The sequence below is a fragment of the Necator americanus genome, chromosome X (genome assembly GCF_031761385.1).
Source record: "Necator americanus strain Aroian chromosome X, whole genome shotgun sequence".
In the NCBI taxonomy this organism is placed as follows: Eukaryota; Metazoa; Nematoda; class Chromadorea; order Rhabditida; family Ancylostomatidae; genus Necator; species Necator americanus.
The window spans coordinates 28,585,326-28,716,807 of NC_087376.1; the positions used below are offsets into that span (position 1 = coordinate 28,585,326).

Consider the following 131,482-nt stretch of genomic DNA (forward strand, 5'->3'; position numbering starts at 1 on the left):
ACCAAACTACAGATATGTAAAAATTCACAGAAATAAAATAGAACAACGTTTTCTGGAGTTTTTACATGCACTTGAATCCTATCCGATTACTTTTTCTGTAGATCAAATACGAAATATTTTGCACAGATCAGAAATCTGCTTCTCTTCATCGATCACTCGGTCAGGAATTCTTTTAGATTAGATGATCTACCACCTTAGATCTGTTTACATTTATCTATTCTACAAAAATACTTTACATGTGGACCTTTTGGCGTATGTAGGATGAGGTCAATATTATGAGGGTAGGAACGAAAGAACGCATCGGAGATCAAGGATATTTATGTCTACAATTTCATCCATGAAAAACACTATAAGATTTTTATTACTCCTACATTTTCTTACATTTTTCTTACATTATTTTACATTTCTAACATTTTTGAATGAGCGTCGCTGCCACTATATCTTAATACATATTAATTAATATTTTGAACTAAGCGGATTATTTTGAACCATTTGAATATTGGGATCATTATGGGGAACTGAAAAATTCAAAGTTATGCTTGGAAACCAGATGTTGATAGAGTGATCCTTGTAAATCGTCGCTAAAGATGGGAATCAACGAACAAAGAGAAATTATAGGGAAAAGTGTCCAGGAATTGAGAATAGCAACTACACCGCCCGTAGTTTTGAAGAGTATCAGGAAAGAAGGATAACATGAGGTGGATCCAGAATAATGTAACGCGTGGTTGCTGGGATTGGCGAGACACCTGAGGGCGGGCGGGATGCATTATCTGACTACGAAAAATAGTGGCCTACACGTGTGTGTGTGAGTGTGTGAGTGTTCAGTGTAAAGGAGCATTTTGTCCGAGATACGTATGGAAATCAGTTTTGTTGCTGTCCTATGTTTTCAGTGTACTCAATAATACAATGAACAATGTAGTGTTGGAGAAAAATACGAATACAAGCGAGTAAAAATGAGGTCGACACGTCGGAGAAATAATGGAATGCACGTTACGTGAAATGTTTTGTTAGTAGTTGACGGTTTGATCCTTGCGAATGTTTGAGTCTTTGGCCACGTTCATTCAAAGCAACACCTTCGAACAAATAAACGAATGTTTATGCGCAAACTCGTTGTTTTATTTCCTTCCTCTGACAACATAGTGAGAAGAATCTCGCGACGAAAATTCTCGTCTTCCGAACCACTACAGTCGACTGAAATTTGTTATCGCAGAAGCACTCATAATTCCAGTGACAAGTGTTGGGGAAATAACTAAGAATCAAAAATCACGCCGAAATCACACAACAAGAATCTGATTTTTTTTTCTCCTAAAAATTTCGACTTTAAAACTATAGTCAACATCTTTGTACTTAGATAATAAGAACGAGAGACTACAGTGTCATGGAAATAACTTGATCCATAAATGTCGAGCGTTCTCTTCACAATATCCTTAATTTTTCAATTCCGTAATCAAAATACAAGGAAACATAGCAAGGAATGGCATAACTTTGAACGAAGTTGAACCCTAAAGTGAAGTTATGATCATGAAAAAATCACGAAATTATCTTCAATACGGCAGAATTCTTAGGTTAAAAAAGTCGTGGCAGAAAGACGTCTAGTGCTTATTTTATATAAACTAATTAAATTAATTATATTAATTGATTACATTAAAATTAAATTAATTCTAATATTTTTGTAACCTTTAGAACACCATAGCTCTGGGTTTGTGTCAAAGCAAATGGTAACTGTGGAAATGAGTTCGTAAGCATATTCCGATAACTTCTCCCACATTAAGTTTCTAGGAGATTCGAAATTTTTCATGTATCTATAAATATATACATACACATTTAGAGATAAAAGAGACAGGATAGATGAGAAGGTAGAAAACAATAGAATAAAAAAGTTTTTAGGACTTTCAAAATTAACCTCAATCCTGCCTTAAACAAGGTTTTGAGGAAAAACTGTTGAGGATAAGTATGGATTATGTCATCACCATTTTTAGTTGAAATGACTTTTCCATAATTTCGCTTTCCAATATTTCGTAGAAAAGTCACTTGATGTTTATCAGTTTCACCCTAGAAAACCGGCAAATACTGTAAAAAAAATGTTTGGTTAACAGAATTCGGCAAACTAATTCAAATGAAATTTTCGCTGGCGAATAGATTGAAGTATTTGCTGAAGAGAAGAGTTAGTAGTTGCAAAAATCAACTTTAAAGAGAAGAAAAAAGAACTGGAGAAAAAACTGCAAGACTAGGAATTTCGAAGAGTTGCATACACGTGCAAAACTGACGGAATATTCGTGGAATATGTCAGGGGAAACTTTTTTTTTCTGAAATTTAAAATATTTCATAAGAATCATTGAAGAAACCAACTAAAAGGTATTGTTGTAGATTGTGAACATGAGGCTTGCAATATTTTTAAAATATCGCAGAACCAGAAGAATAAACAATAAAAAAAACGGCTAGGTGAACAGACACCGTTCAATAGTTGAAAATAGTGCTCTGTTTTTTTTTTCGTTTCCAAAAAATGAGCACATTCAAGGATCGTAATCTGTTGAGAAACTTATTCTCATCGATGAACGCATTTTCTAAATGTGGGTACTTATGTCGTCTTTTAATGAATAAAATCAAATATAAAATACTTTCTGAATATTTTGTTTACAAACGATAGAGGAATTCTCAACTGGCGTATTGGTACTCGTAGATTAAATATAATTAGAATGAGTGTAGTATATGTCTGCAGCGGATAACCAAGGGGTTCTGGAAACTTCTTTGTATTTATTAAAGGAGTCACTATTTTAAGGAATTTTAGCTTTAAAAAAGAGGAGTTTCCCAAGAACTTGACTTGAAACAGAAAGTGCACGAGGAAATTATTCCATAGAAAAAAAGGACAACAGTGTCTTAGTGAACTGTCACATGGTAAAGTGCAAAACAAAAGAGAGAATTTATGAGATGATAAGCAGTTTGGCGCGAAATTTCAAACAAAACAATTTTAACTTTTCTATACAACTAAAGATTGGTTACGAATTGCATTCGACACATCCTGGCCCCCACAGGAAGAGCTACATACACCTAGGATTTTCAGTTAGTTCTATGCTTTCCACAAAATTATTTGATTTAAAGTAAACCTATCTTTTTCCCAAAGTTGTTGGATCGTTTTCTTTTTCTGGTTGCTAGAGGAAAAATTTTATTTTTCGATTTTTGCCTCTATTTTTTCAGTTTATTTAAAATTTTCGTAGTGAAACGATATGTAAAAGCAAAGAAAGAATGGAAGCATGGAAATTTTTTTCTTTATTTTTCCCTTTACGTCCTAAATTATCCAACAGCTCACTTTACACCTGAAATGGTTCAACTTAGTAATCTACTGAAGTCGAATGATTACTAAAATATTTCCGCAAACCCCTAACCTATAAAAACACAAACAAATACTTCTGCTCGTTCGGCAAATAAACTTGTATACTGTGTAGATGCATAAAATTCTATTCAACAAGAATCTAAAGAGTTAAATGACGGAAAATACAATCGTGTTCTTATTATCTGTACAAAAGTGTGAGAAATCCGCGAAAAGTACATTTGCGTCAAGAAACCTTATTATTAACTGACACTACTAAAATAATCGAACTTTAAGATTCAGAAGAAGAACTTCTGTTCAAATTTTATTTGAAGAATTTTTTGGATGATGATTACGAATATGAACTTCGCTTATCACATTAACCTCTTCTTTTAATCTGTCACATTGTTGGTGTTGTAGTATTTTACAAATCTTTAAGATTATACTATAATTGCTGAAAAATGTTGTTAGAATGAGGAACTAATTGTTGCATTTAAAATCACAAAATTTCACTGGAAAAATTAGAACCTTCAATTTGAAACACGTTGACCACAAGCAAAGACAAGCACATTCCACCAAACCATGGTTATTGTAGAGTTTTTTTTTTGTTAATAATCGAGAAAGATTGTTTCTGATAAGTGCTTCGTTTCCGATCTATCTTTTTCCGTAAAATTTGATAACTTGACAGCAGATTTTTTGGAAAAGATTGAGCTTAAGTACCTTCGTGACAGATAAACATGAGCAGGAATCACGAGATCGTTGTGGAAACAGATGATCGCACAAAAAAAAAAGTCTGACAAATTCTTTTGCTGTTATTAGTGCTGGTGTTGAGGAAAAAATGTACGAATAAATGCGTGTGACTTCGTCGTGAGCACCATCTTTGGTTCTGGATGTGAGTTTTAGTTTTTTTTATTGTTATATCAGTTTTTTTTTTCTCCTATGAGGTTAATATATAGAGACACATGAACGTTTCTTTTTTGGAGGTTCTTTATCTTTGAAGTAAAAAAAAATAGTAGTCTATTTGAATTGAATTTTGTCTTTGAAAAAATGCGGATTTGATGTGCATCAAAGCTCTTTTCCTATGTTCTTGGAACATTTATTGACGCAAATACTGTTGAAAACGCTTGCATCGTTTGCTTGAGTGCATAAACAAGTACCTAAATGGTTACATTTAAAAGTTTTGGCAAAAAGTAATTGATTTAAGGATAGTTAGGTTCTGAGTAATCTCATTCAACCTGAGCTTCTTAGCTTAACTTTCTTCTATTTCACTATATTCCAGAATTTGATGCCTGATAGAGAAAAACTGTTCACAATAGTTGATATAAAGGAAGGGTAACATTCGAAATTTAAGTGATTCTGGTTGTGGATTTGCTTATATCCTTGAAATCTACATTAGATAGTAAATGCGAGTTTCCGAGAGAGAATAACTCTTGAGGTCAAAACAGTGGGAAGTAAGGAACTCAGAAATTTTCAATTTGTTGAAGTGGCCCTCATAGAACTTCATTTTCAGGATAGAACTGAAAATAGTCAAAAAAAAACCTATGAAAGCAGTAACTTGACTGCTCCGGGAGAAATATAACTGGAGCAGACATGAAAGTTTTCGAAAATAAAAAATTTATGAAAGATGAAATAACCAAATGAAAGAAATAGCTGCCAGGCTTTTTTTCAAAAAAAAAATTAATTTTAGGGGGAATGATATAAAACACCAACGCAGTGAGTGAAAATAAAGTAAAAAAATAGGAGGAACATCCGTCGAAAGACCCCCTAAGAATGTGAAAAAGGAAGGAAAACGCATTTAGGTAGTACGTGGATGCACAAATTAAGGAAAATAATATAGTGGTAGGAAATTCCGTTGTAAATAAGTAAAACAAGAAATTTTACATTCAGCACAGCATTCGTCATACAGAACTCTTAAAACTTCACACTCAGTGCTACTTTGCTCCGTCATCACATTCGTTTAAGCAGGAAAATTATTATCCATTAAAATTCCAGGAACATAACAATCGATCAATCCGGATCCAGCCAACCACCTCCTATCAACGATTCCTGACACTCTTATGAAGATTATCGGACTTACGAGCAGAAAAAAAATCCAACAAACAACTGGTTCTTCATGATATTGAGCTGTTGGTGATTTAGATTTCAACAGAACGTGGAATGTTCAAAAAAAGGTGGATTTCGAGGAAATTTCAATGCCTAAAAGCGACAACTATCAAAATCGCAGTGCATAGGGAAATCCTGGAAATCTGATTTCGAAATTTAACAAATTCTATACAAATTTTGGTAGCATATAACGGTAGAAGTGAGCAGTGATGGTCCAGATTTGCTTCTGCATCAAAATAAATATGTGCACAAATTAAAAATATCCATGGCTTCTGGATTACACGAAAAGTTTTTAGCAAATTAACCGAACGGAAAATTCAAGCAAGAAACATTGACCAATACTTTATCGGAGCTCGAACAATAACTAGCTAGGAAATTAACAACTAATTTTCGAAAAAAATAAATGAATTATAACCTCAGAGATAAAATTTGAACTGGTTGAGTGATAATCGATTGCCGATCTCGCGAGAGATTCGTCGATATCGGGTCTACGGGAGAAATCGTTGAGGTTAAGGCGAGCGCCTGTTTACACTGAGGAAGATCCGGAAGACGGTGCTATCCAAGCAGCGCCTCCTCATTGAATGGAGTGGTTTTGATTCTGCTTAGATATCTTTATTGCTTCGATAAATCCTGTTATTTTCACCAGTATTTAAATAGCTGTACTACTCCAGAAATCAGGAAAAGATCGAGCAACTAGACGGAAGTTGATATCGTGATGATATCGTGAAAGCACCAGTTGCTCGAAAATCAACATCACAATCAGTTGTTCGTATAACCAAAGATCGAAACACCAAATGAAAATTCCAGAAATTTACGAAAATAGAATACAAAAGAAGACAAAATTAAAGGAAAAATTAATTAATTACAAAATGAGAGGAACAGAAAATCAGGCAAAACAGGAATTATTTTTTCTGCCGTAAGAGCAGTTTAAAGCAAAGTGAAAAACTTTAGAGAAGTGGATTTTTTTTAATTAAAAATCCACTGTGATTGCAGTTAATCTCTGGAATTCAAATAAATAATTTTTATGCTACAGAAAGTGTTCTAGAAAGAAGCCAGTTGTCTGCTTACTACGTACTTAGATACAATAAAGTTCTCTTCTCATTTTTGTTTCTAGATAGAATTTAGGGAATATTTAACCATTTAGCGGACACAATAGACAATATCCCGGAAAAAAAGAGGGAACGAAACATTCAGAAATAGCAAAATTGAAGAAAAAAAAAACGAAAATTTGTCTATGCGAGATATTTAGTGTTTGTAAGACATCTAGAAACTCATCTAATAAAAAATTATTAATTATGAAGGAGTTTTGGTCTACTTAATAATTTACAGAGATAATAGGGATTCATTTATGTAGAAAGTGCACATTGATAGAAGTACACATTTTCAACATGGTAATATTATGTGGATTTATTTTCAATTTTTTTTTTCCGAAGGAACAGTACGCTGTAGAGTTTGTCCTTGACAGTGAACTGTCTAGTAGTTGTCGAGTAACGAGCGTTGGGAAAAATGATTTGACGAAATACCCCACAACATGTCAAACATATGTATGCAATTCGGCGAATTCATCGCTGAAAAGTTCAGTTGACGCATATGTCCTCGCGCTGTCTGTCAACCTCCGCCTGCCTCACCGTTCCACACCACACATATTCTTCCGCAAAAAAATGTGGATTCCCGGCACTTTTCAAAGGGACCAACATTATTTCCAAGTAAATTTTGTAAGTTTCTCTTCTTTGATGACTATTAATATTGATGAATAGAGAAACATCGAGGTTAGTGCTACTTGTAGCCAATCAGCTTTCTATTGAGTTCGAATGTCTTCCTTGAAAAAAAAAACCTCCCAAACTCTATAAATCCATGATGTTACAGCAGTCCCTTAATATTTTTCAATTTAACGCGTCAGCGACAACGTAGTCTCCACATGTGGACAACACTTTTTTTCCGCTCAGGACCTTGTAGTCCAGATGTGGACAAAACTTGTCTTTTTTTTTGTTTGATTTGGCTATATTTGCACTCTTTTGTCATTTTTTTTCGAATGATTAAATCAGGCTTAAGCGAAGCTATATACTGCGTAAAATTCTTTTACTTCTTGAATTTTAATGATAATTGCAAAAATATGTGGGCTGCAGTAGCGCGCGGAAAAAAGGCCCCGGTCCCTTATGGCTAATTTTTTCCAAAATGCGATCGTCATCGACGTATTGAATAAAAATTATGTGATTTGAGAAACAAGGATGCATTTGAAAACTAATATTTTCCACATATATACTCTATGACGCAATTTTATTTTTAGTATCTTATTAAATGAATAAAACAATTTCTGTTCAATTACGTTATATGTTATATTATATAAGTAGTTTCTATTTTTATTTCTTACACTAATACACTACTCCTTACAACCCTCCGTTGAAAAAATAGTATGCTAATCTTAGCCTGAAGTTGGTCAGGATCCAGAAAGGTCTGTTGATCCTTTATCAGAGACCAGTCAATCGTCGTAGTCTTCTTAGGGAATTTCAGGATTTGGCTCTTCTTGCACTTTTTTTCAGGATTTTTATTTTTATTTTGGCAAAGCGGTAACAAGAGCAATATTTAGGTTTCCTAAATTGCTTTAAAAGCATTCTAGAAAAATGAATTAAACAACAGCAGCTCAAGCAAATCAATTAAAGGCTACGTAAACAACAACAGCAGCTCATAGATCAGAGAATGGCTGAGAGTCAGATTCAAAAGTCTTTTCAGGTAAGATTTAGAGACCTAAAAGAGGTAGAGTGGATGTAAATGGTCTAAACAAAGAATCTAAACGAATGTTGTCTAACGAAAATTAAAAAATAGCAGTATTTCTGGAAAAAAAAATTGGGTAAATATCTTCAATTACCATTTGTGCTTGTACACGTTATTCTTTGAATAAGAAAATTACTGCGAATAGAAGATATGACGATAGTCTTCGTCAGGATTTACAGACTTTTCCATAGTGATGTCTTTCACCAGCGGAATATCATGTCGAATCATATCGATGGCGAGATCCAAGAGGTAGTCGATGCACTCTGTCCTAAAAGCAAAAAAAATCGATAACTATGGATTTATTTTTTAAGAAAAATTATTTTCCTAAAGTGGGCGAAGAGACGTACATAATTTTAGCTTTTTCCCATGTTAAACCCCAAACAAAAAGTCCATGATTACGGACTAGAACAGCACAGGAACGTTGATGAGTCTTCAAGCACTCTTCCAGAGCTGGCTGAAAAAATGTAATATTCCTTCCAGGGACTTTGTGGGATCGAGGAATTTCTTTACCGTAAGTTCATTCTCTCTAGGTTGATTTTCAATAATTGGAATCGTTAAGGTGTCCTCATAGTTGAGATTCTTTCCAGTGAATGGATCATAAACTCCTGGAAGAAGCGTTATCATGCAATTTCCTATCCGGAAGATTCATATAAAACTTGCAGTTGTAAGAAAAAGACGTATTTAAAAAGATCGTTTTTTCGAAAACTGCAGGAAATAACGTCAATTGTTTGAAATATGTAGACGACTAACCTTTTATGTACTCTTGATGTGAAATTTCGAATACATCTTTACATTTTAACAATTGTGTCATAAGATTTGCGGCTTTTCCATGGGTGTGTATAACGCATTTTGATCCTAGAATTATGCTATGATGGTTTATTTTCTTGGATGAGAACATTTTAAACCACATTTTCCGGTACCTGTTTGTTTCATTATCAACGAGAAAAGTACAGAACACGAAGATACGTCCACTTTCGCCTGTATAGGCCGCTGTACTTGTATTTTACTCCGTAAATCGTAGACGAATATATCTGACCTACAATAGTGCACATAAAACGGTTAAAATCTGAGGAGCCTATAATGTCCCTCAAGCGCATTCAACCGGACTAACGCGACGCGTCGGCGGGAGCGATACGAGACTTCTCATTGCGTGCCACCCCCGCACACGCGCCGCTTCCCTCAATAGCCTATCCAATCGTTTGGTTTGATCAGACTACTCTAGGAACCTCATCGACTTTTGTCCGCTCGTTCGCAGACGCGACGCGTGTGCAAAACTAAAGGGTTGCAAGATGCTTTGTAGTAAATTCGAACACGCAAGCCGGCTTCCCACACAGTTTTCCAGGAAGATTAACGGCGTAACACCGCGAATCTGACGTGGTAAGGGAATTCACGGCAGAAGCTAGAGTTGTAGATTGCGGGATCAGGGGATATTGCGCTTATCTCTCCCTAATCGTACCTCAAAACGGCGTGGGAACCGATTTAGTTCCCACGAGGAACGTTAGATCGCTCTTCTTTGTATACATTCTGGCCCTCCAGCAACCTGTTCATTGGTTTCATTTGAATTTGCAGCCGAGAAGAACACACTAGCTTTCGACCGCTGCGCAGCTGAATGCGGCGCGTTTACGAAAGTAGAGCGCTGCAACTGAAATCGTCATGATAGACGGAGTACTCCACGTCAATTTTTCCTACGATTAGGGAGAGATGAGCGGAACCAGCCGTGATCCAGGAATCTACGACTCCGTATAGAGTTTCTCCATCGGAAATCCATACCACGTCAGATTCATGAGGTGATCCCTTGAAGAGAAGTTGGGTGTGAACATGCTCATACTCGTGCCCTTCCCCATCAACCCTATCTTTCTGTGGATAGATCCAAAAAATCGTCCATTTCTTGCTGTATTACTTACATCTATTTCCTGTGAAATTAGATTGAAAAAAGTGGATTCCTTTCTTCATGCTACGGAAACAAAAAAAAATCAAGTTTTTGAAAATTGCACATATAGTTGATTTTTTTCAATATGAGATTCCTAGGAATTTTTTCTGTATTTTCTGCGGTATAGCAAGGAAATAATCACACTACTTATGATATAGGGACGAAAAGATATGCAATTAAATTTTGCGTGTTAAAATTGTTGTTTTTTTTTTTCAAGGAAACTTCGACAGGAACGTAAACAAAGTGACCGGTTTCTATCCTCCCTGCAATCAGTTCTGTGGGAATTTGTGCCATTGTGCTGTTCATTATTCTTCCACTCAACCTTCATTACGAAAAATAAGGAACTTTACGAGTTCAGCGCACAAAAAAAAATAACTTTTGCCTTCATTATCAAGGAAATAATCAAAATGATCAAGAACTACTCGGCTTAAACCTACTTTTTTTATTTTTTATTTTTTCAAGGCTATTTTTTCGGGCACATAATGACTATTATTTGTGTATATTTTCAATTTGGTTTTTTTTAACAACATCACCTTTTTTCTTTATTTAAACTAAATACTTCCAAAACTTTCATAATGTCTTAGACTGCACTCACTGTGCTCCGGTCTCCACTCACATCGCGAAAAAATTCGAGGGGTGATGAAGAAAAAAAAGGGTGGGCGTGCTCGTGTACATCCAACATACAGGTTTTTTGTTCAAATACATTCACTTGAGTTGTCTCCATGATCACGGGAATAAGAAATCCAGAAAATCGAGACATTATATGATGAACTTACGTTTTCAATCTTTCCTTCTGCAGTGCTGATGGTGAAATAAACAGTTTATCCTTAGCGATACAACCTAGAGCTCCTCCAGTTCCTTTCATCCATCCATTTTCGTAGAATTGACCCATTAATTGAACAAATGTCTGCAGATCAATAGCCTGAAGCAAACATACGGAAACTAAAACAAAGAAATTTTCAACCTCCTAAAAAAATACAGCTGTTCTCCTCAAACTGACCTCCTCATCATGTGTATGCGGGAAATCTTCCGGAGACATTTCCACAAAGTTGACATCCTCAAGAAAATTTGTCATTGCTGGAGAATATCCTCACTCTGCCTTTTTTACCGTAGTTGAAAATAGTTAGAACTGATTACATAGGGTTGTAGGCCGGTCAAGTAGCATCAGCCAGGTATCCGCAAAAGGACAACTGTGTCAATATACTATCAATCAATAATGGCTGGATAATAGAGGAAAAGGGGAAACGATGACAGTGTGATTAACACAATAGGTGGTTAGAAAGGCGGTGCATGCTAATTCTAGATTAGAAAAGCATGAAAATTTCACATTAAAATGCATGAAGGTGTTAGCAGAGCATATCAAAAATTAGGAGAAGAAATGACATCTCGCTGATCGATTTGCATTTATCCAGGAATTCTGGTTGCTAGAAAGCACAATTTATTAGGAAGCAAGCATCAATTTGTGACAAATAAACATAGGATTTTTTTTGAGTTGTTGAGCATCTACTAGATTATGTAACAAAAGCAAAAGAAAGAGTAAGTAGTAAACGTTGAAGAAATGAAGGTAGGAGAAAGAAATACTGCGAATTACGAAGGCAGACAAGTAAGTAATTAGACTTTAAAAAAATAAAAAAAGAAAGAAAAAACCAACTAAAATTCTAAACTATACTAAAAATAGTGCTAGGAAATGTGGAGGTTGAGAACACAATCTTACACTATGCAGCTTAAGGAAAATGCCGAAAAAAATAGTTACAAAAAGGAGGCGCAGAGCCGATCTTATACATAGTTATCCAGACTTTGAGATCCAAGCTGGGAAGCAGTGGAGAAGAATCGGCGACAGAGATTAGAGCATCGATCGGTTAACAGGGACATTCCATTTTGTTCATTGCTCTCATCGGGGCAAATATTGAACGGACAATAATAGATGCGTAAAAAAATCCACGATGGTCACCATATACAGAAGTGATGGATTATTATCGGCATAAAAATTGAACATTATTTTTCGCAAATCGTGTGAAACAACAATTTTGCAGTTATGGATCATCCAAGTTATCAGGGTACGGATTCTGGAGCATTTCTTAAAAACAAATAAGCAAAAATTCAGTAATACTATTTTTTGGCACGCAAGAATGTGGAGTGCTCTTTTTTTGAGGAATATGGTGTAGAGGCCAAGAAGTGAATTATTACCGGAAAAAATGTTACCTCACTGAAAACATGCATAAATTATTGATTTTTTATTAAAAAAAAGGAAAGAAACGACTAATATTATTTTACTAATTTACTGATTAACACTTGGAAAAGAAAAAAGAAGAAAACAGAGAAAAATGATCTGGACGAAAGGTTCTCGGAAGGAATGTGAGAAAAATCGCTCGCTGCGATTCTCTTATCGAACCACCAAGGCGGCCTTGGGTCAGAGATCGCTTGACCTGTTCGAAGTGACGTAACATATGTTGGATTCTTGCGAGTTCCTTGCACCTCTCAGCCATAAAAACGAAAAAAAAAAGAAGTATAAACAGAGATCGAAACTAGGTAAAAGAAAAGTGTTGTGAATCTTTTGTGTTTTCCGGAAAAACAGAGGGACAAACGGATAGAAATAGATTTGTTCATCTATTTCAAACAGATTATATTCCTATTTTTATGAGTACATGTTTTTTATTGGTATTACTTGTTTTGTTTACTGTAGTTTCCCTATCAGCAAACACACAATTCTTGCTAAATCTCATTTACACTCGGTTTTTCTATCTTGTTAAGTATGCTTCACTTTTTTTGATTCTCATATTTCGTATATTTGTTTTTTTTTCTACAGTGTTTATGATGCTTGGAGAAGTAGTATACATAATAAATCTAGTAAAGAGGATCTTTTTTGTGTGGAACTCAAATTTTTCTCTACTTTCCATCAAATTCATATATTTACAAGTTGTTTTGCTGTTTTTTTTTTACTGACAGTCACATACATTTAGATGTTCATGAAAGGCTAATGATTTCTATTTGTACAAATAGACAACTTTACAACTTTAAATTCTATAGAAGAAAAAAAAAATTTAAATTTTGCTGGTTCTGTAACAAAGAAGGGGAAGGATTGCTTCTTTTATCTCATTCGTTTTCAACTTTCACTATACTTCGGGACCACATAACAGAAAGCGTTTTTCACTTCGACTTCCTTCCTTTTATCCGTCTTCGCAACCCATTTGCCTCTATCGTTACATCGGATCATCTGAAGGTGAATAATTAGGTGCGGCTGATGTTAATATGAGGAAAATTTCCCTCCACTGTCTTACCCTACTCGCTGATCCTGCACCAATCGTTATCGGATTCCCATTCTTGTTTGCTGCCAGAACGACCTATACGGATTTCGATTATGGATTTTTTGCAAATAAAAATTATCATTATTCACACACTCACATAATCAGTTGGTGTTGTTGATTTGCAGGTTAGAAGCTTGTGCCAACCATCTTCCAGCTTGTAATGGCGAACATTTTGTTCGTAAGGCTTGAAACACTGCAAAATGCTTTTTTTTTAGCAGCTATACAAAAACCTCCACATATTCCATTTTATTAAAAACTTGCATCCATTCCTCTGAACGTTCCTCCATCGCCTTTGCATTCTTCGAGATAACAAACTTTTTTGCAATCGTATTTGTCTCAAAATAATTAAGTTTTTCTTATAAGCCATCCAAGAATCCAGTCTAATAATTCAATCCATGAACCTACACCATTGATGGCGGTGCCTGTTGTATGCTTCATCGACCATCCATTCATGATCAGCTTGCCGTACGAATCTCCCTTGCTTCATAGGTTCAAATACTTTTTCAAATAGTTGCGGGTCTGTTGTTTTCTGGACTATCCATGGATTATCTTCGATACCTACATGAAAAAAAAATGAATACTCAGCTAGACTGGCAATATTGAGAATAGTGTTTTTCGGCCGTTAGAAATAGAATAATCATTTTTAAACGAAAAAAAAATAATTTGTAGGGAGGGAAATTGTCTGAGATCGTATCCTGCCTTCCCTGATCAGATTTGAGAGAAAACAATAGGTTCTACACGATGGAAATCAACTATATATCCTGGACTACTGGAAAATAGTTTTGTATTAGATGTAATTGTAGGATATCCCCTATAAGACCTCATATTTCTTTAATATAGGCTAAGCTTATCAAATAAATATTCCTTTAACTCACCACATGCGACCGACGAGAGGCCAAGAACAACAAGCAGGACCCGCATGACTGCTGTTTAGACTGCTACCTCTTCCGTCCACCTTTATAGAAACCATGGGCCTATGAAAGGTGAATCAGTTTTGCTATTGTACAGCTAATTATTTTGTCTGGAAAATTCCTAACGTCAAGTGATTAGCGCAAAATTACCAGTAATGTTTTGAACAAATCGTAATGATTGAATTCTTTGAATTCGTTCCGCTTTCCTTCTGGACAAAGTGGACAATAAAATTGAAAATAAAAAGAGAAATAAGAAAAGAAAGACTGTAGTTTTATAACTCATAAAAATATACAGTAATGAATGAAGAAATTTCACAAGAAATCCAAAAGAAGTAATTGGGCTCTTTTAATCAGATGATGTCAGTAAATAGCAAATAAAATGAAGGGATGAATTTTTTTGCTGAACCCACTTTTTTGTGATTACCTGGATCTTTTCTCTTCTCTGTGTTTTTAGCAGGTAACCCATTGGGAAAAAGATAATATTCATGGGACCCGCCTTCCGAGCCACCAATCAATAAGTCGTTTCTGCCACTCATATCCTGTCATTTTCACCTAACTCTTTTTACCAATTGAGGAAGATACAGTTTTGAGCAATGTGAATTCTAGTTACCTCGTCTTACCGTAATTCACCCGTATTTACGAGTCAGTTATAATGTGCGTTGCGTTAACAACGAAAACGTGCTCATCCTTACTGACATGACCTATCCAGGTAGTCAAACATGACTCACTCCGTAATTCATTGCATATTAGGAAAACGGGCAGTGCCATACCTTATTACATTGCATGAAATTCGCGAGGTTTTTTCTGGAACCCTGTCTGTGAGAGTTCTCCGTACAACGTCTACCTCAGCATCTTTAACTCACCTCTTTCATAAATAGACCAGGATACAATTCTGCTTAAGATGAGTCCTAGTGACCTCATGCCGCCTTAATTAAACCGTATTTATGCGTCACGTATAATGTATAATGTGTGATGTTTGAACTATGGAAATAAGCTCTATTTGGCGCATTTTCTACCCGTTCTACCATTTTCAAATGATACATTTGTTCAACAGAAGAAGTAGGATTTCTGCGTAAGATGACTCCTAGCAACCTCCTCTTACCGTAATTCACTCGTTTTTAGGCGTCAATTTCCCTACATTTCACATAACTCCTCTTGTTTCTTTTTTACGGTTACAAATTTGAGATTACTTAACATTAAAAGGATAAATGATAAAGTGTCTGGCGTCAATCAATCCGCTTCGGATTCGTCCCCACGTTCACTTCAACTCTGAATCGTTTGAGGTTTTGAGGTAACTGACCTATACAATGAATTCGGAGGCTAGCCGATGTGTCAAGCGAGTGTCTTGATCCTTCCAGACAAGTCTGGTACCAGTTTGTCGACCCCGAAGGGATGAAAGGCTTGGTGAGCAGCAGGGCGGATTAGAATATGGGATCGATCGTGCAGGCAGCGGGACCTCTTACCTACCACACTACACCCGCTCCCTTACCTTACATTATAATACAAAAATTATAATTTTATTCTCATCTGATGGTGATAAAAACACTTATATGAAATTTCCCTTTAAAAACAGGAAACATCCCACCAAGATTACGAGAGGAAAATCGCAGTCACTGTTTGCGAATTCCGGAAAAAGTTAGTAGATTGTTGCGATTATTGATCGACACCAGGATCTTTTCCAGCGCTCCAGTGATACTGCATATGATCTGTGATAGGTAGACATAGTGAGCTATTTTGGCAGCTATGAGGACGTACCCCCTCAGGATACATTCCATCGCTAATTGCTTAGGCAGGGCAAGGTCGAAAATCCACAGGATACTCCTTTTCTGCCGCCAAATCACACCAGTTGACCCCTAACTGATGATGTTTCAATTTTCGGGAAAAGTCTGGAAACCTCAAGATCGAACACAATTCAACATGAATAATTCTTTGTCCCAAGGTCATCTCCCAGCAACCAATTCATCGCTTTGTGAACGGCGTCGATCTCTGAAACCTTCACGACCATCCGAAACATTCATCGGAGCTGCTTTCTGGCTACAATTCCCTTCCTATCCGATAATTTGATATCAGTCCTCCATGTTTACGGAATTCCAATGAACCCGCTGACTCTGGTTACACTTCTAATCGGCTGGAAAAGTACGTTTGTTGTAATTCCACTACAAACGCTTATAATAATGTCAAACAATTTTTTTCAGCGAAATTTCCCAAGCAAGAAAATAAAAAACACATTGCGGATTTCCCATATTATTAAATTACGAAATGAAATTCCAAATCTTCCATAAAATTCAATATTAACGTAAAGCATAAAGTAAAGAACAATGTGTTTCCCTTATATCACTAGTGTTTTTCAATTCAAACCTCCTATTATTCAAAACTTTTCCAGTTTGATTAAAAATGAATTGTAAAACATTTAAAGCTGGTTTTTTTTTCTTTGTACAACATTGAATATTACTTGTTTTTAAAGTGCCTTGTAGTTTAATTGCTTTTTAGTTTTACATCAGAACATTTAAAAATTTGTTTACCAATGACTTTTTTGTAGCAATATTCGCGCTGAAATGTCATCAGTGCAATGGTTGGCTTGGAAGTTATCCGTTGAGGTGAGAAATGCAGGAAGTTGTTTCTCAAGTGAAATTAGTGACAGAAAATACTGTTCGAAGAGCAACAAATAGGAAAAGACAACTAAAAAAAACAGAAATTACAATAAATTTAGGTTTACCCAAGCAAGCACTTGTGAAAATCGGAACAATCAGTGTGAGACCAATCAAGTGAAAGATTTTCTTCTAACTCCAGCACTTTTAACGCGATTAATGTGAAAATTTTTCATTGTTTAGTACTGTGTGAGAATTCTGGATACTATGACTCCTGGCGTTGAATATGTGACCTTCAAAAGTGATTGTTTCTATCAAACAACTCTACAAGTAAACCCAACAAACTTGTCCTATGTACAAGGTAGAACATGCTTTCCTTTCCAGGATGGTTCAGCTCCAGTGAAAAGGTGAAATATTGTTACTTAGATGTAAATTTACAGAAAACATAGTTGATTCTCAGGTGGTTCTACTGCTTCTGTAACGACAGGGATTACTGTAATTCTTCTGGAACAATGACGATTCTCCTCATTCCAGTGATATCGTTACTGAAATATTTTTGGATTTGAATATTTTCTTTGTGGTTGTACAGTTGGCACTAGCGAGTTTTATTGATTAAAAAAAATGAATTCGTTAATAAATCTTGATTTTTCAGACATGTGTAAATGAAATGAATGCTACATTGTTGATGAAAAAGGAAACGTATTAGAATCCTGCTTTGAACAACATTACAGCAATATGTTGAACATAAAAATAAATAAAATGATGAGTTTCATAAGTGACAAAAGAGCCAAAGTTACGTCCGACAACACAGTGCCATGATGGGCAATATTTCCTGTCGAATTCGGTTTTGATGTAGGAAGCGATATCCTAGAAAGAACAAGGGAGTTAAATCATGGACTTGTATAAAAAGTGATGTAGGTTTTTGTTTAAAAAGAGAAAAAAATTGGTCTAGAAATTTTTTCTGTTACCTTCTCCAACTGGAATCGCTCGATAGCGCAATGGGCTAGGGCGATCGCTTCCTGCTGCATTTCTTCGCACATATCCGTGCTTTTAACCACAACTAATTTCGATGGAGCACATTTTTCCAGGCACGGCCTCGAACGCTAAAATTTACTGGATCTATGCACAGATAAGTACAACAAAGTGTGAATTAAAAAAAAACAGATTTTTTTGGTATTTTTTTTGTCATCCTGAAGTCGCTAAATGATTGCGTAAGGATTGCAGGATAGTTCTAGAGCGGTGAGCAGTTTATTTATAGGAAAATAAGAATTAAAACCAAAGCTCGACTTGTCATTTCCTAAAAGAAAAAAGGAAACTTTTTAATTTTAGCATAGTTAAAATTCAGATTCTAATTTAATTTTTTAATTTAAGGTCTAGAATTGTGTGGTTGACAGTGATCTACTGCAAAAACAATTCCCCACAAATGTTTAGAAAAGGAGGACAAGATTTTTGCAGAAATTTCCAGCGCGAAGTGCTAGAACAAAATGTCATCAGCAGTGTCTCTTAAGCTCTACATTTGCAGGAAAATTCTTCCAATCAATCTGACAGTGGTATGAAAACGAACAAATGGAGAGGTCATTGGTATGTCGTATCTATCTGTATGCTTGTATGTAGTGTCTACAATTTATGGATCTACAGCCTGCCGGAATACTTAATCTCCTAATTGAAGCAGAATATCCCCTCTCGAGAACAGTTCTCCTGCTTTGGAATTTCGACGTTCTGAGCGTAACTACAATTTTAGGGTCCCAAAATCCGCGCATCTATGTAAATCAGACCTCCTCCTGGATCCCTATACCTTCCACGAGTACATCGCTTGATTGAGTCATTTCTCACGGCAACGTTCAGCTCTACAATGTAAATGTGTGATTTAAACACTTGTTGAAACATGTTAGCGATAGAGAACAAAAAGAAACTGGAGAATAGTGAAAAGAAAAAAATGAAACAGTTCGTAGGTACAGTAATTGAAAAAAAAAATGAGTTTCAGAAAACTATTGCGTGAAGTACGGTACATATATATTGGAAAATCATGATGATATCCTAGTATGAGACTTGAAATTCACAGTAACAAATAGTATAGATTTAACCATGTCATTTTTTTTGGGGAAAAAGCATGGTTTAAGAAAGGAAGCTCCTGAGATAAGCTATCAAGCTGTAATAATACGTCGGAGTGAATGAACTGTGCGCAGGCGCTAAGTGCTTCTCAGCGGCGATCTCCACTTATCAACATTTTCGACAATATCTCATAGACTTCAGGAGGATCTGTATGTAAACCAATCCACAATTTGACAATACAATCGATCTAGTCAAAGTAGAAATGCATTTTTTTCAAAATATATATAGATAGTATAGAAGTTTCGAAAAATATGGTAACCAGCCGATTTTATTCTTCTCTGCACTTCCTCTATTTGGTTTTAACTAAATACATGGTAAAATAACAAATAAAAGAATCCCTTAAGGTGTAGAGAGATTCTCTGTTGCAGCGATTTGTTCTGAGAATCCAGAATAGAAAAGTAAGGGTACTATCCGGGAACGTGTAACTGAGATTTTGAACAAAATCCAGAGAGGAATCACAGCTATATGTAAGTAATGATTTCTAACGTGAATCTAAAGTAAAATAAAAAAGTTGGTTGTGGTCATAGGTTTTTATTTCGTACATGTTATTCGGGGTGGGAGTAGCGCATTCGGTAGAAGGTTCCTGTGTGACTGCACTATCAATCGGTGGTTCGAAACCGCCCTAGTCCCATGCAAAAGTTGTCATCCTTCCGGAGCCAATAAAGTGGTACCTCAATACTCCTGTGAGGATGAAATCACTCAACTAACACATCGAGTAGCCTCCTCAAGTCACTGTATAGGCTAGTCACACTTTCGTAAATCTCAAACGATCCTGAATTGAAATTAACGGATTCGCACATCACAAGCGGGTTAATTAATAACTGACACTTTATTATTTATACATTTTTGAACATTTTTTTAACGGATTTGTTACACTTGATGGATACACTTTTACTGTCTAAAACACTGAACATTAGGATCATCACTCAATATTATAATCAGTACTAATATATCCTTACAAGGGACCTGTTCAGATGTCTTTTTCCAGGAAAACTTTCTCTTATTGTTTCAATAATACTCAGGGAATATTCTCCCTGAAAATCACAAAGAAAAAAATCTTACCCTGAAGAATCGGAAATATCTGCTAGTTGTCATGCGCATACTATCCCATGCGCACTGAGGAAAGTATTCAGTGAGATACATAGCGTGAAACACCAACTCACTCCAGAAACACTCATTTATCCAGAGATTAAATAGTACTGGAACTATGCATTTAACGCTACACAAATCGTTATATGTTTTATTGTTGTTGCAAATCAGTTCGCAATTCAATTTCAACGTACTGAATGAATCCATAGAATTTTTGAGCGAACGTGTTTCAGGAGAGTTACTATTTCTCGTATAGCTGAATAAGAACACTTGATAGGATTTTATCCACGAAAATGTATGTGTCACAGAGTATGGAAAAAAGTAGGACATTTGATTGAAAGTATCTGCTACATTTCAATTTTTTTTGTTGTTTATTTTCACTAGGATAATTTATTTTGCAGTTTGATGACAGCTGACAACTGACACTTGATAGATTATATTTTTGGTATTTTTTTGGTAAGCTTTCCCAGACAGGGTAGTATATCAGAACTCCTGCTCCAGATAAAAATATACTATTTTTTGTAGCTTACACTAATGAGTATGCATAATACCTAACGAATTTAGGAGTAATCCTTGATTGTATTGGAGTATGAAGTGGATGACCTAGATATTTATATAGCACTAATTATAAAGTCATTTTTATAGTAATAATTGCTTATATCGGCATGAATTTTCATTTAATCAAATACCTGAAATATTTGGGATAGACCGAGTTGGGAATTACAAGTTATCGCCCCCCCCCCCCCCGATCAGATATTGGAATTTCTGGATTTTTTTGTTGCATGCATCGTTCCTTCTGTTATCTATTCCGTAGGTTACACTGCCAACCACTAACTACATACTGGAGTGATACTAGAAATAACACGGATTCGGACAATTGCTCCTGATGGAAGGGTTGTCCATACATTCGTTGATAAGAGCTGAATCCGTCAATTTTTTTTTCTCCAAAAGATTTCCTTTCCGGGTAAAGTGATTGAAGGGTTTCCGAGATTGTTATCGAGAATACTCCCGTATATGATAAGGCTACCCCCTTATTCCATGAGCAGAGTAGTTTAAGTTGTTGATTTCTACCATTCAGATATGTTTTCTCTCCTAATTGTTGCTATTTTTCACCAACTTGTTTTCCCACTAACCAGAACTTGTACTAATTTTGGAAAAAGAATGTTTTGAGCACGACATTCACGTTTGAAGTGCATTTTTTGAGTTATGTAGGAAGCAATCCATCATTGCACAAGGAAAACCCTAAAATTTGCATGGACTGCCAACAGCGGCAAACAATTCTTTATTCACGTCATTTTGTAAATGAACGTATCATTTCAGAACTTCGCACGGATTTCAATGCAAACATTTTGCAAGCGTTATTAAATATTTCGCATTGAAAAGTCCAATAGAGTATGTCTAGAAAAGCCTAAAAAACGGACGTATCCAAACATTGGGGCGGTGTAGCACAATCCTTAAGAGGTTTCGCTGTGGGTGCATGGACGGAGGTTCGAATCTGCCCAGGTGGTCACCAAGCCTTTCATCCTTCCGAGGTCAATAAATTGGTACCAGACTTGTCTGCAAGGATAAAAACACTGACTTGAGACATCAGCTGGCTACCGCAAGTCATTGTCGGGGCTTGACGTTTGAGGTTCGTAAACCTCAAACGATTCTGAATTGAAGTGAACGTGGGAGGCGGAATTCCGAAGCGGATTGATTAACGCCAAAAATTTTATCATTTATCCTTTATCCAAACTTTCTGCCTACAACAACTTTTCGTTTATTATTTATACAATATCTAGCGAAAAAGGTGAATGAGTAGTTATGGTTCCTTTTGTAAAAAATGGGATTGCTTTGCATTTCTGAAACAATATTGAGTTTATCCGAGAAGAAAATTAACCCAATCTCATAAAAAACATTTTTCAAACCTTACTTGATCATCTGGAAAACATTGCTCTTTTTCCGAATATACAATTTGTTGCAATAGTTAAGTGGACAGTTGCTCGCGCAGTTTTTGAAACATTTTTTCAACAAAAAATAGGAAATGTATTTGATTTGAGTCACAGATCCCCGAATTTTTTTTCTGAGAAACATTTTCCTGAGCAGTAGATAGATTTTGAGAAACAGCGAGTTGATTTTTCTTCTACATGGCATCTCCCGACATTTTTACAAAGAAAAATCTCAAGAAGCTTCTATTCTAACTGGTTCTCTGAACAATGGAATGAATCGAGTCTTTTCTTAGCTACAACATGTTTACAAAGATATTTTTTCAACTTTCTTCAATTAATTATTATAATAACGATTTTAGTCTCCACACCGTTCCTGCATACTTGGTTCATACTAGCCCGAAACGAATAATGAACTTCAATTACAGCGACATCATGATTTATCCAAGCGAAGCACAGGTTCTCAAAAAAATATTATTTTTAACATTTTTCTGAGCCTATCAGCAAAGTTGGGATATTGTCTGAGTTATCTGAGGGTAAACTGGAAAGGTAACTCTGCTATATTCCACCTGTGTGTCAAGGTCTCCAGCTTCTTAAAATGCTGAATTTAAATTTCCTTCACAAAGACTAGTAAATGCTTTATTTATGGATGTATTCTAGTATGCTGCTAATCGATTCAAGATCCTAGTCATTGGAAGAGGAGGATCCGGTAGATCCTCTTTATTAAGGCGATTCAAGCAAAATATATTTCACAATCCAAAAGAGGAAATCTCTCATCCGGAAATCACTGTAGTTGTTCGCGCTATTCACGGATCTATAGTTAAGGCTGATTTGCAAATTATAGGTAAATTTGCGTTTTTGCAAATTTGTTATCGAGAAAAACCTTAATTCGTAGCAAATTTGTAGAATTATCGAGTTTCGCATGCAACGAGGATGTGTCAGGTCCGGCAAAAGTGCACATGGTGAGTGACAGGTGCATTCCCATTAACTTCTCCTCCTAGTCAATGTATGTACAGAATATTTAAGTGTTAAGGCGAAAAATTTCATGGATGTGAATGGGGTACTTCTTGTGTACGACACAACGAATGTGAAGACATTCCAGGAACTTTGTGACACATTACCGACACTACAACGAATGGTAAATGAACATTGAAGAGAAAAAAAATTGAATAGCTAACTTTTACGTCACGTTTTACTTTTTTACGTTTTATTTCATTTCTTTTTAAACAGATTGAAAAAGAAAAATTAGAAACGCTTTCTTCTAGAAGTAAATTCTAGTCCTTTTACTGAATTCTACTGAGGATTTTTCCAAAAAAAAAGTAAAAGAAAACGAGTGTAGGAGAACTTGCACTTGAATCCGGCACTATTCATCTAAATTATATTTGATTCCCATTGCTCAAAATTAAACTTTAAAAAAGTGCACAGACAATTTAACAAAAAATAAACAAAAATCTTAGCGAAAGAGATGTATTTACTACTTAGCGACAGGAATAGTTTAATATTTCAGCAAAATGTTCCTTGAGTCCTCCTTTTTTGTTTCGTCCATTGGAATTAAGTACATAACACAATATAAATGAATTTTGAATTTTATGATTGGATGAATTTCTGCTTCAATCATTTCTATTGAAAAAAAAGATAGCAAGATAGACAAATGATAGATGGATAGAGAAGCTCATTTCTTTTTATGCTCCCCCAGAACCAAATATTTGTAGAACAAATGTGCCAGTTTGAGTGTAAATCCTTTTTAATCCTTTATAATGTTTCATTTTGTGCTGGATATCATCCTTGTAATACTCTACGCTTCGTTTCGATAACATTTTTGACCTTCTCTAACATCGCTTAATTTCCTGGTTTTTAAGGTGAAATATTGAAAGTAATATGATGTGAGGATTGTCAAAGGATTCCCTTGCGCCTAATCTCTCTTTAAAAAGTTTAGCTTTCATGAAGTGAAATGGATGTTATTTTTTTAATGAATTTTGGGAAAGCTAAAAAATATTTTCGTTCTAAAACGGTTAGAGAAATCGTGCGTTTCATCGTACTTTTTTTTCTAGATCGCTCCCAATGTGGATATATTTCTTGTGGGAACAAAAGCAGATTTGAACGATCAACGTATGGTTTCATTTGATGACGCTGAAAAAAAATCCCAAGAGCTTGGATTCTCGTTATTCGAAACAAGGTAATTTCCTAACAATATCTTCAGAAATTTTATAAGGTTTTAAATTACTACTACTTCTTTTCCTCAACTCTATGTGATTTTATGAGAATCATAAAATCTTGACAGCGCTGTGACAGGAGTCAACTGCGAAGAGCTGCTAATTGAAGTGTTAGATAAGGTTGCAGAGAGGAGAGCTGAAATTCAGGAACGTCTCACCGGAAAAATTGAGGTTTGTGCACTAGAAAAATCTTTAACATGATTTCTTGATGAGCAAAACATGGCAGAAATCAATTCCTCACTTCTATCCTCCACAAAAATATCCTCTTCTAAAAAATGTTGCATTCCTTTTCTTCTGTGCCCGTTCGAAAACGTTAATTTTCCCAAAGGAGTAGACCGATGCGAAACCTGAAAACATCACTAGACAGAAGCAAACATGAGATGTTTGCAAGATGTGATGATAAACGATCACTGCCAGGATCGTGTGCATCCACAAATTTTTCAAATCACAGCTCTAATGTTGTTTTTTTTTTAACAAAATCGTTCAACATAACTTTTTATTCATTTCATCGACTTTTCTTCATCAGGTGGTTGACACGAACGAAACCGAACCACCTCGGCGAAGTCTGTTCTGTTGGCTTCCCTATTTCCTGACGAGGAAAACGATGACCTCCACGTAGATCAAATGATTTCTTTTCTCTTTTTATCTCCGAACGTTTTCTTCCATGTCGATTTCTATTTGTTCATGATTTTTAACATTTTAAATTATAGTGCATAGTGGACCTTTCACTTTAAGTCTCATCTAACATATTTTCATTTTGTGTTGCAATCAAAATAAACGTACTTTTCATTTTGCTGTTTATTTTATTTCCTGTCCCAACAAAGCAGTTTCACAACTTTTACATTTTTGGACAGAGTGAGAAACTCTCGAAAAAAAACATTTTTAAAGATATTGTTCTCATTTTTGGCTATGAAACGTATGCGTTAATATCTACACAGGTTTTATCATGTAAGGCTTCTATTTTCTTGGGTATGAATTAGGAGTAATTCCGCCCGTAAAAATAGCCACATTTAGAATTCAGTTGGTCCCACACTTTTAAAAATGGAACCATTGTCTAAGAAGTGGTGAAAAAAGGTGGGAGAAAAGTCCATGAATACAAATGGAATTACGTACCATCTCTTTGGAGGAATTACGTAGCATATCTCTGGAGGTTAAGAGTGCATTTCGCAAATGAAGTTTTAAAAAATTCACGAGGCAAAGAATGAACAAAAAGACTTCAAATCCCGGGATATTCTTCTGGAAACAGCTACATGTCCCGCTTTTGTCTCACCAAATGTCAGAGTCTTTTCGTTAGTTTGTATATAGCAAGAAGTATAGCGTGCTGTAATCGTCCATTCCCCATCAGCTGATTTCACTCACTTTCACTCACTTTCACTCGTCACCTGAAATCGTCTTGTTGGCTGTTTCTCGTTTCAAACTGAGCGCTTCAGCAAGTTTCACGTCAGCGGACAACTCGTAATTCTTCTGAGAACCGCATTACCCCTGGGGTTATATCCATGCATCGTGTCTCACATGTGTTCATACGCTACCAGTCGGATACGGATGCAGATAATCCAAATATGGAATTCCTTATTCGTTATTCAACCTCGGCTCCCATTTACGTGATGATCATTTGTCCTCGTATGCATAGAAATTCTTCGACGGGAATCGACGTAGGAGGTAGGATTCCCACGGCGTTAATTGTTCTGCGTCAGGCACTCGTCACTAAGGCAGACAGACATCTTTTGAGCTTCACCAAAAACATCTTCCTTCTCTGAAGATTTTTTTTCCAATTAGATTAGATCAGAGATGAAGTAGAGTACCATTCTGAAACGTGGGGAGTGTTTAATATTTCATTTTGCCAATGACAATATTTCTGAAAATTTTTGAATGGATATTTTTTATATAGCCATCGTAGCTTCTATAACGAGTGGAAAACATTCACATTTTGCAATCTCCATGCAAAAGTTCCTTTCACTACAATTTCCACAGATTAACTCGGTAGTTAATTCTTCTCATTTAAAGCTCATTCAAAAGCCAAACAATTATTTTTAAAGCTAACTAAAGTCAGAAAAGTTTGTTGTCTTGTTACAGAGTTCGTAGCGCACCAAAACTCCTAGTTTCATATAAATAAAACTTTATTTTTTGAGTAATGATCCAGGAAGCTCCTCGAAAAGGAAACTTGACACGAGTTCCTATATGTAACCTCACAGACATCCCTAACACCTCCTTCGTTTGCTAGGCATATAATCGCACTTTTTCTCACTTTTCTTCATTACATTCATTTTCTTCTCATTTTCATTCATTCATTTTGTCCTAAGTAGACTCCAAATTCTTATTATAAAACCTTAGCTAAAGCTTTTATCGTGCTATCAACAAATCTCAGAAATACCAAAGAATATTTACAAAAAAGTGAAACGGTAGAAGCTTTGAATAGTGCCGCACTATCCTCGTTAATTACTGGGTCCTTCCTTAAAATTATTCCTCAGAAACGAAGTTCGAGCAGTCTTCAAACGTTTTACATGATTATTAAACTTGATAGATCCGTAGTTCCCATTTTCTTACGCATAGATCAACGAGATCACTTGGATTAAGGTATGGAAGAGTGCTCTTGCCCACCATCATTTGGACATACCCGGCATGATTTATCGTTTCGTGCTGAAAATGTGCAAAACAGCTCCTGGAATATCCACATCTTTGAAGTTTGCTGCTATCACTTGGAACGGCTCGGCCAGCCACTCAGAAACGCAAAAGTGCACACTCTTGAAATTCTCTCGAAAAGTTTACGAAAATTTCAAACGTTGTCTTAGTGATGTCGCTACGGAATAACCCAGAAAATTTCGCGATTGTTTGTCAAAGAATTATGTTCTCCTTCGCTTTTTTTTCGAATCGTGGGCGTAAATTCTTCACCATGGGACCTGTTAGCGAATTTCGAGGTTTCTCATCGTGAAAACAACGCGACTAATTCCACAAAGCTGGCCGTGAGAAATCCATTTCGCGGCTCTAACAACACATACACACATACACAAAGCTGTGAACCAAAACACTTTACAATCCGACACAAATTTCCGGATTCGTGTCTCATTTCCGGTTTCTAGGAAGTGTTCAATTGTAATTATTTTATGCAAACTTACCATATATAACTTTTACCTTCGTAAAGGAGTAAAAAGAATAAAATAACGATAAATACTTATTTCTACTGATAGTTTTCTATTCGTTATTTGTGACCGGGTGAGTAGAAAAAATTTTGCAGAAGCATCTATTTTTCTGTGCAGGAAAAGCAATTACTCATTAAATATACTCGAATAGCTAGCTGTGCGTAGGAATTTCCTGGCTCGTATTCCATCCGATACGGATAATTGCGTTATCTCAAAGCTGTTGTTGTATTCGACTAATTAGTGTTTTTGGCGTATTAGATTTTAAGGCAAATCCTACTACTATTCAATACATTTTGTGCGCCTTTCAAAAAATAATATTTTCATATGTTTTTTTTCCCCATAGCGATTTATTTCCGCTGAACTAATGTGTTTCGCGATAAGAGAAATGAAATCATTAGAAAAAAGTCATTATTTTTCGTAACTCTTCTTCTATATCTAATCTATTAGAAATTTACAGAATTATAGGAGTGGATTTTTGGGAAGTAACAAGAATTGCGTTGTAGAGCAAATCGACTACGTACAAAATCAGATTTATTTAGTTGCATAAAGTTGCACAGCTGCTGCTTGAAAAGCTTTAGTTATCGTCAGAGAAATTCTCTGTTCACTTTGTGGAATACGAGAAAAAGTCCCCCTCTACCACTTTCCTTCTCCGCTAATCTGCAAATTCAATGATCATGCAAATCTCAGCTGTGCAACATTGCCTAAAAGAAAAATCTATGAAAAGAATTCCCAGCGTGTTTTGGATGCGGCGATACCGTAGTATATTAAATCCATGAACGCCAGATAAAGCATATGGATACCTAACATCAAGCTTACGATCTTCTTTATACGAAATAAAAAGCTTTTTTCACGTCCTCAACTACATAGCTGCAACTCATAAATGAGGCGGAGTTGAGTGAACGGGTGCCGCTGAACAATCCTTCCTTTTTTGCTCAACTAAGCCGCTCTCAACTTGTTCACTCATGCTTAAATCCGGTGTCTATGTGAAATATATTGCTCGAACGACATTCGTATAGAGTTATCCAGCCGGGATAAAGGTTACAGTAGTGTTTTTTAATCGGGTAAGAGCTGCAGAACTTTGCCAGGAAAATTGCCTCTTGCATAGGAAAGCGACCAGCCAAAGAAGTTCCGATGCAAGGCGGAATAGATGAGAAGAACCGCTCGCCTTCCTAATTTCATGATCCAATGCTTCAGAAATTAAAATTTTTCACTTTCTGCTAGAATCCATAAAATTATGATACTGAAAAACCAACTTTTTTTTGAATTATACTTCTGGCAACGTGTAGATGACTTTTGCAAATACGAAATCACAAATTAAACACATGTGCTCTTGGAAATCCATAAAAAATTCCTCCACTCCAAAAAGAGTATTACGAATGTGTAGTAGATCTATAGCGGTTTGTACTATATTAGAAAGTTAGTGGATTTTCGGGATAATTTGTGGATTCAGCACTTACTACAGCTTCTGTTCTACAGACTTCACTACAGACGTGTCGCATTCATTCTACTGCTAAGATATGCACGCTTAGCTTAGCCATTCCTTCCAGGAATTTCGTACATTTTTCATGTTATGTTGGGAATTTGCATTGTATTCCTGCGCCCTTCCCAACTTATCAACGCGGACAAGTGTAAATAAAGTTCTGTAATTTGAGTAACTAAGTGCTTACTAAATCCTGGATTCCCTGGATCTGGTGTCAACTGAAGTGATCATCTACTTAAAGTGTCTATATACTAGCTGTTACGGTAGGCCATACAAATTGCATTAAATGATTTCTATGCTTTGAAAATTTGTAGGGAAAGGAGACAGAGAATGAATCCTGAAAGTATAATAAAGCACGTCACAGACATTTAACAGAAGAATAAGTCTTAAATGCCGTTATTTTCGGCGTTTAGCACTATTTTTTGCTCATTAAATTAGTTCCAGACCTCCCTGATAATTTCAGCCTAAAAACACAGTTAAATCAATCAGTTAAAACCATTAAAAGTTTCTCTTTTGACAAAATTAAATTTTTAAACGAAAAGGTGGTTGTAGTTCTTTTGCAGTGGTTTCGGAAATCGCTGGATAACATCGCTTTGATTCCTTGGATACAATCAGAAAAAAAAGAAAATAGAATAAACAATTGAAATAATTAATCAGTAATTTCTATTTATACCTGCAACGAAGTAGAACTCTTCGTGAGTACTCGTTACTCTTTAAAAATGCATTTTCCGATGTGATCGCTGATCCACGGAGTAATGTACCTTGACAATGGAGCTTTCATGACAAATTCTTCTTCATTACCTCAATTTGGAACCAATAGAGGCCCGGAGTCCATTATTCAGCCACTTGTTTTCTCCCCACCGCACTACTTTCGCGTATACCACTACTATTTCTTACTTGCAGTGTTCCTGAATCTGCTGGTCTCAAAAAGAAATACTTTCCCACTGAACTGTTTTCTTATAGTTGTACAATTCAATTAACTGTCTTACACTTTAAGATTTTCAAGCACATTCCTGGAATTCGCAAAGAATAAACTTTTTATAAACGTTGAAGCAGTAGCGTTTATTCATTTTCTTCGCTAGAATTTGCGTCAGTTCCGGATGAATGAATGAGGGAGAGCGAAGATTTGCAAGTCTGAGTCACAATTTTCGTAAGTGATTTAAAAAAAGTGGAATAATAGAAGTTGGACATGTCCAGAATTGTAGCAACCATTACTTTTGCCGGCGTCTGTGAACTTATTTGGTTTGGAATTTTTTTCTATTTTTATCCAAAAACCGAACAAAGAAGGATACGAGAAATGTGTATTTGTACTTGTACATATTTGAGTACCCATGGCAACAAATCGTACAATAGTCCACATTGCAAAGGAAACTGATATGTTCATTCATAAAAGCTGCAGCTCCTTGTTTTGTTCAGTATTCATACCAAATTATTTATCAGTTTACGCCTCGCTTTGCCTGGTTGCTGCATTTTATAGATATTTTACTGCAATTTTCTTCCTATACAGATATTTTTAGGATTTGAACAAAACTTTAGCATTTAATAAAAACCAATGCTGATTTATTAGAGTAACTTCCGTCGTTTTTTTTTCTTTTTTCTCTGCAGGAAAATATTTCTTCTTGACCAACATGTTTTTGTCGACCCAGTCACAAGTGTCAATTTCAGTTGGGCAACTTCTATTTTGTGGATAGTTTGTGGATCTTTGACGCGTCACTGAAGTATCGTGTGTGTGTATGTGTGTGAAATTGGATTTATCTAACAAACAATGTATAATTCTAACATTTTCCCCCGTTTCACACCTTCAACATGAATATGGAAAAGAAAATTTATTTGTTTATTCCTGATATAAATACAGTCTAGTTTTGTAATGCTTTTTTTTATGGCAATGATGCCATCTTAATCGTTTTCGAAATCTATTTAGAGACACAGAAACTTCCTCTTTTTCTTAGACTGTAAACTTTCATCTTCATTTTTTTCTAAAATGTAAAATCATAGTGTTATCAATTCTTTTTTATTAAATGTTTATATATTATTATTTACATTTTTGTATTATTATTTATAGTTAAAAATCTAAAAAAGAAGATATCCATTGCACAATTAGAAAGAAAACTGCACGATGAAGTTTTGCAATTGCATGCAGTTTTCTCAAAATATGAACGAGTCTCCGTTGAAGTGAAACTGTTGCGGCAAATTACAGTGTTTAATTTTTATCTATAAAAAATCCTTTAAGTACCGCCGGTCGTAAATTTTGTTTTTTTTTTGTGGACAATATTACCAACATGTCTTACATGTCGATGTAATGAATATTTTTATAGAATTGGTCTCATAGTTGATTCACATTTCTTCCACCTGTTCTCCATCACATCAAGGATTTTTAATCGTCATAGGCCTAGCGGGTAAGACCTACACATAGTGAGGAATGATGAGCATAATTAGATGAGATTTTTGTCAACACAAAATGCCTCTTATCCTCAGGAATCATCCTTATTTTCATAAATTGGAGCACTGGAACACTTCGATGCTGAAATCTAAAGTGTAGTGGTGAATTTCAACACCATGATCATTAAGTATCCTTACTTTGTTTGATTGAGTTGTTGTCAAAATTTAACCCCGAAAATTGTTGCCAAAGGTATTTTTGAAAAAATTGCAGTTGTTTAACGTGGTTAATTTCTAAAGCAACATCGTCAGATCACACAAATCCTTGGATTTTTGTTCTCTTTATCATTCTTTGTGGAGATAGTTTGTCTAGAATCCATCTTAATGCTTAAAAAAATCTTCATCGCATATTTTTTGTGTTCCATTCTTCCTTCGTGACTTCTTATTTCTTATTCTTGGTGGGATAACAAATACGAATATTACAAGTTGCTTGAAATTTCATAATAACATAAAATAAAAACCTCAAATACAAACAGATTCACATCTACAAAGTCTGAAAATTATTTTTCAGCAGAGACTAAAAAATGTCCTTTACGCAAAGAATCTTTCTCGGATCTCCGAGTCCACCTTAATCCCCAGAGTGGTGCGAACAAACATCACGTTCATTTCGACGCATCGCTTACGTGAATGCGCTCTTTCTGTTTCACAGATGAAACCATTTGTTTTGTTTTTTGTTTTCAAAACACTCATGTCAGTTACAGATTAGAACGAAAAGATGTTGCTTATTTTTTAAAACGTAAACATCATATAATTCCACGACTCTTATTTCGGTTATTTCAGAAAAAAATCACAACTATGTTTTCCCTCACAATTGTTATCTTCATTAATCAATAAACACGTTGGTAGAAATCCCTACGATTGGAGACTTCTTCTCTTAACTCATCGAACCAATTCTCTTAAAAATGCAGTGAAAGTTCTGTTTATTACCTCGTATTTTTGTCACTCGGCTGGCGATAACTTTATTTTCGGCGTCTCTGTGAACATATTCCAGTATACTTGCCTTGAAACTAGTTTATCCCTAAAAAAAAAGAACACATCAAATAACTAGAAATTATACGCGATACAGCGACAGCTTGAGGCCACGCAATAAATTTTAGGAACATGATGTCACAAAAATCTTTCTATTCTATTTAAAACTATTCTTTTAATGTTTTTCAAGATTTTTCTCATTCTATATTTATTTTCTAGAACTTTTTATATACATAACAAATTTATTGTAACACTTTATATTAGATGAAGTAAAAAGCTCTGAGCGTTTTTTTTTGCCTTAATTCTGTGATGAAACTAACATGGTTAGGAAAACAAAGGTTTAGATAAACTATGTACCGTTTTGTGTTGTTTATTGTTGTTTTTTTTTACATTTTAGTGGGAATTTCATGATTCCGCAATTGAAGAAATTCTCGTCCATTGTTGGCAAAAACGTGACCACCACCTGATTTCCGCAAGCCTCTTCTGAGGTCAGTTTTGTACCATCAAGAAAATTTTGGAAACACTTGAAAGGGTGACGGCGGCTTGGCGCCAGGTCTGGACTGCTATACGGCGGTTGCGGTAGAAGCACTCATCCAAGCTCTTGGAGTCATTAAAAATGTGTGCGTCCTGACGTTATCTTAATGGAACAGAACACCTTCAATATTGCCCAATTTTGTCTTATGCAAATATTTCAAAACGGTTTTCTGGCTAATTTTTAACTTTTGGGCATTAAAATTCGTGCTCAGAAGGCGGTCCGACTCGAAGATTTCTATGTTTTTATCGATATTTTCGACACTTGGCCTACCAGAGCGTGCCTCATCATCGAAGTCCATATTTCCGGAACGAAGTCGTTTATACCATCGCTTTGCTATTGTGTTCGATGCTGTATAAGGTTCATAAACAGTGCAAACGGTTGGTTGCTCCGCCTTCTCCCCTTCGTCGTAGTGTTACTGAAGAATATATCGAATCCTCTCTTTTTTAAAAATTTCCTTTTTGGTGCGCTACAACACAGCTGGTTCCATCCATCAAACAGAAGACTACTAAAGGTTTTTTTTCAAGCGTACAGTCATTTTAAAATCCATCATACAGTTTGACCCGATGTGGTGCTTGCATCATCAGATCCCTAGAAACATCTGTCGAAAATGCTTAGAACTACTTACTTTAACACCTTATATTTGACTTACAATAATTTCTGCCTCAGACTTATTTTTAAGTTAAATATTGAAAATAGCGAAAAATTAAAGCAAAGTTAAAAATAGCAGTTCTATGAAATGGTTTTCTTTGAAGATTATTTAGTATGCTGTTGAGTAGAACTAAAGATTACTTTTATGCCAGAGAAAAATGTTGGTGAGTTCAAAAAAGCGGTTCCCATCAAATCTTTGACAGCCGTTCCGCGGTCTCCTTTCTTCGTCCTCCTCAAAGAAAACCTCATAGTTCTCCAAAGCTTGTGTATTATGCTCATAATAACACCGTTGAGGTAGCATTTTTTAAGAATGCAGCTATCATCCAAGTATCTCTTCTGGAACAAATGGCTTTAGATTGTAATCCTTAAGATTTCTCGGAAGCATGGAGCAGCATATCGTATTCGCGATGATGAAGTAGAAAAAAAAGTTTATTAAAAAAAGATAATTTTGCAGATGGATCTTTATTTAGTGTACGAACAATGGACTTTTGGTGTGTGCATTTAATTTCGCTTCTGAACTAGTGTTACCTACTGTGCTTATAAACCAGTATCGATAAAATTCACTGCGATTTTTTAAAGTAATTTGTTCCGTTCCCACCGTAGTACATGTAATGATTCCGAATATTCTGCTATGATAACAAAAAATACGCCTTCGTGAAATTCGTCACTAATGATTCCATCTGAAATCGAATGCGAAATACGTGCAGTTCGTCGCCATACATTTTCATGAACGAAAAGAGATATTATGTTAACATTTCAATTAACATGTTATTGCTATTTATTTGTTTTCATCTAAAAAAACTCGGTCCTTTATTTGAACAAATTCTTCTCGTTATTAAAACAAACACGTGTTTGACATCATTGAGTACGTCATTCGAGAAAACACCATATTCGACTTTGCGGAAGTTCTTTTTTTTTTGTTGTTAAGGATTAAATACTTGTGAAGAATTAGTAATTTTCCAGTAAATTCAGCGCACTCCGATTTGTTAGTCACTTGTCAAGCTACGCGAGTTTCTTCAAAAGTTAGATATAAACCTTGTCTCCACGCCTTCCCGCCCCGTCTCCTTTACTTTGCCGTCGGCTTTCGCAAAAGTCGACTTCACTTATTTGCTTCACTCACTTCTAGCTTTTAGTTTCCTCGTTTTTTTTCTGGATTATTTCTCGGTACTTGCATTTGTAATCAAATGTAATTTTTTCTTGACCTGTGGCTCTGTCTTGCCCAAAACCCTCACTGCTTTTCAGGAATCCTGTCCTTCATTGTTTCTTTTTTTCTTTTTTTATTCTCAACATTTTTAATCCCATAACTATACTCGACTGCTAGCTTTTCAACGTGTATGAGCTGGCAACAATAAGCGCTCAAAACAGATCCGAATCATCTGGGGATTTTCGCCTGCGCTTCGCCTTTCACCGCTACGACATGAACGTTCTCAGGAGAATGAGACATCTGAATGAAAAAGTGCAATTAAATTTTCTTATCGCAGCCTAACTATAAACTAACTATAAACTACAATGACTTCATTCCTTTTTTTTTCCATTTTCTTCCAGTTCTTTCTATGAGCTAACTGATAATTAAAAGAAAACTTCGTCAGCATCGAGTAATTAATGATTAATGCTACATCCACTTACCGCATTGTCTACAGAAAAAATTTAATCACTTCCGGGGGAAATTCGAAGACTCGTGACATTTTTAGTAACAATCCAACTTTCCTAGCTGTTCACGCTAACAAGTACATGTGCGTATAAATTCTTGAATTCTTGTTTTCTTCAGCTCGAAACTATCTGTTATTCTGTGAAAGTTGGAAGGTTCCGAATAATTTCATTATATGGTGAGAAAACAAAAAAAAAAAAAACTATTGTATCCACTAAAGACAGCATCTTTCGCTGCAAAACATCCCGTTATTTAATTTACTGCAACAAATTTCAATTAATATACGATTTCTGGGGAAGTGGATTCAATGCTACATGGTCTTTGACAGCCTATAATGAAATTGTTGAGGTTCTGGATGCGGTTGATTCTTTCTGGAAAACAGTCGACACTTTTGATGTAACGATTATTTTCTATACAATTGAAAGAATTTTCTCTCATTAGAATCAATATTGTTAAAAGTGCAGATGACGTAAAGATTTAAAAGTTAAATTTATAATATGCTGTTAGTACCATTGTTGGCATATTGGTGGTCGAAGTTCTTCGCATATTCTTCGCTCGGTTCTCGTGGCATAGCAAAAGAGCAAAAGTAGTTATGCTTTCTTAGCGGACAGCGCAGAATTTGCATGAATTGCTAGGAAGCGGCGATTTTATGGTAGAAATCGACTTATAAAAATGTAACCGAGTAGAAATGTGATTGTACTTTTCTGGATGCGCCTAAATTACGTCCCATTCAGTTTCAATGTCCGAGAATCAAACACTATCATTTTCTCGACGATAGCATGATATAGGATCTCTAGAATCGGTCACTAACTTTGAGTACTGTATTTAGGCGAAGATAGATTGGAAAAGTGCGCTTAGCCAGAGGATTGTTTTTTTTTTTTCAAAATGGATTTTTCTATTACATTCGTAGGTAAAATGCATGAATATCGTATTTGAAATGCGAGAATATCGTGTTTGAAATGGAGAGACGTCATGTGACTCCCATTTCTTGCAATCATTTTATTTTTGCGCATTTTTGTCTTCGCTTCCACTCTCTTACGATTTAAAGTAAAGGATTTCTTAGACTATTCATAAGGATTCAACATTTCAGATTCATAAGAAGTAAAACGCCCTAAAGGGAAATTCTTATGCGATTATTTTACCGATTTTTTTGCTCTATTTCGTTGCAACTGAGCTCGTGCATAAATTATTGCATTTTTTTAAAATATATCACACGATCTTATGCTTCTATCTCAAGCATTCAATTAAATTTTATTCATATTTGATAGGAAAGAAGGGAAATATGCACTTCTCTGTGCAGCTCCGGTATGACCACATCCAATACCCAGAAATCATAATAATTTCAGAAAAGAAATTCTACTTTCGCTACATTTTTTCGAATATTCTTCGAATATTTTGAAAGACACAACACGTATCAGACTAAATAATTAGGACATCACCCTACTTTTTTAAACAACAATCTTAGTCCTTCTCTAACGCATGTAATTTAATTTTTATATAATGATTATTCTCCGAATCAGCATAATGATAGAGTGGAAAAACTATACGAGGTTTCGGTGTTCTGAATATCCGTGACTTGACAGGATTTTAGAGGAGTTATTGAAAAATAAACAAAAAAAAGCGAACAAATGTCAAATTATGTCAAATTTTACGTCTTCGTTCACAAGTGTTATGAGGAAAAAAAAAACGCTCGAAAAAGTTAGGAAACAGTGATGTGCAAGCGTCTTTTATCTCCACCATCTTCATATTATCGACAAACGACACACAAAAACTCACTTCAGGACACAAAGTCATAGAAGTTCACGAATTTTTCTCACCTCTATCGATGGAAGCAGCGTTAGCGTTGAAAAGGTTGCTTTTTTTTGCGTGATACAATTACCCCTCCACGTATTGAGATCTGTCCTGAACAACTTGCGCCTTAGTTTTTTTTTCCGGTGGACGTCATTCGAATTCTGGTCAAGTGAAGAAATGGATGAGTTGTTGTCTTCTCCGGATGCATTAATTTCAGTTGTAAACATTTCTTTTTTTGCATATAATTTCTTGTTTGGTTCTGGATGGCATTATGAAACACGGAAGTTATTGAGAACATGATAGCCGCCCCTTCGCGGCCAGCATCTCTCTAAGTTTTCGCGGTCATATGTCACTCGAAAACCTAATTGCTAAAAAATTTTTACTTCTACATCTCAAAGTGGATCTGAATTCACTTTGAAGTAAAATTTGACTATTTGGCAAAATCAGCAAAATTAATAGAATTGTTAATCGGTAAAATTAGGTTTTTTTTTTCGAATCCCTAAGCTAACTCCACTACGGTGTACGTATCCATTCCTGGTCTCAGATCTCGTAAGGTATGGTAAAACCAGTGCGTGTGTTCCTTGTTCATTACGGGAAGCGCAAAGCCAAAAAGCTATTTTCCTCTCGTCGGTTCCTCATCGTTCCGTGTTCTCGTCGTTGCACATTCCCTGCCAGAGGCAGCCTAATCACTCAGGATTCATTCATTTGTGAGTTCATGCGCCTCATACATATTGCGAGGAGTGTGTGGTTCCATCACTTTTATTTTTCAATCATTTTCAATTCTCCTATTGTTACACGTTTTTTTCATTTCTTTTTCATTTCTAACAATGTGATGAGCATACTTCAGCAAACCTCACTCGTAAGTACTTCCACAATTGTGGTTCTTATTAGCATCTCAAGGATTTTCCATTTTTAGCGCAATCAAATTTCAGGGAGGTGTGTAGAAGCGGTAGAAGTGTCACTCTTTCTCATTTATTCAGCTTCCAGAAAAAAGGAAACCCCTTTTTTTGCATTTATTCTCTTTTAATTATTATTTGAATCCTGCCCTCTCCAAATTCCCTTCGAGGACCACTTTATCCAATTTGCTATCGTCATTCTTATTATTGGGTGAACAATGGACTATCGTTGTCCTTTAAAACTTTCAATCCTCAAGGAACATTTCATTTTTGAAGGTTTAGTTGCTGAGCTTGCACTTTTAAACAATTCCTGCGAAAGAGAAATTCGTCTTCACACTGAAACAGGAGACTAAGGACTAAGAACGTTTCTATAATTTATACAAAAAGAACATAACTCCATCAGTTTTAGCTTGTGAGAGTAATTTAAAGTTTAGTGGTATGTTTCTGGATTCTATTCTGGAGAATGCTTTTGAACAAATGCTTTTCTTCCAGTTCTTCAAATAATGAACACTTTTCTCAGGAGAGCAATAACTCAGCAGTACACATTACTCTTTCAAATAGGCAGCATCAACGAAATAACGATTCGTCCGAATTGTTCCGGAAGAATTCCTAATATCGTCACACTAAGATTATTTCCGTCGTATTCGTTAGACATATAATACATGTGTAAATATCAGTGTAGCTATAATGGACTCATACGGATATATTTTCATTTCAAAACAACAATATGCAAGGATCGTTGCCATAACGCTCTTTATACGAAAATCCTGCAACATTTTCGCTCTTTTTTACCTTCATGGATCTGCTATACCTCCTCTTTGTTTAAAGTTTTTAGCAAAGAATAAAATTCTCTCCTCTTGTCCTAAACTCATTATTATAAAATGCAACTTGTGACGTTTTCTGGAAATGAAATTAGCATGGAGAATGAAATAAAACCATTACACTTGCATTCATAAAGCAACAATGAATGATTCAGTGAATGATGTTTGTGTTACTTAGTAATGTTCCACGTTTTGTCTCTGGAAAATGTGCAACCTGGAAGGTGTAGAATCTAGAAAAAATGAGAATAAATATGTTAGTTGGAGAGACCATAAGAAATGTTGTTTTTGTATTTTAATTGCAGTTTAAGCAGATGTGTAGGGGATGTTTTGGGAGAGCTACAACACCGGTAACAATTTAAAATAAATAAAAAAGCTAATGAATAAGCGAGAAGAGTTATATAAAGTCGAAAAAATTGTTTTTGGAAGACGGATGATTTTGAATACCATTGTTTATTAAAAGAAGATATGTTTACCTGAACAGTTACAACTGAAAAATTGTTTTTTCTAGTTGCACAGTTTAAGGGAACGTTTCCTTTCTTCAATCAATTGTGCGAGGATTTTTCGAAATTTGCTTCAATATGCTCCAAACTACTGATACATATCTTCAAATATATACGTTTTTGGATAGTGGGCTGTTTTTTTTTTCGAGGAATTGGCGACACTGCTTTGATCCTGGACACTGCATGATTTACCACCTGAATTTTGCGCGTAAGTCAATCTTCTTGCTGCACACAGATGAATGCTTCTCTTTTATTCTCTTGGTTCATCTTGGATGAAGAACAGCTTCAGTCAAAACTATCCCGAGAAGCTATATTTCTAGGAATTCATATCTTTGTGACGTAGATATAAGCCATATGGATATTGTGGAAGAAAAAACTGAAGTTCCTCTGGTCTTTTTACTACCTAATGTATTGTAACCTACAGTGCACTGGTTGTAAAAAACTCATTTGTGGTAGAATTTGAATTAAGTTGGACTTTTCTACTTTTTATGTCTACATCTATTGTAATAAATAGTTTTAAAACGACACGTATTCACCATAAGGATAAAGAAAATCCGGCCAACTAGTTCTTAAAATTAATAATAATGCTACACTTGTTTTGAACGTATGGAATCTGGCGTTCAGGGAATACATTTAAATCCGTAGAATTGGATAAAGCTTTGTGAAGATGTCTAACAAAGACAGCAATTAGGTAATGTTGATCTACTTGAGCATCCTTCTTAATAACAACGTTCTTCAAGCGAGAACAAATATATGTTATTACGTTTTTGAATAAAAATTTAAGCACTAAAGTACATTCAAGTGAATGACACTAACAATCATTTTACTTATCTGATACATTAATTTTAAAAAGTAAAACTAATTAAGCAGCGTAGTTTTTGCAGTTTAAAACTTTTACAGCTCAACTATATGTTTACGGGTGATATTAAAAACTCTAGTTTAAAAGGCGAAGGAAAATTTGCATGGATCTTACTTAACTATATGGAAAGATCTCAAAAATTTGAGATATATGGGCGAATGAAACTAATTTAGTATTTGATACCTTATTTTTTTAATATTTACTCTAGTGTTTCATCCAGACATATGTACTGAGTACTGTAATGTAATCCAGTATGGCCAATTTAGTACATCAACCATACATTTTTACAAAGGTTTCAAGTTTCTTTATAGTGAAAAATTTATCTGTCCACTCCAAAATTCTATCGTAAATAAACAACTGAAGCTTTCTTCTCGCTTTAGCTGATTTTCCATAAAAGAAAAACGTTAAGATTTGGATAAAGCTAGGAATAAGAGCTTGTAGTGCTCTGCGATTTCCACTCAACGGTTATTTTTATGGTTTAGTAGAGCGTGAAAAGAATAACTCATTTGTAGCCGATTCCACGTGGTTGAACAATCACTGATGGTCAACCTACGCTTACCAAATGACTGGGCAACATCGTCATTAAGTGTCTTATCCAGGAGAAAAAAGAAACCAGTTCGTTCGTGTGTTCACGTGATAATTCTAGAACAGTAAATCCATTGCATTTACCTACGGGTATAGTTTTTATGTTGTTTCTGCTTGTTAACGTGATTTTAAATAATGTGATAAAATTCTATGTGGGAGAATATTATGTAAGAGAATTATATTTTTCCTGTTTTATGTATTATGGTGTGCTTCTAGATTATTTTGTAGAAAATATAAATTGTACTCATTTAATGCAGAAAGAATGTGATTAGACGTGCTATTTTTTCTGGAGAATTACGTGAGAACTACAGTATCTTCAATTTTGTATCGGAATTGTTCATATCTCCACCTATTCATCATTCCCACACTTTTGTTTTTGAATTTATTTCACATACATAGAGAAATACGTTTTGCAACACTAATCTTTCGAAAGGATCTAAAATCCTCCAAAACGATCATAAATATCAACTTGATGCATCCATAACGTTATAGCGTTTAGGATTGTTTTCTAATTTTTACGAATGATGTATTTTTAGGAGTCAACGCTAGTGTCCAAAGCATGGACTACGCATATATATATATATATATATATATATATATCTACTATACTGCAAGTTTTTTGATTTTAAGTTCTTAATTCTTTAAAAAGCCAACATTTCAAGATAGTTTGTTCAACAGAGAAGAGGTGTATTTTCGTTCAAATATATTATTCCGCATTTCTCTGGACTCTTCCGTTGACGTTTATAGTTCTTTGAAATGAAGAACATCTTTGAATGCTCTATCCTTATAGACTCATATTATAAACTACAAGAGTTTTATTCGAAAAAAAAAACATCACTATAGTGGTTCATCATGCAGAACTAGCTGCAATGATATCAGTCTCCTTTTTTTCCCGGCAAGGTTTATGGGAAAACTTTGGTGGTAGAGGTTGAGTTATGCTAATCTTCTAAAGTGCTGCTCGAATCATTCACTTTTATTCTTATGAAGTCATACATAAAACACATTTCTCTAAGTTTATAGTTCTTTGAAATGAAGAACATCTTCGAATGCTCTATCCTTATAGGGTCATCTTATAAACTACAAGAGTTTTATTGGAAAAAAACATCTTCAGGACCGGAAATAAATTATTCCTTAAAAACGTTGCTCTCATATAAAATCATCTTCCCATAAACGCCTATGTGTGTAAACAATAGTCATTGTAATATTAGAACTTCCTTGCAATTGTTACTATTGCGGTTGATACGACAAAGTTGCGATAAAAGTGCTATTCAGCGTTGATAAACAAAAAAAAAAAATGTTGTTTTTCTTCATGTTCAAAGATCTTCTCAGAGAGATTCTGCATTTTTTTTACTATTCCTGTTGCTAATCTGCAGCTATTAACTTAGCTTATCAAGCTGTAACCTCAATAAAAATTTTATTTTCTTCTGTGTTACATTGTTTTTGTTATTATTGGATTTCAATACGTCAACTTTATTCGTTCTCGTAGTCGGATTATAGTTGTGTTTGCAGTTTACTTTCGATACATGTCGTACCGAACATATTTTTAGGATTCTTCAATCAGATTTTCCTTATTTACTGTGGCAAAAACAAATACGGGTTTGTGATGGATTTGCTACAGACAAACTCTTCTTTATTCTATACAGGTAACAGTTTATTTTCTTGAGAATTAAGTAGTACGTTTATTTCTGTTTATCTCTTTTTTACTGTCCTATCTCTTAATATTTATTATTTGCCGTATTTTAGATGGAATCATGTGGCGACATCCACTTTTGGCTGCTTTATTGGCAACTTTCTGTCTGCTTACTGTTGCTGGTAATTGTCTCGTAGTTATTGCTGTATGCACAAAAAAGTACCTACGCAATCCTACGGGGTACGTGAGACATTTTTGCCTTTTTTCATCGATACAGTACTCTGTAATTAGTTGTAGTGCTATAACGAACATTGCTCAACTACTGAACATTCATTCTAAGTAATTATTTAAAAATATCAGTATGTTATACTCGTATCCCTGATGTATATGCAAAAATATTGATTTTTTTCTCGAAGAGACACAGGAATTACACTTCACTTTGAAAAAAAAAACGATAATAGGAGTCCTCAGCAAAAAAAAAAGAGGACGCTCAATTTATTTCAGTGAAGCATGTAGTACAATTGTACTTGCACCAAGAAACGCTAACAATCCAGAAAATACGTGCTAGTAAACCAAATTTAACGATTTTTCTTTAAAAAACCGCAAACCTTACAAAGAAAACGAACAAATAGAGTGTTTAGAGTTTTTAAAAACGCTCTAAAAACTAATTTTTTATGTTTCTTTTGTACAATTTTGAAATTTCCATCATGTAGAAATCGCTGAAAACGTTCATATCGATCGTGTTATTAGCAAATATATTAAAGAATTTTCGAACATTTCCATTTATTCCCACTGCAGCAACCGTAGTTACCTCAACGTAAACGTGTTAACTTTTCAGATATCTCATTATATCGCTAGCGATTGCCGACTTAATCGTAGGATTAGTGGTGATGCCGTTGAACTCCTTGTTCGAAATGACAAACCATGAATGGTTGTTAGGTTAGTTTCTTTGGAATTCTTAGTAAAAAAAGCTAAAAATATTTGAAACTAGAAAAGTTTTACATGACAACCACGAATAAGTCCGAAACGAAGTTATTACATATTTTTAAACATATATTATTCCTTGGGCGATTGTGACGCAGTCGGTTAGAGTTCCGTTGTAGCCGCACGATCGGAGGTTCGAATCCGCCCTAGTGCTCACCAAGCCTTTCATCCCTCCGGGGTCGATAAATTGGTACCAGACTTGTCTGGGAGGATAAAAACACTGACTTGACACATCGGTTAGTCACCGCAAGTCATTGTATAGGACAATCACACGTTCGTGAACCTCAAACGATTCTGAATTGAAGTGAACGTGGGGGGGCATCCCAAACGGATTGATTAACGCCAGAAACTTTATCCTTTATTTATCTATGCATACGATATATTATATTATATGTATTGTGATAGGTTTAACGAGAGATAGTGTTTCCCTCATATACCGTATTTCACGATGGGCTACATGTCACAGATGTAGAGGATGAAAATGGACATAACCATCATGGAGAAATACTACTAATTATAAGTGCTAATATTGGTGTATTCGGGGATGATGGCGGCGCAGTTGGCAAGAGGTTCCGCTGTGACTGTATGCTCAAAGGTTCGAATCCGCCCAAGTGCTCACCGAGTTTTTCCTTCCTCTGGGTCGATAAATTGGTACCAAACTTGTCTGCGAGGATAAAACCACTGACCTGACACATCGGCTACCCACCGCAAGTCCAGGCTTGACGCTTGAGGTTCGTAAACCTCAAGCGACTCTTAATTGAAGTGAACGCGTTGGCGCATCGCAAGCAGATTGAGTAACGCTGGGAACTTTATTTTTTATCCTAATTATATTAAAATTAGATTAGAATTATGTATAAATATATAGCCGTATCAAGTATATTATTGCATTTCATAAGAATTATTAGAAATTTTAATTCACTTAGTTGGGTTCAAGTTGGAAATCTGGATGGGCACTTATTAGAATATCAAGACGATGGCTTAAACTGTTCTAGCCCTTCTTCAGGATCTAATGAATTCATGGATCTCACTTATTTTGGGTGCATCTCAGCATTAATTTAATAGGAAAAAATTCAGACAGTAAGCAGGAAATAATTCATGGCACTTGAATGGATTAGGAGTTTAGGTGAATAAATTAAGAGAGTTTAATTGAATTTTTGCAGAAAAAAATGTTGAATGAAGCGATGAATTCTTCAACTCATAGTTCTATCCGGAATCATTAAACATATCCGTAAAAAGTGTACTGATGATAAATATAGACCATTATCACGAAAAAAATATTGCAAACATTTGAATTTTTCCTTTTCTAAGGTGTAGTTTTTCGGTTACATGCATTTATGTGCTGACTTTTTTTTTCTGCTGTTGAGAATTTAAATTTCTGTAAGGAAATAAATATATTTTCAGGATTAACCATGTGTGATTTATTTCATGCTTTGGATATTCTAGCATCTACAAGTTCCATATGGAATCTATGTGTCATAAGTCTTGATCGGTACGTTTACTGGTATATCACAAACAAAAACAATAAAAAAACAAATAAAATTAAACAGTCACTCACACATAACTCTTTCAAAAAAATCCTCTTCAAAAAAAAATCAAAAAAAATTTTCCAGATATATGGCCGGTAAGGATCCGATAGGATATCGTGACAAGGTCTCAAAGCGTCGTATACTTATGGCGATTTGTTGTGTATGGATGGTTTCGGCTTGTTTATCTTTTCCAGCCATATTATGGTGGCGAAGCACTTCACCTCATCTGTATAAGTACAAGGTTAACCTCACAAAAAATTACTATTATCGAAAAAATGGCTCCAATATGTAGATTCTGATGGTCTCCTGAAAAAATTTCCTAATGCAAAATTCAGAATTTCTTGAAAATACTGATGATAGAAGCCTTGAATTAATCTATGGAAAGGCATGAAATATTTGAAGAAAATTTTTCAGAACAAGTGCCTATTCACAGACAGCGCTATGTATGTTGGATTCTCCTCGCTTGTTTCATTTTATATTCCTCTTTGTTTAATTCTTTTTGCCTACGGCAAAGTATTCATTATTGCAACTCGACATTCTCGTGGAATGCGTATGGGCATTAAAAAGGTACGAATATATTGTGTAAAAGAAATATTTTATCCAAAAAAGTAAAACACTCTATGAAATCGATGTATGAAATTAAAATAAAAGTGCTTTTTGCGCAAATCTTAGAAAAAAAAAGTACATCCTCAATGAGGTGAAGGTCCATGTTTCATGTCGTTCTTGACCTCACAAGTTCTAGATGCAATTGTAGTCGAAATGGGGGACGCTGTTAGTGGTTAAGGACTGGAAAATCGTACCGTGAAAAATCTGTGCATCATGGACACGGATCGGGGAAAAACATAACAATTTTTTTGCAGAAAAGAGAAGAGAAGACATGAAATATTCATGATTTTCTCTTCTATATTGTCACATTTTTCTTTCAATTACGTCGTACCATTGCGAATTTGCTGATGCTTGCTTTACGTGCTTTTCTCTCCATTTCGCTGAGCTCTCGTTTTTTTGTCTTCTGTCTCGGAGTAATGAGTTATTTTTTTTCTACTATTTTAGTGATAATGAAATTAATTACAAAGACACTGTAGAGATCCCCACGCTCCTTTTTCTCTACCTATTTTTGCATTGACGCAGGAAAACACTTTCCTACGGGAATAAAATTTTAATTAAGTGGAGTGCTTCGTCATAAAGTCCATTACAAAATACACAGCTTCGAGCCGTTACGCTGAAATTCTTTTGAACTGCTTGCAAGCGGGGGGGGGGGGGGGGGAAGCAGACGCTCAGTAGACTTGGGATGAAAGCAGAAAAAATAATTTCAGGGGAAAAAACCCTATTAAATTGTATAAAGTGGATTTTTTCAGTGAAAATGCACTATGGTTTGGTATCTGAAAATTTCCAGACACGAGGAAAAAAACTTTTGTAGTATCCATTATCCTGAAACAAATATAGAAAAAAATTACAGGTAAAATATACAAATGGAAGAAAAACGCAGACAGATTCGGAGAGTGTGATGTCAAGTGAAGCTGAGCCAACATTACGAATTCACTTTGGACGAGGTCGAAAAATGAGCACTAGCCTTAGGCATTCGAAAAATAATCACGAAACAACACGACTTTTACTTAAACAGGTAATAATTCCTAAAAATCTAACAACAAATCTTCTACAAATACTCGCTATGTCCGCTACTGTGCTATCCGTACCAGTATGATCCAGTTATTTCGTATTTCGTTATTCTGTTCAGGTTTCGTGCAAAAGTTTAAATGAACGTGGTGAACATGCTTTAATCAGTGCACGTTCTCCATTGTTACGAACGGAATCCACCAATAATACTAAGGCGTCCGTTTTTCGAGTTCGTGCTGCTGGAGTGCCAACATTTCGATCGAGCACATTGAGCGTGGAGTCACCAGTAGGTTTTTTGGTTGTTACATGTATTTTCTGGATCATATTTCCTGCAAAATTCACTACCGTTAATACAACGGTGAATACAACAATCTATAATAAATGACCAGCGAACATGTATCTATGGAATTTCAAAATTAGTAATATCTTTAAGCGGAAATATAACCATATTTATCCCTCACCTTTCTTTTCACTCGAACATTCGACAGCAAATTTATTTGTCAGAAATTTTTTCCCGCACATTTCATTATAATCTATGTGTGAAATGACATAAGATGTTTAAAATATGTATAATCTCCGTAATCCAGGAGCTGTCCACTGAAATTCTCTTAACGCAGAACTTTCCATTTCTTGAGAAATTCCTAGGGATTTGAAAAATAGTAATGATATGGTCATCATCGCTCTGAGCAGTTTTTATTTCCATTAGAATTTATTGCTTCTTCAATGATCGTTGTGATTAGGTGATAGAAAAGATGATAGAGGAAGAATTTTATTATTTTTTTTAACTGAAATTGTTGATATCAACCAGTGATCAACTAAATCTTTTTCAAATTTCGTTTTTTAGGGAAAAAACATTTTCAAATAACTCTGTTTATATTTTAATGCCTTATAAGTTTATTTTTTAAGCAAACTCAACGTGAAGAAGCCAGTGAGATCTCTTCTGTTAGTTCACCACAAACAGGACGACGAAAATTAAATGTTAGAGAGAAATCACGACAAATGGTGAAATACGTGCATGAACAACGTGCAGCACGTACATTATCCATTGTGGTTGGAGCGTTTATCATATGTTGGACACCGTTCTTCGTTTTTTCACCGTTAACAGTGCTATGTGATTCGGTTAGTTTTATTAATTATATAAAAATTAGTGTCTTTTTTTCGTGAAAGACATTTTAAATCCTTGAGGCAACACTAACAGTTGGAGTTAACATTTGAACTGTATTAGTGACCAAGATACAGAACCACTCAGTTTTTTTTTCACACTTTTAAAACTGGGGCGCATATAAAATAGTTTTAAAGTAACAATTATGCCCTATTATATCGTGGATTTAAATATTATATATATATATATATATATATATATATATATAATATTATAATACTATATGTTATACTACATATTATTATATTTGAACAAGGAGACGATTGCAGTAAACTTATAAATATAGGATTTTGTAGAATTTAACGAGAAATATCCTTTCCAAGATAATATTTTGAGCAAAATAGTGTATCAATTCGGATGATCCATGTCCAGTATTCTCTCCTACAACTACATGCCACCCATTCCTAACCCTCCTCTATTTTCATTTTTTTCTTCAGGTTTTCCTCAAAACTCCCACTTTTATTGGAAATGTTGCTCACATCGGCACTTTCTATTCATTTTACTTTTTATGTCATTAAATGAGAGGTTTAGTTGTTCATAGAAATGTGGAATATTGACAATTTTTAGTTCCTCAATGAAACTAAATTATAAAGACCATTTACCTAGGCTTATATTATATCTATCCCGCCAATGAAATTAAAAATAATGGTTGTTAATCTATTTCCGGCTTTCCGCATCTCAGTATCGCTTCTCAATTTGAGGTCCTGGAATTCCACCTGTGATTTCTCGCTTTATCCGAATCTTTCAAGATTCCCATAATTGAGTCGTGATTCTTTTGAATGACTGAGAATCATGTCATCATCTTTTCTTCCAGAAAGGCTTCGCTACTGTGCGAGTTGTAAAGGAGATTTTGGTAGTTGACGTTCCAATAGCCCAATAATTTATTAAAACATTTCACAGAGATTGCTACGGTATTTTTCCTAACGAAAAAACCCTGAAAAATAGTTGCTGAGAAGATTTCGAGTTATTTATCAGGAAATTTTTTCCTCGAAAGATAGGGTCTCGTATAATCATAATATTGCGGTAGATGAATGTTTTTTTCACATCGGATACTAATGCTTTACTAATATAATACTTTACTTCAAAAAACAGTTATGATTCCTAGAAAGAAGTAGTTAGTTGTGAGGAAAATAACAAGAGGTTTTTTTTAACGGACATTTCAAATACATTCCTCATTTGGAAGCCTGTTAACTGGGAGCATTTTTCAAAGCGGCTACCTCCGAAGGCAATGTTATGTTTCAGAATATACTGAATGTTCGAAAGATACAAGAAAGAACCATACTATCGATTACTGTAAAACTTTTGTCCAGTAATACTCCATTCCAAAAACACTTTTCCCCCAAACAAGAACTGTCTCGCAGAATGATGTCATCCGGATGGCAATATTGTCCAGAAATTCACTTGATTGTCTTCCCTTATTGCTCTTTTTCCAACGGAAAATTTTGTTTATCTAAGTTTCGCTGTCTACGGAATTATGCTCTCAATATATGCAAATATAATGTAAGCTTTCTCAACCTCCGCACGATTTATCTTCTCAGGATTAATCCTCGAACTTAAAAATAACTCTTTTGTTTCATACATCAGGTCTCTCCTTCTCTAATACTCTTCATCATGAAATCTTCATTGGGAGTGAAATGAACAACATTTTAGGTTTTTGATAAGGATAATTAATTTCAGAATTATTCACCTTCTTTTGACTATTCTTCCAATTTGTACCTCTCCCCTTAGAGGTTTAGTTGTTGTTTCGCTGATGATTGCGTCGAGCAGTCTTTCACAAGTCCAAGAACTTTAAAATGTCTAAGATCCTCTAAAACAAAATGTATTAAATCTTCCTGTCATTTCCAATCGTGCGATCTGTTCGGGTAAATTCATGTAGTTAGTTTTCAAAGGAGTGGGATTGCATTAAGGGATTCAAGATTGCTGTCCCATTCACTTATTCCAAACATTTGCTGATTTTTATTTCAGGATTCAAATGAAAATTCATTTAAAACGTGAACAAACTATTACTTTGCGTCATTAGACTTCTTACTTCCCGAATTTAACGCAACGTAATCTTTTTTGTTCCGGAAGTGCAAAATGTTGGATACGTGGGCGACGTGTTTGAGAGATGAAATGAGGTCTAAAAAATGAAAAGAAGAGACTACTCGAACGCTTAGGAGAACAATTCATTAGAGGATGTTTTCAAGGACGAAGACGGCGATTGAAAGTGTGCATAAAGTTCACTGTAAAGTGCGAAACTTTTGCACACTTCCTGTACGTGGGCGGTTGTCCTAGAAATCCATATTATTGCTATATACGGCTATGCGAAAAAATCATTGAATTTTTGAAATATTTATATAATCTTGGAAGAGGAAGATCAGATATGATGGAAGTAGCCCACAGAAATCCTCAACGAATTAATCACTTTAGAAGGAAACTTTAATCCCGCAATTAGGGAAAATGAAAAAAAAAATAGGAAAAGAGCCGTTCTTCATAACTTATGAGTTTTAAGTCAAGCCGTTAGGTTGGACCATTGTTAAATCTTATTTTAAACCTATAATTCATTATTCTATTTAAAATCTCAATTTTCAGTGTTTCGTTGACAAGGAAACGATCTTCACGATAGTGACATGGGCAGGACATCTAAATTCAATGCTTAATCCATTGATTTACTCCAGATTTTCTCGGGATTTCCGTCGTGCATTCAAACAGATTCTCACATGTCAACGTGAACAAAAAGTGAAGACAGCGTTTAAGACACCTCTATCACTCGTATTCACTCAGCTCATATCTGTCACACAAATGTGGGATCAGACACAAAATACTCAAGTGGAATAATTACTTGTGTATTATTAATTATGTACAAAGCGGAAAATATAGTAGTATTTAAGTGGATGGCTCTTTTTGTTTGTTTGTGAAATAATTTTCACTTCTTTATGCGGTTAGTGTTACAACTTGCTTATAAGAGGTTTTGATGGCTTTCCGTTGTTACTTTCTACTATGATGCCATAATATTTCTTTTTTAACTTGCCTTTAGCTTACATGTAGGTTTATTTAAAGGTACACTATCACTTAGTACTGTATTAATCCTTTTGAAGAAAATTCACAGGGTTCTGGTAAGGTTCTCTCATTCGAAAATGATTATCGTAGTTGATGGTTGCTAGCCGCAATCACCCACATAAGTCTTAATTTGCAGTTACCCCACTCTGACTTCATTGACAGGTTTCTGGATTCTCATACAACCCATTCCCTTACGTCAAATTCCGCATCCCTTCAATTTCTTTCAAATCAACTCATCGCTGAAAATAAATTCATACCGCGGTATTGGAGTCTGATGTAAATTCAGGGACTTAGCAGTAACACCTCTTTCTTTCTTACTCATTTGATTTTTGACTCGGGGAACTTTTAGATTTGAGAACGACTACGGATTAAAAAAAAAAAGACTAATTCCGTATGGAAATACGAGAATAGCATACAAGGTATCCTAGCAGGTATGAAACGGCAAAATTCCCAATCGACACCATCGAGTAAGAAATAATAGGTTAGGAATTACTGTTTCTTTTCATCTTCATTTCATTGCGAGCTTATTTGCAATTCTACCATAACTCTAAGTCCTACGCCCATAAAAAAAATCTCAGTTTTCTCTTTTTTTTTGTCAAAACCACCCCGAACTGCATTTCTGTACATTTGTAGCAGTACGAGATGGTGTTTTAATTTGATGCCGAATAACATTTGAAGAATAAAATACTTCGATATTGTTAGTTTTTTTCATGACTCACACTCGACACGTTTTTTATACAGAGCGGAAGAAATCTAACATTAAAAAGTTGTTTCAAAATCCACCCAAATATTTCTGGAGCATAAATAATGGAAAAATCTACACATAGCACTACATTCACACTATCAATACTATAAATAAATTTCGGAATTTTTGTGGTTATCTACATTATTTACATCACCAGTGGGAGAACCGATCCATTAGCGCATGTTCAACCTGAGCGACGCGACGCGTCTACCACAAATGCGGGAACATTCTACATGGATCCCGATGATGAATAGGTGAATAAGGTGGCACTCGTTCGATGCATTTTCATGAAGGAACATTAGAAAAACTCGGACTGATCACGTACTTCCACTATTCCAAGCAATAACAGTATTCAAAAATACTCACGAACTAATTTTGCGTTCAACATTAAGGACCTGAAGCGGACCTCACAAATAGCGAGGCGTGAAACTTGGAAAGTATTCTTGGCCACTTGCTAAAAACCCTTAAGTCACCCAGAGGGAAAATTGCCTTTTCCAATTTGCGACCCACCTCAAAATCAACAGTCAGGATGTGGAGGAGAGATTACTGCGACTATATTACTTTTCTCCGGATAATCAGGAAAAAAACTGTTTTAGAAAGAAAAGAAAAACTGTGCTTTATTTTCCGGAAGAAAACGTTCCATGAATACCTAACAAACAGTTACGTAAAAACAAAAAAAAAACATAAATTACGATCTGTCGTTCTTGACAGAGTTCAGGTGGTCCACATGACTACGAATTTCACTAATAATCCCAGCATCGAATCCACAGCAGCCTCCGATTGCAGTCGCTCCGAGTTCCACCCATGTCCTAATCGAACTCAATACTATTTTCGTAGGATTTTCCTCACTCCTGGAAGAAAAGCTGAATTGATTTAATAAAATTAATCAGCAGAACAAAAACAATTAGACATCAATTAGATTTCTCTCGGTTTCATTGAAACTTAAGATTTAAATATCAATGGGACCGAGAGATCAAATTTTAAAGTTAAGAACTACTGAGTTCCCACTCTACATTTGGCACTAAACAGCTAGCTGTCAACACTGAGGATGCCAACTACCTCTTCCAGCTCGAAACTGTAAATTTATCGCCCCAATATTCCACTCTAATATTTTGGATTACGGTGTAAAATTGTGTAAGTGGTTACTTACAAGGTGAGGCGGTGCAGAACTGTTCGCAAATGACTAGGAGCACTTCATTGCCACGCAGCGACAGGAAACAGAAAATGGTCCCACGGCGCATACGTCTACTGTAGAACTGTTGCACATTGGGATCTGGTGCTATGGTCTCTATAGTAGAGTGAAAACGACATGAACGTACGTAATTGCGTACGCGGCTTCTCTCGAGACGCTTCGGTGGATCGTAGAGGCTGGGAGCGTGGTGAAACCCTTGCCGGCAGCACCCATGCAGCGCTGCAGTTTGCGACGGTTGCACCTCGGTTCCAACTGCTGCCTCCACCACGCCGTTTCGAGTGCGTACGCAAGCGCACCGCAACTACACTCGGGATTCATGTCGCTTTGACTGTAGTTTTTTTTTTATTTTTTTGAATAGGATTGCTCACTACATCGTGAAACGAGCATTACTTTTACGGGAAATATACCAGTAACAACTAACTAACTGTAACTGTGGCCGAAATCTTTCCGGAATTTGAGCAAACAAGCAGCTGACAAAACACTGAAATTCGTGCGCGGCAATATTTGGGAACTATTGTAAGTTTGCCTCCGCATCAAAATCAAAAATATAAAGAGCAAGTCATGAAAAAAGCAGAGGATTTATGGTATTTTTCTGACTACGTCAAAGTATGAGCCAGAGAAGCGATTGCCCAGAAAACCATTCCGTAAAATTTGCTGTATTTTACTTAGTTAAAAGAAGTGTAATCACGAAACTGTCGTAGTGCGGAAACTTCAGGGAAAGCGTAGAGTTTGGAATGTATATTACGAAAAACGAGCGTGGCTCTGCTAATCTTTCCCTAATCGTCCTAAAATCCGGCGTGGGAACTGCCTTAGTTCCTACGAGGTACGTTAGAACGTGCCCTCTTGCATGCTTTCCAGTCCACTCAGAAGCTTGTTCATTGGTTTTACATGAATAGGCTGGTGAAAAAACTTCATTGATCCTCGATCACTCCCTCGTGGACAAGGCGCATGCGTTCTAACGTGCCTCGTAGAAACTAAGACCGTTCCCAGCCTGTTTTCAGGATGACCACATCAGTTTCGTGATATGCTGCCTTTGAAACTCAAAGTAGGCTGAGCAAAGATCACATATTTTCCCATTTTTCCCAGTAAACCGCTATTATCAGGATGATGTCAAACTGTCAAGTGATCTCGTCCATTCAAACCAACATTCTGGAAACTGACTCGTTGTTTTCGTATTTTCCACTGTTCGGATAGACAAAAACCTCTAGATCAGGTGAAATCGGTTGTACAGATTCAAGTAAAGTGGTAACTGCTCCAGGATGAGTACAATTGATGCCAAATCCAATAACCTAGAATGAATGGCAGGGATTATTTCTGCGTAAAATAAAGAAAAAAAGTGAGAAGAGCCCGGAAAACTTTCGTGGTGACGTACCTTTGAGTTGTTTAACACAAGTTTCACAGCATCCGAAAATTTCTCTCCATGACGAACAGCGATCCCATCCTTAACGTGTATCGTATCATTTCTGGATAAATCACTATATTGAGGATAATGTCACAAACCTTTCTACAAGTGAATGAGACAACAGCTTTTATTTTATCATCGGTGCTCATCGAAAGTGCATCGCTGATCGCTTGACCTTCCATAACGGAACTAACTGTTTCGAAGAGGATACTGTATATACCGGCGGATACCATAGCGTTTATTTGTTCTTTATGATAGTCGGTCATTGTCTAAAAATTCCTTTTTCACTAATTTCACAACAGGTAGATCACTTGCAGTACATATTTGTATTGAATATCGATTGATTATCAAAGGAAATTTTCCCTTTAAAATTTCTTCAGGAGGTGAAGCATCAATAAAAGAAGCCGTATATTCTGCAGCTTGTCCTCGAAGGCAAATCGCATACGAACCAATAGCACCCCAAATTCGTCTATCCTGATTAGGATGATAGCTGGAAGAGGTCTCTTGGAGCATATGAACAGCGTCCTGAAAAGATATTCTTCAATCACTATAACTATCCTCATTTTCACGTACTTTCCATTATGAAAAGACTGGTTCCATGGTTAAAGAAGACTGAAAAAACTTCTTTACGACCCATACTTAAAATATCCCAATTTCCTAGAAGAAGAGTATTCAAAGCAAAGAAAAGCTAGACTGCAAAACATGTCTTGACTCGTAAAAAAACAGACTTTGCACCCTTCATGAATTTGGAAAAGAAAAAAAACTAGAATTACGAAGTTGCAATTTTTTGAAATCTGACTAAAATTGCAATTTTTTAAAGCCCTTAACTTAATCAAAGCTTCTCCATCGAGACCCTGTTCCCTAAGTGATGGTAACGACGCATGGTAAGTGTTAGTAGTGAGATAATCCGATCCTGCATCAATAAATCTGAAATAGTTTTATTTCATCTATTATATACAGTAATGCGACAAAGTATACCTCTATAAGAAATTAAAATCAAAATGACAAAATTTAAAAAAAAATATTGAGACAAACTAGAAAACTTAAAAAAGTTATGTATTTTATGCAGGAATATTTTAGACTTTTTTGCGTAAACAGCTGCAAAATAAAAAGCCGCAATGTCACTTTTTGACTTTTGAGCCTCGAATGGCCTCTGGATGGTATTCATGGTATTCCGAATAGAAGGCGGCAAACGTTCAAAGCTAACTCTTTGAAATTCATGCTTACACTGAGCACTCACAATTTTCAAAAAAAAAAAGAAAAAAACCAACCAAGAAGCTAATAAGTAAGAAATAACCTCTTATGAACCTCAATAACCGCCTCTGGATTGCTAATCACTGCATCGAAGGTCCAATTCGGGCGTTGCTAAGACCGTAGAAAAAAAACAATAGTAGCAGACACAAATAAAATTAATAGTGATAACTACCTTTTCAAAGTAACCGCTCAAAACATTAGAAAGCTCAGTAGAGAACGATCCATCTAGAACATGGATTTTTTTCCTAGTTTTACACATTTCAACCTGAAAATATTCGTTTCCTGCAATGAATTCTGCACGTGCTAATGTTTTTAATATATTTAGTCATTCACAATAGAAAAGAAAAAAGAAAGGAAAAACAGATATTTGTAGAAGATAATGACAAAAATAATAATCTAATAATAATAATAATTTTTCTTAAACAATAATAATAGTAGTGAAAAAGAAAATAATTGCAAAAAAAGTAGTAATAATAGTAAGAGGATTGCATAATGTTACAGAAGCAATTACTGAAAATATTTATTTTCTACTACCTTGGATACTGGTTTCGCTGTTACATAATTAACAAGGCTTCAAATACATGTAAATATAAAGTCAGCCCAAGTTTCGAATCTTCTATGTCCACTCTAGAAAAATAATGCCGGATACTGTAGCACGTGTATTTTTTATGAATATAATGCGTGTCTATAATATTTGTAATGTTAATATAATTTCATGTGTTAATGAGGTCAAATATTCATAAGTGATCTGAGACAGTTCCTCTATTTTCCCACGTCCTTCGCTTCTGCAGCTCATACCCACACTTGTTCTCCTAATATCCTGAATAAAGCAAAATATTTTACGAGTGTGCCAAAGTGATCTAACAACAGAAGATAGAAAACGTTTGCCCCCTATTTCAATCCATACCCTTTTGTCCGTAATCCGCTAAATCTTATAAGAGGAAACCTCTCTCCATCTCATTCATTTTATGTTTTTTTTTTCACAACAACAAGAAGAGCGCACTTAGGAGTACAGGATTAAAATCATCTACAAAAGTACTTCGGTCCTCGGCAGAACATAGAAATACGGTAGCGAAGGTGTGGTGGATTTTTCTGTTTACTAGTGCAAAAGTACTACATGAATGATCTTATTTTTTCATAAAAATTCATATCTAAGAAAGTGTTTTATCTGTTCCCATAAGCATTTCTTTATATCTGATACAGTTTCTTCCGCATTATTTTTCTTGCAGACCTACTGTCTTGAGTAAGGCTTTCAATAACTTGTTTATCAAAAAGTTTGAAAGTTTTAACTTTCCCAGCTTTTCCTGCTTAAATTTTTGAGTTCTTCTCATTTTGATAAAAAAAAAAGAAAAGAAAAAATACGGCAAAGATGGAAAAAAACCTACCAATCATCTATTAGTGAGTATCAGTGAACATTGATAGACATTTCGATTAGATCAACTTAAAGGAAAACCTTCAATAATTTTTAATTCAAATTAAACGTCAAGTGAAATATAGTGAATTTCTTGCCTGGATCAGATCACTTATACGTATGGTAAGCGAAAGAGCAACGTAAGTGGTTAAAAAAAAATCTCAGTTGGGCATCCAGACCCTGACAGCAACTCGTCGAACGTAGGAGAAAACAGGAAAGTACTTTTTTACAAAAAAAACATTAATACTCGTTTCAGAAATCTCCACCTTAGTTCGGAGCTGTAGTCAAGACAGTAACAAATTACTGTTGTGGAAAAACAATGGGTAAAACCATGCCAAGGACATCCCACATCCATAATCTTAGCTTCTCCTTATAGAGCATGAATTTTAGATTCAATTTCTGAGCGAATATCGCTGATGGAACAACCGTTCTACATAACAATATAAAATTTGGAAAGATTTATTCAATTCTACGCAATTTTTCGTGGTTCATATACATGTATATACGGATTTATTCTGACTGCCGTTGAGAGCGATTATGATTGGATAGACCGGCTTTTATTTAGCACAGAATGAATGAGAAAAAGCACTATCTGCTTATTCTCACTTTTAATCGCATTGCTAATTTGCGTTTAAAAAAAAATGAACTGAAGTATGACACGACGTGGATTTTTGAGACAGAAAGGGAAAAATAATGTGAAACAAACAATTGATGACCGTGGATCCGTAAATCCACATGTCATTCACAGTAGCTCCTAAATGATACACCGTACTCAGCAGCGTCATGAAATATGAAAATACAAATTTGATATGATTTCGAGACAAACGTGACAATCGGACGAATCCAACGCTGAGGAAAGCAATTCAGGCAGATTACCGAAATGCACGAAAGTACACAGTTATGATGTTAGACGTGAATTATTTCGATACAGGAAAGAGTGGTGGCATTTTTACGGATGGTTTCGCCGGATCCAACATCGCATCCAATTCATCTGTCAAATTTTGTAGCATGAAACCAATGTCGGATAGGACGTTTCCATTTGGTCCAATTGTATGCGATTGCGGCTTCTCACTTAAACATATGAAAATAATTTGAAGATTTTTTCTTAAATTATTCCTCACTTATTCATTGTAAAGGTAACAGGAAATGCTAATTTTATTCCCTAATATGTTGTCCGATTAATCCTGGCCAAAAAGTTCAAGAATCGGTTTTCAGAAAATTTTTAACCTAGACTTCTAAAACTTCATCGGTGCACTATCCACTGCCCGCACATGTTTGGAAAATATTATGAGCGTGGTTATTTACCACTGAAATAAGAACTGCAACTTGTGGAACATGAAGTGGTTCCGTCAAAAAAAACCTGCAATAAGTATCTGCCGGTGTTAACATGTTTTTCACGTCCGCAAATTTTATGTTCGAAACACGAAAAAACTTTTGCTTCGGAATTTCTAGATGTGCAACTTTCAAGTGTCAGATCCCTTTGTTTCTGGTGATATTACATCATTTCGTACTATTTCATCCACATTTTATGGAATATGACAGATAAAGTTCAGTTCTCTTTTATCATCATTCTGGAAAGGCAAACAAAAATGGGCATAGAGATATTGTATAAACCGATTTCTATAAGCAACTCCTCCCTAAAATACAAAAAAAAGCGATCGAAAGTCCCCCGTCAATCAGTACGTCGCCAATAGCGGAGCAGAATCACTTACCATGTAGACGCTGAGCAATCTGGTATAGTCATTGGCAGTGATTTTCGAGGCGTTTGCGGTTGTGAAATACTCGTGGATTTTCTTGTCGTATTATCTCTTGACCTATGAAAAAATTTTAATTCTCTACAAATTCCAAAAAAAAAATCTTGACAAACTCTTACTTGATCGTTCCACAATTTTCATTTGCGAATGGCAATTGCTCCAGGCTCGAGGATGATCCTCCACTACTGCCTGCAGATGACTGAAACGCATGTTGCAAGCGACGTATTGAACCTTCGCAGTGAAGTGGGGCTGAAATAATTGATCTAATAAATTCAATAATAATTTTTAAAACATGAGCACTGCATTTGTTTGACATTCGACGTTTCCACTGTCACTTAAGAATCTCATGCAAAAAAGATCCACGGAAATGCAGACAGGAAACTCATTAAGCACGAACGACGTTAGGTTATTTAGTAAATTAAAAGCTTCTAGAAGTTACGGAAGTTCTCAACTTCAGAATCCTTGAAAATCTTTTCTCAAAGTTATTGAATATGAGATGTAACTGTGATACATCATCAGCTTCAAGCAGATTTTGGATTTTTTTTTCTTGGAAAATGCGGGAAGAGGAGAATATAGAAATTATACATATACACTAAAATCAAAATAATTACCAGGAGGTGGAGGACAGTCAGCATTTGGAGCACCGAGTACAGATGGAGTGTCACGTTCTCGACTTGCTTCACTTAGAATTTTTCCAGTCGAGACGAGATTTAGCCTTATTGGTTCGATCTACAAAATAGCATAATTAAACTCATAGTCTGTAGAAACGGGAGATATCCCTCATCTGACTCATATAGAATGCAAACCTTCTCAAAAATCGGATCATAGGATCCTTTGGATGACCTCCTGATTTCAGAATATGTAACAGGCAACTCTTCAGTAGACCTGGATGGTGGTGCAGGAGGGTTCTGGAAAATGTGCTAAGATTAAAAAATTGTATACCATTTTGCAATACATCCTTGAGAAACCATTGAAACACAATCCTTCACTGAAAAGCTCACTTTCGATCCTCTTGAATAGCTTATATAGTCAATATTTCCGTTCAAATTCGCTTTGCCTCGATACGAACTCGACGGAGCAGGTGGAGGAGGATCATTTCTCCTGAAAAATTTAATTGTTAAGTCAGGGAGAATCAAGGAGTATTTAATTCAACTGGTTTTTCGTAATTTACATTGCATTAGAAGTAGTATTTCCTCATTACCTTGGAGAAGGAATTGCTTGCTCCTGCATGGGAGCGACGGAGCGTGCCGAAAGCATCGGAGAGGGCACCTGCACTGGATGGACTTTTGCGGCATTCGTCAACGTGTCCAATGGATTATTCATCGAACGTCGATAATCCTAGAACTCAATCTTTCTTTCAAGGTCATATACTAGATGTAGGTATGTCTAAACAGAAAAATATTCACCTTTAGCTTTTTTATAGCCAAACCAAGTCGTTTCAAATGTCCTAATCTCTTCACACCAATATCCTCGAAATCTTCCCAGCTTAATTTCATCACTTCCTGTACGGAATCGTATCCTTGGGAATCGAAAACACTTATGTACTCAGGTAAAGCGAGCATAGTAAGCCATTCACTGGAATACATATAGTTAGAACAGTATATGTATGGGAAAAGATCTCCGGAAAGTGACTAACCCTAATCCGCCCTGAGGAGGGACAGATGGCCAACTGTCAGTGATCTGCCAGCTATGTATCTCAGTGATAAGTCGTTTTCGATGGGCTGGATTCGTAATTCCCAGCGACAGAAGGTCTTCAGGCGTGATTCGGGCTAAACATATAAGGCTTTGATTTATATTCACGTGGATCAACAACCTATCTTTAATGTGTTGTCCGGATATCAAATACGCACCTATCGAGGACAAATCGTATCCTTGTGTAAGAAATAACGCCAGATATTCCGTCATTCCAATCTTATCCAACCAGATAGCTAGAATTTCAGCCTCTGGCACGCCTTTCGCTACCATTTGTGTGACATTAACTGGCGTTTCCGATGACGACGAATAAAAGGACTCGTCAAGTGCGTCAACCGATGATGAAGCGAGTGAAGATGTTCCACTTAATATTCATGATGTGAGGACATTTTTATTTGAGGTTGGTGTAGAGGAGGGAAAAAAGCGGTGGTTGAATAGAATGTCCGAGCTCACCTTCCACCACTTCCACTTGAATGTACACTTATTCGACTTGGTGGTGAATCTGTATGACTAGGAGTAAGGAGGGAAGAGGTGTGGAACGACGATGATGATGATGAAGCAGAAGCGGTTCCATGCGACTGAAATCAAGCACGTAATGAGGTTTTCTCATTTTGACTCTGATGCCTCGTATCTGATAGTGTCATCAGTGAATGGGAGGCGAATTTGTCAGTCATCTGAGCGTTGATGATGCGTTGATCTGTCACATCGATGAAAAGCGCTGTCACATAAATCCAATTTCTTATTCTTATTCTCATAATACTTAGGTATTTCACAGTTACTACCAAACAGAAGGATTTAACAAAGCATGAGTGATATAATGTATTTGATCTTGAAAATGTGAACGGGCCGCTGCGAGAAACCAGGATTTCCTGCCTTCCACTCGCTCCTGCATTTGGCTACACTTCTGAGCGTTTTTGAACAAATATGACTCTTCTAGGATCTAAGCGCAATATCATTTTTTTTCACAATTTTTTCACTTCAATATGCAGTAAAGAATACTTGAAAAACAGTGTGTAGAAAAATTACAACAATAACTGAATAAACGAAGAATGTTCAAATAATACGAAATGGAATTTTCAGAAAAAAATGGGAAGTAAAAAATCAGGCATTTCTCAATAATAAAGCCTTAATTTTTAGTAGTATTAATTGATAGATCGCTCTCAAAATAAATACCTATTTGAACTCTTGTTCTATATCAATGCCAAACAAACAACTAAATATTTCACCTTCATGCTTTCGAATCCAGAACTTCCTTGACTTGAATTCGATCCAGTCGAGATTCGATGTGACGGATCTGGCAGTGCTGATGTCGAGGGGAACGCCAACGACGCCATCCCTGTAACGAATTATGTATCATATCAACTGGGGGAAAAACATAGGAGTAGTCCCGTCCAGCAAATTTTTTCCTTCAAGGATCTACGCGTTCTATTCCAGCGGAAAGAAGAAAACGAATATTCAACGTATGGAGAAAATCATCACATCAGAACTTTACATCTAAAGCTAAGATCTAAGATATTGAGTTTGTCACAATATTCTTGACAAGAAAAGAAGAGTTTCGAAGACTAATATACCTAATGCTCTAGGATATTGTTAGAATTGCTTCTCGCATTCGCTCACAGAAAAATTCACATATGAAAACCAACATCACAAGCAAAACTCATTAGAATAGGTAGTATTCTGTTAAAAATGAATGAGTCCAGGATGTTATTAGTGCACCATAGGCACTAGTCTTGCACACAACCAGAAATCCATCTCGCTTAATTAAGAACTAAAAGCGCAGTAGGAAGGTTTCTTGAAAGGGAGTCCTTAAAAATGCGGATGGACGGTGTTTGGATAAAAAGTTCCCCATTTCAATGGTTCATAGTTGGATCAGCGTTTGAATAATGTATGGGTGTCACCGTGATGATTGCTACGAGTCACGTACGACCTACGTTCCACCAGAGCATCCAGGATCGTAGCTGTTGTATTTGTGAATTTGAGGGGGCTGTTGTCGATAAATGCCCATTGGGGTAGGTAAAGTGAGCAACAGGGGGAGTTGAATAGGTTCGAGACAATTATTCGAGACAATAGAGAGGTACGGAGCCGAGCGTGCGATGATTGACGTAGGGATTCGATGTGCGAATTTGAGCCATCTACTGCCAGCGATTGAAATCAAATACCTCACAACACAGACAGCGAAATGACATATATTGCCGTCAACAAAACACAATGCTATAATGAAGGGGAAGCGTGATTTTAAATTTCAAAAAAAATGCGGGGAAAAACTCTACGAAAACGCAGAAAAGCATCAAATCATCGGCGAAAACGAATTTTTTTTCGCGTGCTGACTCGCTTCACACTTGGCGTCTTTGGGTTTGAAAAAACGACATCTTAAAGAAGAAGGTGAAGAGTGAAAGGGCTAATTTTTATCCAGAACTTTGTCGTACAGTGAAGAATTAGTCCAGAAGAAAATTAGGAATAATCTAGAATAAGAAAAGGAAACTTTCACCTGACACTTTCACCTTTCAAATGATTGCGTTGCTAGAAGGAAAACATGGAAACTCTTGAACAGAAATCCATGAAAGAACTACTAATTTCTAAAAAAGCAAAACTTCAAATACTTACTACTTCAAGAACAAAGAATTTCAAAAACAAACAAAAATTATTTCAAATTAGTTGCAACCTAACCAAATTCTTCCAGTTTTCAAGAAACTGCTAACCAAAGAGTACTGGACCTGATCGGTGCAAGAAGTTCAGCAGATTAAAAAAAAGCAGCAAATCCCCTCTCGTTGAACACCTCGGATTTCTTGTGAACAATTCCGAAGTAGCAACTTATTCATGTCGTTCTACTAAACCATTCAGAAATGGAAAATTTTGAAAGATCTGATTTGTTGATATCAAAGAAATTATGAATTGAAGACGATATGAAAAGAGTGTTCGTTGAAGGCTTGGAATGTGCACGGGGACCCTATTCAGAACGTAGTTTTCAGTTGTAAAAATATCATTCAGCAGTGTGTAATTCGCACTACATTATTTTTGAGCATGCAGCGGAAAATTGTTAACAAAAAATCAGCAACACGTGTGTGACATAACTTTTCAAATTTCTGAATTTGCTGCATATTAGAGTGTGGTGAGTAAATTGTGTAAAAAGTGCAAAAGGACAGCGAGGGGGTGCAAATTAGAGGAATGAAGAACGAATCGAAGATTCCACGACTTTTTTCCAAACTACTTATTGGAGTTACGGATAATTTCTTCACGAGCCATCCCATGGAAGAAAGCAGTATATTGAACCATGGAAGAGTTTCTATGACGTTTCTGTACTCATCATTGAGAAGATAAGAAAACTAGTCATATGAAATTCGAAAATACATAGGAGTTCCGGAAAATTGGAGGTGGGAACAAAGAGAACGGGGTTCCTGATTCCTAAAAAAATCATAATTTTAGGGTAGATCTGTTAGGAAAGCGAAAGAAGAGTTAACACAATAATTAGAACAGCCCGCCTAGAAAATTATAAACTTTTTTGTATCTTTCGCTTTCTACTTGTTTTCTCCTCAAAAACTTCTTTATAAGAGCGAACAACCTCCCTGGAGCATTACTGGATATCAACAAAATGCAAACATTCAATGTCAAATTATCATTCTTAAAATTGAGCACGAAGAGAAAAGAAGTTGAGCAAAGAAATGACACCAAAACGAAATTTCTGATGGGCTTAACTTCGAAATGAGATTTAGTTTCGTTAAAAAATGAAAAACCTTAGTATGTCTAGACGCGTCTGGACAACAAACACATACTCCTGAAAGAGATGTGGATATTCGCCCAAAAATTAAGGGAAATGGCAGAATTTTACAATCGTTGAGAGAGCCGTTCTAAAGTCAAGAGGGCTTGGTAATAAAATCCGCACTATAGAAAAAATTGTTTAATTTTACTCAGATATCCGCCGGATTTCCATATTGATTGCAGAGCTAAAGAGTAAACACTTTCCTATCGTTCCATCCGTTGAGATGTAGAGTGATCCTAACGATGCTTCTTTTCCAGTACAATTAAAAGAAAAAATTCAGTGACAAAGGGATTCTACTGCTAAGAAGAGATAGAAATGAAGAAAAAAATAAAGAAGAAAAGAAGTAACTACGAGATTAAATATTTGAAGTCGAGTTTTCTTGATAGAGCCATTACTAGAAAATTTTCTTAATAAAGAAATATTCAAAGTTTTACGAGGGCAAAAGAAAAAAAAAAGAGAATTTTTAAAAAGAATTGAGCACCTGCTCGAAAATGAGGAAAGCATAGAACCGTGCGTGTAGGAAAAGGGACTGTGGCAAAAAGGAAATAAAATTTCATTACTGAAATCACTAGAAATCGTCACAAACTGATGTATGAACAAATACTACAAAATAAAAAAAATTCGGAAAAAAAACATACGCAGAGTTGCAATAAAAAGAAGAATTAGAGAGGTTTTCTATCACAGTCATAGTGGGAGGAGCGCAATTGCAATGCGATTGGACAGAATAGCCTTGCTCAGGACGATGATCCAATAAATATCTCGAAGATACAGAACGAAACAGAGTTGAAAAATTAGAGGAATCCACAGCTCTTTTTTTTTTTTAAAATAGAGCTGCGCTCTTTTTCAAATCATTTTAAAAAATGAGTGAGATCCAGGATTTTCACAATTCCAGATCATCACGATGCTAGTAAACTAGGTGCCGTTCAATCGAGCATATTGTTGACCTCGAAGCACAACGCTCTCCTATGAATAATTCGCGGATCCGAGCCGGCCATCATTACGATTGCTTCGCAGCTTTCACCGGCAACATCAGCAGCACAAACGTGCACAATCTAATGCACAAGTAATCCGGAACGGATGGACACACAACACACTTACGGAATACTGAGCAAGATTATGCATGAATGCTGTGTTGTGGTGGGCGGAGAAGTATTTGCGGCCATCATTCGAATATCCTCGATGAATTAAGTGTGAGCAAAGTGAATATGGATATGATTACACACGAATATTAGCAATGAGTGATACATGAAAACGTAAACCACAAATATCCCAACGGATAGCTTTAGGATAAGATTGTTAAGTATCAGTCAACCCATCAACTGTGGAAATAAGGGTAAGCATCCGATTTCCTTTCGGGTCACTGCGTAAATGCACTGGAGGACATCAGAACTCACATGAAGGTGTCGTTCCTCTGCCCGTTTTAAGTAAGTCATATATTATAAAAATAGAACACAGAATCAGATATAATTATTCCGATCAGACACCATTCAAAGTCGTGCCAAATAGTGAAAAGACATATATATTCAATAGTAACGACTTCTATGGAGTTAGTAATACAAGTTGAAACGAATGATCGACCACTAATAACCTAAGGATGAAATTTAATAGATGTATAATTATGTTTTAATGATTCTCGTTATCTGAAACTATCCGAAAAACTAGTAGCTGTTCAACCCTTGAAATTACACTTTTTCTACTTATATTGGAATTGCATTCCTAGAGATTCGTACTGGCCATTACACTTTTTCATCAAATTAAACAATGACAATAAAGGGAACTCATCCTAGTAGAATTTGCAATACTTAGAGAAAAAATATGAGAGAAAATTCCTGGAAATTCAAAAACCATGTATACTCATCGCATTTATCATCTCTGTCTGCAATTCACATTTGAACCTAACGAAAAAGTTTTAAAAATCGTAAAAAAAAAGATGTCCTAGGATTTATGCACCTCCTTTCGACCCATGATTTTTACAAATTTTGCACAACGAAAGTCTGGCAACAAAAAAATTCGCGGAACAAATCGAACAAATCAAATGAATATACAATTGGATAAATCATAGTAACAAATAATAATTGAGATGGAGAATCGTGTAGAAGAGTTTCAACGACCAGGAAAGAAATTCTCCTAAGAAATATTGCTAACTAATCAGAGAGGGAATAGGAAAGGTGAAATAAATTCAAGACCTTCACTGTGAATCTAATCTAGACGGAAAGAAATTAGTTTTTTTTTCTCATATGCACTACTGCAAATATTGGGGTGGGAGGTAAACAGAAAAAAGATCGAACTACACCATTTTCTTTACGTTCTAATATGCTTATAAACCTTATGTTCTAGAAGAATTGAAAATTTGTCACTGACTTTCAATACAATCGGACTGCTAACTTCAAAGCAGGGAACAGTAAACACTAGTCCTTCTCACTTTACGATTCCTAAGCTTGTTCTGAGACATCCTCAGCGCTCTCCGGATAAGCAACCCTTTGTGTAGTTCGCGACATTCATGGATAACCAACCCATAGTACGTTATGTTTAGTGAACAAAATTTACAAAGGATCATCTAGGAGGAGAAAGAAAAATAGTGAGTTCTAGAAAAATAATAGCTTCGAAACATAGCTTCTGGAGTTTAGCTAATGAGTATTGCATAACATAAATAAATAGCAAACAAGTAAATACTTCTGTCTTGATTTCTTTGGAAATACAGCTGATGTTGATAGAGGCATATTAAGCGTGCACTTCTGTCAAAATGTGACATCTATATTCGTATAATATAGTAGCCAAACAATGAGAAGGACGTTGAATACGCCTACGGGGAAATATTATGTCCATCATAAATCTAGTTTTAATTACGTATATGCACTATTTCGACAAATCCAGCAACGTTATACACCTGAGTCATTTCGATGCGACAACGCTAGGCTTACATTAGTAATGCATCATGGAGAGACACAAAGAGGTAAAGAATTGCTTCAGCAGGGGATTTTTACATTCTTTCGCAGTGAGATCACTGAAAGTGAATCCGGAGGTCGAAGAAACAATGAAGGTGACCAATCCAGAATCGTGTAATCACGTACACTTTGAAAGTTTTATGAATGCCCGCATAAAACATATAGAAGCCAAGATCGACGTGAGTTGTTCGAAGCACAAAATGAAATTACTCGTTGACAGGACAACAGTGAATCAGCCACGTTCGTATACGTCTCGAACGCGAGTGAAGTTATCCGCCGGGAAACGAAGAGGTTCTAGACGACCTTCTTCGTCACCACCACCACCACCACTTCAAATCTCACAAATATCTAACGACAGCGATTGATGCTATACGACGCTGATGAGCATTTCATTAGGAGCACCGATAAATGAACGTGGGAACGAACTCGTTCTTGTGAAAACATCATTACACGCAAAACAACGTCGGCAGCATCGGCGCATTGTTTGAAGAGGGTCGCCGTGTTCGCTGTTCTCGCTCGCCATAGTCGCTGTCGCTCGTAAACGAATGTTAGCTGGAAATCAAGCATCAGCACAGAACCCGCCACCGCCGGCCGCCAACACCTTCGCCGCCAACGCTTCAATGCTTGCTGGATAATGCGTGAATCTGGTGTGGACGCTAATGTGTAGAGGAGAGAACGACGCTACACGCTTCAATGAGGACAAAAGGACTCTTGCACTCCTCAAAGAGTAGGCATGTAGGTTATTGGAAGCGGCGCGAGAAACGACCAACAAAAAACTTGCAAGAGCTGAACACACGTCCTCATTACTCTAGTAATGTGCAAGTGGGAAAGAAAGTTCGTTGCATGGATTTCGGTGAGGCACAGATCATCCGGAGTAAAAAGACTAAAAATATGCGCAATACATTCTCTAGTGAAGAAAGTACAGAAGTGATTAGAAATGGTTTCCGACGAGCTGTACTACTATCTCGTTCGATTTTATTTACATTTGATTTAAATTCAGTTTATTTTAACTAATTTCATTTTTTTTATTTCATTTCACTTTACACTATGATCGTTACCTATACTGTAGATTTCGTTAATTCAAAAATTGATATTGCAAAAAAAGGAAGAACCACAAAACTATCCGTTTAGGATTTCGATGAACGTCTATGAAAATTTATGATACTAAAGAGAAACACGGACTAACTGCTATGAATAAATGGATATCTTGGGGTAGATGAGAGGAATTGATAAGATAAAAATTGATATTTTACAATGCTATTTTTAATTTGCGACAAGAATAGTTCACAGGCTGAATGTCATAGGATGTTATTTTCTGCTAAATTAGCATTTGCCATAAGTCACAATTTACTACTTATTTTCTTCTTCATTGGCAAAATAAGAGACACAAACTTTTTAATGAAAAAAAATCCAAATGCTTTTATATCGTTTTTCAAAGAACGAAAGTTAGGAAGAATTCAAGTAATCCTAGTCACTTCTTCCTCTCATTTCGCTGCAACATCAATACTAATGAAAAAATAAGAAGGATAATCCTCTCTTACTCAAAAAAGTGCTTAAAAGACAAAAAAAATGCACTCTTTCCTCCTCTTCCACGTATCCGTGCAGTTGCTGTAAAAGTTAGTAATATTTCAAATGACTGAGTATCGACAAAGCTATAGTAAAGCATAGGGAATCCGGATCCTAGCAAGATACTGGCTGCGCTGAACCACTTCTTTTCAAGTGACAAAACAGGATGTTTGAATTGTTAGAAGCAATCGAAAACATCGTATAAGATAAGGTTTTCGCTATTGAAGTAAAGCTGAACGACGATCAGAGAACATCTAAAAAAACCCTAAGTTGTAATGAGAGCGTAGACGGAAACGAATCGGAGTCCGAGCTTGAGTGAGGCGTGGATTGAGTGACTGATGGATCGAGAAGTGAATGTGTGCGTATATAGCTCGAGAGTCGCCTGCACGGCTATACCTGGGCGGCATGAAGTAATCGGAGCCGCTCCGGGAAATGAAACGAGGACACCGCGACCAAGCCGATAGTTTTGTTAGGATGTGTTCATGGATTCGGAAAAAGGAAAAATTTACTAAGAGTTCTTCTACGAGTACAAAGAACAACGGAAATCATCGACTATTAAGAGGAATTCTCCCATTAATTAGTTATCGATGTAGCGTCCACTACAGATGGAGTTGGATTAAATGTTGACGGTTGCACTGCTCATTCACAACGATAAACAGAATTTCTGCCAATGAATAAGTGTCTTGTTATGGAGGACGCACGGAAAAGCGTAATTAAAAGGAAGCTTTTCAGAAAATGTTTATTTTCCCGAAATAAAAAATAGAAAATATTCAAGGAACCGAACTTGTAGGCCTGTAGGCTGTTATAAAAGCGCTTCTTAGCTTTGGCAATAAAAAACTGTAGGCGGGCTTGCAAAAAAGAATAATATATTAGTTTTTTAGCAACTTCGAGAATAATATTTTGAAAAAAAAGATTTTTGATGACATGCAATTGTTTCGTCGTGAGCAGAATAAAAATAAGGGATCTTACAGTAAACTTTCACGTATATCTGATTCCTGAGCAATGTTACGGTCGCTCCTTGTAACATCTGTAGAGAGCTAAGCATTTACTCAGCTTTGCCTGAAGGAATCATCAAAGGGAATCCTTCCTCAAATTCCTAGGATGGGCTTTTTTTTCGGAAACATTTTAGTCCAAGTCAGAAACGTATGCTGAATGTTGCTTTCGTTCATGTGGGTACGTAAGGATATGTGACAGATGTAAAAATTACAGGATATTTTTTCTGATCAAAATCGATTAATAGTTCAAAATTTTTAAGTGAACAACATTTGCGGTGGGATCGTGATGAGAATTGAAAATGAGACTTATTCAGGAGCCTTTCGCAGCTTTCATAAGTCCCATGAGAGATCCGGAGGATAGTCATCTTATTTAACCTTGTCTAACACAAGCAAAGGATGAATAAACACGCAGCCATTACCGTCGCTAGCAGAAAAAAAAGGAAAACTGGAAGCCATTCGGTAACTGCTCGCTTTCGCTACATACTATCCAATATAGGAGGATTTCAAGGATTTCGCTTGATGGACAGAAGTTTACGCGACGAAAATTGTATGAGTTGTTCTTTACTACCTATAGAAGAGATATTTTCCATAGAATATTTTTCCAGAATTCAATTTATGTTGCAAGATCCTCCGGACAATTTTTTTCGGCGACAACTTATACAGAACCTCGAATGAAAGAACTGAACGTTGCAAGAAATGCATGAATACGGGAGACTTTTATGAGAGTGCAATGAGTGAGTGAGTGAGTGGATGTTTCAGGCTGAATGAGGTCCGAAACATGTCTTGTGATTGAGGGATATTCATGAGTGCTGTTGTGTCAATGTGCATGTGTTTGTGGGTGTGCGCGGATGGTGGTCGCAAGCGAGCGAGCGTGCGACAACGACGACAACATTCACAACACGACGACAACTGATCGTATGCGTTATGACGCTGCGCTGCTCACATCTGGCTATCGCAGCGATCGACGCATTTCTGCTCGTATATTCCACATGACATTCTGCATATCAAGTCGTAAAACCACATCCATTCTGCTCTTAGAAGCACAAATCCACGTTTACTAGAATAAGCTTTGAACACTAAATCTTCTAGCGCTTATATTAGCGTTTCTCGTTTTAAAATTGCTGTCCTTACATCGAATATGATGTATCGTTACATAACGTGCACTCACAACACTTTCACTTTACGAAATTCAAAAACATAACGATTCTTAAAATACAACAGCTGGTGCTGTTATAGTTATAGTTTTTGCTAAATCACACATGTCAAGATTTGCAGGAGGACATGAGTTGAGAAGGATCTCAGGGCAATCAAAACAATATGAGCGTAAGCGAGCAACGTTTTAGCACCAAAAAATTTGTAGAATAAAATAAATGTGAAAAGACAGGAAGTGGGATATTTTCATGTGGATACTGAAATTTTCACACTAATATCTTATTCGGTTTTCGCTACGAGAGAAGGAAATCAGAAACGGTCGACAATTTCCTGGGAGATGTTTCTCGGTTCGAAGAAACCGTGGAGCATACGTCAATGGAATTTCGAAACATACGGAATGTTGCAAAAGAATGTCCACAGCACCGATTAGTATTTCGCAAAAAAACGACTAGAAAATTTTCCTTCACAGAATTAAGAAGTGATTTTCTAATTTTGTAAAAGAAAAGAAAGAGGAATTAAAAATTCAGAACAGTTCTTGTCATTATTTTTGTCTCACTTTTGTAGTTCCGGAAACAAAGTTTTCCGGAACTACAAAAGAGTTATAGTCATGTGCTTGTGCTGGAATCTTTTATGTTAAAGGAAACGATAAATGTCCATGGATTTTTCAAAAGCAACTTCAATAATACTCATTTCTATTATTTTGCTGATATTATTTGTGTTATTCGTTCATTGTATACTTCATTCATAAACACATGGATTGCCATGTAAAGAATAAACAAATAAATAAATAAGGTTGGTCATATGCAAATAAAAGTGTGTATTATGCACATAAAAAAGTAAATGAAATTGTGAGTTCGCATACTCCAACTGATACTAACTATGACTTCCATTCATTTCCGAAAATCCATGGAAGATCTTTGGAATGTGAGATGCCAAACATGATGAAAGTTTAACGAAGCAAGGGAAGATAACTTGATTCGAACGGAGCACGATGCAGTCGGCTTATCGATGTAGAAAAGTCGCACAGGCACGAAAAGTGCACGTGTGACATGAGTTTCGATGTCGTTCTCCTACTAATCAGATAGCGCCAAATGAGTATTCCCGCTTAAGCAGCTACGTTAGGGATTGTGGACGATTTGCCGGCTATTCTCGCTGGCGACATCCTCTCAAACAATGCCGCGCAACGCTCGACGCCGACGACGACGATTAGCCCGATCTGAGTTTATTGAGTTGGCGGACGTTCAAGGGTTCCGACACTCTAATTTATTCATGGCTACTGCTTTGTCGGCCTTCTACTACTACCGCATGTTAAGGGCACCATATCGTGGAAGGGCCAACGGAACGATGAGGCGAATACAGTCACATGAAATCACAAAACGCCTACGCTTCCCCAATATTCCCCACTCTCGAAAGAATACTCAAGATATTATCAGAGAAAGATTCGTTGACATTCTTCTTTAGAAACCTAGACAATCCGTTTACTCCGCTAAAGGAGGACTTATTTTTAAAACACAACTCACCACCGCTTTTAGTACCAAGAAGATGGCCAACTTCCGTACCGTAACTCGAAAACGACGATGACGAATTCGTTCCAAAGATGGTTGGGCGAGAAATCCTGAAACAAGAGTCATGCAACTATAGAGCGACGTGCAATTAGGAATTTGCGAAAATATCCAATATTTCAGATGAAATCATAGGTTTACTTTTTGCTAGTTGGCTTTGATGTAGTTCAGCCCGAAGTATAAGGAAGTTGACTTTTTTCTCAGGATTTTAAAGGATATTATAAACATGTCCTTTGACATGTTCTAATCCATCTACTCGCTGATATCCTCGAAATGAGCATCATAGAGCTGATGACAGTAGTGTTTGTTGAAAGTTCTCAGAATATTCTTTTCGAAAACAAATGGGGACAACACTGTTAAGGAATTTTTCTTCAAACTCGTCGCGAATGACCACGTATTTCACTTCTTGCTTATATACACGATCTCTATAAAAAAAATAAGGTGCGGTTTCATTATCTAATTGTCAGGATGTAGTCCATAATGTAGATTCTAACATTTTAGTATTTCTTAAGAAGAGTTAACACCACATTTTTAGATATCCCCCTCTCTGCAACATAAACATCATTCAATCAAAATGAAGCTCTAATTATATAAAGGGACTAAATCAATCATAGTGCTATTGATCATTATTTATAATTATTTGTACTATATTTCTCATCAATATTCCACCAAAATTCGTATCTACAATACAGTTTACGAAGGTAATTGAGATAATTTCATTAATTTTAGTCACACAGCGAAAGATAAAAGAAAAGTTAACGAATGCCAAAACGACCAAAAATAAAAATAAAACGTATCTAAGACATCTTGGAATAACGCAAATTATTAATTGGGCTGGCATATACGTGTTAATTATTGAGAACCTTTTTCCACTGATAGAAATTTTGAGCAACTGCAAAAATCCCCGAATAATTGAATTTTCAAGCTTTTCAAAGTTACTGCTAGGTGGAAAGACGAGTTTTTCGAAATTTTTAATTACTCTGTTCTTTAGCGTCGTCGAATAATTTGATTTCAAACATTTTTCAAACGTCCGATAATTCAAATGACTTCTCCATTCCTTTCATGATCATACTTCATATAATCGGAGGTAACTTCCCATGCATAAAGCGAAATAAGAAGAAAAATCAAAAAAAAAGATTGGATTTTTTTTAATGAAATTCTCCAATGACGTCCATAATGAAGAAGAAATATTCGCAATCTTCTCCTATCGTTACGCTGTCGTCGTCTTAACCCATACTGACTTTCAATAACCTCAAGGTTATTCGCGATCGATTAACCCAAATAATATTTTACGCACTCGAACAATCACTCTTTGTTTCTCTTCTCAATAAATACAAAAAACGATGCACACTTTTAAAGGAGAAGGAAATAGTGAATCACTCACAATTTCTTTAACGGATCGTAATATATAATCATAACTTGCGATTCAATTCCTACTCGGATAGGCGTCCAGAACCTATTTTGCCCTTTGAATCATAGACTTTTGCGTTCACTACCCGTCTCAAATGATTCAGTAGCCGATCGAGCTTACAATAACACAGAAGGAACGGCTGGAAGATAAGAGCGGTTGCGACGACAACATCGAGTACACGCCTTTGTCGTGACCTAATGGATTTGAATACGACGGAAATCGGTACGGTACGATACCAGCACAACTTCATTGGAAACATGGATTAGATAATTATATTTGTGTTTGTATTTTTACCTTTATTCTTATTCTGCGACGGTTGCAAAACGATTAAGAAATTAAAGGAACTGCCATTAAATTGCTATTAATTACCTGTTACAGTTTTGTGTATCACTGCTTCGATCGTCACTCATACGAGAAGGTGAGGCCACTGAGCGACAACTCAGATTGCTTCGTACATTACGGTTCACATCCTCATCTACAAAGAGAAAAAGAAAGGTTTTCCTTTTTATCTGGAGGGAATATATTAAAAGAATTTGATTTTTATTCTTTATTATTAATATTATTCACATTATTCATCACTATTCATTTAATGTTATGATTTATTTAAAAAATAGTCCTTTACTGTCGTCCCTTGTTGTCACAACTACGCGTTAAACTTCGAGAGGAAATCAACATTACGCGGGAAGAGAACTTCGAATACAAAACACAATTTAAATTTCAAAGCAGATTTTTCAAAGAAAACTCACATTTGCTCCTATCGACGACGCTCATATTTGGCACCACTGGAACATTAACCTTTTTTGCTTGACGTCCTGATGGTGGAGCAGAACCTTGAAACGGTGCTACAGCCACTCTTGATGACATCGATATTACTAAAAAAAAAGTAGCTACTACACAGTACATGGGCAACTCAACAATCAATAAATGTGAGGATATGAATCTTTTCCAACAAGTGGTCCAAATTATTTCCACTTTCTCACCACTAAGCCTTCTAACTGTTGCTGTAGTTCTGCGGTTGGGCCGCAATGTTGCGGATTTTGTCCAATCTAGATCCACCTCTTTTGGCTTCTTTGGACGAGGTAACGACATTTTTATTGACCTTCAAGTTGAGGGTGTTGAATTTTTGACTGAGCCTAATAAAACCGATTCACGAAACGGAAAGGACGCCAAGTGCATGTGAAAAGTCAACGATCTCGGGAATATTTGTGTATTTTTGAGGGAACTTATGTGGAAGATATGAGAAAATTTCGCTCCAAAAAGGCCCTATGAAATATCATTGACAAGAAAAAGCAGCATTTTCTGAGGGAGAAGAGAGGAAAAGAAGGTAAGCAAGCTGCATATGGACGTGTACTATATGAGGAAGAATGTACAACGCTCTACCGTTCTTATCAGCTTCTGTGATGCCATCAATAATAATAAACGGAACACATTGGAGTGACAAGACAAGATCAGTTCCCATCACAATACAACCGTCACATTTGTAAGCACTAAAGCACATATGATTCGGAAGGCTGCGGCTAGAAAACATAAGGTTACGGTCGTATCGAGCACATACGCGGACCGATAAAGGTCAACGCGTCGGCTGTAAATATAGCAACAGTTCCCGCGATTAATTCCACAAGTAAATCCTGGATTCGATGGAGAATATACGATTGTATTGCTGTCGGTTAACTGGTGGATAGTTGGATGGAAGTGTGAACGGTTCGGCTAATGGAAATTCTGACTATGGATGTTTGGTCGCACGTCCACCCATTGATTGTGGGAATTCTAAGAATAATCGAGATTCGCACAGTATTTATGTGCGAACAACAGCAGACGAGGACGAGGAGACTAATTATGCAGGTGAACATTTCGGACATTTTGTCCACAAACAGATGCTATGGTTGAGGAGAACTCGTACAAATTCGGCGACCTAATTGGATAACCCAGAACTACAGGAGCGACCATTTGTACTGTACTAACTTCAAGTACGTAGGTCTACGAGGTGAGAACGGGATGAGTTCAAATCAAGAAGCTTCAGATGTAATGTCTATGTTTTCCTTTGAATGAGTTTAATCGCAGCAAAAGCAAATTTTTCGGGCTTCCTAAGTTTGAAGAGATGATATGTTAAAAGACTAAAGGGAACTGTGACTCTAAAAAAGGGAACATGTCGAAATATTTCAAAACATTTCCATTTAAGGACAAGAACAAAAGTTCTGGATGTTCAGAAAATTGAAAAAAGTAGAACTCTAATAGCGAAAACTGTTGATACATGGTAGCAAAACTGGGAAATTTAGAATTTGAGGAAGTACCAATCCAGTTTTTCTTTTGTTACGGTCCGGTACAATATTCAAATATACTCATGGATTCAGGAAAAGAAATATAAAGCGAGTCGTCCAGAAAAATCAAAAATTCTTTAGACATAATAAGAAAAAAAAATACTTGGAAAAAATCCCGGAAAATTCTAATTCTAATTCTAATAATTGATAATAACCTAACTAACTAATTCTAATTCTAATAATTTTAAAAATTAACTATGAGAAATGGATTGTATTCGCTGACGATAGCAACACATAGAGAGGAATTCATTCTCATGGCGAGCGATGAAAATAACCTGATCACTGGATCGCATTTCTTCTCCAAATAGCGTTCACCTTCCAAAAAAGTAATATGACACCTAGAACCAATGCTAACCCCGGATGAAATGAGGATGACGAGCTCTTTACCAGTTTAAGTGGAAAAAGGAATCAACAGAGCCTTTTATTACCCTAGGAAGTTCAAAGAATTCCTCAAGAACTTTGAAAAGACACACTCAATCCAATCCATTCGAAAAGCCTTTAGCGAAATAGGTGGAGAACGAAGGCCATGCAAAAAAAGCGAAGGCCGCTGAGGCCTTCATGCTTGAAGAAAAAAGTGGGTGAAACTAGGAATTGGCACAATTCCAACATCTGCTAGCCGTCGACAAGAATCCAGAAGGCGGGTCAATTCGAAGAGAAAAAAAAAACAAAACTAGCATTGAACACATGCATAAAGAATAACGTGACCAGGATGCGGCCGGCTAGCATTCATCGAACTGAAACGGATACTACAACAACTACTACCACTACTACTAATACAATATTAACGACATAAAGGAATGAACCGTTCGGATGGCAGATGACTGCGTGATGTATACACACATACATATTTTCGGCGCATGGTTGTCATTAATATGCGACGGGACGTCGGTCATCCAAGGACGACATTGGCAACCAATAACAACCTGTTATTCATCGCAGAGTTGAAGAAGATACTGGTATCCGTATTTGCAATCCTTCAGAAACAAAAGCTTACCATCAGCAGGAATAATTATGGAAGAGGCAGCCATGAACGCAAACATAACCAATGCACTGCATTTGAACAACGCTTCCCGCTATCCGGAGAAGTCAAACCAAATATTTTCTATTGGAACTATCTACATTTTCATTCTGCAAATCCCTCTGAATCACTCCGAATCAATCGAAAGACGGTGAACAGTTCAACGAATGAAAACACCACGAAAACGATCAAAGCACACGCCGACAACTCATCGATCACGAATATTCGAAAGAAAGGCATTCGAGGAATGTGCGTTGCCGCGGGACTACCGCAATCGGCATTTGAAAGACGAGCATCTGCCCCTAATCATATACAAAGAAATACTTCGTGGGTCGGCCGGGTGTTGTCTGGCCGCCACGGAAATCCAACCGCACCAAGGCCGCGGATTAGCCTCCTATCAGCTGTCTCGGCTGCAGATTTCACTCCCTCTTCAAACAACATCTCGCTAATTCTAAGCTGTTTTGCCGTCAAAGGACAAAGAATAAGTCGCTAATCCTTGCAAGTCCGGAATTATCACAGTTTACAAGCTCTAACAAGGAAAACTGAATATTTATGCCAAACTTTAGTATCTCCAATAATTCCTTGATTCTCCAGTGAGCAAGAAAAGTGTAGTAGAAAGAGAAAATTTTGAAAACTTCCTTCAATACTTCCAAAATTTGCACATGGACTCGCAGATGTCCTGCGGTTCACTTTTCTGATGCTTGTAGTTCAATCCAAAACTCACAAAGACTCGACAAAAAATAATCAAACCGACTCGATGGTCGATATCGAAGTCAAGGAAAACATCAACAATTCAGGAACTCAGTTCTTTTTTGTTCTTCCACTTTTCCGCACATCACGTGTGGAGCCAAGCGGCGTCACATCTTTCAGAGGGAGAAAAAAATGTTCTGCACGAACAGCGAAAATAAGTATAACCGCTACAGAGAAACGGCGACATTGCCGTAATTACCAGGATTTCAGAACACTCGTTTTGAAAATAGAGAAGGTGCCCATTTTTGAACAGCAAAATCGCCGTAACCGTGAATCAACTCTGAATATCACGAATTCGTTTTGATATCCCAAATTCTATTCGTCAAGGCATCGTTCAAGTGAGAGCTTGGGTCCAAATCCTAAGTGACCCAATCACAGTATCACAATTTTCATGATTATTTCTTGAATTCTTTCCCGTCCTTAACTACACAGCTTTGTGATTGTTAAAAAGTGTAATAGAGTAAAATTTTCGGGATTCACCGAAATGATGAACTCAGCATACCTGTCTAAAAAGCAAAAAAAAAGAGCATGTTCTAGAAGAAACTACTCCTTTCATTTCATAAGTGATTCCCTGTTTTCATTCTTTAAGGAGAAACAAGAGATGCCACAAATTGAGCAAAAACGAGGACGAACGAAAAGATTCTGTTGGAGGTTACGCAACCGTGAACAACAGACGTCCGCAACTTACAATGACTAACAGGCGAATGGTACGGTAAAAGATCGTATCGAAGATTACGGGCAGATTGTAGGAATAAGAGTGAAATATGGGCGACAGATTGTCGACACTAGCCTGTCAAATCGCCTTCAAATTGCCTACTAAATCTCGTCGTCTACTTTAGCGAATCCGGTATAGCACGTTCAGCAACCAACAATGGAGAAGAGCAAACACACACAGACGCCAGCACAGTAAGCACAAGCACAACTGAGTTTAAAAAAGCGAAAAAAATTGTGTACAACTGCTGAATCTATATCAAGGGCATGCTTCCGCACAGTACTGACAGTAGCATCCAGATGTCCACATTGCTGTTAGCTCGGGGTATGGATCAGTACGGTGTAGTTTTGTTCGCCGAATCGTTGTTGAGACGTGTTAATGTGGCTTTTTGATGAGAATTACGATGAGAATACGCATAACGTCTCTAACGGTTACTCCCTGAGGAACGATGTCGTTGTAATTTTAGTACGTATGCGTCATAAGTACGCGAATCCGAACCTTAAACTACTGGAAAGAAGCGACCTTTTGGATTTTGCGCTGCATAACGAGGAACAGCAAGAGAAAAGCTATGCCTCAAACAGCGCTAAATCAGAGAATTTCAAAATTAAGCAAACCAGCACATGATGATGATAATTAGATCACTAAACAATAATGAAAAATCAAAAGAAAAAATCTTTCGAGCACGAGGCACAAGTTTGCTGATTCGAACACTATGGAGTGCATCTAATCATCATCCCAATTTCTGTCTCATTTCTGCAAGAGCGGTAATCTTTTTTCTCCAAATTTTTCCTCAAACTAGGTCATGTAAAAACAAGGGAAGTAGCCGTACTGCAACTCGATCCTGCAGTGCCGAGCTTTTATTTCATTTGAAGGCTGTTTGAAAAACTTAAAGAAAAACAGCTACTCGTCAATACTTCCGACGAAACTAGAACTTTTCAGTGACGACCTCTAAAAAGAATAGTAGGAATTTCAGCTGTACTCCGAGAAGGAACAAAAAGACTACTCTGTACAGTTGTGGATGTTTAGAGGTTGGCTCGGACGTAAGCGACGAGGTCGCAGCGAAGCGTGAAATGGCGATTCTCAAGCCTACGGAAATACCAGAACGGACGTATTCATAGATCGAATAGTGAGGAAAAATGAAGGCCTGCATTTCACCAAAACATCCGAACGGATTGCGGTTAAGTGTGGACACAAATCCAAAGAGTTTCGCACCTTGGTGTGACCGCTGTGGTGCACACAGCACAGTCATCCAGCACACTTCAATAGTATGATCACTTACGCAAACCGTACTCGGATAGCCATCACAAACAAATAGCGTGATCCGTGAGGAAGAAAGATTTGAGTGAGAGTAGAACCGACAACGTTTGAGGTGGCGTTAGCGGAGAAGATGTGGGGATCCTCTTACAATACGCGGATCGTTCCTTAACGTATTCTCATGCGGAGAAAAACGTTGCGTAAGCGAAGACCGCCCAATTCGAAAAGTGAAAGGCATCGTTCTACTCGACTTTAGTGAGTGTCTGAGCACAAGAAACTGTCGGTATACGTTGGAAAGACTAGTTCTTCATGCGTTCTGGATTTGAAATCACGGACGTGGACCGACCTACGCAGAATTAAAGTGAACCGCCAACTTTTTTATTCTGGTACGATTGGTAGTTTCGTTTGATCTCTCATGTCCACAACTACGGGAACCAAGGTAGACAACAGTTGCTGGAATTTCATGTATCCTAGTGAAAAGCATTAGCCAAGTCGAAAAATGTAAATGATATGTCATTGCCGAAAGCCACTCCAGAGAGTCACAATGTGTGCCGCCTTTATAAAGGATGGGGTCGTTGCAAATCATGATTCCCGCTGAGTGGACATCTCTCACTGTCCGGTATGCAAATGTGCAGCCGTTTCGTGGTCATATTTCACATCGATAACGCAATTGTTGGGAACAAGACAAGTGGATTCTCCTCCACGTGAGCAATCATTATGGAAATTTGTTTTCATTTCTATGAACAAAGATCCCGGATGTCAGAGCATACAAGTCGGAAACTTAGAGAAGTTCACAGGCGTAACCTTCACAGAAAATGTGCGAAAATGAAAACAGAAACGCGAAATAAACGACGAACAACTAAATATATATCTTTGCAGAATCATTCAAAACTAAAGGAAAATAATGTCACAACTTTTACCAGACAACGTTTTACATACGGTTTTTTTTGTTCTGTTTTTTTTTTGTTTCTTTTTTTTTTGGTTGCCAGAACGTTTGTATGAGATCCACTACGTCTAAATTTATTCTGCACGAATACTGTAAAAGAAAAGGTGGTTACGATCCATAAAATCGTCCAGTAAAATTCTCCAGCCACGTAGATCTCTCAGATCATGAATGAATTCATGGATTTTCAAGGAAAATCTAGTCATAATACTCAAAGTGCACTGGTTATTTGCGCGTGGATAGCATGCGTAGCACTTTTAGAACAAAAGAACCTTCCAGAGCCATGTACTTTTTGAAGAGGGGCAGAGTAAACCTAATTTAAAATTACGGATAACTATGGTGGTGAAGGAAATAGAAGCTAAAAAAAATGAAGTAACAGTTAAGAACCAAATCCATTCAGAATCATATAAAACTGTATGCACGAAAAGAAAATCGTAATAAGTCACAACAGCGGAAGGTGAGATGAACTGTCGTATAAAAGCTTCAATCATCTGCGAAAAAAAAGGGGATGAATCCACACAGATTTCTGGACGCTCACACAAGCACATTCCCAGATACAACGTTAATGTCATTGCAAAGCGTCGATCTGCAGCAACGAAATCGCTTTCATATCAACATAATCGACGGGAAAAAAAATTGATGGCACCGAATGCCTCATTACTGAGGTGAATGGTGCGCCATGGGTGGCCTCGGTATGGCAGCGTTTTTTCCTTCGGCATGGACCCCGAAGAAATAACGGCGGAGTGCTTGGAACGTTGTTCCTGCAGCGAACGGACGTTTGCGAAAATTCCATCATACAACAAAATTTTCTGTAGAAACAAGCATCAGAGTCAACGTAATCAGATCTTCTTTTCGTCGGCTGTCTCTTATCAAACACAGAAAAACTATTCGTTAAGCTGTTGAGCGGCTTATGCGGGTCTATCTCTGCGGATTGTAAAACAGCAGAGGGTTAGCTTCGCATTCACACTCAATCTAAGTGGTTCTATTTACTTCTGTCAATCGTGGATGGGTAAGTGAAAAGAGTATGTGTAAACATCTACTATAGCCCATCAGTCACAAATGTGACCAGTCCACCTCAGAAAAGCTGGAATAAAACAACATCTTCTAAACAAAAGCTGGATTATTCGTGCTGGAAAGACGTCTAGAATTTGGTGGAATTCAATGCGATGAAACCAAGGATGGCGGATGGTGGTGGCGGCAGCTCAAGGTTGCTTGGCACATACAGTATGTACGGGGAGGGCGTTGAGTGAACAGAGGACAATGCAGCAGAGGCAGGCGTTGAGGTACGGAGCTGGTCCTACCGGCCACTGCTAAATGTCAGGCGAAGCGCGTCAATGATATATGGATTCGGCATTGTCGCATCAATGATGCGCAATCTGCCACCAGACGTTCAACAGGATCTTATCCATCATCCACAATAGACTACAATATGATCCACGAACCTTCAGAACATCATCAATCACGAACGAAACTCTTAGTAAACTTTAGCTACGAGAAAATTTCATTCATATGGGACATGTCATCTTAACCGTCACACGTCTTCACATCCATTAATCAACGCGACATTCACCGCGTTAACAATGCTCCGACAGGCTACATCCGTAGTTTGCTTCCGGAAGCGTCTTTTTTGAGTCCTCGAAGAGCAATACACACAACGTCTGAATAGGGGAGAAATCAGGACAACTGCAAGTTTATTGTGGAGCATATCGGCTCTTGACAGTTGTTGTCTCGTACTCCACACCAGATAAGCCTGTACAAACATCTGGTCTGGTAGCGATCAAAACTTTCTGGCAAAAGAAAAAAAACTAGTGGAGTGTGGTTGTCTTACAGATTAAAACCGATGGTCTTTCATAATCGTCGCCAACGAACTTGTTCCGGAAGTTATCCGGAAAACTATGTTAAGACGCAGATGCAGTTGTGCTATAGCAAACTTTACAACAACTTCAAAATATTATTCCTTCTTTCGAGCTTGTCTATCAGCCTTTTTTTTTCCAAATCCTGTCATTATTTTCGATGTTGCCAAGCCAACAAAAGAAGTTGCACTCCACTAGCTTTAACGTGCTGTCGTAAATTTCTTGGACAAATGTATCGATCTCTTTTTCGTTTTATGGGATGACTTCTCGACTTATATGCAAAAAAAAAGTATATCGCCTTCACAGATTCACTCTCAAATCCCTCTTGATGGCTTTTTTGCTACAGCAATTGATCGTTGTGGGACCGAAACAAAAGTTAAATTACTGCTTAGGGAATTACAATGTTGTGACATCATCTTTTTTCACTTGTTGGAATAGATTCCTTCTGATGATAAAAGCAAAACAAAAAAATCAAACATAAAAAGTATAGATTTCAACCGCAGCATTGATGAACATTACACGTAGTTCAGTTAAGCGTCAACAAATTTCAAGCACTTCTTACCAAATTTTTTTTTTGTAGCCTGAGTAATGAGTAGCGATACTACCCATAACTCTGGATTTTGAGAATTGTTTTAAACTACTTCAGTCAAATCTATACGATTTATCGGTGACAAAAATCCCCAGGACAAAAAAAAAATCTAAAAAGTTCACGTACCCGTTTCAGGCTTCTCGATGATTTTAACCGTCGACGACTGAAAATGTCCACTACGTGAGTTCCCTTTCTGACCAAACACTACACCTTTCCACCTGCCCTCAGGGGAATGTCGTCGATCAATGATCTGAAAAACATTGATTGAGAAATGTTTGTTTTTAGTTCTACATATTTTCTAGCACAATCTAACAGTTTCAAACGTCGCTGGATGAGCCGTCGTGGTCTCAGTACAATGGTTTACACCTTCGCATATCGTTTGTCGACGGATTTTTTCATCCCGATGATGCAACCTACGTCGAAGCTTTCCTAACATGGATTTTCTCTGAACAGTTGACAATAATCACCTGTATCCACATTGTTTTTGAAGATGACGAGAAAACAAGAAACGGTATGGAAAGAGAAGGAACTAACTCTTCTTTCAAAGAAAATCATAGCTGAGGGAGGGACGAAATTAGCTAATTACAAATGGAGAGAGGTGAACGGAAATGACCTAAACGTTTAATGCGGAAAGACGAATATAGAAGAACGGAAGTTGAGAAGTAGCACTAGGAATAGCAGAAACAGCCCGCACCAGCCTTCAATTTTGCAAATCGTTGAAAGTGTGTGAAGTTCCCGGGAATGCATCGCACCTATCACCCAATTTCATCTTAGATAAAAGAAAAAAATGATAATTAGGGCGAAATTCACGACACTTACTTTATACATGAATCATGGAGAGCGCAAATCGTGGACAAATTGGAACATCAATTATATTGACGCCGCATAATGTTTGGAAAAAAAAAAACAAGAAACGGGAAATCTTAAAAAACTAATACATTTACGCATGGCGTGGCTAACACTCAGGAAAGAGTGGTCAGCAGCGTCAGTAAAGGATCAGAAATCAGGAAGGAAAGCAGATTCTGCATTCACTCGCAGTACTGAAAGCTCGGATGTTGGAATGCGACAAAGGATTTAATCCGACTATGTGATTTAGGATCGCTAAAATACAAAAGTAGCATGATCTTGCCGGCAGAAACAGGACAGTCAAACAAATATTCTCTCTTCGCTCAGTCACTTTTTTCAAATTCAAAAATCAAGTAACCATGTATTGAGCGTACAGTCACTCCCACTACAGTACGTAGGAAAATAGAATGAAGCAAATTCTATTCTTCAAGAAAAACGTTTGAAATCTCGTAGAAGATGGAGTGGGATGGATTCCAATAAAAACAGGGATTATTTCTCCCTAACTATGAACACTATGAAACTAGAAGTTATTTTGAAAAAGACAGAGCACGTCATCCACAATCCTTTCTATTGAAACGCAGCTGAATCCATGAAGTTGGAAGCAAGAATGAACGTCTACCAAAACAGAAATGAAGACCAAGGAACTACTCGGTAACACTTGTCGAAAGCTGTTCGGAGCCGTCGGCCTCCAGTGGATTCGACTCGCATCCAGTTTTATTGAAAACTTGTCAACAACCGCATTATGGAACATGAAAAAGATGGAGTGCACATCTTTGAGTTCTATCTTAATGGGTCCGAATGGAGTCGGCACGGCACAAGCATATATCATACTCCGGCAAATGTTGCGAACCACAAACAAGCAGCTTTTCTCGGACTGCTCGGGCACACGTCCAACAGTTAATCCACCAAATTCAAAAGGAAGCACGAACTTTAAGGTTGAGAGAAGCAAAATTGAGTGGAACGGCGGGGAAAAAAAGCAGTGCACGAGAAGAAAGCCGGCTGGTTGCCGATGGTGCCATATGGACAACGTTATGCACGTGTCGCAATCCAGAGAAGAAGAAATGACTTCGATTTTTAATTAGCAGAAATTAGCATGCGCAAGCGGTGGCGTATTTAAATGTCTCTTCGTTATTTACCCTATCAATGCAGTTAATGTTAACAATGGAATTAGTAATAGGAACTCAGCTCAGATCAAACCACTTCTTATAGACACATATACTAACCAATTAATTAAATCTATACCTCCTAGAGAGAAGTGAATAAGAGGTGAAAAAATGACGTAAAAATCTTATTACCGATTAGTGATTCAAAACTGTAGTATTTTTTTTCATTTAAAGACATTCAATTTTTCAAATCCAAATGTTGGTTTTCTACATCCTACAAACTTACTTATTCAATTTTTTTTTTTCAAAAGAGCAACAAAAAATTCCGAGCATATAGAGAGATACCATACATATTTCATCGGTACATGATTTAGCACTTTTGTCACTGCCTCTCTTCGTGAAGGAATTGTTTCCATTAAATCGTTTAATGCTTAACGCTTTGCAATTTTCTTTCCTTTAAATTAAACCCTCACAAACAAAACATAATCCAGATAATTAGAGCATCAAAGCAAAATCACTCAATAGCAAAAGAGATAAACGCAGACTTATTTTATTTTCTACTTTTTTACGCGCTACTTTTCCCAGATTCCTGAAAAAAGAGGACTCCACCATCAATACATATTTCTCCATCACGATTGCATCGTTCTCCAAAATAATATCTTCTGCTTAGATTGAAATCGAAAACAATCACTTTTTTCCTCAAACTTGACGGTCCATTCAAAATCATATAACCGTGTAATACCGTACTGCTGTACTATAATACAAAACTTGCGTTTAGGGTTCATTTTAGAAAGAAAAGAGATCCATTTTTTGCCTTCAATAGTTGGATCTTGACCTTGGCTTTACTGAGAATACATAAATTTCGAGGTAAGTGTCAGAGATGCCTGCGTGATATTGTGATATTTAAAAAAAATCTACTGGTCTTTAAGCAAAAAATCGTTGCCAAGGCTAAGAATAAGATGTCTACTTCCTAATGTTTTATGATGAGAAACAAATCCACTCAAGAAACGACATATTGCAAGTTAATGCAAAAATTTCGCCTTTGATTAGAAAAACAGGGAGAGTTGAGCAATGAAGTCGCCCTCTGGAACAAAAATAAATAAATTATAAACAATAATATTATTATAATAATGAAAAAATTAGGATCCAGATGTGACCTTTTTTCCCGCAGTAACAATCCGCAAAATAGAATTTATAACGGAAACGTAGTTCGAGGTAGAGCGATTAAATCCAAATGGTGATGTTTCTGGAAGTTGGTAAACGATTCGGAACGAAACGTATGTTTCTCATAAGGATTGATTTCGGAGGTGCTCGCCGCTAACACTTTGAGCTCATGGAGGGGTGTGAGCCCTTCCGGAAACCAATGTGCAACTACTATGCAACACTTTATGGCCGAATGAATTGAGTTCGGTTGGATCCAGAGATTTAGACCACCCTAACAATCTATACTATATTACGAATGAAACATAGTTGACCCATAACTTGAGGTTATTATATGTTTAGGATAATAGACACATATATACATAAAGAGACATGAGTCTGCTCACATTTTTGGACAGGATGCTCATTTTGAAGTGCACTGACGATTATGAAACGCGTAATCCTTTCCCAGCCCATTAGCCAAGCCCGAAATCGCACATAAGCTTGCACATAAACGTCATATTAGCCTCGTTTCCAAACATATAACTGCTCATCGCACTTGACATTGAAATGCTTACCATACACAAGAAATAATGATAACTAACGAGGTCGTAACCTTTCAAAATTCTGCAAAAACTCCGACTCACCTCAGTTTTTCTGGATTACCGTTACTGGATCCAAAGAAAGAGACATACATACAAACTCTTTTTGTTCGGATATACGCAATCATTTTACCACTTTTGAAAAAGAAGAGAGAAGAGGAAGTCTAAGGAATTATTATTAAGAAAAAACTTTATAGTTTTGTTTCAACAACACCGCACCGAAATGAAGTACAAATTAAACCCAATTAAGTTCAACAACTGAATTTCATTGAAACATGATTTTAAGTGCGAAAATGGATTTGAAGAAGTAAGCAAAAACTAGGAATGTAGGTGCATTTTCTTTAGTGGGATTTCAAAATACCAAAAATATGCGCCAGTACGACTATCGTCCTTTACAGTATCCGATAAACTAATCCAGAGATCAGTAAAGAGATCAGTGTAAGAAGAAAACAAGAATAGCGATCCCGAAAGAAAACTGCAACCCTAAACTGAACGCCGACAGTTGATAAAGAGAACCGAATGCAAAAATTCCAACAATTTCAGGAGGGAATCTGTGGAAGAACAGGGAAGTCAGCTGATTCGGTTTCGCGTTCATGTGACCTAGCAAAAAATTACAACGTTAAATATGTTTACACGTGGCATATCTGACAGTAAAATGAAGTTGGGAGCCACTCAGTGGAGCCGTTATTTCTGGAAGTAAATAACTAAATCAGTCGGGGCCCTAGACCTAAGCATTAGTCGTGGAGGATCATGTAAGCTAAAGTTACTAAGAGAAAAAATAAGATGGAGTGTCCAGAAATAAGGGTGCCACTGAGTGCTCCTCCTTCCCTCCCCCAACTACATTTTCCTCACATCTGACATCATTTTATCAACTGATTTCTTACAGTGATCCAAACTGCTTCCACAGTTTTTTTTAAACAGATGGGAATGAAAGATGATGCACAGAGGACTTTCCCAGTGAAAGAACCGTTGGTATTAAAGGACTGAAGTGACAAAACATACAAGCACAGGAAAGACCTCCATTCATGCGATTGCGGAGAAATTCAAGAATCTCCCATCTGGATAAAAAGTTAACGGATCAAATTCTGTTTATCGATCCATTCAATCCTTTCTATTCCAACTAATGATTCCATTTACTGACGAGAAATGGAATCTAAGGAATAGCCAAATGTCATGGCGGGAGTTCGTGAACAAAAAGTCAATCAAAATAAGAGCGGATGGATCGCGGCGACAAATGAATAATGCACTGCACGCGCTCAGATTGCTCGTGGCAGAGGTATGGGAGGAAAACGCGAAACATGCACATATATCCTGGAAAAAAAACTTTACGTAATGGAATGGATGGGGCTAAACGAACAAACGAACGAGCGGACATATCCTCGTCCTTTGCATTGGTGGAGTGAATACAGATGTCAGATGAATGAGAAGAGCGTAAGACTGGTAAGGCACTATTCGAGTAACTTTATATGACATCCTAGAAAGTTTCTCTATCATTTGGGGTGAGTGCCAACGGACTCGAACTTGGATAAAACTGTGTTCGAACATCAAAAGCAGAGCCGCTGCATAGGGCGGAAATCGACGTACGTACATGAACATGAGTTGCGTAAAAGGACACATTCACGTGGTCATACACATATATGTGAGCCTGAGCCTAAACTATGGATGTGAATCAGCTTCTTCTCCTATCAAACAATGACAAGGACAAACAAATCGTCTGCAGTTTATGTGCGGACTACGATGCAGATGGCGGTTGATCCGTGACTGCTGCTGCTGCTCGTCCATCCACATTTCGAGGCATCAAATATAAACGGAACAATTTTATCAAGTCGAACTCTGACCGACGAGAAAGCAGAGAGATCGAGGATTGACAGTAATCAGATTGTAATCCTCATCGACAATACTTTGAAGTGACCTCTAGATGTCAAGGTCCTTACGGCCAAAGCTTTATAAAATCCTCAACAATTCCTCTGCTTGGATTATATGAAGAGGAAAGTTAGTTGTGGGAAAAAAGTTGCAGACATTTCATCGAACAGATGGATCAACGTGCAGAAAGTCATACATTGTGATCGTTCGCTGTGGCTATTGCCAAAAATCTCAGTAATTGAATGTTGCAGAGCGAATTTAGGAAATTATCCATGTACACACATTACATCCAGAACTAGATTTGATCCATAAGAGATGGGAATCAGGTTATAAATCCTAAAATGGTGATAAAAAAAAAACACTGATTACATGCAAAGTCACGTCCAGATTGTGAGGACTTTGGATGATTAGGTAATCGAAGAAATTTGTACTGTAAGGTGGGAGAAAAATGTTCGAACGTGACAGAAAACTCATAGAATTCTTTTTTTTTTACTGCCCACTAAACAAAACTTGTTGTAAAACTGTAGCATATTTTCGCATAGAAACTAATGGAACAAAAACTTCTCACGAAGCAAAATTTTAAGTGTAAAAGAGTTCCGAAAGAATTCCCAAACAACAATATAACTAACTTGAATCACACCTTTTTTCTCCCAAAATAATCTATTAAAATCTAATTGATCATTAAAATTGGAATTAAATCAAACTAACTAAATTTTCCTATTTTCTGCAATCTACTAATTTTCCTAATGTTTTTCCCTTGCCTCTCAAAACGCTACATTCCCAGGGAGACCACGAGGATCGTGGATTTTTATGAGCAGCACATCCCTCCAAACTGACTGCACATTATTTATGACTCAAAAGACTTGTTTTATGCTAGCTTCCAACTTTTCTCCTTGAAGAATTGAGGAAAATTTTCGCAACAGCAGAAGATAGTTTGCCGAAACAATTAATCAAATCCAAATGGATAAACATTCATTACTAAACCCAATAATTTTTTTTAATAATTTTTTTAAACCAATTCAACCAACAAGTTGGTGTGTTCTTAAAGGTTGTTTTTTGCCGTAATCATTCCACAGACATATGTCTTTGAGCTGCTTCAAAAACTGCAAGATTAGAACCTTCTTATTCCCAAATTCTACAGATACCGTTTCGTCATATTCCAACATATTTTCACTCAGAACCGAAACGATTGTAAGTAACTCCATTTTACGTGATTATCTCCTTTAGATCGTAATGAAACTTAAGCAAAATTTCCCAAATTTCAGAGTTCAGCGCTCCTTTTTCACGTCATTAATCAATTCCACTAGTAACAACTTCAACATATTTCAACGAAAAAATAAACTTTAGTAAGGACCAGGTAGAGATCCCTCAATATGGCAATGTCTATCACATTTTGAACATCAAAAGATTATTTAAATTGTTGATATTACTCATTACTCTATCTTCGCGCAAGTTCAGTTTTCGAACAGTTCATTATTCGAGCTACTTCAATGTGAAATCGTTCGAAATGTCGAGATTTCGAATAACTCAGCATTTTTCGATATTTCGGAAACATTCAGTGCTGAGAAGCTCAAAATTCGATTTGGTTGATAGACAATTAGACTTGTGTCAGTCATGTGAACTACATATATTGTTTACTGTAGTCGAAATATAATGCTAATATTATTTGACAGCTTCCTCACGTTTCATTAATTATTACAATAACATTGGAATCTCACTTTGGTAATCAAAAACAAGAATAAACATTTGGACAAAGAGTCACTAGAGCATTACATCAACCAATCATTTCCTGTCTCATGAATTTTTACGTCTGCTTACATTTCAATCCATCAAACTATCGACAAAAACGAGGCAAATATGCATTTTCAAGTGTAATGTTTCCTTTGGCAAGGACCAGCACCTCCACGCACACACACACACATTTTGTGCGTTTTCCCTCATTAATGACGTCAATTAGGCGACAATAATTAATTGGGCATCGACCGCATAAAAGGGCGGCAACGGAAAAAGAAACGATGAGTGACCGAACCTTCAGGTCGCATTTCCTCCTCGTCGCTCCGCCCTATTAGGAAATTTATTATTTAACGCTGCATGGTCAAAACAAGGTGGGAAAGCGTGAAAGCAAGATTTACTAACTAGTGAGATGAATGAGAAAGGTTTCCTGGAGTGTAGAGAAAACAAAACATGACACAGCAACAAAATATAATACTAACCAAGTAGAAAATTTTGAGGAGCAGAATTTCGGATAAACATTAGCAGAGTTGTGGAGCGATTGAACGTGAATGTTGGACTCAGAGTCGCCTCAGCGTCTAACCAGTAACCGAACTGTGGAGTTTGACGTAAGGTTGCACATCGCTATGACACAAATTACGGAACGTTCGTGCGCACAATATGTGCGCATTGTACAGCGACAACGACCGATACACGAACGTTTTTAACGTCGTCCGCCATTCATGCGTGTCAAGGAAGAACGTTGTTCTTCGAATATTCGCATACATCTAGACATATATTCGAATTAAATTCATACGAATACTTACCAACACCAAATCGCCAGCGTCAAACGAAAGTTCATCAGCTCGTACTCCACAATGTTGTTCGATTGCTTCGCCGTACACGAAGTTTTTGCACTCTGAAATAGGCAATACATTATTCTGGATTTCTCACAACTATCGAGATAAATTCCATAAGATTAACGAGTGACACAGAACATTTATTTTAGCGTCGGGCTCGCTAAACATGCCATCTTAAAAGTTGCTACCATCGAAAAAAAGAAGTGAAATCTAGGAAGTTCTTAGTTTATTACTCCAGAAAAAGTCACATTTGCTACCAATTATTGCATGCTTGCAAGTAATGAGGTAATAACAGCCACCAAAAGTGCATACTAAATGGCCTCGTGTATTGAGGACAAAAATAAATAATCGCGAACATATGCGAGGCACTTCGAAGACGATGTCAATAGGTGATGTAAATCACTTTTATTACGTCGTTCCTTAGGTTCATTACTCCTTTTATCGATCAACGCGACCGATTTCTCGTGACATGATGATGAAAATCCCGCAGGGCTTGACGATCCTCGTCCCACAAACTAGGAATAAATGTACCTTTCAGAGAAAAAAAAACCTTTATCTCAAATGAGATGCCGTTAGAAAGGTGGAAAACATGGATTCTGCTTAATTATTTACTACAATTAATATTATTTTAGAATTCTATAGTGCGAAACGGAACTGTAACCTAGAAAAGGCGACGAATCAAAGATGATTCCAGAACTTCATTTCAACGGCGATTCTTTTCCCCACGTAAGCAACGAACAAACATTGACTCATACTAAAACGCATGATCCGGCAATCAAAAAGTTTGAAGAAGAAGAACTACGAGAAGACGATTGAGAAGAAGTCTGCAAGTAATTAGAAAAAGTAGAGAACACTGCTAGATAATTATTTAAAATTCTAGATCTGTTTGATATTCATATCATGCTCAACTTTGACATCCAGGAAATTCCTAGAACCATATTAACTGTAAGTAGGAAAAAGAACTATACCATAATTGTAATATTATGACAATCTCGTAATAATAGTTGGGCTAGCCTTTTCTTTTTTTATGTAGAGAACATCTTCGTTTGGTGTAAATGAAGTAAATAAACAAATAATTTCCTCTTTTTTTTATGTCAGCAGGAATATTAACATTTACTGTCTCTCTACTCTCTCTCTCTTCTACTGAAAAAAGAACAATGTTCGTTGATTTTCTATAAATTTTTTTTCTCAAATACTTCAACTCGAAGGAAATGACAGTCGGACAAAAACACGCACTACGCATTTCTGGCATGAGTAGTCCTTAATATGATAATATGATGATTGAATTACGTTTTTCACATTGTACACAGAAGTATATGGTAAACAGAAGAAAGCAAAAACATTCTACCAAAATTTCTTAGTATTACCTTGAGAAAGATGAGGATTTTATGGAAGGAAATTAAAGTAGTTTAGACTTTTAAAAGAATTTTACGTGGAACAAACATGTAAGTTTGAAGTTAAGTTATACTTCATTCAAGAATTCAAAGAAATTTAACGATCAGAAGAAAAGTGCAGAAATTCCCAGTTTTAATCGTGAAAGTGTTGTATAAATTAGCGCTTCGTTTATGATATTTCTACCACGAAATCATGAACGAATTACGAAGAAACGATGTCTCAACGGAAAATTTCCAAGCTTTCAGAGACTCCTAAACTTATCAGCGCTTTAAGGATAATGCTTGCTCAATTTGAGATTCGTAGTATAGCTTACTGGAACACAAACGAAGCTTCTACTGCTATCAGAAGACGAGTTGACGACCCGATTGAATACGGAAGTTCGCCGATCCTCTTAGGTTACACAACAACTGCTACCAACGCTAAATAAACGGAGCTGGCTAATTTCGCAGTCTCATTCATATATTCCTGGTTTTTAACGAGTTTTCCACGATTCTTGTGATGACCTCGTTTATCTTCGCATGCTATTGCGATCTACGGTACATGTCGCTATAAACTATAGACATAGAATTGTCAAATTGTACCAGAAAAAACCGTTCCATTCCAGAACATACATCAATTTAAGAATAAAAAGAGAGAGTACAATCGTCTGAAAAAAATTCTCGTTCCTGAACGTAGCTAAGGACAAAATTCAGTAATAAAGAGGAAAAAATCAGCTATGTATAGTACTGAAACGTCCATTTAGATGCCCACTAATAATCGGAAACAATGCATTCAGGAAAGCTTCTTATGTAAGTAACTGATTTCAACTTCTATGATAACTTATTTTTCTGCTTTCTCTCACAAAATAGCAGGAAATATTAGGGTACCCACAAGTGACCAATTAGTGTGAAATGTTTGCTTCAGTTTAGTTCAGAGCCGGAATACCTAAAGACGTATTTTACATTGGAATATTACAGTTTGTGGACCTGATTTTTGCGACGATTAAATTCGAGCTTTTTTTATGACACCGTTGTGAAACGGCGGACAATCAACAAACTGAAGAACGTTTACGTCATTCCATGCTGTTTCATTTTCAACCGGGTGTTAATGCGATAGTTGTAACAGAGAAAACTTATGATGTGTACAGAGACTTATAGAAAGTCAATAAGTGCAAGTGCTGATTTAAAAAATTTTCCAGAGGTGATTTTGACTTGTCTGATAGCGATCGAAGTGGACGCCCTATTAAGTTTGATATAACGCTTCAAAAACTCTGGTGGAAACTGACCCCAAAGTGAGAATTCAGGAAATACCAGCCACTTTTCAGGCTACTTGGCAAATAGTCCGAAGAAATCTTCAAGAAATTTGAAAAGTTTACATTGGGTATCTGGGTTCCGTATCTATTGCAGCACGATAATGCACGGCCCCTTGCAGCGAGATTAACACAGGAAAAAATAAGGGGGTTAAACTAGGAGGTTTCATTAAATCACCCGTAACCTCCAGACAGAGCGCCATCTGATTTTAATTTATTCCGATCGGTGGAATACTCCCTAAGGAACAAAAATTTCAAAAAATATCGATGAAGTGCGAGCTCACCTAGAATCATATTCTTCTTCAAAGGAAACGAAATTTTATGAACAGGGGATTGGAACTCTACCAACAAGGTGGCAACAAATCCTTAATAAGGGCGGAGATTACAATACGACTAAAGACAAAATCAAACGTAAATGAATTTTCTTTTGTTGCCACTGAAATCACTTATGTGTGCCACTAATAAATAACATTTCCTTCTCTGTGCTACCGGAACATTCCCGAACGTGCACTTGCAAGGATCTCTTAATGATCTATGAGACGATCGGAACAAAGAGGATGGAAAAACCCATCAAACTACTAACAATTTTCATTTATCATTGCGTTCCAAAAACAACCACAGATTCCTTCAGCTGTTTTTCATATCGCCAACTTCACACCTTAAATTTCCTCAACCGGTTCAATTGTAATTATAAAGACATATGTTACAGAAAAAAAAGAACCTGTCATTTCTAGGAATTTTTTTCAAATTAAAACTTCCACTAAAGGGACAGTGAAACGCTTGAATAAGTGAACTAGTCAAATTTTCCAAGTTTAGAACAAGGAATATATTGCAAAATAAAAATGTAAGTTATTCTGAGATTATAATTTATATAATTTACGTCAAAACGCTCCACAACTCTGAAGCCAACTCTGGATTTTGTGAAGCAAATTGAACTAAAAAAAGAACTCCAAGTATCTCTTGCACGTTCTTTTTTTCGTTATCCCGCTGAGAAACGCTAATAAAACCGTCTGTCGCATTATCAAAACAGCAAATCTTCGCTAGTTGGAAAAAAGTGAAATACTTGAGACGAGCATTACAAGGCCAAGTTAGCGAAACAATGAAAAGAATTCCACACATTAACCGTGACAACGAACCACAACTGAAGTGAACGAAATCACGATGGTATTCAACGCATTCGGCTCACGAATCCATGAAAACGAAACTGGATTCAGCACTTGAATGTGAATGACCGTGAATTGAAACAAATTTATAGCAGCAAACATATCCCGCAAATTATTAGTATTCTACGGTGGTAGCGTTTAGAACACTACAGAATACAAGTGTTAGTTTTCGTAGAATTATACGTTTCGTATGCAAGGGTTATTCTGGATGAGGCTAATCCCGGATCGACCACGCCAATCATCTTCTTAATCACAATGCATGGCTAGCTCAGCTAAATTTGGTTCTGAGGAACTTACGAGGTACCGTTAGTCTACAGAAAGGTTCCACAATTTGTATGGAAGCAAAAAAGAAGAAAAAAATCTATTATTGCCCGTTTCAAAAGTCGAGAAAAAAGAGCAGAACAAAAGCTAAAAAAAAGCAACACTAGTCTTAATGTTAGAAAAAATAAGAGGTAAAAATACCGCCAGGAAAATACGAAGGACACTAAAACTTCCTTGGCAAAAATCCAAACTGAAAGTATTATAATACGGATTGTGGCACTATAATCTCGCAAATGAAGTGTTATTTTCTTCCAATTTTATGGAAGAAAAAACTTCACCTGAGAAATGGACCCAGAAACCACGGAGTACTGAACATCTCTTTTCTTTATGTCCACAACCCGAACTTCTTATACAGACAGAGTAAGTGTCCAAGCTCTAGCACACGCGCTCTTACGCAAATATTCTAAACGGGTTCAATGTTCAGGAAAAAAAATATTGGGCAGAGTTACTGCGTAAAAAAAATCGTAGGAATCTGTTTAAATTTCGAGAAATCAAAAGAAATACTGAACAACGCGACACATTATGTATATTTTGGACCCCTCTCGACCAATTCCAAGGACTTACCTTTTGTTGTAAACTCTTAACAACTCATAACAATGCGACAATTATTCGAAAATTGTCGGCAACGTCTTGTGGTTGATTTTGAAAAGGTAGAAAAATAAAATGGAAATCGGTGAGAAACAAATTCTCAGTGTGCGCAGCGTTCACAAAGAGATGACGTAGGCAAAACACTAATGCAAATAGAGAAGTTAAAAGGCGCTATTTGAAAGTTTTTTCTCTAAATTGGATAAGAAGCTTAGAGTTTTGCACGATTCACCAAACCTGTTTTAATCCGCAGCAAATCCTCATATGAGAAGGTATGGAATTAAAGCCTGACCTTGCAGTTTGACCGAGATCGCGAGATTGTTACACGCATGAATAATCATAACATGGACAATTTTTTACTGGAGAAAGAAATTTCAAAAAAAAAGTAGTTGGAAGGGTGGCTTGGGGTCAGAAACTGGGACTGATTTGATTTCAAAAGAGTCAGATAAACACGAAGATAGTTTTGTAATAGGAGAAAATATCAACAAATTTCGATCAATTAACGGATTTAAGATGGGATGGCGAAAAAACCCGTTGCAGAATCTATGAGATTTGCAAGCGGGGAAAGCGTCAAAAGCGTCACATGTGCATACCATCAAGCTTTTTCGCGTGTGAAAAAATGTCTATTGAAGATCTTGTTCCACATCGAAGACTTCAACACGTTTAACACACAGTAAAAACACATACACACTTTCATTTACAGTAACACTCCTTCCTATCGTGGTTTTTAGTGCATACCTCCTATTCACTTGAAGTTCCACGGAAAAAAAAACGCGCTTAAGACTATTATGATTAGATTTTTTCGTGGATGTGACTGGAAAATGTCGTCTATGGAGCAACGAGAATATTCGGGAAGGAGAAGATTCAGAAGAAGAGGCTACGGCTTCGCGCGCGCGAAAACACAATGGATCATGGGCACCGCCAATGCGGTATGGTACGGCGGCTGCAGACGCGCATCGGGTGGGCCGACGCCATCTGTCCATCCCGTTCTCGCGGAGGTCTCGTCGTCTGTTAATCGGCGTACTTCTTCAATGATCCGCGAATCATTCAGACACATTATAAGACACGTCATCATCTCGTAAGGGCCGGGTCGGCTGGTTCTCTTAGTCATGAATGTTTGATAGTGAAATTCTGTGCAATGTTTTCTTTCAATCGAACGCTTAACACCCCGTTGTATACAACATTCCAGACATTTAAATGGCATCGTAAAATTCTATACATCACTGCACATAAGAAACATAAGTTCACACAAAAAATATCACACCTCGAGAACGGTTTCCAATCCAGTTAGGATCTAGAGGTCGTGCAAACAAAAGTCCATATAGCCTAGTACTAGTAAAGAGCTGTGAAAACAACAGATGACAAGCAAGGACATTGTCCTGAGAACGTTTCCACATTGTAAACGCAATTAGAGAACACTACTTCACATCCAATATTGCTAACGACCATAAGGACATAAAGAGTATAGTGCTCTAAGCACCACATAAGTGGAACATGTCGCATCAATAATGTAGTGAGTGCAGGACATTCCTGGATGATGATCCTAAATTATGGGGCATTTTAAATGCACCATAATTTAGACATCTTGCGCATTACTAAAAGTTCACCATCGAGAGAATTTGAGCGGAACGAGGTGGTTCATGGGAAATTCCGAAATAAAAGTTTCAGCAAAATTTCAGAACTTTTCACATCCAGTAGTTTATTTCATACCGCAAAATTGGCACAAAACTGGTTCATCTTCAGTTTTTTTTTTCAACTATCGTAAGAAATTACCAAATGACAGAAAAGAGAACTAACGAACTCCTGTTTGGTCCCACCTTAACACAGAATTTCTTTTTTCAATACATATTTCGCGATGCCGCAAGCATACAAATAAATCCTGTAAAAGGAAATAGTGTAGATGAAAAAAATACTACTTCGTTACACCCTTTCACCGCCCTGTATCCAAAAAAAAAATGAAATGTGAATGCAATGTTTTCAACGTGGCAAGCGCCTAAATATATGCTGCATGCATATAGGCAACCGTAAAAAAATTCTCTATCAATTCTAAGCAATCCCAGCCATGAAACCAATTATTATACAATGAATCTGGCTCATTATATAGATAGGAAAATCGCCAAGCGTCCGCTAAAATGGTACGTTTTGTTTACATTCAAAAGACGTAGGATACGAAAAAAGGAGCTAAATGTGTTCAGTTGAGGGCAGTTCACATCGGCAGTCTCATGAGGTAAAAAGTTGAGAAGAAAGAGTCGGCACTATTGAGAATGCCGCTCTTAATGAAGAAATTAGCATGTCGGGCGGGAAAAAAAAAATTGGCCGGAGATAATAAACCCAAGTGGTTATTCACAATTCACTAGTGTGATTTGATTCAATAATGAATGAATATGCGGACATGAGGTAAAAGTCCTGGAAAAGTGCGAAAAGTGCTAATAGAAGTGAGCGGAGCTAATCCATGGATCACTGTGGATTTTCTGGGGGAAAAAATGTTCTTCGTAATAAACATTGTTAATTCATGGATCGTATGGAATTAAATGTCGACTAAAGTGAGACGAAAATGTAGTCTGATATGTATATACAAACACATAGACACACACGCACAGCTCGCACATTATAATGAAAGACAAGCAACGGCAGCAGGGAACAGCGCTAAGCTGCCGGCACAGTGGGATTACGTATAAAGAAGCATGGACGATGATGATGTGTGTATATGGATGGAACTTCTGATGACTATATACACGTATAGAAAATATCCCCAAAATATCATTAAATGACAGGAAATATCCGGGCCGGAAAGTACGTGCACAACAAACGGATGTGCATATCCATGCATATGCATATCGACGATAAACAATACGGTATGTAAGGTCAACGACGGGGCAACGATGCGAAACATAACTTGAGAGATTGTACAAAAGTTGATGTGACAGTTGATGATAGCGTGTGTCCCCATTCTGGAACATATAATTTAGCCAGGAGATAAATAAAATAATGATAGGGTAGTGTTAGGCGCAAAAACACGGCCACATGATACAAAACGTCGACGGGTTTGCTACAAATGTTTGACCTAGCGATTCAATTAGGTCAAAAGATATTCCAGTTGATTTGATTATAAACTGTTATCCGGGACAATTTCTAAAGTTGAGAGGAGAATTTAGAAGTGAAACCTGATCATAGTTCCGTTTATCTGAGCTAATGATTAGCAATTATAAACAGTAATGATGTCCACGATCCTGCTACTTGATCTCCCCTATGCGAATTGATCGATGTTGACCTATTGATGATCTGATAGACCACCCACAGAGGACCGAAAGGAAGCATGACTTAGTCTAGCTAAGGGACCGTAGTGCAGTTAATTTTGCAACTAATTTTTTTTCTTTCTTTTTTCTACTAAAGTCCATTATCATCCGATGTGAAAACCACTACTAATGGCCTAATCCTTCTTATTCTACAATCTCTTTTTTTTTACTTCTCTGCATATCTATTCCAAATCCTTGAGGAGCATCGACCATGACTATTCGTTTGATCAAGTGCCTAATCCGTCTTTTTCTATCTACTATCAAATAACTTTTTATCTCCATTATTTCGGTCCTACTACGACGATTTTGGATAATTTTGAATAATGTATTCTTGTTTTCTGTATAACTTTACGAACAATATTTTAACGAGGGACTATATGATCACAAACAAATGAATTGAAGTCTTGAAGAAATGATAGTACAAATTCTTGTTCAAATCATCACTTAAAAAGCGACGTTCTGGAATAGTTCACAAAAATTCGGGGAGATTTAAGAGGCAATACGACATTAACAGTTAATACAATAAGGAAATATAGCACTGATTCCTGGATAGATTTAAGTAAACGAATAGACTTTCGCCAACGCATCGAATGAAAACATTGAAATCAAAAAGAAAGCATTCTCTCAGTGTTAATTCTCTCGCTAAAAACAAAAAAAAATCCTTGTGACAATAGTTCTACATTTATCGGATTGTGTATATGGTGTAGTAGATGAAAAACCGACCAGTTCAGAATTTCTATCGGAGTTCTACGGAAAATAAAATATCTAATAATACTTGTATTGCCAACAAGTAGAAAATACGATAGCAAATAATTAAAAACGTGTCACATGCGCAAATCCAGAGGCATAGATGATGCAGATAAAACTGTATGGAGACAATAAGGGAAGATCTATGAATAGACAGAGGAAAATGTCCCATCCTGGTGCTGGTGACGTAATCCTTCGCAAGCCCACCTCGACCAATATACCTCTCGTACGTAATCGTGGGTCATACAACCCCTGCTGTTTTCTATTCTATTAGCGTCCAGATGTGTTGTTTTTTTTTGGCGATATTGACTTAATAAACAGTTTCATTCTGCCAGTAATCGCGATAATATCATGTCAGGTGTGTGCAGGAAAAAAAATAGGCCAGGACCAGTGGTGATAAGTGAGATGAGATGAGCTAAGTGCTACCATCAATTGTATGGTCAAACACTGAACAGACATGGAATCCGGTCGTCCGATATCAGTCAATAGGCAATTTGCGGCATTAAAGCATCAAATAAAATCGCTGCCGGCGTCAAACATTCAGCCGGACCCGACACAGGAAGATTTACTGAGCGTACGGATTGTGAAATGAAGAAGCGCAACAGCGGAACGACATACGACATTGCACATAAACTCGGTCTCACAACATACGCAAAGGACATTGTAATGCGCTAAAGAAGAAACGTCGTAATCGCATGTCGTCACAGAACTATGAAATGTGAGCCGGACTTTGTGCGGATGTGAACCAAGAAGAGAACGTTTATGTTTCTTCTATGGTCATAAAGTGCGAACGATTCGTTGCAAAATGTCATCACAACCCATTCGGATTATTCCAGCAAAGTTGTGGTGGTGTCGTTGCTCGAATCAAAACAGGACCTACAGTTGGAGTCGGGCGGCGGTTACATCCCAGGCTTGTACGTCAGTAAAAAGGATTAAATTTGCCAGAACGCATTTCTTGCTAAAAATTACACTAACTGCTAAACACAATATAGATTTGGCAGCGAAACGTAACGTGAAAATCTCATAGGTTCTCGAGTTCATAACTAATACACTTTCCTAATTAACCTTGGAAACAACACTTCTTCTCAGAGAAGCTCTCCTGCTACAGAATTCCCGTTGTACAGCAAGCATTTCTGAAGTATTATCAAAAAATGAAACCTGAGAGCGTTGTTACACTTATTAAGACTTCCGACAACTTCCTGAACTAGTCCAGAAGAAATGAAGCGTATAAAAATTCTCATACTTTCAAAAAAGTGATCAAACACCAAATGTGCAGTGGAGAAAAGCTGATCTTAGAGTTTGAAAAAGTCTGAAAAACAGGGATATGTTCAGAAGAACTGATAAACAATGGCAACAACTGATTTTCAGCACTTCTAAACGATTCAAATCACGGATGGATTTCATCCATATTGCTTAATATAGGTACTAAAGGTTTAAGAATAATTATTTGAGCAAACCAACAATGCTAAGAAGAAAAAATCGGTCAAAATGCAGAAGAAAAACTCATAAATCTGCAATTAAGGGCACTGAGCGTCCAGTGAGATCAATATGGGTCAAGTACAGCACGATAATTCCTGAGGGAAAAAATCACAGCGCACGAGAATGAACCTATATTTTTGAATAACGGTTCTACTTTTACAAAGTGTAGAGTACCATACAGTAACTAGTAGTAGAAAAGTTGCATAGCTAAAAATCCTTTTTGTTAATTACAATGAAAAATGTAGTCGTCTGTAAACAAGACAGCCAACGAGCCACCAACGAAGAAATCAAGGGAGAAAAATGCGCAGAACATCGACAAATATGCGTAAGGCTCTCTTTACTGTATAAGTGATCTAGAGCCAATCGAAGTATTCGAGTCGAATGCCACGAATTTCTAGCAATGGGAGCAATGTATAACCCTAGTAGTTCAAAGTTAGCATCCTAGGAAGTCACAGTCTTAAGTGCAACACTTGAAAAACGGACCGAAACAAGCAATCGGATGTAAGAAACGCAAACTTCTGACAATTACAGCATGTATTTAACGGCGAAATACTTGAAAAGTAAGAAAAAGGTCATAATGAGCCTTAAAACAGAAAAAAACAGACGGACACGACGGCAATGTTAAATGGAGATCACTACCAAAAAACGATTTCGGCTCTCAGTTACATGCGATTTCTGTAAAAAAGGCTGCGTAACCGTTGTGGAATGGGCGGAACCGAACGAGGAAAATGAAGTCCACATCGCGAGTAGCAGCTAGGAAATGTTCAGAAAACGTTTCAGACGACTAAACGAGGAACGATTGAGGACGGGAGAAGCGATGCGGCAAAAAGACAGACAGTAGCATGCATGAGTGACCGTGACTTGATCGATAGGCAATGACCGCGTCCTATACCGCACACATTGCCGCCACCAATATTGTAGGGGCCATCGGGACCACTTACTCACACTCGTTCGGCCTAAGATGTTCGTCTTGGCACACGGCCAACCACGTCCAAGCTCTCTAGGCCAAACTCTGATACGCCTGTATCTCGCGTGCCTCATCTCTATGCACCCTACCTCATTCGGTTGAGGTGTCGCACAGGTGGCACTCGACAAGATCGAATGACTTCAGCCTATTCTACCGCATATTCTGATGAGGTTTGTCTGGTGGTCATCGACGCATGAGCTCAACGTAAACAATCAAATATTGTGAGCCTACAATTCTTACTTGGCGCGTGGGACTCCTCCACATTGCTCGGAAGCACTCCAATTATTCAAAATATTACTGATATTCATGTTACCAAAATTAATGGTGTCAATTCCCTTTACACCTCAGAGGACGAATAGCAAGCAGTCAAACATTCGTTCTGATTTTTGAGTTTAGGCGTTTCGGGAATTCAAGAAGAGGATTTAAAAGAGGCTCGAGGACGATCGGAGTTTTTTCGTCTGTGGAAGCAACGAATTCAAATAAGAGGATGGAAGTGTGGAATATTCCCTTATACCGAAAACTGAAAAGTAATACACTTACGCCAATAAATTTCATTCTATTGTGCTTGGAGAAGGTGAAACAAGATCATTCATAAATGTGTAAAAAGTTATTGAACGAAATTTAGTACAAGTAGCTTCGCAAAACTTTTCAAGTAATTTTCGGATGATTAAATAGACAACAAACATTTGTTTGCCTTAAATAATATGAAACCAATCAAATAGATTATTTCGTGAATTCATTTGAAGGATTTGTAGGAAGTGATCACATTTGTAGGGCAAGAAATTGAGGGACAAACTAGAGAGAATCGGAGAATCAGAAAATTCCCTCATTTTCGGCCGACAACAACAGTAATATAGAGTAATACAGCTGTTGTTAGTTTAATTTTAACCCGATTTTGGGACTATGGAAGACTTCAACAGACGCCCAAGAAAAATTTCAACTTATGGAGGCTCTAATCCTATGGTTTATTAAGTTTATTAGAAATGTTTATCGTTGAAACAGTTCGAATTTATTCAATTTTCAGTTCCAAACAATCATTTTAAACAATCAATTCGTGCAGGGAACAAATTTTTAATCGCTTATCCAGATGTTCTTCATGGTAATTGATGGATTTCTCTTTGGTACTTTGTGTTTACATAAAGTTCTTAGAAAATTTAGGCGCGAACATTTGAGATGTTATCGCATTGCTGTGCAGGTGCAGAACTTGCCCATATTTCCGGTTTTTTTTTGCTCAAGTTGGAGATATTTATACGATTTCTGTTACCCACGGATTCATGGAACAATTTTTCAAAACGGTTCTGTACTTTACCCTTCGTAGATACAAATATGGTTGTCAGTAATGGTGCTATTCAGGAATTCTAGGGGAAAATCTTTAGAGAAAAGCACACCTTTTCCAGAAAGGAGGGTATTGAACTTTTTAACACGTAAACATTCCCGCAAAGATACTGCACTTTTTAATATATCCTTAGTAGTGGCAGAAATGACTGAATCTCCCAAAGCAATGAATTCATTAATTATCGCTGCGTTACAAAAAAAAATTAAAAATTAAAGCACGAAGAATGAAGCAGAGAAGGAAGGGGGAATGGTAACCTGCCGTCTAGTTACTGAGGTACAACAAAAGGCTTGCAGATATGAAGGTAATTATGCGGCCAAGTGCGGTACTAACAATACCATTACCAGTTATCATTAGCAACAGGTGGGAACAGATTGGGGATTGGCATACGAGCGCTAAAATCTGGATGATAGACGAGACCAGAGGCAACCAGACAACGTTCAGGTCAGAGTGTAATTACCGAAAGGATCCCAGCTACCTGGCTTATAGTATGGCCTTGCCACGCAAATTAGTCACCGATCCCTCAGAATGATAAGAGGGTGAATGAGGCGTGAAATGCAAAAATTGCGAAGGAACGAAACATGGTATTACAACGTTTAGTAGCGTTTAATTTAGCTTCACTATTATATTTCCAAACTCAATAAATCCTAAGAAAAGCTCTAAAAGCACTAACAGACATTGGAATGGAAATCCTAAGGAGGTCTAATTATAATAAGATAATATAATTATCCATAAAGTTCACGGAGGACCGTAACCGCTGGAGAAGAGATCAATTTGGACGAGTTTTTTCGCATTTTAAGCTATCAAAAAGTGCTAGAACTCATTTGAACCAATATTTCAATCCTAAATCCTAGAATGAGATTCATAGTAGCGTTCAAATGTTTGGAATTACCATAATAAAAGGTGTCGTCTCAAGACGTGAGATTAATTTTGGGGATTTTGATGATCTTGACGTATCACTTGAAATTTCCTGAGAAGTCTGACGGTAGACGAGACAGTCAGAAATCCAAGGATAATCCAGATGTAGTCTCATACATTTCAACTGAATCTCAGCTCGATGAAATTTAAAACAATAGTCTTTTCATGTTACGGAGTTAGTTATGATTATAACAGTTGTGACGCAACAGTCCTAAACCTTACCTTTGAGTAGAAATCGTATTTCCTTAATCGTTATAGGATTACGATGTGCGTTCTTCTTTGCGTACTCTAACGCTGTGAGACCAGCTGCGTTTGTGAGTGTTACATTTATTCCTGCCTAAATCACATATGATTTTTGCAATAGAGAACATTGAAAACATTTTTCACTTCTTCAACACTGCCTTCAATCTTCATTGTTATTGTCAGCCAGTCTTCTGTGTGCACGTTTTATGTACGAAAAAAATGGGAACAAACTGTGCAACCGTGACTACATATCGTTGTTGAACGTGACGATACTTATGTGAACAACATTTGATTGAACGAATTCGGGGACGGAGCATGAAAAAAACGTGTAAAGTGTTCTTGCAGAACTTATACTGCTACTTTGATTTCGATATCTCACAGTCTTTTTTACTTTGACGAAAGAAAAAGGTTTCATTTTATTGTTTGTTTATTTATTCTGCACTGATAAACTATAGTGATGCAAATGCTAAGCTGCTATAGAGTCTATAAATTATAGGAATTACTGCAGAGCACAGAAAAATAGCAACAAAATGACCAGACGGTCATTGTACTTACTTTGTGCACACAGTAATAAAATAAATAAATAATAAATATGTGAAAGTTACTTGGATGTAAGATTAGTGCTATTTTCCTCAGAATATTTAGAGTATTTAGAGTACAGAAAGAGTTATACATTTTTATGTTAATTTCCTATTTTTCTTTAGTTTTGTATTTAATTTCTATTTCTATTCTTTTTATCCTATTTCTCGTAAGTGCTTCAGGAATAAATTGATTGCAGTAGAAGTTACAACTAAGGTTTTTTTAAACGTTGTGTGGAATCAAAAATCTCACAAATTTTCACGCAATAATGCATTAAATTAGGAGCTTATTAGCTCTGAAATCATTTTCCAGATACTTAAGGTAGAGGAAGATTCCCTTCGTTCATCTATTTGGAAGAACAACTGGTCCTGTTTGGAATGAGTACTAGGTGCTAACTACAAAAATGTGACTTAAAAAAATATTTATTTCGAGAAGTTTCACCGCGCACACATACATTTTGAGATTATTGAACCTGTCGTAGAATTCGCAACAGTTATAATGAACATTAAAAAATCGAATTTGAATGAAGATTAAATCCTCGATCCATAAAATGTCACCTACAAAAGTTAGCAAGGATAAAAAGTTCATAAGTAAGTAAGCATGAACCATTGGCTGAGACAGAAATTCTTGAGTCTGTCGGAGGAAAAAAAGGTTTTTCTTCGCTTCATGCATGTATTTTTTTTTTCTTTTAAAGCAGTATGGTACGTATGGTGAGAGAAAAACGACAAATATGTGAAACCCTAAAATTCATGGGATTTTCAGTAGGTTTCTATGATGCGTTAATAGGGTTTCACCTTTCTAATAGAGCAGATGGTTTCGGAAGATTACTAATTCCTAACGATAACTCTACGAATATAATCTTACTCCTGTAAATCAAGGACTCACATGCAGCAGGAATCGAACTACTTGCGCTCGACCATTACCGGCCGCTTCATGAAGTGCGCTACCGAGTGCGGTAGTTCGATTCACGTCCCAACCATGTTCCAGTAATCGACATACAATCTAAAATTTCTTGCCTTTAAACAAGTTGTAGTTTTTCTCATTGCTTCAACCATAATTCTCTTTTTTTTCAAAATGTTTAATACAGTTAGAACGAGCAGCTACAAACCAAGACATACACAAGAAAAAAAAACTAAATTTTAACCCATGAAATCCATATTTTTTCGTCTGGATACTGCAAATAATGAGCTTCTGGTTGTTAATGGATTTTAGAAAAACACTTATCCTCACGTGAGTATGACCGTTTCTGGCGGCCAAATGTAACGCTGACGCCTTGTGAGCTTCGCCAGCATGTTGAAGCAGTGACAGATCCTCGACTGATTTTAGCATGTAGTCTACCATCTGAAATATTGTTTATATGAAATTATCAATAAAGAAATAATTCACAAATTATAAGAGTGAATTTTAGTCGAGAAGATCCCTTATGGTTGCTGGTTGCCAGGATAGTAGTAAATGTGAATTCATGGATATAAATATGCAAAAGGGAAAAAAAATAAAGAAGCCATTCGTCGATGATTGGCCACTTGATTTCCCAACCGTTGGATAATTACAGTTCACTTTGTAAGGAAAATCCATGCAGAAACCGGCTCTGCTTTGTATTTACTTTTTCCTGTTCATTCAGCAACATGACACTTACCCTTTCTTTACCAAATTCACAGGCCAAATCGAATGGTGTCTTTCCTAACTTGTCCATACAAAAAGCATCCGCACGATGTATCATCAGTAGTTCGAACTGTAAACAAATGTCACATATAGAAGCATATTTAAAAATGATGTTTGTCATATTTTGCTAAAAGTTACTGGATCTATGCATTATGTTATTAATTCTTAAATGAATAGAGAATAGTTCATTTTATCGTTCTATTTCATTTCTATTGTTTTTTACTTATTTAATTGTTCCGTTGCTTTAGACTTTCCCATTTTATTTTGTTCATCCCGTTCTTGTTGCAACCCCCTATGTCCTCCTATGTTCACCTTCTATGACCCTCTTCACAAGTTTCGCTTCATTTTATAATATTTACCCAACAAAAATGTGCGATCGTCGACAGTTCTTTGAGCGAATCCAGAAAAAACAAATATAAATAAATGCAGATCTTTTGGGTGCAGTGTTCCTGCAAGTTTTTCAACAGGTACGTTGTTAAATTCTTAATTAAAATCCTTATTCTAGTAAATTTTTGAAGGAATAGTGGCGGAGACATAGCGAAAATGTTGACTTTTTAGCATGAACATGTTTGTTCTAAAATACAAACATAAATAGACCATATACATTACGAATACAACAATAAAACAAATATACTTGTAATAACTATTTTTGAGACTTGAGAATCTATAACAATTTTCGCTTCGACTTCTATATCACTGAACAAATTACCGTAACAAAAAATATGAAGGAAAAGACATTTTCATTTCAAAAATTCGCTAGAAGATGCTATCAGATATTTCAAAGTTTTAAAAAGGGATACAAGGGAATTTGGAACATCACACTCACAAAAGTCAAATCATCACAAAAGTTTCTTCCAAAAAACGAAAAATACATTAATTGCAACCTGAAAGTATAGGACATATTTCTCACGCTCTGGACTATTCGAAGTGTTTTCGGAGCGTATTAAGCACACACAATATTCATAGAAACCCCCCTCAATGTTCAGAAAACCTTCGGTGGAAAGATCTCAAATCGTGAGTGACAACTGCATCGTCTTTTTAGAGTTTTTGCAAGGAACTGTCACTACATTTTGCATTCATTTCCTGTTCGTTTTGTAAACTGGAGAACAGGATGGATCAATTTAACGACCGCTTCTGATTCGAAATGTTTCTCTAATAAAACCATTCGAAAAACAAACCCTGGATTTCTTCTCTTAAAACCATCACTATCTAGTTATGTCCACTAACTGAAAAAGAGCTTACGAACAAGTGAAGCGACTTTTTATAAAATTGCAGCGGATTAATATTGGCACATATGGATATAGTTGGCAGAAGAGTATTAGACATTTTGGAGTCAATTTGGAGGTTCGGAAGAGAAATTCGTATAAATTTTGAAGAGAAGAAATATTTTTTTATCAAATATGGCTATTAATTAGCTTAATTGACCAGATGAAAATGCAAAATGAAAATTAAAGAATGTGAAGCTGACCATGAAGATTATCCTGGGAAAAACAGTAATAGTAGCAAATTTTCCGTACAACAAAGTTTTTCACTTAAAACATTTAGTTTAGTGGAGTATATGTAACAGAAAGTGCTTAGAAATTGCTAACTGAAGCTCTCCTCTACTAATCCAGATTTTAAACTCATCGCTAGAAAAAGGAAAACGAAGGAAGGTAAAGGAGCAATCTTTATTCTTACGATTTTTTTTGGTGAGGAAAAAAAAACTGGAGCAAAACAATAACCTTACCGCATCTGTTTTTCCTTCTCTACATGCTAAATGGCATGCAGACGTTCCTTGAAAATCCACACAATCCACATTAGCTCCTCCAGCTATAAGAACCTCAATGATCTCGATAGAATTTTGTTCCATAGAGTAATGTAGTGCGGTTCTGCCTGAAATAGAAATACATTAAATTGGTAATAAAATAAAATTCTCGGCAATGATTATATCTGAAATTTAAAAAAGGAGAACCGTTTTCGATCCTTTAGTAGTCACCGTATGCAAATATCAAACCACTTGTCATGTTTGAAAAGCGGTTTTCCATCGTTCTCCCTATTGTGAGAACTTTTAAAAGTTGACATAACCTTGTAGGTTTCGCGATCTCGATTCTACTAAGAAATTATGGTGCAATTTTCTCCCCTTATTAAGGAAAATTCCTTACCGTGGCCATCTTCCTCGTCAACCCATACGGACCTGTTGTCAAGTAGACTTTTTGCCATGACGGCATTGCCCATTTGCACTGCTCGATGAAGAGCTGTGCCACTGAAAAACTCATTTACAAATGCTATTCTTAAAGGGTATAAGGTCTCAGATACACTGTATAATCAGCACTCACTTCTCGTTCTCGTCCACATTCGTTCGTTTTTGGATCGTTAACAGATCTGAAAAATCACGAATATCATTGCTATGAATCCATGACGAAAAGGATCAGTTCTCGGTAGATTTCTATTGAGAAATCTCGCATATTTGAGTTAGTTCAACTTCTGCAACATTATCTTATAACTTGTATGGATCATTACCTTACTTATGACTTCTGAATACCGCAAATAATAGATTTCACGGTACACATCTGTGTTGGGCTCTTACTTCCTTTATCTTGTTTAGTACAATATTACTTAAACGCTATAATGAGTTTTTTCTTTGTAATTCCGTTGTGTTTGTTCAACCGTAAATATTTTGAGGTAGTAAGTGTGCGTTAGAAGTGCTCCGACGCTAACGTATTGACTTATCGGCAAGTCAGAGGTAAAACGGCTCATGTAATCCCGATTTTCATTTATTTTCGCTTAATAGATTGCAAATTAGTAGAAAAAAAAACAGAACAGAGAAAACAATATGGAAATCATAGAAAAACCATTACGAAATACTTGACAACAACGATTTCAACTATTCTTCAGTTCATAAAACCTTAACTAATGTCCACAACCCTGACACATCCAAAAAGTAAAGTTGGACAGAAATCCTAGGCTGAAACATTATAAACTGGTTAATAACTAATAATCAGTAACGATGTTTTGTCAGAATGCCTCCCACATGAGTAGATTAATTATATATCAACACAAATTAAATGTTAACCGTTGTATTTTATAATTTGCAGATGCAGAGATAAAGATTATAGCATTTGTTTACAGTCGAATAAACTTTACTACAAAAAAGTGTAATGATAATGATGAAATATCTAAAACAATTATTTTCCAAACCTATCAAACGAATCAACACGTTTTTCTTTTGTTATCGAGAAAACTTTACGTTTTTAGATGTACGCGCACGTGAGAGAAAAGTCGTAAATATAATAGCATTCCGTTCCACTACATATTTATCTAGAGTTCCTTCCTCCTCCATAAATTTAATCTTCAGGGAAAAGAAAAACTGCAACATTGTTACTGTCAAAAGTTAGTTGAAGAGTAACAACAATTTTGCTCGTAACTAATTCTTTTTTTTTCTTGAGTTTTTTAGTCTAAAAAGTTGCAAAGTCGCTAATTTGAACGAATACTTTGGAGTAGAACAAAGATGACGATCTATCAAACTTACTTAACATATAAGACATGGAAGCAGATGGGACCTAGTTAATCAGATTCGCGATGATGGCGAGAAAGAGTGCAAAAACAGCTGACATTCCGTCAGGTCATATGTGATTGATGGAAACCGCTATACCGACAAATCGCTTCTTTTTTCTTTGCAGTCGGCTGTCTTTGAGTGCTGTTCGTCTTCTCCACCACGATAACTCCATATTTTTCTTATTTTTCGATCAACTATAGAAAAAGGATCTCCGCGAAGAAGCTATGGTCACGTCTCTCACTGTGAATAACTTGTCCTATTAAGCGCTTCAAAAAATAAGTGCTGGTTTGCTTTCTAACGGAAGTAGAAGAAGTTAGAGATGGTTCACTCGAAAGGCTAATAAACAAGAAGAGGTTGCGGCATGAGAAAAAGGGGAACAGTAGAAAAAAAAACAGACAGAAAGTTTGCGCATTATATTTTTCTTTCTCGATTTTTTCGTAAGGAAAGCTTGCAAGTTGTCAGTTTAAAAAAAGAATAGAAGAAGAAGAGGATTCTTCTAAGAATTTAAAGGAAGGCCAAAAAATCGATAGAAGAAAATAGCACTGATTTAGTATCCTGACCTGGGTTCGAAGTTCTAGATTTTCGAAATGGTCCCAGTTGCCATGCCAAAATCCAGCAAGAGAAATTTAATTTAAGAGAAAATTCTTTTAGATGTCAAAGTGTTAAAAAGGAGAAATGGATGAAAGATGCGCTTCGTAAAATATTCTTACCCGATTTGTTGCAGTAAACAGTTAATGGTAATCTTGAAAACAAAATCCTTCGTAAGAAGTGAACAAAGGAAAATAATTGCCTCTCTAGAATTTTTTGCTTCATCATAATTTATCAATGAAAATACTCCTCCACACACCTTTACAGTAAATTTTAGTTTAAATTTCTTGTACCTACAAAAGTTTGTTGAGGTTTGAACCATTCAACAGTATTCCGAGAACTTTTTGAAGGAAATCCATTCGACCTCATTGTTGCGCTCCCCAACAAAGATTTCTGAGAACTAAGTGCAGACGATTGCTTTGTATACATTTCCTGATATTATTGTATGGGAATGAAACAATTTTCCCACGATCCTTGAGAGTATATGTGGATTGAATCTCTCGTTGGTCGTAGAAATTCACATCCCAACGGTGAAATCACCACAAACTTCTTCGAAGTCGTTCTGGATCACTCGTAATTGCATTGCTCTAAGTGAATTTACAAAGAAAAAACCAACTATGTAACATTCCGACAGGAAAGAGATAGCGAGTCAAATTTAAAGGAAAGAAATTTATCCGAAAAGAAAAGTCACGAACCAGAAATGCTTGAAGAAAAGCGTCGCAGAATTTTTCTGCCCGACATATTATTGTTCAGTGGTTATCGTTCATCTGAAAACATATTATCCACAAATTACGTGGAAAAATGGGACTGTAAAACAAATTATGTACAGAATCGAATCGGTGCACATCTATTGACATTTGCATAGGAAATGTAAATGTTTTGCAAATTCACTCTCGAGTTACACAATGGGGAACCGGCCAGTGTGTGGAGTGACCGGTCGCCACAACGACACAGGTTCTTCAACGGGCTGTGGGCGAATCTCACCGCCTGTACAACCTGGACACCTCCAGAAGACCACTATTTAAAAAAGAGAGAAGTTCGGTAAAACAAACAGGGAAAGAAAACAGTAGACAGCGCAAATCCACAGCAGATGTGATAAATCTCAGGTGAGATGGGCAGTTTTCATTGTGTGGCTATGCACGCAGATCGAAACGCGGACAATGAGTTTCTGGAAGATCTTGTTGTAATGGGGAATCTTTTAAATGGCGTATGTTGCATGAAATCACGAAACATTTTCGGGCAGAATACGCAAACTAGAACGAAAGGATGGAATTGAAGCCGCCAATTTTCTTAAGCATTGTTTTTGTATGTTTAAGTGTGTCCCGGCAGCTTTTCTGGAGTACTCCAATCAAAGTACACTTAAAGCCGGATAGTCAGCATACGCAGGAATCTACAACAGCTATTGTTCAAAATAATAACGATCATTTAGTAACGATTAACCATAACAAAAATGACAACAAGATGAAAAAAGGAATGTAATCAATCGTCGCCTGAAAACAGGAAGAATGGAATGTCAGTTAAGGATGTAAGATCGTTCGCATTGAATGTGGATGTCATGTTGAATCATGTCAGTAACTGTAGGAAAACGTTGATTACTGATCGATTAACAGCTGGCCGGAGAGCAGAACGATTTTTTTTTTGGTTTTAATTCAAGGCTATTTAGTCGTTCGACGTTATACGAGATCTAGAAAAAAAAAACTCATGAGGACTGAGATGTGCGGTGCGTTCGGATGAGGACTTTGTGAAAGTGTTGCGGCAATTTTGGAGCTTTTCTCTATCGTCTTCTAGTTTTCGGACATTCATGCGGTATGCAAAAATATTTTTGTTCAGAATTTGAAATTTTAATGCCGATTTAACTTTTCTTGTTTTGTTTTCTGCTGTTTTAGTACAATATCGTTGTGTATAGTATTTTTATTATTATAAATATTATTAATCAATTCTGTTCAAAATTTACGGTCCGAAATTTCAAGTTGTTGAGAGAAATGTGTTCGCGAGGGTAGATTCATAATAAAGACCAACAGAATTACATAATCTATTCTATGCTGGAAGAAGCTACGACTATTTTTTTCTGAAGATATTCAATGAATTCGGAAAGTTTTACAATGATGAATTAATAGAAGAAAACATGAAACTAGTTCATAACAAAGGAATGCTTGTGGAGTTGTAGAGGCTAGAACTCTTCACAGAAGTGGCTTCCTGTTCATGAAGTTTCCCAAAAAGTTTTCCTATGAAGAGCTATCAGACTGGACTTTGTTCGGATAAATAGATGTAATGCGCAAGTATAACAGGGCGGATTTGATCCTCTAAACGCGGAGGTGAAGGTGCAGATCTGTCTGTATGTTTACGCGTTGTACGGGACGGTATTGTGCGCGTCAAGGCAAACGGCACTTCCTTGCACCTTTTCAACGAACCACGTCGCGACACAACAGAAACAATAGGAAATGTAACGCATTGAGGACCATTCACTTTACCTCCTGAACCGTCATTCCAGATGAAAGGAAAATTGTGTGAACAAAACAAATATACATATATACACATATTAATGGATATGAAAAGATTCACATCAAATAATCTTTGTTTACATTGTTTAGTGAGGAAAATCACGTAAGAACACGTTCGAATGTGAATGACACATGGATTTTGAGGTTGTACACGGATACGATCTGGTTTTGGGCCTTATGTCAACTCGTGGCGCAGATCGTAACGAATGCGGCGCACTTTGATATCAGACGGGGGAGATGCTGAGCGTTGAGAGCTTCGGTACCAACCCGACCCAACCGAGCAAACATGAGGGCTTGTAGGGAATCGGATTAGTGATAGTGACACTTTCGTAAGGATTGTTGTTGTCGTTGAATTCCACAATAACAAACAGAAAATCACACTACACATACGTGGTTGGTATTCTAGAACATTCCAGTACCTTCTAATACAACACTAGAAAAACAGCGATTATTCTAAGCGTACTGGTTTTGATATCATTAAGATAAGAAACGAAGGCTTACTGTACAAATTACTTGTAATCTCACCAAAACGCTTTAAACTGCGTATGTATGTATGTACAAACGAGCGGAAAACAGTTAAACAGAGGCCATCGCTGTGGTTGTTAGCGCCGATTGTTTGTTGAGAGCAGCCGGATTACCAGGAATAGGATCATGCAACAATGTTGTACGTGCTAAGGTGGGCGGAGGTAAATGTTGGACTTTTTGTTGAACGCATAATTTTTATAAATATACGACTACAAGAGGAAAATGTGATAACATTTAAGAATCTCTGGAGGTTTACTGGATAAAATGTCATGCATTAACTAAAATAAAAAACTATGCATTAACTAAAATAAACTAAAATATCATAAGGCGGCTCTAAGCACCTGAATTTGCAAGACTTGTGCAGGATGCAGAAATAAATGCCACGATAGAAACTAGCACTTCCTTTTCCTTCATATGAAATCTGTAAGAGATCCGAAATTATGAGATTTTCCCTCTACATGCATCCCTTCTAACCTGATAACAAAAAAATGTAAGCCTACCATAAAGAAATTAAAAAAAAAAATAGAACTGTACTGATTGTCTAGGGAGGGAAGATTAATCAAGCGATGATTGCTGCCATAAAAACACACATCTAAGTGTTATTTCACGCAAAACGATTTAATGACGTTCTCATTATAGCTTGTCATATGGTAAGATAAATTCAGAAAAGGTCAAGGACTGTTATGACAATAACTATGTGATATTTTAGCCTAGAATCAGTGAAAAAAAATTGGAGAATTTAAAGAAGCAGTTTTTTCCGGGAGCCGGAAAGGTTGGAGGTCTATTTGATGCTTTAAAAAAGAGTAGAGATGTTTTTTCTTTCAATTATCTTTGCATGAAGCATTTTAGACAACTAAGCTTCATTTTTATATTATTATATATGCCATTATCATTGTTATTACTATATTATTATAATATTACTATTGTTATTACTCTATTATTATATACTGTCATGCATCAGTATATCACATATTTATTTTCGTAGGTCTCAATATTCTCTTAAAAGTTGTCTTACGTCCGAAAAACCCTACTGCAGAATTATTTGAATGAATTAGAACGGAATATTTAAGCTGTTTGCATGATTAGGAGCTTACGTAATAATCATAACCGCAATATCACGAGAATCCAGAGGTTATTACAGTGTCGTATGCACGGGGCGATCAAATATTTGTCAGCGTAATGATATACTATCCGACTATGATACGCTGTAAACCGTTGAAAACGTTCCAACATCACATAAGAAATTCGCCATCCCTGCTATATATCCAGATGCGCATGAAGACATCTGTAAAATCGAACAGATGTGATGAAGGTGGTTAGTCTAGGAAATGTTATGCCACCGATCATAATGTCATGTCGCATTGTACAAAACAAACAAATATTTTCATAGAATCTAGCAAGAGATCGAGAGAGAAAAATATAATTAGAGTCTGGATAGAAAATTTCCATGCAGAAAGCAGAGCAAGTTGAAGAGACATCGGATGCAATCTGAGAAACTCGTGTTGCAGAATCCCAGAAAAAAAATCGTCTGACCACCAATAATGATGTAAGATTTCGAAAAATGTGCGGATCTCGTGCTGTCACTCAAGGATGAGGTGCGGTCTGAAGAGCTCAAACAGCAAAAACGAGAAGCGCGCTCACTCGCGCACCAACACTCACAACACGTAATTTAACATGGGATCTGGAGTAGCCGTGAAAAGTGTACGGAAATCGAGGGGATGTAATAAGTTATAGTCTAGAAGATTCTACTTTCAGCAATCCAGAATAACAACAATATGTTATATTGATAGTTTTTAGGTGGGAGATTTTCGCCGGACATGCACGCACCTCCGTTACTTCATATTTAAACGAAAATGTTTACGTTACGTCATAACGAGATAGAAAAGTATTTGGCATTTAAGGAAGTTACGGAAAAAAGTATGCAAGTGCTCACAAATTCTGAGAAAGCGGAAACATGAGAATTTTTCTGTTCCTGCAATACATTTCTTAGGTTAAAATCAATGTAGTCACCTGACCGCAACACACCGTCAGGAAATTAATGTAACTTATTCGGGTTAACATGACAAATTGAGACCATATCCGAACTGAATTAAACATCCTGTTCCGTATTAAAAGGTTCACTTTTTATCATAATCATTTCAAAGACTTGGTCACTAATTCAACAAATTACATGGAAAAGTTTCCTTAAACAATAAAGGGTTTCATATTCCGTGGATTACATCGATCTCAAAGCATCCGATTTAGAAATAATGAGAAGAAAAATTGGGTAAAAACTCTTCGACTTTACTTGAACTATATGGAGAAAAAAGTTTTGAGGAACTAATATGTGACAAATTTTTCTCTAAAGAACACCAATTATCACTAATTTATTAGATAAGTCTGGGATCCATAAATTTGTGAGGAATTATGATGGGGAGAGGGTATGATATAGTTTGACAAATGTCTTACGCTTACCAAACCTTCGATATCCAGAGGAAATAAGATAATGAAGCAGCTCATGTTAAGAACATTAATGGATAATTTATTGGAGTATTGCCATATTTATTAAGTGCCTCATGTATATAAGTATTATAAGCATATGAGGGTGCTTACTCATTCTTTTGCAGCGATCGCAATTCTAAAAATGAGGAATTTCCATGTTTGATGCTTCCACAAATTTCTTCCCAGTTGTTTTTAGGCACAGTTGCTGAAGACCGAGTAAATAGCACGACCGTAAGAAACAGATCTACCGTTTGAAAAGTCTAGAGATATTTTTTTTGGAAAAATAATGCTTAATAAATTCACCAAGAAAGGAAGAAAGCGGAATTTGGTGTGAGTATGACAGAGAGTTCCCGTTTGGATTTTATCGTATCTAATTTGTACGAGTCCGATTCGATGAGCTAGACTTTTTTCCACGAATGCACTTTAATTGGAAAGAATATAAGAAACGATAGGTTCATCATACTGGATGAATATCGTGACGTCAGAACAGGCTTGGAATCCAAGTACAACGACACAATGCTATGTCCATTCGAGCGTAGTCAAACCGTGAGGGTACCTTGGCGATGGACTTGTGCCTTTTTGAGATAGCTGAAAAACCTCGGTGCTTTAAGGACGACAAATACAGCTGCATCGACAGATCCAAGCCCCATATCCACCAAAGGGCTTTACCTACGATGGGAACACAATCAATTAAATCGTTTGAAAACAAAAAAGAAATTAAGCAGGGATGCTCAGTATTGTTCTGGTATGTTATTAACAATTTACTGATAACTACTTAATCCTCCATCACTCACAAAACAAGTATTTCTCCAATAAATTTGTGATTCTTTGAAAATTTTCCAGTAGATTAACTATGATTTCTTCCAGAAATAAACACTTTGTAGGTCTTGTAGTACCGTTCATATTGCTCCACTCGAAATTCTAACTGTAGCTCCACATATAATAAATGCATAATTTAATTATAAAAGTGTGTTCCCTAATCAATGAAGTTTAGAAGTAATAGAAGTAAAATACCAAAAAGTAGGCAAATTATCAACCGATTGTTTTGAAATTCAAGGAAGAGTTCAAGCTACTTGAGAAGTCTCAAAGTAGGAACTAACAAACGAACTTATTGTCATAATGTAAGCATATGCACTGGTAGGTTTCAATCCTGGAGAGAAGAGGAAAAGTCTATTTTATAAACAATTTTATCTTTTTAGGAATTAAGTAGGTAGGACATGCTCTTCCTCTAAAATATCTGATGAAACCTAGGTAAGTGATTTTCGATTGATGGTAATATCCTCCAGAGAAAGCGAATCAACTTGAAGTGCTATAGTACCCAGCCAATTGTTTGAAGAATTGTAAGAATATTTTAGAGATAAAAAGAGATTTTTGGCAATTTATTAAAACAATTTCACAACAAACAATTAAACAGCGTTAAAAGTTAGAGATAGCGGGATTTCGAAGGAACTGATCACTGTAAAACTGGCGAAATTAAAAGAAGCACTGAAGGAAAAGTAGCAGAATGAGAAAAATGTGAACGACTGAACTACATCCTAGTCTAAGGATGGTGGTGACGGGAAGAAATTAGAGATTCGTTTGCTTCCACGACGTGCTGGAACACAAGTGCTCGCAGTAAGTGATCCGGAAGAAAGCTGCATGGAATACATACATGGTATGCTAAACATAGTTGATGAATTTTCTTTCTGGATGCCTTTGTCTTAGGACCAGCAGAAGTTGAACGAATACATTTGTTTGTGTCACGTGCAACAATTGAATATAAAAGACGAATATAAAAGTCAAAAATGTGTGAAAAACGAAAAATTAGGCAAACAATGGAATAGCAAAAACAAAGGATATTTCCACAAACTCCTTCACGACAAAATCTTATCAAAAATATTTTTTTTGAAGAATGAAGAATGGAGTTTTTGATGATTTACAGATTTACTTTTATTAAAAAAGTAAATCGTTGTGTCATATTGAATACATACCAGTGAAGATGTGAGATGAAGAAAAGTGTTTTCGGGATTTACCGCGAACGATTAGCACCATTCGTAGGGAGCGAAAATCTATTACTAGTTTTTTATCCTTGTACTCCGTAAATAGTTCGATCTACTCCCTATGAAATTGTGACATAAAATCAAAGGTGTGGTTTTTTCCTGTGAGACGTATCTCATGAAAATTGATAGCACCGGCGATGACATTCGTACGTCAGTTCGATGATAGCAAAAGTAGACAATCGACAGCGGTTTCAAATGGAGCGAAACGAGTTTCCTTTAAGTGCACGATGACCTATGGTTAGTTGTATGCTGTTCCAGAAATGTTAGCCGGTACAATCCATGCGCTTTATGTGGACGTTCATCCGATATGCGGCTGGACAATGAGCAAATAAGCGTTCTTTTTAGGATTGTTTACGGAAATAAGTAGTCTTCGTGGAGGTTCCTTACGAAAACTATATTTTCAAGCCCAACGAACTAGCTTCATTTCAATTTGAATCCTTAAGTTTCCGCTCAGCTGTATATGGCAGTGGTTCATTAGTAATCGACCTAGCCATAAAGTAAAATCCACTGTTAGGCAAATACTACCAGTTATGTCCAGGAGGAGTAAAAACTCCGACGGGAACAGCGGGATAAAGTATGGGACCGAAATAAGAACTCTTGACTCTGCTGTACGAAAAGAATACCAAACACGTAATCTATAATATTTTCTGGAACTTTTCATCCGTATTTTTTTGCAAGCCATTTTTCTATTATTATGTATTCAAATAACACGACCAAAATATTTGACTTTAAATATTGCTAGAAATAAACTAAGGTTAACGTCCATAATTTATGAGAGTATAGCTATTTGAAGTATGTTCACCGTGCAACGGTGGAAAAAAAAACCGTTCGATGTGGAATAACGTAGCTACGTCTGCTAGAAACCCCCCATTTTCTTTGCAAAAATGTTTGTAGCTGTTAATTTTGCACAAATACAAGAACCGTAGTTGCCCAGTAATTATATTGAACTTGATCCATCGAATAGTGAAATATTTGTCGCAACTCTGAGCCATCAAAACCATGTAAGTCCGGAATTACTGATAATAGTCCCTTAAAGGATGTAATTTGGGCCCAAAAGTAAATATAATGAATATAAGTACAAGCTACACGAATGATGAATATAAAACAAAGGATGGCGAAATATTGCTATCCTGAGTTACTGAGGTAGGTTGTAGAGAAAAAGTCCTCCTAGACCATCGATGAGTAGTAAAATACGCTCAATAACAATTTGTCCCACTATTTGGGTGACTTTATTGTGAGGTCATGTAACGGCGGCTACTTGTAAACTAGTTCGTCCCTGTGATTACTTCATATTGAGCGTGAAGAGGCACATTGTAGGATGGGATGGGTGACCTCGACTATCCTTCCGTTCCTTACAAGGTTCAAGACGATATATGCGAAGAAATGCACGGAAATTAAGGTCGTTCCAAGTGTAAACTCCATTTTTCTTGGGAATATTACTGAAAATTTAAAAGGTACGATGGCCATGGTTTAATATCGAAAATACCGTAGCTTAGGTGACGACGGGAAAATTTAAGGAACGGTTTGAGGATGAGGCATATGATCTTTTAATGGAAAAAAATGAGATTTGATGAGATTATGATAATGTCGCAATTGCTGAGGTGATTAGAGAGAAGTGTGATCGCTGGCGACAGATATGGGCGACGTCGGGACGTGTGAATACCTGTTTGTCGCACCATCATTGCTGCACAGCACATATTCGACTGCGACTAATCGTAAATAATCCGACGATAGCTTCGACGATCACATTGCTTCCAGTCGCCACCAATTCCTCATCATTCGCGTCGTCGCTTCGTCGCATTGTCGCTTGTTGGAGTTAGTGATGCGGACATAACAAGGACAAGTACATCCATATCCGTAGAAACACAATCAAATCATTCAAAAAAAAATGTACCGTGACTAAGACTAAAAAAATTAGAGATGGAGTGTGATGACCATTTTGGCGCTCCTTGTAGGTAAATGGTCCGGAATTGTAGATCACAAGAGCTACAGGATCTCAGGGGATTCCAAAATTTCATTTGGAAAAGAAAAATGTTAGAATCCAGGGAACAATCAGTTTTTCATCAATTCTCCGTCGAAGTAGAATACACAAAAGCCAAAAACAATGAGCAAAGTACAAGTACAGCTATTATGTTCAAGCTTTTAGCTAATTTGTACCGTTCTTGCAGCACAGGATTGAGGAACTAATGAGTCTTTTTCCTTTGGATGTAGTTGCCCTTAAGCTTGGCGGGAAAAAACATTCGGTTAAGTTAGGTAGCAAATGTCCTTGCTAATCTTTCATGAGGTTTTAGTAAAATATTAGTAGAATGGCTGCAAACATTCCGTTAGCAGCTCCAGAAATGTATATTGAGAACTATGATGGAGGAAAGGATTTGCTGAGAAGTGAAATTTAGAATTGTAAAGTTCAATCTATAGATAAAATTTAGATCATTATACCTTGTGTACACTAAATAATCCAGTATTTTGTAATTTGAAAAAACCCTAGAAAGTAATCAAATTCATCCGAAGACGACAACTGATTCGATTAAAGGCATCATCCCACGAAACTGAGGTGATACGAATTTCAGGTGGAGTATTTATGTACGGGATAGTAGATTATGGAGAGGGGGTGATTCCATCCGTTTCTTCCTAATTGCCGTAAAAAAACGCTCCGGAAGATGCGGCGCGTGCACAAGGCTGGCGCGCTCCAATCAAACTCCTTGTAGAAAATAGTGCGTCAGAACACCCGAAGCCAAGAAGTTTGATTGGAGCGCGCCAGCCTTGTGCACGCGCCGCATCTTCCGGGCCGTTTTTTACAATTAGGAAGAAATGGACGGAATCACCCCTGTCTGCATAATCCACTATCCCGTATACAAATACTCCACCTGAAATCCGTACCACCTCAGTTTCGTGAGGTGATGCCTTTAAATTAATTTCTCTGCAAAAAAAAACATAGTGTTTATTAACATCGCCTAATTAGAGGGTCTAAACACTGTCGTTTCTCATCTGAGGTATCCTATTTAATCATACCATATTTTTCCCTGGCACATGAAATCTAGTATGTAAGAAAATAATGTAAGATTTAAGGTGTAAAATGTAGAAATATGGTTTGAGTATGGAGAAATTTCTGAGAATCTGCTTCATAAGGGAATCACAGCAAACTCTAAATAATTCTTACTTTTTTTTTCTTTCACGGATTTTCTGCTTGTGTGTATCCTTCACCTAGAGTACATATTTTCCACAATGCTACCCCCCACTGTTGTACCTTCGCTTGAAGTACACGTGGTTATTAAGTTCCTTTCACTTATTTATTCATCTTATAAGGAATATATGCGAAGATCGGATAGTCCTAAAATAAAATGCAAATTCATAAACTATTACTTTTTGAGAACCCCTAAATTTTTCTTCATAAATATATTGCTCGAGAATATGAAGTGCTCAGAAGCAGGAATCACTAAGAAATTGCAAAAAAAAGCCAGTTAAGACTTAGTACAGCCTCCTTGATAATTCAAAAATCACTAAAATAAATAAATAGGAATAGAAATAGTCAGCTAAAGCATGTTGACTCCAGTCATGGCACTATTCGTGTTAATTACATAAAGTACATATATGCATCAAATATGTCCACGCATATGATGGATTAATCAATAAATTCAGATATGACGAGATGAAACATCATTTCTCGAATACCTCTTCCAAATTTTTAAAAAAGTCAAGGAACTGCAAGAGTTGAAGGATTGAAGAAACGTCTCCGTAACAAAAGAAAAGATATTGGATGGGTTTGTCTCGCACATAATAAATAAAGCATGGAAAATAAAATGTTTGGCGTTAACCACTGAATTATCCTTTAAGAATCGTTTAAAGGCAGCATACCACGAATCTGGGGTGGTACGTATTTCAGGTGAAGTATCCGTATAGGGGGTTTTAGATTATGGAGACCGGGATGGTTCCGCTGATCTCTCCCTGAATCACTGTAAGCAGCAGGTCTCTAAATGCTGTTTTGTACAATGCCTTCTATTGAAGTGCCACCCCTGCACACGTAGCGTCCCTTACTGCCTATCGGGGCAGTCCGAATTGATTTTCAACGAATCGCAGGGCGGAGGTGGCGCAAGGGGTGGAGCGTTGCAATAGATGGCGTACAAAACAACATTCTGAAGATGGCTGTTTGCAGTGAGGCAGGGAGAGATCAGCGAAACGTCCCCGTGTGCGGATACTACATCTATAATGCGCACCACCGCAGATTGGTGGTATGTTGTCTTTAAGGTTTATGAATGTGTGCCTGTCCTGTACAATAAATTCCAGAAGCTGGCCAAAGCATGAGGTCGGTATTTTTCTCCCAATTTATCGACCCCGGAGGTTGAAGGAAGCTTGGTTAGTCTGAGCGGTTTTGAACCATGGACTGTTCATTCCGATTCTCTTACCAAGTTATATCCCACCAGTCTGAATGTCTGGCTAAAGCCGAACTTCAGACTTTCGGTGATTTTAGCTTCGCTCCCCTTCACTGATCAATGAAAGTTAATAGTAGTGGTGTTTTCTGTAAAATTAGATTTAAGTTTTTTTTTTTTAACAACGCTCTCCTTCTCTTCTTTATACTATAAATTAAGGCGAAAGATTACGGAGTTTTCCTTCTAAACGCGTCAATTTTACATATGGAGAATATTCGACCATCAGCTGCAAACACTTCTTCGATGACAGAATAATAAAGATACTATTTGAAAGCATTACTCGAAGTATGGGTATTCCTCTTGATTTCCCCCAATAGTTATCACAGAATGATGTTTTAACATAAAATGACGTGAAAGACATCATTCTACTGATAATGATAACGTTCCACGTCAGATCACATAAACGTCTTGCTACTATTTAAGCAACCGTTTGCATGCGTGTTTCCACTTTCTGAGAACAGCATGCTACAAACCTGAGGCGAGCGAAGAAGGAAATAGGCATGCAGAGGTGTCATAAAGGTGAAGAGCAAAGCGCCCAGTGTTCACGGCTATGAAACTGCTGCAACCATTTATCTTTTACGTCGTGCACACTAAGTTATTGCGCACCAATGACCGGGTCCAGCGACGCCGGTGGATCCGTCGCACCTCATATTATAGAGATCTGGCGCCGGTGGACCAATCTGACGCCGTTGGACCCGTTACACCTCTTCTATAGGTATCTGACGCCGGTGGACCCGTCACACCCGCTTCTATAGGTATCTGGCGCCAGTGGACCCGTTGCACCCCTTCCTATAGGTATCTGGCGCCAGTGGACCCGTTGCACCCCTTCCTATAGGTATCTGGCGCCAGTGGACCCGTTGCACCCGTTTCTATAGGTATCTGACGCCGGTGGACCTGTCGCATCCGCTTCTATAGGTATCTGACGCCCGTGGACCCGTCACACCCGTTTCTATAGGTATCTGACGCCCGTGGACCCGTCGCACCCGTTTCCATAGGTATCTGGCGCCAGTGGACCCGTTGCACCCCTTCCTATAGGTATCTGATGCCGGTGGACCCGTCGCACCCCCCTTTTTGAATTTCGTGACTGACACACACACAGACAGATACACGTGACAGATTAAGCCCGTTATTATATACATGATACCACTTACCCCAACACTCTTATTGTAATGAGTAGGAGCAGCTTAACTAAATGATTCGTTTCAATTCTGAAAAGTAACGTGTCCTCATTCATACTGCATGAAAGAAAAATATTTCAAAAGTTAATGAAGATCAGTTCTTTATCGTGTGGAGTAAACTTTTGATTCTGTTTATATTTATGTTTATTTTATGTTTATTTTAATGTTTATTTTCCGATAGGTTATTTGCTAGACCGAGCCTCCTAAGAAATTGTAAAAATGAAATGCACAAATGTTGTAGTAATAATACATTAATGTAGTTAGAAGTTGGTTAAAGTTTCTGGCGTTAATCAATCCGCTTGGGGTGCGCCTCCACGTTCACTTCAATTCAGAATTGTTTGAGGATTACGAACGTGTAACTGGCCTATACAGTGACTTCCGGGAGCTAGCCGATGTATCAAGTCAGTGTTTCTATCCTCCCAGACAAGTCTGGTACCAATTTATCGACCCCGGAGGGATGAAAGGTTTGGTGAGCACTAGGGCGGATTCGAACCTCCGATCGAACGTGCAGGAAGCGAAATCTCTAACCGCTACACACGCCGCCATAAACATAGTAGAATACAAAAATGCACTTCATGATAACCTAAATAACCAGAAAATCGAAAAATTACCATCACAAATTCTTGATTATTCGAATGAATGGACTGAACATCAAATGTCAACCTACGTTTGTTTTGGTGATTTCAAAAGGCTCTTAGCTGTGATTCCTTTACTCAGATTTGTTTTAAGCAGAAATCGTACTCAGATCTTGTGTTTTTAAGCCTAGTGTAATTTTTTAATCACAAAAATATCGCCTGTGGCAGGGTTATATTGTGATTTCATCTTTAAAAGATGAAGAGAGGTGCCAATTGCAATTGTATTCATTCCGAAGCTGTTGAATTTTTTGAAATAAAAAAGGAGCGAAATTAGCATTGTTGATATCAGCAGCGTGGAGGCGTTTTTTAATGAATCCAGAAGGATACAGCGATGTAGTACGTTTCCGCAGGACTTTATGGGAACTTTCCTGTCATAGGTTTTTATCATCATCATTGTCGTTATTACAACTAATGTTTTAACAATATTATCTTTATTACTACTTAAAAAAAGTATTGTTATTGAAAAGATTTACAAATCAGAATTGAAAATATTTAATTGCATCCCAAATAATATTGGATAGGATTGATTAGCGGCTTGTTTTATGAAATAACAACAAATGTCATGCGACAGCAACGTGGCATGAATATCTGGGATATTTCCACAGATTACAAGAATTTTTTCGTGTCAGTTAATGTTCATTGTCTATTCTACCGTGATGTAATGGTGCATTTAACTGCATTAATAGTAATAAATACCGCTTTCTTTTTATTTAACATTTTAGTAAACCACGTATTAGAGTAAATCCTTCAGAGACCTCATCTCAACACTCTGTGAAGATCGAGCGATTGTGTTGTTGTGAGGAATGGCAGAAAGGTGTAAATAAGCGATTAGATGACATGTGATAAGATGTCCCTATCTGCCGTTCGTTTCACAACCAGCATTTCTATTCGTGCATCCATGGCATCCGTGAAAGAAAAGTACTTAGAAACTACTGACTACTCAACTAATTTTGACATCGGTCACTTCCCCTACATCGGCTACAAATAATTTTTTTCATATTTCAATATTTTAGGATTTATTTCCTATCTCATATTGCTAACTGTTTATCTAAGTGCTAAAATACACAATTTTCGCAGATATATTGGTATGAATGGTGCTATATAATTGAATTTTCGTTTGTGCAGTTTAAGAAAAAAAAACCACACATTCCTCGAATTTTCTACAGCATTTCAGTTCTCATTTTCGTTCTTTTTCTAGACTTTTATTCTTAAAAACTATAAAAAAGTGCTTATAACGAGTTGTGGATTGTTCTTGAAAAAAAATGTCACAGATCCTAAATCAGTACTGACATGAATTAAATTCCACCTTTCCATGCCTTCATCCCTTAATTCCAGATATTTGTATGTGATATTTATATTTGTTTATTTATTTAATTCAATTTTATTTTTTTCTTTATATTTATTCTTTTATTTGTATGATTGTTACTTATAGTCTAATTCATGCGAGAATGTCATGTTCAAGTGATGGATACAAATCCTAAAAAATCTTTCAAAAGCAATATTTTTTACAGTATATATTACTGTTGGAGAAATTTTTGTTCATATTCATTTGTTTTTTTTTTTCTCTTCTTCAATTCATTCGTCATTTCTCTCGCATCCATTCCTTTTTGTGGTGGCCTTTACGTTCAGCTCCATGTGAGCGCTACGAAGAGCTGGACTTTCTACGGTGGTTGGTCACGGCTATCACTTCTAACACTCTTATCAGTTTCATTAACAGCTTATTCGCAAGTTCTATCTTCTTCCGTTTATTTCAAGTTCTCTTCCTAAATTTGAATTCTCTTCGTGTCATCTACAAATAACTTGAACGAATGAAATATGTGTTGTTGACTATGTTCGGCATATGAATGATTTTGAATGTATAGCGGATATATTGCGTTGAATCCAACCATTTTTAATGCCTATCGAACTCTTCATAATACAATCTGGATATTAAAGTGCCCAGGATAATAATAATAGTACTAAGTGAACTTCCGAAACTGAAAATGAGTTTAGATGAAAATAATGTTCCTGAATCAGCACCTCACTTTTTTAATAAAAAATTTCGAGATTTAACACTGAGGTTCGTGTCGAAATTAGTACAATAACAATATTTTCACATAATATTCGGGAGCACTGATCTAATTTGAGCTATTTTTTGTCGGTTATTTCCGTTTCTTTTCAACTGTACTGTTTTACAATTTCTATTTGTCTGAGATGTGAGAATCTTCATACATTCCAACCTTATGTTACTTTTATATCCCATTTTACCTTTTCAAATAATGTAGGAGACGTCAGAAAATTCAGTTGAACAGGCGAAGATGTGCGGAAAATAATGATTTAACACGGAAACGTATACAAATAATAAATGAACGAATATTAAATAGCACCGTTTATTTTGCAATAATCGCTTTCATCTTGGTCAATATTTATAGCAGTGTGATTTTGAATTGTCAATAACTGCAATTTCCTCATCCACGTCTCCGAAAAAAGCAGCAAAATTTGCTAAATAATCATTTCCGTCTGTGAAAAACATTTGAAATGCATTCAATCCATGTGAATTGCAAAAGACAATAAAAAAATCTTTAGTACCTATTAAATAATAGGTACTAAAGAATTTTATTCATAATAGGATAATATTAATATAAAATATTATTCTATTTGTTGTGTACAATACAAATGAAAAAAAAAACCAATTATTTCCCTCTAGAGTAACGAGCATTTGCTGCCTCCACGAATGCTTTGACATAATTTGTTTACCTGTTTTACTACACTAGATTGGTACGCTGGATTGTTCAGAGCATTGCTCATTCAGATCCATGATATTCTCAATATTTCCTTTTCGTTTAACTAGTAATATATACATACATGTACTATACATGTGTTTTTGGAAGAATCTTTAAAATCTTATGGACCATTGGATTTTACTTGACTGTTCGAAAGAATCAAGCACGTTTTTTTTTTTGTTTTTATGAACTTCTTATTTCTATTCGCTGCTCATTGTATTGAACAAACAAAAATTTTTCAATTAATAAATGTTTATGAGCGAGAAGAAAACAAATTTTTACCCGGCACAGATTTTGAATGTCTTCTAGTTTCTGAGTACTACTCTGCAGTGACACGAGATATACATTCTAAAAATTTTTCCAGAAGAAATTATTTTTTTTTGCAAAGCTAATCCTAAACGACTGGAAAAAAACAAATGAGTTTTGGAAAAAATAATATTTTTCGGCCTTATGAACCTCCATGCGTAAGTTAAATAATATAATAACAATATAATCGTTTGTAATATGGAATAAATAGGAAATAGTTCTACATTTCCGAAATTAGTTTAATATTTAATTCAATATAGTTTGGCTTGTGACGTCAAGAAAAGGAACTATCTGGTTATTTTTGTTTTATTTCTACTTGAAAGATCCACCTAAGCGGTGTTGATGGTACGTCCAGAGTCGCGTTTATCGGTCGCAATTTCACGACTTCAACGAGCCATTTATAACTCTCTCAGTGTCAGAATAGCAATCACCCGGATGTTAGAGAATTCAGGTCATCGACCCTCATTGGATAAACATACGAAAATATTCTAGTTTACGCAGCGTTCATCATTATTTAAAGGCATCACATCACGAGTCTGAGGTGGTACGGATTTCCAGTGGAGTACTCGTATACGGGATCGTAGATTATGAAGATAAGGGTAATTCCGTCCATTTCTTCCTTACTGCCGTAAAAAACGGCCCGGAAGATACGGCTTCGGGCGTTCTGACGCACTATTTTCTACAAGGATTTCGATTGGAGCGCGCCAGCCTTGTGCACGCGCCGCATCTTCCGGGCCGTTTTTTACGGCAATTAGGAAGAAATGGACATAATCCCCCTCCCCCCTTTTCCATTATCTGCTACCCCGTATAAGAATACTCCACCTGAAATCCGTACCACATCAGATTCGTGGGGTGATGCCTTTAAATAAATCATTTTTGGTTATGTTTACCTATTGTTATTTATTCTTTCAATACTCTTTTTCACCATTCTTATTGATGTTTTTCCAGGAACCCTTCATGCTGCTTGTACATTTTTAGTTCGTAATTTCTTTTTTAGTCTGGTTTTTTGTTTGAGTATCTTTTTTAGAGCCACTTTCAAAAATTTTGCGAGAAAAGGTGACTGAAAAAACTGTTGCTTAATTTCTGTGTTGTTATTGAGTTACAAAGAAATATGAAGAGAATCCCACAAAATCCTCTTTTTAGACATTCCAGAGCACTTCTCTACATTTTATCTGGCTTTACACATCAAAGCAAATAAAATATTACACAGCATCTAAAATAATACTTTATTTATTTTCAGATACAAGTTTTGCCATTGAAATTATACCGTTTCAAGCAAAAAAGCGGTAAAAAAAGATGATTGATTATTTTTGCAAATGTGCCACACGGACTGTTTTTTATGAGCCACCGATGCGTTCGCTGCCAGGAGTGTTGCAAACTTTGTTCGTATTTTTTTCCCGTTTGTTTTTTTTTCCGCAAAACCCCACTCTTATTGTGAAGCATGCATATATTTGCCGTTCTATCATTTCCGCAGAGTACACATCAGCTGATCATTTTTTTCTTATTCTTCCACTCATCATATCAAAGCTGGTTCTGGTATTTTATGATACATAAGAACTACGTAGGCGAAACCACTTCTAATTGCTTTGTCGGAATACAGTTTTTTCTTGCGAATATTAATTATAATACAATTAAAAAATTACGTAAATTATATATTTTCAAAAGGAGAGATTTCCCGTTACTGGTGGTCGCACCTGAGGGACATCGGATACGTACGTTCGTAGATAGATTTGAATGGTAAAAATTTCCATTGTTGCAATGGCCACATACAAAATGATGAAACACATTCCTTTGAGTCAGCAAAATTCGACTTTTTCAAGGTATTCCGCGAAATCTAACCTGTTCAAGAACATATTCGACCTAAACAAAGTTTGCCTTCCACAATAACAAATTTATCAAATAATTTTGGTGATATCAACACATAAATCTTTCACTTTTCCTGCCGTTGATCACTAAGCCTACGTATAGCCCACGTACGTAAGTATGAACACAAAAACGAGACTGAGTGGCTTCACAGTACCGAGTACATCTCTGTAAGTGTATAAAAACAGTTATTCCTGTTGGATAAGGAACTGGACAAATTCTTTTTTCATATGCAAACGGTTAGAAGTTTATGGTGGACAACGACATTTTAGAACGGATAGCTCCAGATGCCTAACAACACACAAACATTACACATACACATGCTGAGTTGGCCGGATAATGCTCAGCTTGACGCTGAATCCAATCGCTCTTATTGTTCATAAATTCTGATACAAAAGTTTGTTAGGAGATTATCAAATCAACCAAGAGAACAGCCTCCGGTATCATTCAAAATTCAAAAAATTTTGGCTTAACTACTTAAATGTGGAATCAAGAAAAAAAATAGGAGATCCAGGGATCCTTCACTCTGTCCAACTGTAACTGTAACTTCTATGATTTTATGTTTTGTGGTTTTTTTTGTAACCTTTTGTAACAGCGTCTGAAAGATGAGTACCGTTCATATGGATCTCTACAAATTCAACTGTAGTTGAATATGTTAAACTAGTTGCAAAATGTATGACTAGTCTAATAGTTATTTAAATATTCAAATCTTAAATTGAAGATTTTACTGATGTGAAATTCCATGCAAAACGTGTGAAAAAAAAATCCTGCACTGACGTATCTGCTCGTTTCAGAAAACGTTGACAGAATTGTCTGTGAATGTGAAAAGTCACATCGAATATCATCGGAGATCCTAACTTCTGATGATCAATGTCACACGTCGTCGTAGTCCGTCATCTGCCCACAACTGTAATAATTTCTATTTCACATTTTCTCGTTCGTACCATCTCAAATTCAAACATTCATCTTTTTTTTCTCTTCATTCTTCTTTTGCATCAACGTTCCGCACGTAGATTTTCGTGCAAACATCGCGCAATGTTTTCCCTTGTGATTAAAACTTCACCTTCATACTTTGTGGTTTCATCGATATAAAAATTCTTGGACTCATCCCAAGATGCTAATATGTTCACGTCCTCATCTTGTTACGGTCAGACACCTCAACATTAACGTTTGTATGATCTATAACGCAAATCTTTCTTTCTTTCCTGCTTATTGATCGAAGGGAATGACCCATTCATGGATCCTGCACTGCTAGGATGTTTGCCAAAATTACTGTGAATTTTTTTCTATCTGTCTCATCATCAAGGGTCGCATCGATAGTGAGAGTATTGAGCATACAAATGTGAGAGTAAAACAAAGTAATTAAATATTCCTCCAATACCTATCTCTTAGTTAAAAACAAAACTATTTTAGAAATATCATAATGTCTACTGTCTCATCGGAATTATTGAACGATTTGATGTAGCTGAATTTTTTAAAACATAAATATGACATAGGAAGCGTTGAGGCGATCAGATAGTGCGGTATTTTTTTAGATCAAGAGTATTTAGCAAGATTATACATCTCTTCAATGCGATAATTCATACTTGAACTATTTTACACTTGAATGACCTCAGATAAGGCTTGCTATACGTATTTGAATTATTAATAATTGATATCAATTGATAAATTGATATCTTACATATGAACCCCTCTGCTGCAAGTTTATCCAATGTTCTTAGAAAAGTTTTCAGAGAGACTCATCACAATTTTCTT

At 36.6% G+C, this 131,482-nt stretch overlaps 8 protein-coding genes across 15 annotated transcripts; 3 read left to right on the forward strand and 5 right to left on the reverse strand.

Annotated features, from left to right (window-relative positions):
- Positions 1-8,314: 8,314 nt before the first annotated feature.
- Positions 8,315-11,187, reverse strand: RB195_025795 (uncharacterized protein; the record flags this gene model as incomplete). The annotated part of the gene is made up of 7 exons (XM_064214090.1): positions 8,315-8,450; positions 8,530-8,636; positions 8,693-8,787; positions 8,933-9,037; positions 9,103-9,218; positions 10,889-11,034; positions 11,113-11,187. The coding sequence occupies 7 exons, from the start codon at positions 11,185-11,187 to the stop codon at positions 8,315-8,317; spliced, it is 780 nt and encodes a 259-aa protein (XP_064069971.1).
- A 2,028-nt stretch (positions 11,188-13,215) lies between these two features.
- RB195_025796 (uncharacterized protein) lies at positions 13,216-14,338 on the reverse strand (the record flags this gene model as incomplete). Its single annotated transcript, XM_064214091.1, has 6 exons — positions 13,216-13,326; positions 13,391-13,453; positions 13,515-13,610; positions 13,679-13,752; positions 13,823-13,975; positions 14,293-14,338. 6 exons carry the CDS (start codon positions 14,336-14,338, stop codon positions 13,216-13,218), a joined length of 543 nt encoding a protein of 180 aa, XP_064069972.1.
- A 726-nt stretch (positions 14,339-15,064) lies between these two features.
- RB195_025797 (uncharacterized protein) lies at positions 15,065-16,346 on the reverse strand (the record flags this gene model as incomplete). The annotated part of the gene is made up of 4 exons (XM_064214092.1): positions 15,065-15,132; positions 15,192-15,254; positions 15,629-15,692; positions 16,284-16,346. 4 exons carry the CDS (start codon positions 16,344-16,346, stop codon positions 15,065-15,067), a joined length of 258 nt encoding a protein of 85 aa, XP_064069973.1.
- Positions 16,347-16,421: 75 nt separating this feature from the next.
- Positions 16,422-17,482, forward strand: RB195_025798 (uncharacterized protein; the record flags this gene model as incomplete). Its single annotated transcript, XM_064214093.1, has 5 exons — positions 16,422-16,464; positions 16,868-16,925; positions 17,039-17,093; positions 17,160-17,323; positions 17,377-17,482. The coding sequence occupies 5 exons, from the start codon at positions 16,422-16,424 to the stop codon at positions 17,480-17,482; spliced, it is 426 nt and encodes a 141-aa protein (XP_064069974.1).
- A 136-nt stretch (positions 17,483-17,618) lies between these two features.
- Positions 17,619-20,171, reverse strand: RB195_025799 (uncharacterized protein; the record flags this gene model as incomplete). The annotated part of the gene is made up of 3 exons (XM_064214094.1): positions 17,619-17,783; positions 17,885-18,019; positions 20,091-20,171. The coding sequence occupies 3 exons, from the start codon at positions 20,169-20,171 to the stop codon at positions 17,619-17,621; spliced, it is 381 nt and encodes a 126-aa protein (XP_064069975.1).
- A 2,282-nt stretch (positions 20,172-22,453) lies between these two features.
- On the forward strand, positions 22,454-24,874 carry RB195_025800 (uncharacterized protein; the record flags this gene model as incomplete). The annotated part of the gene is made up of 7 exons (XM_064214095.1): positions 22,454-22,501; positions 22,703-22,886; positions 22,949-23,004; positions 23,076-23,180; positions 24,094-24,218; positions 24,324-24,426; positions 24,782-24,874. The coding sequence occupies 7 exons, from the start codon at positions 22,454-22,456 to the stop codon at positions 24,872-24,874; spliced, it is 714 nt and encodes a 237-aa protein (XP_064069976.1).
- Positions 24,875-37,455: 12,581 nt separating this feature from the next.
- RB195_025801 (uncharacterized protein) lies at positions 37,456-50,293 on the forward strand (the record flags this gene model as incomplete). Of its 2 annotated transcripts, XM_064214096.1 has the most annotated exons (11): positions 37,456-37,606; positions 42,304-42,430; positions 43,029-43,129; positions 43,641-43,769; positions 44,576-44,663; positions 44,785-44,941; positions 45,115-45,267; positions 46,157-46,321; positions 46,436-46,600; positions 47,221-47,433; positions 50,048-50,293. In XM_064214096.1, 11 exons carry the CDS (start codon positions 37,456-37,458, stop codon positions 50,291-50,293), a joined length of 1,695 nt encoding a protein of 564 aa, XP_064069977.1. The 2 variants fall into 2 exon arrangements, with proteins under 2 accessions (XP_064069977.1, XP_064069978.1); XM_064214097.1 differs by lacking the exons at positions 37,456-37,606; positions 42,304-42,430; positions 43,029-43,129; ... (1 more) ...; positions 44,576-44,663; positions 44,785-44,941 and having other exon boundaries at positions 45,142-45,267.
- Positions 50,294-51,948: 1,655 nt separating this feature from the next.
- Positions 51,949-111,754, reverse strand: RB195_025802 (uncharacterized protein; the record flags this gene model as incomplete). 7 transcript variants are annotated; one of them, XM_064214100.1, is made up of 33 exons in its annotated part: positions 51,949-52,111; positions 53,614-53,741; positions 53,825-53,893; positions 53,953-54,123; positions 54,304-54,379; positions 54,683-54,781; positions 55,152-55,219; positions 55,281-55,373; positions 57,473-57,590; positions 58,232-58,333; positions 58,393-58,522; positions 58,885-59,002; positions 59,080-59,181; positions 59,275-59,374; positions 59,475-59,611; positions 59,680-59,848; positions 59,910-60,042; positions 60,124-60,329; positions 60,419-60,543; positions 61,192-61,301; positions 71,901-71,995; positions 73,723-73,828; positions 74,100-74,225; positions 82,917-83,040; positions 90,882-90,973; positions 104,629-104,743; positions 106,114-106,230; positions 106,459-106,569; positions 106,865-106,960; positions 108,617-108,762; positions 109,032-109,132; positions 109,206-109,251; positions 110,399-110,405. In XM_064214100.1, 33 exons carry the CDS (start codon positions 110,403-110,405, stop codon positions 51,949-51,951), a joined length of 3,699 nt encoding a protein of 1,232 aa, XP_064069979.1. The 7 variants fall into 7 exon arrangements, with proteins under 7 accessions (XP_064069979.1, XP_064069980.1, XP_064069981.1 ...); XM_064214101.1 differs by lacking the exons at positions 104,629-104,743; positions 106,114-106,230; positions 106,459-106,569; ... (3 more) ...; positions 109,206-109,251; positions 110,399-110,405 and adding exons at positions 91,318-91,429; positions 96,586-96,723; XM_013453956.2 differs by lacking the exons at positions 51,949-52,111; positions 53,614-53,741; positions 53,825-53,893; ... (13 more) ...; positions 109,206-109,251; positions 110,399-110,405 and adding an exon at positions 74,334-74,442 and having other exon boundaries at positions 57,437-57,590.
- Positions 111,755-131,482: the final 19,728 nt, after the last annotated feature.